Source organism: Gorilla gorilla, chromosome 7 (genome assembly GCF_029281585.2).
Source record: "Gorilla gorilla gorilla isolate KB3781 chromosome 7, NHGRI_mGorGor1-v2.1_pri, whole genome shotgun sequence".
NCBI lineage: Eukaryota > Metazoa > Chordata > Mammalia > Primates > Hominidae > Gorilla > Gorilla gorilla.
This window is the reverse complement of record NC_073231.2, coordinates 66,813,503-66,937,132: the sequence shown is the minus strand read 5'-3', so window position 1 is coordinate 66,937,132 and position 123,630 is coordinate 66,813,503. Positions and strand designations below refer to the sequence as shown.

At 42.7% G+C, this 123,630-nt stretch overlaps 1 protein-coding gene and 1 non-coding gene across 6 annotated transcripts; both read left to right on the top strand.

Annotated features, from left to right (window-relative positions):
* Positions 1-6,598: 6,598 nt before the first annotated feature.
* Positions 6,599-116,626, top strand: RGS20 (regulator of G protein signaling 20). 5 transcript variants are annotated; one of them, XM_004047012.5, is made up of 6 exons: positions 6,599-9,307; positions 36,418-36,762; positions 96,356-96,504; positions 105,038-105,121; positions 111,393-111,627; positions 115,587-116,626. In XM_004047012.5, exons 1-6 carry the CDS (start codon positions 9,143-9,145, stop codon positions 115,773-115,775), a joined length of 1,167 nt encoding a protein of 388 aa, XP_004047060.3. In that variant the 5' UTR covers positions 6,599-9,142; the 3' UTR covers positions 115,776-116,626. The 5 variants fall into 5 exon arrangements, with proteins under 5 accessions (XP_004047060.3, XP_018888027.1, XP_018888029.1 ...); XM_019032482.3 differs by lacking the exons at positions 6,599-9,307; positions 36,418-36,762 and adding an exon at positions 37,089-37,198; XM_019032484.3 differs by lacking the exons at positions 6,599-9,307; positions 36,418-36,762 and adding an exon at positions 37,222-37,446.
* On the top strand, positions 71,858-71,963 carry LOC115935632 (U6 spliceosomal RNA). The gene has a single exon (XR_004071259.1). It is a non-coding gene; the product is annotated as a U6 spliceosomal RNA (small nuclear RNA).
* Positions 116,627-123,630: the final 7,004 nt, after the last annotated feature.

Genomic DNA, 123,630 nt, shown 5'->3' with positions numbered 1-123,630 from the left:
TGGCTCACTCCTGTCATCCCAGCACTTTGGGAGGCCGAGGCCGGTGGATCACCTGAGGTCTGGAGTTCGAGACCAGCTGTCCAACATGGTAAAACCCCATCTCTACTAAAAATACAAAAAATTAGCTGGGTGTGGTGGCGCATGCCTGTAATCCCAGCTACTTGGGAGGCTGAGGTAGGAGAATCACTTGAACCCGGGAGGCAGAGGTTGCAGTGAGCCAAGATCGCACCATTGCACTCCAGCCTGGGCAGAAAAAGCAAAACTCCGTCTCAAAAAGAAAAAAAAAATTCTTTGAAAGGGATTTATAACCAACACATTTTTACTAGTGAAATTAAAGTCAGAATAATCAAAATCATGCATTGATTATGAATAAAGATATATAATAACAGTGTCAAAGATTGTACTAGGTCACTCATTCTGTCTTAGCCAGAAGTGAAAGTCTGTTGTTTTGAAAGCAAATCTAAGGGGAAAAACTTTCATAAAAGAGAAAAAGAAACCGATCGTGTACTAATAAACTCCCAAAAGCTGAAACAGCATGTTTTCTGTGTAACTGAGCAAAGCTGGCAGTAAGGCCTGATCTTCGCATTTCCTTTCTGTATCACCTCAGCCACAGACTGGCGTGATACAGCGAGTCTCATCAGATTTCAGGAGGCTCTCCTCTTTTCCGGGAGGCACAAAGATATGGAACAAAATCAGGAACAGTGCAGTGAGCAGAGGGGACTGCTTCACAGGCACCCGGGCTGGCGTTCTCCGAGCATCGCAACATTACTAGACAATTTGCCTGGAGTAGGGAGAAGAGAAGAGGCAGGTACTCCCGGCATTATCTCTCTTAACATTATTTCTGTAACACTTCTATCGGAGATTTTCGTTGGTCCATTCAGGCTCCTGTAACAAAGTGCTGTAGACTGGGTGGCTTATAAACAACAGAAATTCATTTTCTCACAGTTCTGGAGGTTGAAAGTCCAGAATTGGGGTGTTATCATGGTGAGGTTCTGGGAAGGATTGTCCCAGGTTGCAAACTGCTGTCTTCTCATTGTAGCTTCACATGGTGGAGAGGTGAGAGAGCTCTCTGGGGTCTCTTTCATAAGGACATTAATTTCATTCATGAGAGCTCCACCCTCATGACCTGATCATTTCCCAAAGGTCCCACCTCCTAATATCATCACCTTGGGAGTTAGGATTTCAACACAGGAATTTTGGGGAGACACAAACAGACCATAGCAGTGATCTCAGTTACCTAATTATATATCATACCTGGGGTCCCCATACCCTGGGCCACAGACTGGTGTGGTTCATGGCCTGTTAGGAACCCGGCTACACAGCAGGAGGTGAGCGGCGGGCAAGCCCCATTACCACCTAAACTTTGCCTCCTGTCAGATCAGCAGCGGTATTAGATTTTGACAGAAGCATGAACCCTATGGTGAACTGCACATTGCAAGGGATCTAGGTTGCACACTCTGTATGAGAATCAAATGCCTGATGAGCTGAGGTGGAACAGTGTCATCCTGAAACCAGCCGCATCACCTCCCACCCTGTCTGTGGAAGAATTGTCTTCCTCGAAACTGGTACCAAAAGGGTTGGGGACTGCTGTATTATGACATAAGAAAGATAACCTTTGAGCTACTTTGTAATTTCTGTGAAATTGAGCTTCAGATTTGTTATTTAGAAATGACATAAGGGGAAGTTAGATAAATCTATATGGACAGGAGAAAATAATATTAATAATGTATTTATTAAGTTAATGTTCAATTCTTCACTAGAATAGGATTACATGTTTGGAGATGTAAACTAGGAATCTACCACTTAGGAATCATCAGAGGGTAGAAAATATATGACGTTTCAAAGAATTTCTTCTGTCTGAAATATATGGAATGCTATAAACACCATCATTTCCAATCTTTTCTTTCCAAGTATGAATTGAACTTATATTTGCCTACAGAAATAGAAGAGTTCTAGTCAAAGAAAATCCTATTCTAAAATATTTGTCATGAAAACTTACCACCCCCAAGTGAAGATTATGCTACCAGCCTACCTTCAGTTACACAAGGACTTTGAGAAGTTTTTATAGCTGACTGAATAAATTATTAGTTTAATGGAAGAATGGTTTTTCCATTCTTTCACACAGTCTCGTTGGGAACAATAGGCATTTGCAAGAAGCTGGCCTAGTTTGGCCTAATGGTAACACTGAGTAGTGACATCATGACCCCTTCACAAAGTGCTCTAACCAACTGCCCTAACAACTTCTGATTGCTTTGGTATTGCCGAAGCACATCTATCATCAATCATGCTGGTTTTCACTTACACTCCATACCAGTGTCCTGAATACTCATGGCAACCAAGCTTCAGATTTTCCAGGTAAGTTAATTTCATTGCATTGCACCATTGGCCCCATAAGGACAACCTCCACAATTTGACATTTTAAAAATATGGTCCATGTGGTAGACAGCTTCTGAAATGGCTCTTAATGATCACCACCTCCCAATGACTCATATCCTTGTGAAATCCTCTCTTCTTGAGTGTGGGCTAGATCTACTGATGTTCCTATAAGGACCAGAAAATGGCAAAAGTAAAGGGATGTGACTTCTGAGATCAGGTTACAATGCAAGCTGCCTTGCTTGCATTATCCCAGGTTCTTCTCACTTGCTCACTCTGATGAAGCAAGGTGCTGTGTTGTTAACCATAAAGAGGCTGATGTGGCCAAACTAAGAATAGCCCCAAGTGAACAACTAGTAGAAAATTGAAGCCCTTAGTCCAACAGGCTTCAAAGAACCAAATATGGACAACTGCATGGGTGAGCCTGAAAGTGAGCCCAGCTGAGCTTTGAAATGTTAGCAGCCAACACCTTCACTGCAGCCTTGCGAGAGACCTGGCACCAGAAAACACAGCTATACTACAGCTTGGTTCCTGAAACTGCAATGATGAGATTTATTGCCCCACTCTAAAACATTTGGTCAGTTTAGGAAGTTACCTTTCTTTTTAGAAAATTTAACAGCTTTATTAAGCTATAATTCACATACCACGTAACTCACCCATTTAAAAGGTACAATTCAATGGTTTTTAGTATATTCACAGCACTATACAAATATCACCACAATCAATTTTAGCCCATTTTCGTCACTCTAAAAGGAAATCTCTTACCCATTAGTAGTCACTTTCTTCCTCTCCAAAAACCCCCCTGCCCTAGGCAAATACTAATTTTTTTATATCTCAAGATTTGCCTATCCAGGAGATTTCTTTAATAAATGTCATCATACAATATGTGGTCTTTTGTGGATGACTTCTTTCACTTAGCATAAAGTTTTCAAGGTTTATCTATGTTGCAACATGTATCTATACTTCATTCCTTTTTATGGCTGAATAATATTCCATTATATGATGTACCATATTTTGCTTATCTGCTTACCAGTTAATGGGCATGCAGATTGTTTCAATTTTTTAGACATTGGTTTGCAAGTCTTTGTGCGATTGTAGGTTTCATTTCTGTTATTTGAGTAGATACCTAGGAGTAGAATTGCTGGCTTATGTGGTAACTCTATGTTTAACACTTTGAGGAACTGCCAAATTGTTTTCCAAAGTGGTTGCAAGGCCTTGCATTCACCCCAGTAATGAATGAAAGATCTACATTTCTCCACATCCTCACCAACACTGTCATTGTCTGTCTTTTTAGTTAAAGCAAATCCATTTGGGTATGAATAGGTATCTCACTGTGGTTTTGACTTCCTTTTCCCAATGTCTAATAATGTTGAACATCTTTTCATGTGCTTATTTAGCAATTTGGACATCTTCTTGGGAGAAATGTTTATTTAAACACTTCACCCATTTTTAATTGGTATTTTTTGTTTGTTTTTGAATCGTAAGAGCTCTGTATATATTCTGGATTACAAGTCCCTTATTATTTACATGATCTGCAATATTCTCCCCTATTTTGTGGGTTGCCTTTTCACTTTCTTCATGATGTACTTCAAAGCACAAAAGTTTTTAATTTTGATTAAGTCCAATTTACCTGTTTTCTTGTGCTTTTCGTATTGTATCTAAGAAGGCTTTGCCTAATCCAAGGTCAGAAATATTTAACCTTATGTTTTCTTCTCAGAGTTTCATAGTTTTGGCTATTACATTTGATCTATGATTCATGCTGAATTAGTTTTTGTAAAGAGTGAGAAATAGAGGTCCTATGTAATTTTTCTGCATGTGGATAACCACTTGTCCCCACACCTTTTGCTGAAAAAACAGTTCTTTCCCCATTGAATTGTTCTGGCACGTTGTCAAAAATCAATCAACCATAAATGTATGGGTTTATTTCTGGACTCTCAATTCTGTCCCATTGATCTACACATCTACATACCTATCGTTATACCAGTACCACACAGTCTTAATTACTGTCACTTTTTAAAATTTTTTTATTTTAATTTTTAGGTTCTCAGGTACATGTGCAGGATGTGCAGGTTTGTTACATAGGTAAACGTGTGGTTTGTGGCACCTATCAACCCATCACCTAGGTATTAAGCCTAGCATACATTAGCTATTTTTCCTAATGCTCTCCCTCCCCCAACCCCACCCCCGACAGGCCCCAGTGTGTGTTGTTCCCCTTCCTGTGTCCACATATTCTCATTGTTCAGCTCCCACCTGTAAGTGAGAACATGTGGTGTTTGGTTTTCTGTTCCTGCATTTGTTTGCTGAGGATAATGGCTTCCAACTCCATCCATATCCCTGCAAAGGACATGCTCTCATTCCTTTTTATGGCTGCATAATATTCCATGGTGTATATGAACCACATTTTCTTTATCCAGCCTATCATTGTTGGGCATATGGGTTGATTACATGTCTTTGCTATTGTGAATAGTGCTGCAATGAATATACATGTGCTGCAAGTATCTTTGTAATAGAATGATTTATATTCCTTTGGGTATATACCCAGTAATGGGATTGCTGGGTCAAATGGTATTTCTGGTTCTAGATCTTTGAGGAATTGCCACACTGTCTTCCACAATGGTTGAACTAATTTACATTCCCACTGACAATATAAAAGAATTCCTATTTCTCCACAACCTCACCAGCATCTGCTGTTTCTTGACTTTTTAAGAAATTGCCATTCTGACTTGTGAGAGATGGTATCTCATGTGGTTTTGATTTGCATTTCTCTCTTCTTTTTTTTTTCCCTGAGACAGCGTCTTGCTCTATCACCTAGCCTGGAGTGCAGTGGTGCAATCTTGGGTCACTGCAATCTCCACCTCCCTGGTTTAAACGATTCTCTTGCCTCAGTATCCTGAGTAGCTAGGACTACAGGCATGAGCCACCACACCCAGCTAATTTTTGTATTTTTAGTAGAGACGGTGTTTCACCATGTTAGCCAGGCTGGCCTTGAACTCCTGACCTCCTGGCCTCCTGGCCTCACTTGCCTTGGCCTCCCAAAGTGCTGGGATTACAGGCGTTGAGCCACCATGCCCAGCCTGATTTGCATTTCTCTAATGGTCAGTGATGTCGAGCTTTCTTCGTATGTTTGTTGGCCACATGAGTGTTTTCTTTTGACAGTGTCTGTTTATGTCCTTTGCCCACTTTTTAATGGGGTTGTGTGTTTTTTTTCTTGTAACTTTGTTTAGGTTCCTTGTAGATTCTGGATATTAGTCCTTTGTCAGATGGATAGATTGCAAAAATGTTCTCCCACTCTATAGGTTGCCTGTTCACTCTGATGATAATTTCTTTTGCTGTGCAGAAGCTCTTTAGTTTAATTAGATCCTGTTTGTCAATTTTTGCTTCTGTTGCAATTGCTTTTGGCGATTTTGTCATGAAATCTTTGCCTGTGCCTATGTCCTGAATGGTATTGCCTAGATTTTCTTCTAGGGTTTTTATAGTTTTGGGTTTTATATTTAAGTCTCTAATCCATCTTGAGTTAATTTGTGTATAAGGTGTAAGGAAGGGGTCTAGTTTCAATGTTTTGTATATGGCTAGCCAGTTTTCCCAACACCATTTATTAAATAGGGAATCTTTTCCCAGTTGCTTTTTTTTTTTATTTTTATTTTTTTTCAGATTTGTTGATGATCAGATGGTTGAAGATGTGTGGTCTTATTTCTGAGTTCTCTTTTCTGTTCCACTGATCTATGTGTCTGTTTTTGTACCAGTACCATGCTGTTTTGGTTATTGTAACCTTGTAGTATAGTTTGCAGTCTGGTAGCATGGTGCCTCCAGCTTTGTTCTTTTTGCTTAGGATCATCTTGGCTATACAAGCTCTTTTTTGGTTCCATATGAATTTTAAAATGGTTTTTTCTAATTCTGTGAAGAATGTCAATGGTAATTACTGTAGCTTTGTTGTAAGTTTTAAAATTGGGAAGTATGATCCTTCAACTTTGTTCTTTATCGAGACTGTTTTGGATATTCTGGGTCCCTTATAATTTTTTTTTTTTTTTTGAGACGGAGTCTTGCTCTGTCACCCAGGCTGGAGTGCAGTGACACGATCTCGGCTGACTGCAACCTCTGCCTCCCGGGTTCAAGTGATTCTCCTGCCTCAGCCTCCTGAGTAGCTGGGACTACAGGCATATGCCACCACACCCAGCTAATTTTTTTGTATTTTTATTTTTATTATTATTTTTTTTTGAGATGGAGTCTCGCTCTGTTGCCCAGGCTGGAGTGCAGTGGCACGATCTCGGCTCACTGCAAGCTCCGCCTCCTGGGTTCACGCCATTCTCCTGCCTCAGCCTCCAGAGTAGGTGGGACTACAGGCACCCGCCACCGCGCCCGGCTAATTTTTTGTATTTTTAGTAGAGACAGGGTTTCACCGTGGTCTCGATCTCCTGACCTCGTGATCCACCTGCCTCGGCCTCCCAAAGTGCTGGGATTACAGGCGTGAGCACCACGCCCAGCCTTTTTTAGTAGAGACAGGGTTTCACCATGTTGGTCAGGCTGGTCTCGAACTCCTGACCTCATGATTCACCCACCTCAGTCTCCCAAAGTGCTGGGATTACAGGCGTGAGCCACTGCACCCGGCCCCTTATAATTTTATATGAATTTTAGGATCAACTGTCAACTCCTGCAAAAGAAAGGAGCTGACATATGATAGCCATTGTGTTGAATCTATAAAGCAATTTTACAAAAGGAAACTTTTCCAGTTCATAGACCCCAGTAATACACATCCCTTACCTTTGTGCACCCTCAAACCCAACAGAAGCTATTGGGCATTAGTTGCCTCTTGACAGAAAGGTATTCTACCTTTTCCACTCTGTTTAATAATCTTATTCTCCCTCTCCCCCTCCCCCTCCCTCTCCCTCACCCCACGGTCTCCCTCTCCCTCTCTTTCCACGCTCTCCCTCTGATGCGGAGCCAAAGCTGGACTGTACTGCTGCCATCTCGGCTCACTGCAACCTCCCTGCCTGATTCTCCTGCCTCAGCCTGCCGAGTGCTTGCGATTGCAGGCGCGCGCCGCCACGCCTGACTGGTTTTCGTATTTTTTTGGCGGAGACGGGGTTTCGCTGTGTTGGCCGGGCTGGTCTCCAGCTCCTGACCGCGAGTGATCCGCCAGCCTCAGCCTCCCGAGGTGCCGGGATTGCAGACGGAGTCTCGTTCACTCAGTGCTCAATGTTGCCCAGGCTGGAGTGCAGTGGCGTGATCTCGGCTAGCTACAACCTCCACCTCCCAGCCGCCTGCCTTGGCCTCCCAAAGTGCCCAGATTACAGCCTCTGCCCAGCCGCCACCCCGTCTGGGAAGTGAGGAGCGTCTCTGCCTGGCCGCCCATCGTCTGGGATGTGAGGAGCCCCTCTGCCTGGCTGCCCAGTCTGGAAAGTGAGGAGCGCCTCTTCCCGGCCACCATCCCGTCTAGGAAGTGAGGAGCGTCTCTGCCCGGCCACCCATCGTCTGAGATGTGGGGGAGTGCCTCTGCTCCGCCGCCCCGTCTGGGATGTGAGGAGCGCCTCTGCCCGGCCGTGACCCTGTCTGGGAGGTGAGGAGCGTCTCTGCCCAGCCCACTGGTCTGAGAAGTGAGGAGCCCCTCTGCCCGGCAGCCGCCCCGTCTGAGAAGTGAGGAGCGGCTCCGCCTGGCAGCCACACTGTCCGGGAGGGAGGTGGGGGGCAGCCCCCGCCCGGCCAGCCGCCCTGTCCGGGAGGGAGGTGGGGGGTCAGCCCCCGCCCGGCCAGCCGGCCCGTCCAGGAGGGAGGTGGGGGGTCAGCCTCCACCCGGCCGCTGCCCCATCCGGGAGGTGGAGGGTGCCTCTGCCTGGCCGCCCCTTCTGGGAAGTGAGGAGCCCCTCTGCCCGGCCACCACCCCGTCTGGGAGGTGTACCCAACAGCTCATTGAGAACGGGCCATGATGACGATGGCGGTTTTGTGGAATAGAAAAGGGGGAAAGGTAGGGAAAAGATAGAGAAATCAGATTGTTGCTGTGTCTGTGTAGAAGGAAGTGGACATGGGAGACTTCATTTTGCTCTGTACTAAGAAAAATTATTCTGCCTTGGAAAAAAAAATAATCTTATATTTATAAAGCAGTTTATAAACATGAAATATAGTGTTAGAAGCCAATTCTTGGCTTACTCATTGGGTACCTAGTCATCTCATAAGAAAATCAATTTAACTTACTCCACATGATGTATGTAAAAAGAATAATAATCCTTGAGTTTAAGTTTGGGTATGAGTTTTGCATATGTTACTGGCTACAAAGATGACTGCTATGAAGATGACCTTTTAAGAAACCTGGAAAGATTAAGCCAACCATCTGCCTGTCAATTGCACAGCCCAAGATTGTCAAGTACTGTTGCCTATCACACACCACTAACACAAGAATTTTTGCCAAACAATCTATTTAATTTATCACTATATGCTAAGCTGTATATCACTTGGATCATTTCTTTCCATTTTGATGTAGGATTACATTTTAATTAAGAATACATTTCTACCTTTAGAGGGCACTCGTAACATACAGTACGTAGACATTCAAAATAAGCAGCTCTACCAGGAATAGAACATGAAAGATCTGTGGATAAGCTGCTGATCCACAAAGCAGATAATCCTTTTGCTTTCATTAGTGTAACTTTTGGAGAAGGCTCCCCACAGATTCAGAGCCAGCCCAGCATTAACCAAACAAAGAGAAACAGAGTGGATCCTGTGCTAATATTGGGAAAACCAGGCAACAGGACTCATTTGGGGCCTTTATTGTGAAAACATGCCCCAGCTTTCCCAAGATAACCAAGAGTGCCTCCAGAAACATTTCTCCAGGCCGTCTATATGGACACAGTTTCTGCCCCTGTTCAGGGCTCAGAGATATAATGCAGACATTCACCAAATCACAGAAAATGAAGGAGACCCCAGGGCTGTTCCTGATATCAAGGTAAGGTGATCTCCACAATCCATGATCCTTTCCTGTCAAGGGAAAGTGTTTACCCAGAAAGAATATAAAACTATACTCAAGCTTTAGTGCCATTGCTCACTTATCTTAATGTTTTATCAAAAATGTTTTCAAACCATCCCCAAGGGAAATCTAGAACCTAGATGATAATTACCTGATCTATCTAGTTTTCTCCAATCTAAACAGATTCCCTTTACCAAAATAAATTATTATTTATTGCTTTTTTGTTTGTTTGCTTGTTTCAGGTGATAACATTCAACAAATCTAGACAGATTTTGTGGCTATTAGTGTTAGCCCTAGGATATCTTTCTCTGATATAAATATTATATCCCATATAATAATGAAAGAAAAATTATAGACCGCTTTCTACAAAAAAATTCCTTGGGAAAAAATTGATAAACTAAGAACATAAGAACATTAAGGAGCTGAGGGGTGTTTTTTCCAAATTCAAAGTTTCCAAAGGTGAATTTCCTAAGCATGAGTTTCTATCAGTAGGTAATAACATTATTTCTCCAAAAAGTGACAATTTTCCTGCTGGATGTTGTGTGTATATTTGAAGAAAATACAGTTTGAGTCTGTAAATCCTCTTAGCTATTAATAGAACCATCTCATAAAAGGTTACTTGGCATAGAATATGGACATGTGTTAATGTCTAACAAGCAATGAGCACACTCAAAATTAAATGCTGCAAAACTATAAAACTGTTCAAATACTTTAACACCAGAAGATTCACCTGTTCTTTTGCCGCGGCTCATATCCTGATATCATTATTTATTTGCAAATTCTTTATAAAATTCTCTAGGTCTGCCCTTTCTCCTAATGTTATTTTAACCATTTGGCACAAGTGGAGGGGAAAAAAATAAAAATAAAAAGGGTCAACACAAAGCTTTTTCTGTAAAAATATACGGACCTGTTCTTTTGAGCTTTCAGACATATGTGAACAAATAACACATGAATTCCCACACCGCCTATTATCATCTAAGCACTAAGAGTTTAGCAAGCTGTAATGAAATGGGATGTAGTGTCCAAGAGTCCTGAATTAATGGACATCTTAATGTAGGCGACACATACAAAAGATATTTCTAAAAGGCGGAATGTGGAGGCTACTTTGAGGAAACAGAGAGCAACGACGACAAATATACCCATTGTATGGTGCATATGTATGCTGTTGTATATGTGTGTATGTGTATGCACCCACACACACATATATATAATTTCAGAGTTCTAACTGTCTTGAGAAGGTATGCTCTAAGTGGAATCAAAGACAAATAAAATGCAAAAATATTTAAGAATCAGTATTACACCTTCCCATGGCATCCTGGAATCGACCACACGTGCTGGTGCTGGGCAGCCTAACTTCTATCCTAACCTCACTAACCTGTTAACAGGTTCCAGTCTGTACAGCAGCAGGTGAGGGTAGAAGGAAGCAATCCAGTTGGGATGCTACTGGCTCCTTCACTCAGTTTTTGCCTTTTGAAAAAATCTTTTTATATTGCATTTGAATACAGAAAGAGGAGACATGTGCCTCTTCTAGCAAATGTAAGGATGGAAACACTCAACTCATTTTGAGTCTGCAGAGATCATTGAATCCTTACTAACTGCAAAACCTTGGGCTAGGAGCCATAGGGAATAAAGAGAAAGAGCAAGATATGCTCCCTCCTTTCTAGAGACTTACTGTGTATTGAGAAAGACAAACATATAGCATATTATCAGCATGACTCATGTCAATAACATAAGATACCTACATAATTATTGTATATTCTTTCAATCAGTAAGATATTAGGGGAGGAATATGATCACTATGGGGTAAGACAATTGAAGAAGCCCAGTGTTAGAGTGAAAGCAGTGAAATCTAAGGTAGACGTGAAATAATGTCTAAGAACATATATAGAGGCAGAAAGAGGGAACGTGAGCTAAAATGTATCTAGACAATAAGAGGTCAGTCAGAAATTCTCCAAAACTCCTCAACCTAAGCTTTGCAGTTCATGCAAAAATTACCCCCAAATATAACATGGGCTTAAATTTACAACTACATGGAAAACTATAGAACTTTTAGGAAAAAAATGGGAGAAAATCTTTATGAGGTAGGGTTAGGTGAAGAGTACACAGACACCAAAAAATCATGATCCATTCAAGAAAAAAAATCAATAAATAAGACTTCATTAGAATCTAAAAAACTTTTGCCCTGCCAAAGACTCTATTGAGAGGATAAAAGACAGCATACAGATGGCAGGAAAATACTTTCACCCCCCATGTCTGCCAAACACCTTGAACCTAGAATAATTCTCAAAACTCAAGAGTAAAAGACAAACAATCCAACAAGAATATGGGCAAAAGACATGAACAGCCATTTTACTGAAGAGAATATGCAGATGGCAAATAAATACATGAAAAGATAGTCAACACTGTTAGCCATTAGGAGATGCAAATTAAAGTCACAGTGAAATATCACTACACACCCAGAAGAATAGCTAAAATGTAAAAAAATAGTGACTATAAAAATGGCTAGAATTGCTAAAATGGCTAAAATTGTGACAACACCAACTGCTGGAAAGGATGCAGAGAAACTGAATCATTAATACATTGCTGATAGGAATGTGAAATAATACAACCAATCTGGAAAACAATTTGGCAGTTTCTCATAAACCTGAAGATACAACTGCCATATGGTCTAGCAATTTCACCATTAGGCATTTACCCAGAGAAATGAAAACCTACATATGCACCAACCCGGTATGCCAATGTCCACAGCTGCTTTATTTGTAATAGTCAAAAACCAGAAACAACCCAAAAGCCCTTCAAGGGATGAATGATTAAACAAACTGTGGTACATCCATGCTATGGAATCCTATGAAGCCACTAAAAGGAATGAACTACTAATACACAAAACAACTTGATAGACTTCAGGGAATGGTGCTGAGTGGGGGAGAAAAAGCCAATTCCAAAAAGCCACACACTATATATATGTGTATGATTCTATATAAACCACTCTTTTTTTACTTTGAGATGGAGTCTTGCTCTGTCGCCCAGGCTGGAGTGCAGTGGGGCGATCTCGGCTCACTGCAACCTCTGCCTCCTGGGTTCAGGTGATTCTCTCACCTCTGCCTCCTGAGCAGCTAGGACTACAGGCACGCGCCACCACACCCAGCTAATTTTTGTATTTTTAGTAGAGACAGGGTTTCACCATGTTGGTCAGGCTGATTTTGAACTCCTGACCACAAGTGATCCGCCCACCTCGGCCTCTCAAAGTGCTGGGATTACTGACATAAGTCACCATGCCCAGCCTATATAAGCCACTCTTGAAAAAAAGTTATAGACATAGAGAACAGATTCATGGTTGCCAAAGATTAGGGATTAGGTAGGGTGGTGGATATAGCTACAAAAGGGTCATACTTTAAAGGGAGCCTGGTGGTGATGAACCAGTTCTGTGTCTTGACTGCAGTGGCAGTTACACACATTACATGTGTAATGTGCTAACATTGCATGAAACTATACACGTGCACACACAGAAATGAGTGAACTCTGAAGAAGCTCTGTGAATGGTACCAGTGTCATTTCCTGGTTTTGATATTGTTCTTCAGTTATGCAGTCTCTATTGAGGGAAACTGGGTGATCAGTACACGGGACCACTCTGTACATTCTGTGCACGTGATTTCCTATGACTATAGCATTATTTCAAAATAAACAATTTTAAAAAGCAAACCTCTAAAGGCAGGTTAAACTGACAATATGACACACAAATCACCTACATTTATTGTTGTGGTTATTCCAGTTGTTCTTTTCATTTGGCTCCTTGGGTTAATAGCATTGATGTGGTCTGACCTGTTTTAGAGATGAGAAAACAAGTTTGGATATATTATTGGTTGCATATGTGAAGTCAGCTGGGAGGTGATTTGAATCTGGATTTTCTGACACTGATTTCAATAAGTATTTGATAGCTTCTGACAGTGATTTAAAAAGTGGACTGTAGTTTCCTGGGCTTGAAGTCAGTCTTCTTCATAGTACTTTCTGTATGATTTCTGCCCAAAATACTCCAACATGGGCCACTAATTTACTACAAAATAATCTACAAAATCCCACGCACCTGCACATACACTCACACACTTGTCTTCATCAGATTATTTATTTATTTATTTTTCAATTTTTTTTTTTTTTTGAGACTCAGTCTTGCTCCACTGCCCAGGCTGGAGTGCAGTGGCGTGATCTCAGCTGACTGCAACCTCCACCTCCCAGGTTCAAGTGATTCTCCTGCCTCAGCCTCCCAACTAGCTGGGACTTAAGATGCCCACAATTACCCCCAGCTACTTTTTTTTGTATTTTTAGTACAGACAGGGTTTCACCATGTTGACTGGGCTGGTCACAAACTCCTGATCTCATGTGATCCACCTGCCTTGGCCTCCCAAAGTGCTGAGATTACAGGCGTGAGCCACCGTGCCCGGCTGATCAGATTTTTTTTTTCTTCCATCAGGATTTTTGTTTCCTTTCAGGGCAAGAATGCAAGTGGGAGGGCGGGTGAACTCTAGGCCAGCAGTTTTTCTAGACAATCGACATGAGGAAGAGAAAGCATTACAGCTGCTCTAGTGAGAAGTCAACTCTGTCAATATAGATATATATGTTTATGTGTGTGCATTCTTTCTCAATAATAAGCATGGTCAGAGCTTAGACAAGAGAGCTGTTTCCACAGGGTTATTTTTCAGCCCATTCCAAAGTCAATGCCCTTCTGAAAGTGTGGGCTTCTGAGTGCTCTGCTGTTCCGGACATGTGATCCCTTGAGCAGCTGATCAAAGCACTTATTTTGAGACCTTATACACAGAAATGAGAAAATAAATCTCAAGGCACCAAAGGGCAGCTACAAAGACAATGGAGCCTTGTGTGATGAAAATGATAGAGGAAAGAAGAAAGGAAAAACAGCTTAGTAAGAGAGCAAGTATGCCTGTTGGCCAAACACCTTACCATTAGTGTATTCAGAAGACAGAATTATTCTGTCCTGCGTCCATTTGTGAAAGAGTTCACTGAGAAGAATAAAGTTGTTTCTTATTTTCCTGAAGGCGCTCCAAAAATAATTCCATAGTAATTAGTTTAACACTTGAGATGTTCACAAACCTATTGAGGAAAAGGCTCATTTGGAAGTCAGTCATACTTCTCTCTGCCGTGGCTAGCATGCACATGTTCAGTGGCCATCTCCTCTGGCACCTGCTGCAGGGTCTTCCCAAGTGAGGCCAAGGGGATGTGGCTCCACAGGCCTTGTGGCTCAGGTCCTTGGGTTCTCAGTGAGCAGTACTTACTTGGTCTTCCTTTGATGGAGACCATAAGGAAGACCTTGGGTATGCTCTTTGGGAAAGTGAAAAAAGGTCTTCAATTATTCAGCCTCTAAGCTCACAGAACCCAGGACAATCCATGTGATATTAAGAACAAAAAAAGAGGGGGGATGGAGAAAGGGAAGATGTTGGTCAAAGGGCACAAAGTATCAGTGAGATGAGAGAAATAAATTTTAGTGATCTATTCTACAGTATGGTGACCGTAGTTAAGACAGCTTGAGCATCCCTAATCTGAAAGTCCAAAATGCAAAATGCTTCAAAATCTGAAACTTTTTAAGTGCAGATATGACATTCGAAAGGAATGCTCATTGGAGCATTTCAGATTTGGATTTTTAGATTCGGGATGCTGAACCAGTAAATATAATGCAAATATTCCAAAAGCTGAAAAAAATCTGAAATCCAAAACACTTCTGGTTCCAAACATTTTGTTTAAGGAATACTCAGCTTGTAATCATGTATATTTCAAAGTTGCAAAAAGCAAATTTTTAACTGTCTCATCACAAAAAAAAATAGATGAGATGATGGATATGTTAGCTTTATTTAAGGTTTCTACCATGTATACAAATATTAAAACATCACATTGTACCTCATAAATATATGCAATTATGTGTGAATTAAAAATAAAAATAAAAAATAAAATAAAATAGTGTTTCAGCTTGTCATAAAAGGTACTTATTATCATCCCAGAGACTATTCTTATATAGCTAACTTGGACAATCCCTTGCATTAATTAAGCACCTAAGATACCAGCTAATGCCTTTCAAAGTAAAAAATGAAATGGTGATCAACTTAAAAGTAAATGGCGGCCAGATGTGGTGGCTCATGTCTGTAGTCCCAGCATTTGGGATTACACTGGAAGCCTTCACCACACCATCCACTGGGCTCTAATCTGAGCACCTATACACTCCACTTACAATTCTGATTAAGAATCTGAACAGGAAAAATGGAAAACCGTTCTATCAATCAAACAGACTAGTATCTCACTGCGGTAAGGCCCGCAGGAGAGGTCATAATTAGAAAACTCTGGTGACTATAAATAAAAAGTAAAGCATTCTTTATATCAGAAATGGATGCATATATACATATATATATATACACACACACACACATCCTTTTAAAAACCTGTATGTACACATACCCGAAAGAAAGCATAATGTGTATTTGTGCTTTTCAGATATACATTGGCTTGAAAAAAGACAATGTAATATTGCAAAGAGCCAGAGGTGGCATTGCTGAAGAAAGAGAGGCAGGGAAGAGTGAAAAGGGAGATGGCACGTGATACTGATTCACCCTGGAGGTTTTAGAAACAATTGAGATACCCCCAAGCAAGGAAGGTGGAGAAGGGTCTCCGGTGATCAGCTGGGGCAAGCTCAAAAGATTATTTGCCGCAGTTAATGTGGCCCCATTTTTTTTAACCTGTAGGCCATGTCCAATGCCTCCTTGACTGTCTGAAAAATATCCAGCAATGGAACTGGGGTTATGTTTAAAAAAAAAAAAAAAAACCGCGGGGGGTGGGGCAGAGGAAGTGGGAAGTACTGAAAGGGTTTTCAGAAAAGAGATGTGATCTTTGATTTGCCTTAAAATAATCCAGGGGAGGAGGAAAGTAGGAGTGTAAGAGAATGCAGAGTTGACAATGTGTTGTTAATTATTGAAACTGGGTGATGGACATGAGGGTTCATGAAGATAGTCACTCAGTTTTTTGTATTTTGAAAATTAACATAATACATTTGTTTTTAAGAATCCCAAAGACTAGAGCTTACGATGTACCTTTAAATTTAAATAACAAACGAACAAACTTTTCATGTTCTATTTATACACCACAGTGGAAGCTGTTGTGTATGCTGTCTAGCAAACATTCAGTAACTGCACAAATCATCTTGACCTTTTCGGGAATATTTTAAATGGCAAAAAAAATCCCATATGAAAATCAAAGAAGCATACTGCAAAAATCCTGGCTAGCTTTAGTACACTGGTTTGTTTGTCTTTTCATTGATTTTACAACTCTCAGATTTTAAATGGTTTTAATGGTTACGGAAAAATATATCTAGTATCATTTCCATTGTTCAAAAGGTCTCATAAAATCATGTTGGCTTCCCTGCTGAAATCAAGCCAGTCTTCACAAAGCCACAGAATCACTGCAAATGCTTTAGAAAATTTACATTAAAGTTTTACCCTCTTGCAAGATAAAGATGTGAATAAACTATATTGGGAAACTCAGGGAGTGTATTAGTCCATTTTCATACTGCTGTGAAGAAATACCCGAGACTGGTTGATATATAAAGAAAAAGAGGTTTAACGGACTCACAGTTCCACATGGCTGAGGAGCCCTCACAATCATGGTGGAAGGCAAAGGAGGAGCAAAGGCATGTCTTACATGGTGGCAGGCAAGAAAGCGTGTGCAGGGGGACTGCCCTTTATAAAGCCGTCGGATCTCGTGAGACTTATTCACTATCATGAGAACAGCATGGGAAAAACCCACACCCACTATTCAATTACCTCGCACCGGGTCCCTCCCATGACATATGGGGATTATGGGAGCTACAATTCAACATGAGATTTTGGTGGGGACACAGCCAAACCATATCGGGGAGTAAACTTGTTTTTCTAGGTTCTCTAGAAACCATTTTTTCCATTCTATGAGAAAAGGTGATCCAAATCAAGTGTCATTTAAGAGTTTATTTTAGAAACATCTATAGAATGGTTTTACAGCTCCTGCATTTAAAATGACTGAAAAATGAAATTTTAAGATGAAGCAAATATGTTGAAAGGATAATAGTTTAAACCATATAGTGACAACTGGAATATATTCAAATATTCAAGAAAGAAACCCAAATCACAGACTACAAAAGTAATTTGATTTGACATCAACTATGTAACCAAATATGTTTTCCCATAAGACTATATTTGGCTTATATGATTTCGAATTCTCAACACTAAAAATTGTAAGGATTTATATTCAAGTGATAGATCATTCTAAGAACTTTTATTCAAAATAAGACAGGAAATGAACTAAAATATGCAAGACATTGTCTCAACACATTTTTGTAACTGTCTGTTCAAATTGCATGTGACTAGAAGACAAAAGGAAATAGCAAGGAGGCAGGAGGCTAGCAGCCCAGGAACCTCAGACCAGGAATCTGTGGAAGATGCTAGAAAGATAGTTTAACACCAGCAAACTGCCTCTAATAGCTGTGGCTCCATGTTCTCATTCCAAATTCCCAGGAGAGAGGATCTGGCCCAGTATAGATGTGGTCTCTGTCTCAAGATCCATCAGCCCTGCTGAGCGCAGTGGGTCACACCTGTAATCCCAGCACTCTGGGAGGCCGAGACAGGTGGATCACTTGACGTCAGGAGTTCGAGACCAGCCTGGCCAACATGGTGAAACCCCATCTCTACTAAAAAATACAAAAATTAGCTGGGTGTGGTGGCACATGCCTGTAATCCCAGCTACTCAGGAGGCTGAGGCAGGAGAATTGCCTGAACCCGGGAGGCAGAGGCTACAGTGAGCCAAGATCACACCACTGCACTCTAGCCTGGGCAACAGAGTGAGACCCTGTCTCCAAAAAAAAAAAAAGATCAATCAGCCCTAGCTGTTCTTTAGGTTGTAAGACAATCTTAAAGGGTTGTCCAGCACATATTTTGAGTGATTGCAGCTTTAAACCAACTTATGGGATTCCAAAATCAACGATGACACCTGAAGTAGACAGCCCTGATTTAGATATTTGAGGCCTGGCATTTTTATATCTATCACCTACAAGCTTTGTAATCACGCCTCAGAGATAATTCTACACATCTTCTCTGTTTATCTCCTATTCCCACCACCAGACATTCTGCAAAGTATCTGTGGATAAGCCCCACAAAACTAGAGTCAGCAGACCCTCAGCCCCTAGGGGACACAAGCCGTGAAGTTCTTGTGTGATCCTCTGTCCTCTCTTGAGTCAGTGTGACCCAGTGTTGGTCATCGGATAAACACCCACACTAATAAATGAATATTTTTACCTGTAAGTTATCAACAAAATACATAGATTGTGTGAAGTTACATAAAAATAGTTGAGCAAAATATGACCAAATGAAATGAATAAAACATTACTTGAAAGAAATGATCAAAGCAGTTGATACTACCAATGTCACACTGCATTTCCGAATTCTGTAATAAATCTGCTGTCTCTGCTTCTGTGAGTTGTATTTAAGGCTTTCATCTGTGACCATTTTCCCAGAGGATCATGTTCTGAAGGATGTATTTTTGAAGTTTTCATTTGAAGAGAAAGTATTATTACCATCAACATCGTATCAGGAGGACACACAGTTAATTTTACAGAGAGTTTTGTTGAAGAACGAGTTTGCTGGATTAAAAAGTAAGCTTATGATCAGCAAATAAAATCCAGGTACTATTGCTTCCTTTTTTCTGTTTTTGCCTTGTCTTAAAAATACCTGCACCTGATTATTTTTACCAACTTATTAGCATCATTAAGATCTGTAAGCTTCCCCTTTCCCAGAGCTGCAGTTTTGGAGAAGCCACACATCTCCCATCATTTGTTGGCCCGTGGGGAGTCCAAGCTTTGCGGGGGCCAACCATTGCCCCACATGGATTCTTTGCCACCCTGAAGATAAGCAGAGTGAAGGTGAGGAGGGTGTGAGGAACAGGAGGCAAGGGAGGGTCCCTCAGGCCCCTGGTCGTTAGCCTGGACCAAACTAGAAGTCAAGAGAAGTTTGCCTACCCTCTCTCTCACCCACCCCTCACCTTGGACTCTTCGCCAACATCCACAGACATACCCTAGGAACCTCATTCTCTCATTCTGGCCTAGTTTCTCCCTTTAAAAAAAGAAACAGAAGTTCAAATTCAAATGCACTTAGATGTAAATGAATTCATACATCACTCCTGCTCATGAAATCTACAGGGAACACTCATATTAGATCCACAAGAATGAACCTGAGTAGTGTAATTTGGACCATATAAAATCTGAGCAGGTGGGAGACTTGGGGTTCAGGGCTACTTCCAGCCCCTCCTCAGAAGCCACACTCCAGCGTGATGCAAATCCTGCTGGCTTCTACTTCTGATCACAGAGAAGGTGCAGCGTTCCTTGGTTCTGTCTTCACTTCAAAACCTCCTGCTTTATAAAAAATTAGCTGGAGGGCTAGGCATGGTGGCTCATCCCTGTAATGCCAGCACTTTAGGAAGCCAGTAGTTTGGGGCCAGCCGGGACAACAAAGAGAGATCCAGTCTCCACAAGAAAATTTAAAAATTAGCTGGGTGAGTGGCACATGCCCCTAAGTCCTAGCTACTCAGGAGGCTGAGGCATGAGGATTGCTTGAGCCCAGGAGTTAGAGACTGCAGTGAGCTATGATCATGCCACTACACTCCAGCCTGAGGGATGGAGTGAGACCCTATCTCTAAAAAGAAAAGAAAATCTCCTCCTTTTCTAAGTAGTTTTGGCCAAAAGCCAGGTTATAGTTCTGCTTGGTTTATCCATCAGAAATGGGCTGGGTTTTTAGGTACATGAAATCACAGGGGGAGGGGGAAATAATGCCTTTGGGTTTTAGGAAATCGGGAACCAGAGAGCTCATGACATTTTTTTTTCTTTTCTTTTCTTTTGTTTTTGAGATGGAGTTTCGCTCTTGTTTCTCAGGCTGGAGTACAATGGCACGATCTCGGCTCACCGCAACCTCTGCCTCCCAGTTCAAGGGATTCTCCTGCCTCAGCCTCCTGAGTAGCTGGGATTACAGGCATGTGCCACCATGCCCGGCTAATTTTGTATTTTTAGTAGAGACAGGGTCTCTCCGTGTTGGTCAGGCTGATCTCAAACTCCCGACCTCAGGTGATCCGCCCGCCTCGGCCTCCCAAAGTGTTGGGATTACAGGTGTGAGCCACCACGCCCGGCCATGACATTTTCAAATTCCTTCTCCCTGAGTCAAGATTCAGAGCTCATTGCTCCCTTCTTGGAATACAGCCCTCCACCTCACTCCCAGATGCAATAAGCATTCTCAGGGGCCCAAGAGCAGATGGGCTCTTCTTTGCTAATGCTTTTTAAAGGCAGGGAGTAGAACAATGGCGAATGGTGACATCTGGTGGAAATCCAAGCACTGCAGCGCTTTGAACCAGTGCGACTTGAGGCTCAGTTGTAACTAACTGAAGTCTGAGTACTTGAAGATGTCCTTTTTTACCAAGTGAAAAGCTCAGTGATAGCACCCTTTTGGCTGACACAGGTACACACTGCCACCAAGCAGGATGATGACATAAAGGGAAATGTCTTTGAAATGCCAAGAATTGGTTTTTGAATTCAGGTCTAAGTTGTATTTCATTCTCTGAGTCTTTGTTTTATCTTTTTTTTTTTTTTTTTTTTTTGGCAGAGTCTCACTTTGTCACTCAGGCTGGAGTGCAATGGCGCCAACTCGGCTCACTGCAACCTCTGCTTCCCGGGTTCAAGCAATTCTCCTGTCTCAGCCTCCCAAGTACCTGGGACTACAGGCTCATGCCACCACACCCAGCTAATTTGTATGTATTTTTAGTAGAGACAGGGTTTCACCATGTTAGCCAGGATGGTCTCAATCTCCTGACCTCGTGATCTGCCTTCCTCGGCCTCCCAAAGTGGTGGGATTACAGGCATGACATTTTATCTTCTATAAAATCAAGACAATAATACTTTTCACATTCAATTTGAATGGGTTGCTTTGAAAAAATCAAATGAGACAAGGCATGTAAAAATGCTGGTAAACTATAAAGACATGGGCTTTTCTAAAAAACTCAGATCATGGTGGCTCACGCCTGTAATCCCAGCACTTTGGGAGGCCAAGGCAGGTGGATCACTTGAGGTCAATCAGGAGTTCAAGACCAGCCTGGCCAACATGGTGAAACCCCGTCTCTACAAAAATACAAAAAAAAAATCAGCTGGGCATGATGGCGGGTGCCTGTAATCCCAGCTACTCGGGAGGCTGAGGCAGGAGAATAGCTTGAACCCAGGAGTTGGAGGTTGCAGTGAGCTGAGATTGTGCCATTGCACTCCAGCCTGGCGATAGAGCAAGACTCCATTAAAAAAAAAAAAAAAAAACTCAGATACTTTGAGTTTTTCTTTTAAAAGCCTGCATCGATGAGTCCAGCTTTCCATTAGCCCTGTGCTGCCTCCCGGGAACCCCTTGGAACCCTATGGGCTGGGTTTGTAGCCAGTTTCTCCCATAATAGTTGTTAATCTAGTTATCTCCGTCTGCAGATGGACCTCGCACCTACTGGGCACAGAGTAAGAGCCCAGTTAATATTGATTGGCCAGTTGATTAGTAGATATAGAAATGCATTATTTCCCTAATTTTTTTCCACCGTGTGGATGAAACAAGATTTCATCTGATTAAGGTCAGAGATCATATGGTATTTCTTGATGTCTTCAAACTGAAATTGTTAAAATCTTTCTTCAGACAAATGTTTCATATGCCCTGAAAGAAATTAATGACAGTTAAGAATTCTGAATGTACCCTAAAATGTTTCATATCAAGGCAGTGCCAACCTCCAACTTCCCCAAGAAAACATCCGCTTTAAAATGCCAAGCAAAGCAGTCTAATTCAGTCGCGTCCAACTCAAAGAAATCAATGCCCGCTAACAAGTTCTCCCAGCAGCCGGGCCAGAGGAGGGAGAAAGCCTTAGAGCGACAGGGCCCCGCATGGCCTGAGCGAGGCTCACACAAAGCCTGGTTTATTAGGAACCTCTGGAAAAGCTATAAAGCCCAGGCAGCCTTCCTGGGCCCGTCACAAATTGTCCACTTTGGAGAGAACAATGTCTTCCCTGTTCTTGCCATCTTGTTTGTTGATTTTCAGGCTCCATCACTGTGAAATTGAGAGATCCGGCCCAGGTCCGTGGGGACTAATGGAGTGGCCCTTTTGTGTCAGGCCTTCTCTGAACATCCATTTTAACAAACCTCATACCTTCAGGGTCTACTCATGCAATTGCTGCAACCTCTATCCCACAGTTTCTCGCCTCTGTAATTGAGAAAGAGATGAGATGCATTGTTTAGAAATGTAAAACCACATCTATCAGAAAATATTTTTATTACAAAAGTGTTAGACATAATAGCATAATAAAACCTTATGTGCCCATTACCCAGCTTCAACAATTATCAACTCCAGATAATGACATTTCAAAGTTCATTCATTTAACAGATATTCATTAAGTACATGTTATATCCCAGTACTGCTTAGGTTTTTTTGTGGGGTTTTTTTGTTTGTTTGTTTGTTTTTGAGACAGAGTTTGCCCTCTCGCCCAGGCTGGCATGCAGTGGCGTGATCTCAGCTCACTGCAACCTCTGCCTCCTGGGCTCAAGCTGTTCTCATGTGTCAGCCTCCTGAGTAGCTGAGATGACAGGTGTGCACCACCATGCCCAGCTAATTTTATCCATTTTTAATGGAGATGGGGCTTCTCTGTTTTGGCCAGGCTGGGCTTGAACTCCTGGCCTCAAGTGATCTACCTGCCTCAACGTTCCAAAGTACTGGATTACAGGCGTGAACCATTGTGCCTGGCCAACTGCTTAGGGTTTTGAGACACAGTTCTGAATATTGCAAAGTCCTGAGGCTCACAGAGCTCAGAGCCTGATGGGAAAACAGACTATCACAATACAGATCATGCAGGCAACCCCAACGTGAGAGAGCTTCCCAAGGGAAATGGCATCTAAGCTGAGACTTGAAGGATAAATAGGAGAGGAGATTGCCCTGGGAGAGAAGAAGAGGTAACTGGAGAGGGGAGTGATTCAGGCAGAAGAAGCAGCTGACACAAAGTCCCAGGAATGAGAATGAACAAGGAAATTTTTGGAACGGAAGGAACATGAATGTATGGTGCCTTGAGTACCAAGGAATAGGTGACAGAAAGATGGGTAGACAGAGTACACATCGCAGGTCTTCTATGCCATGTGAAGTCACTTGAACTTCATCCTGCAGAGAAATTATGAGCCCCTGTGAGGCTAAAAGGAAGGAAAGAGAAGGACACATTTACCTCTTTTTTTTTTTTTGAGTCTTGCTCTGTCACCCAGGCTAGAGTGCAGTGGCACAATCTCGGCTCACTGCAACCTCCACCTCCCAGGTTCAAGCCATTCTCCTGCCTCAGCCTCCCAAGTAGCTGGGATTACAGGCACCCACCATCACACGCCTGGCTAATTTTTGTATTTTTAGTAGAGACGGGTTTTCACCATTTTGGCCAGACTGGTCTTGAACTCTTGACCTTAGGTGATCCTCCTGCCTCGGCCTCTCAAAGTTCTGGGATTACAGACTTGAGCTACCGAGCCCAGCCTCACATTTACCTTTTAGAAAGATCCCTCATCTATAAGGTGGGGAATGGAGTGGGGTGGGCAGAGGTGCCGTGTAGGTGCAAAGGCTGGAACTGTTAAGGAGGCCACTATAATTTAATTAAGAGAGCTGGGAAGTAACTGTGGGGATGTTGAGAAGTGCGTGCTTGGGGAGGCAGGTTGGCTCTCGCTGGGGATTATGCTCTGCTTCCTCTGTAAGGTGGAAGGTTTGGGGTTTGGATGTGTGTGTGTCCTAAGAGAGGGCATTGGAGACTGATTATGTATCAGAGAATGGGCCCCATGCTGAGCCCAGACGTAGGCTCGGCTAGAAGCCCTAGAGACCATCTTCAGCACAGACAAGGAAACTGAGGCCCAGGCGAGTACAGAGATGGATCCAAAGTCACAAAGGAAACTTGTGGTCAGGTCTCCCTCTCCTGACCCTTCCTCCATCACTCTGTGCTTTAGCCAACTGTCTGCCTTCATTTCACCAGTGCCTCAGGAGAGCGGCAGAGCCTGGGAAAACGTGACAATTCAAATGGTGGCAGTGTGAAATTTATCTCTTATGCCACTCGAAAAAGAGAAGTTGTTCTTTAAAAAAAGACATTCTGAGCAACTCCATCCCCTACGTTTCTCATGCTACACTTTTCATGCCTGCATTTGCTTCCACCAGCTCTTGGGATTTGGATGAGAGGGTTTTTCATTTCTCATGGTTACTAACATCCATCTTCAAAAAACCTTAGGATGAAATATTACAGTATGAACCTTGTTGACTTGTTTTACAGACTAACAATATTCTGTACTCCATGGATTTAATTTATCAAAGGTGTCTGGCATTACTTGAGGCAGATCTGCTAATATCTTCACTTTGGTATGTACTCTTTACTGTATAAAATGTCAGGGGCATCTGTCATTTCTAATGCCCTGTTGGTATCTAAAATACTGTTTCCAAATCTTAGGTAAATCCAACCATTATGGAAGTAGTCTTCCTTCCTTCCTTCCTTCCTTCCTTCCTTCCTTCCTTCCTTCCTTTCTTTCCTTCTTTCTTTTCCCCAAGACAGGGTCTCCGATCACCAGTGCACTGGTGTGATCCCAGCTCACTGCAGCCTAAACCTCCTGGGCTCAGGTGATTCTCCTATCTCAGTCTCCCGGGTAGCTGGGACTACAGGCACACACCACCACACCTGTCTAATTTTTTTGTATTTTTTGTAGAGCCGGGGTTTTGCCACATTGCCCAGGCTGGTCTCGAATGCCTCTGCTCAAATGATCTGCCCACCTCAGCCTCCCAAAGTGCTGAGATTACAGGCCTTGCCAAAGCTGGGTCATTCTTTTTATTATTTTTGTATTATTCAGAGAACTAATCAATTTACTAAGTAAAGTGGAGAATTAGCAGCCATGTGACTAACTGAGCTAGTACCTACAGAATTCAAGTCAGTAATTCAACCTCCTGTGTAGGCTTGGAAATATGGGATTAGTAATTAGTCACTGAATTCCTATTTGCTGAGGGTGAGAGGATGACAAACTTAAATTTTGGTCTAAGATGATGAATGTGGTCAAAAGTACTTAATTACTCCTAGAAACTATCATAAATAGGCATTGGGAGAATATGAACCAAGAATATCACTCTCGTAGATTACAGTCATCAGCATCAGTTAACAATGACTGTGTCTCCTGGATATGGTGTCAAGGAGCATGACAGCCAGGAGGCGGGTCTGGGGAGCCAGTTCTACTACTTACTCACGCTGACAGAAATCATCCGGCCTCACTGGTCTGCAGTTTACTCATCGAATAGCTGGGAGCAGGAGGGAGTAGTTATTGACATAACGTTTATAGGAACATTTTATAAATGTGTATACCTCAGGGTAAAAAAAAGTCAATATTTTTATAATAAAGATAAGTATACAAAATGTGTTTTTATAGGGTTCTACTATTCTCTAGGAATAGCTTCTCTGGTAAATATATATATATATATGTCTATATTAGATATAGATATACATACTGAATTTTTAAAATTGTAAACCTCCATGATAAGAAAATATAGCAGTTTGGACAAATGCATTTTTTTTTTTTTGAGACAGAGTCTCCCTCTGTTACCCACGTTGAAGTGCAGTGGGGCAATCTCAACTCACTGCAACCTCCACCTCCCAGGTTCAAGCAATTCTTCTGCCTCAGTCTCCCAAGTAGCTGGGATTGCAGGTACGCACCACCACGCCTGGCTAATTTCTGTATTTTTAGTAGAGAAGGGGTTTCACCATGTTGGCCAGGCTGGTCTTGAACTCCTGACCTCAGGTGATCTGCCCACCTCAGCCTCCCAAAGTGCTGAGATTATAGGCATGAGCCACCGCGCCTGGCAACAAATGCAATTTTTATAGAGCTGGGGATCCCAGAAAAACATTCTAAAGCTTCAAAAGTGAGTTTTAAATGTTTCTTTTCAATTTTCTGATATCAAATGTAACAATTCCTGTCCTACTCTTTGGGGATATAGAATGCTACAAGAAAAGAAGCAGGAGCTTTAGTTTATTTCATGTTTGTTTTTCTTTTTAGTTAGTTAGCAAATATAAAAAGTGGGGAGAAAGCACAGGTAGATCTTGGAATCTTAGGACTTTGGCACATGGACTCTTTGTATTCCTGTCATTTAAAATGTTGTTTAGTTAATTCACATTTATTTATTAGAACATTCAAAATTAAAATAGGAGCTGGGTGCGATGGCTTATGTCTGTAATCCCAGCATTTCGGTAGGCTGAGGTGAGCAGATCACTTGAGGTCAGGAGTTCGAGACCAGCCTGGCCAACATGGTGAAACCCTGTCTCTACTAAAAATACAAAAATTAGCCGGGCATGCTGGCAGGTGCCTGTAGTCCCAGCTACTCGGGAGGCTGAGGCAGGAGAATCGCTTGAACCTGGGAGTTGGAGGTTGCAGCGAGCCAAGATCACGCCACTACACTCCAGCCTAGGTGATAGCGCAAGAGAGACTCAGTCTCAAAACAAACAAACAAACAAAAAACCAAAACAACACAAAATTAAAATAGCACAGCTTTACAGTTGTCAGGGCCGGTAGGCTACACACACCAAGAGAACATGGAAAGGTTTATTGATCACATATTGAGGCCCTCTGAGCAGAACAGGGCAGGACCACAAGCAGGCCCAAAATTGGCCAAGAGAGCAGAGAAAGGAGCGTGGCTTGGGGTTCATAGTGGGACTGAGTGGAGGGTTCTCCTTTGCAATGGCCAGGACTTGTGTGGTTTGAACTTCCTGCAGGTGCTGCCCAAGGAGGGAACACCTGTGGTTTTGTGTCAGCTTGCCCAGATGTTGGGCAGATGGGGGAGTAGGAGTGATGGTAACTAGAAGCTGCCAATGGCCAAACATTTAAAAAAAATGGATTCTGTGTCACAGACTCTTTATTACAACAATGTGAAGAATAAAATATATACAGTATAGTCAGTCTCCATCCCACCTTTTCCAACCACCGTTCTCTCACCCAAGGCACCAAACCACTCTTCACTTTTTTCAGCTCCTAAGCTCTATGCGTCGTTACAGAGATAGTCTATGTATACACAGATATGTGTGTACACACACACACACACACACATCTCATTCCCTTTACAAGGAACAAAGAGTTAGACACCAGCTAGACTAGAGTTTGTTTATAATTCTTCAAACCTGCTCTGCTATTTTCTAGATATGATTCATTGGGCAAGTTTTTTCACCTTTATGAGTTTCTGAAGTCTTTACAGTCTTCTGTAAAATGCATATGAGACTAATGCCTGCATGCATCGTTATTGTATGGAATAAATGTGCATCTTTGGAACAGTATTAGGAACATTATAGATGGTGTCCCTTTTATCTTGTTTTTCTTCAACTTCTTGAGCTGCACTTCATCAGCCTCATTTGAAATTTCCCCTTCCTTTGTTGACTTTGAAATACCAGGAATTTTCTAGGCTTTCCTCCTTGGCCTTTTTCTCATTTCACTTGACTCATTCTCCCTGGCTAAGCTTGGCTGTGTCGGTGGCTTTGAGACAGCCTGTGGACTGATGATTCCACTCAGCTTTGTCTCCTGAGGTCCACACAGAAGCTGCAAATATATGCTAAGTGTCGAGATATAAATGTCTAGCAGCACTTCAAAATTAGCAATATAGGCCAGGTGTGGTGACTCACACCTGTAATCCCAGCACTTTGGGAGGCTGAGGTAGGTGGTTCACGAGCTCAGGAGTTCAAGACCAGCCTGGCCAAGATGGAGAAACTGTGTCTCTACTAAAACTACAAAAATTAGCCAGGTGTGGCGGCAGGAGCCTGTAACCCCAGCTACTCAGGAGGCTGAGACAGGAGAATTGCTTGAAGCCGGGTGGCAGAGGTTGCAGTGAGCCAAGATCGTGCCACTGTATTCTAGCCTGGGTGACAGAGTGAGACTCCATCTCACAAAAAAAAAAAAAAAAAAAAATTAGCAATATGTTTTCCCCTTTCCCCAGACTCTTCTTTTCCTGAGTTTTCTATCTCAGCAAATGGTTCCCTTTCAACCTAGAAACTTGGAGGTATAATTCTTGACCTTGCTTTTGTCCTCATTTTGAACCTCCAGTCAATCCTCAAATTTTGACCACACTACTCAGAATTATCCCTTGATCTGTTCATTTAGTTCCAACCCATTTAAAACTTTCCTGGATCAAGTCACAATCATTTCTCAAAACATTATTGCAGGCCAGGCACGGTGGGTTACACCTGTAATCCCAGCATGTTGGTGAAACCCTGTCTCTACTAAAAACACAAAAATTAGCTGGGCGTGGTGGCTGGTGTCTGTAGTCCCACCTACTTAGGAAGCTGAGGCAGGAGAATCGCTTGACCCTGAGAGGCAGAGGTTGCAGTGAGTTGAGATCATGCCACTGCACTCCAGCTTGGGTGACAGAGTGAGAGTCCATCTCAAAATAATAATAATAATAATAATAATTACAACAGCTTGTCCCTGGTCTCCTTTCCAGTGATGCCTGCTTCTAAATAACACTAGAGGACAGAGAGATCTTTCAAAAACACACATATGATTGTGTTGACTTCCTGACTAAATGTTGTCAAGGGATACCCTTTTCCACCTAGATATGGTTCAAACTCCTTAAATTGATTCAGTCTTCTATCTCTCTGACTCTGTCTTTCTGTTTCCTGGTCTCTAGGGATCCTATCCAATTCCAGGAGCTTTAAATACCTTTGTATGCTAGTGCTTCCAAATTCACATCTCCTAGACTCCCACCCAGACCTCCCTACCCTAAGCTCAAGCCTCTTTTACATCAACCTGTCTGACATCTCCATTTGAATGACTCATAGGCATCTCAAAAATCTGTCTTTAGCAGGATTCTTGATTTTCCTCCCTAGTCCTCTCCGTTCAGTAAGCCATTCAACTGCTCAAGTAAAAAAACACTAGGAATTATCTTTGATTCCTTTTTTCTCAGCCTGCACTTACAATCCATCTGAAGTCCTGTTAATTCAATCTTTAAAACTTCTGCCAAACCTGTCCATTTATTTATGTTTTTATTTACATGACCTGTCCAAGTCATCATCTTCTTTCTTACTCCTACCCTTGCCCCCTCCCCAATTCACTCCAATACTCAGCAGCCAAAGCAGTCTTTAAAGATATAAACTAGATGTCTCTCTTGCTGAAAAACCTCTCAATGATTTCCCATTGCTTTTAAAATAAAATCCAAAATCCTTACCATGATTTGGTTGCCCTATTCAGGCTATATGGACCCTTAATACCCTCCCATTCACCACACCATGAGAGCAGGTCATGTTCTTTCTCATTCATGGAATCCCAAGCATCTAGGACAGTACCTCATACACAGGAGACACACAATAAATGTTTGTTGAAAGAATGAGTAAGTGAGTGGCTTACAAGACCCTTCCTCGTCTGGTTTCTGTTTCCGCTGTTCTCTTTCTACTCCCCCATGTCACAATATATGTTCCATCAAATGCTAGGAGCAGAGTGAGACTAGGCAATATCTCTCTTACAAGCACTTTGAGAGGCAGCAGCAGAAATCAAGTGAGAGAACCCCAAGAGATAGCTGCAAACTCAATGAGAGAATAAAGAGTAATTAACTCTGCTGTCCTTCCTCCCTGAATGGACTTCTTGGGCTCCTCTCAGCTCACATCTTGAGGGTTTTTTTTTATTTTAGTAAAATATAAACAACATAAAATTCACCATTTTAGGCATACAATTCAATGGCACTATCTATTTCCAGAACTCTTTTATCTTCCTGATGTAGTTCAGATGTTGTCTCCTATAAATCTCATGTGGAATTGTAATCCTCAGTGTTGGAGGCATGACCTGGTGGGAGGCGATTGAGACACGAGGGCAAATCCCTCATGGCTGGGTGCTGTCCTCATGATAGTAAGTGAGTTATCAGGAGATCTGGTTGTTTGAAAATATGTAGTACTTCCCTCCTCTACTCTATTTATTGCTCCCCCTCTTGCCATGTGACAGGCCTGCTCCCACTTCGTCATCTACCATGAATAAAACCTCCCTTAGGCCTCTCCAAAAGCTGGACAGATGCCAGTGCCACGCTTCCTGTACAGCCTGCAGAACCATGAACCAATTAAATTGCTTTTCTTGATAAATGACCCAGTCTCAGGTATTTCTTTATAGCAATGCAAGAATGGTCTGATACACGTCTCAAACAGAAATTATGTAACCACCAAACAATCACTCCCCATTCTCCCCTCTTCTCAGCCCCTAGTAACCTCTATTCTATTTTCTGTCTCTTTGAATTTGCCTATTCTTGGCACCTCATATAAATGGAATCATACAATATTTGTCCTTTTGTGTCTGTCATCTTTCACTTAACATCATGTTTTTAAGGTTCATCTATGTCATAGCATGTATCAGAATTCCACTCCTTTTTATGGCCGAATGATATTTGAGTTTGTTTTTAATTCATCTATCCAACAAATATTAATTGAGTAGTTTATCCACCCAAGCACTTTTCTAGATTCTATGGAGATAGCAATAAGTGAAAGAGACAAAATTATTGCTTAGTTCTTACAAATAAACAAGTGATTATATACTATGTCAGATGGTGACAAGTGCTACAGAAAAAAAAACTGTATTGCAGAGAGGAACTGTAGAGGAAGAAGAGATTTCAAAGGCAGAGTGGAATCATTCATGTAGTTCCTTGAGAACTAGAGTAAGGATTTTGGATTTTACTCTGAAATGAGAAGTCAATAGAAAGTCTGGAGCTGGGATGGGTGCAGTGGCTCACACCTGTAATCCCAGCCCTTTAGGAGGCCGAGGAGGGTGGATCACTTGAGACCAGGAGTTCAAGACCAGCCTGGCCAACATGATGAAACCCTGTCTCTACTAAAAATACAAAAAATTAGTTGGGCGTCATGGCACACACCTGTAATCCCAGCTACTAGGGAGGCTGAGGCATAAGAATTGCTTGAAGCCAGGCGGTAGAGGCTGCAGTGAGCCCGGTGATCCAACAAAGCAAGACTCTGTCTCAGAAAAAAGAAAGAAAGAAAGTCTGCACCTGTAGAGTGACATTTTCAAGGATAACTGTTTTGAAGGATAACTTTGGCTTCGGTGTTGAGATGAGACTATGACAGGAAATATGGCAAAGGGAAGGAGAAAGATCAGTGAAAGGTGTGCATTAGTCAAGGTTCCCCAGATAATCAGAAGCAATAAGGGGTGTGTGTGTGTGTGTGTGCGTGCGCGCGTGCGTGCATCTGTGTGTTACATGCGGAGAGATATACTTTAAGGAACTGGCTCATGTAATTGTGGAGGGTGTCAAGTCTGAAATCTGTAGGGCAAGCCAGCAGGCTGGAAATTCAAGTAAGAGCTGATGTTGCAGTCTTCATTCTGAAGTCCACAGGACAGGACAGAAAGGATGGAAACTCAGTCAGCGTTTCCATGTTGCAATCTTGAGGCCAAATTCCTTTTGAGGTAGAATCTACTCCATGCCTCTTCTTAGCCTCTGGTGGTTTGCTGTCAATCTCTGGCATTTCTTGGGCTGTAGATGCATCAACCCAATTTCTGCCTTACATGGCATTCTCTCTGTGTGTATATCTGTGTCGAAATTTCCCCTTTGTATAAGGACACCAGTCATACTGGAATAGGGTGGCCTTCATCTTACTAATTACATCTGCTGCAATGCTATTTCCAAGTAAGGTCATATTCCAAGGTACTAGGGACTAGAATTTTAATATGTAAATTTTGGGAGGTGCAAGTCAACCTATAACACAGGGTAACAGCTGTGAATATGAAGTAGTTGGATTTGGTCAGAGAATTTTAAAAAGAGAGTCTGGGATACTCCAATGATGTTTTTCGCCTGAACAAAAATAGTTAACTTACCATTTGCTGAGCTGGTGAAGACTGCAAGAGGAGAAAGTTCGGAGAAGAATAACAAGGGTTCAGTTTTTTATATAATAAGTTTTCAAAGCACCATCTCCAGCAGGGCATGGTGGCTCACACCTATAATCCCACCACTTTGGGAGGCCAAGGTGGGAGGATTACATGAGGTCAGAAGTTTGAGATCAGCCTGGCCAACATGGTGAAACCCCATCTCTACTAAAAATACAAAAATTAGCTGGGCATGGTGGCACATGCCTGTAATCCCAGCTACTAAGGAGGCTGAGGCAGGAGAATCGCTTGAACCCAGGAGGTGGAGGTTGCAGTGAGCCGAGATCACACCACTGTACTCCAGCCTGGGCAGCAGAATAAGACTCTGTCAAAAAAAAAAAAAAAAAAACCCAAAAAAACTAAAAAACACCATCTCCTACCCTAAGTCCCTTACTTGGCTAGTAATACCTATGGCGAGAACAGAGGACCCAGTTATCTCTGCAGAAGCAGGGCAGACAGAGCCTTTGAGTGTTTCCCTTCTCTAGACATACAAGTCATCTAAGTAGCTCTCATTTCTGGCCCACTCCACTTCCCTTTCCAGCCCCTCCTCCCTCGTTATCATTGCCTCCATTACACAACATCTCCTTATGACATCTCCATGTAAGCCTTAGGCATAAATACATTTTAAAAGTTATTAAAAGAATGGAACAAGTCAGAACTGATTATGAGCTGCAGAAATATTCTTTTTAAGAGTTGTATGTTCACAAGGAACATTAAGATTCTGAAGGAACCTTAATAATAGAAACGTATTATGAAGAGTTGGGTTCACCTCAAGTTAATATTAACCTGTGACTCTAATAGCCAGGATCTGTTAGCTTATTTATATTGCCACCTTTCAATCTGCATAATTTATGGTCAATGCAGGGAAAGATTTGCCTTTATAGTTTTCACTGTCAGCTAGATTCTTCCATCCAAGTGGAAGAATTACATTTCCAAATAACAGAAAGTTAAAATGTATAATGTGACTAAACTACAGCAAAGTGGAACTTAAAAATAAAGTTCAGGAGAAAATAGGTCATTTCATAAAACTAACTTCAAATTCTATTTGAACTGTGACTTTAATTCTAAAGAGTCTCAGAAATTTTTGGTACAAGAGTCATTTATTTTGCTATGGATATTTCCTTTATGAAATGCTGCTATTTAAGCATGAATGAAAACCTTACATTTGAAATGGGCAGGACATTGTTCATACGGATTTAGGCTGTGGCGATTTTCGTCTGCATAAAGGCACTCTGGTTGCTGTTCAGTAGCCAACATGATTGATTAGGGAAGTGGTGGTTCAATCAGAATAAAGTATTCCCCAAGTATTCTGGATCCCTAAGGACCAGTGCTTCCAGGAATACGGTCCTGATGATTCCATTTTGTGGCTATTTTTTGACAGTCCTCAGACTGACAAATAGAATCTGGCCTAAAAGGAGGACAAGGCTCTCTGAAGTGCAGCCCTTCGGGCAGCTGAAGGTCTTTCTGCAGATAACGTTTCTCAGATCGAATTTTTTGGCTACATTGATACTCTTCGGCTCTGTCCTTGCCAGAAGTTCGGAAGGATTCCAGCGCCCCACACCTTGCTTGATTCACCCTCATCCCCTCCCCTAACTGGAGAAGCCGCTGGGTCCCGCGCCAGGCTCGCGGTGGCTTCAGTGTAGCAGGGGAGCAGGCGGCTGATCCGGAGGCCAGTGTGGGGCCGGCAAGCGGTGATTGTCTCCAGAGGAGCAAAGGAGCCGAGTCTTGTTTTTCTTGGATCAGGTTTGGGACTTTTATTCTGTCTGACCATTTCCACCACTTGCCTCACAAGAGTCTCTGTCTCGAAGCACAGGACCGAAGCAAAATGCCTAATGAAGCGTGCCTGAGGAAGGGGCAGGGGCTTGCAAGTGACTTGGGAAGAAGGACTGGGGCGAAGGGAGAAAGGAGGTTACGAGTTCGCACGTTCTCACGAAACCATTTGAAAACATGAGCTGGAGACCCAAATTCTGGGACCCACTAAAGGCCTTTGGAGCTCGCTCGGGCTCCTCGAAGTTGGGCGTGCGTCGCATAACAGTGCTGGGCGCTCTCTTTCAGCATTTTCGGCTTTGTTCAAGCCCTTGCGTAGGGTCGGGAAGGCCGTGGGTGGGCTCAGTCAGGCTTTAGGTCGCCAGGAACCCGGCTGGTCCTCTCTCGACTTCTTAGCGTAGGGTCCCGCCGGCCCTGGCGCCGATGGCCACCGAAGTTCCCGCCCTCGCCGAGGGCCCTCGCTCCGGAGTGGGGCGCAGACGCGGCCGCCGGCCCGCAGTCCCCCGCAGGTGCCGCCCAGGACTAGCTGCCCGGCGGAGGGCCGAGCACGCTTGGCGGCAGCTGAGCCTCCACCCCAAGCCCCAGCCGGAGGGGCGCGTCCCCTGTCCTCCTCCCGAGCGAGACGAACGCTCAGCAGCTCGTTCCCTGGGCGCCAAGACCGATTTCCAAGTCGCCCACTTTCCCCCTCGAGGGAGCTGTTGGCGCTTCTCCAGAAGCCTCCTCGGCTCCCAGCTCCAGCCCCTAAAATAAAAGCACCTTGCCAGAGAGCGGGGGAGGGGAGCAACTGAACGAGGAGAATGAAAATACTGGGAGAACGACCCCATTCTCCAGGAAAAGGTAATGAGGGGAAGTAAAACAGTGTGAACTTACTCGGAAATGCAAACCGAGTTCAACTCACCCAGGAGCAAACAAACGACAGCAAGACAAATCAGTCACCGCACTTGCGGCTTCCCAGAAAGGGCCTCATGAATGAGAATGGGTTGCTAGGTTTCCTTCCCTCTCTCCTGACAATCGCTTCCCACAAGACTTCCACCGCCGAAAGAATACAGGCCGGGCCTGGTGACTGCGGAGTGAGGGAACCGCGCCAGGCCCACGAGGCCGCCCGCGACCGCTCCCGCCTTCAGGACCCTGGAGAGCGGCCGCCGCACCCCTGGGACCCACGCCCAACCCAGAACACCCGCGCTCGCCTCCCGCGCCTCACCACCCCAGCACTTTATTCGCTGCTTCCCGCCTCCACCTTCATTTTTTTTGGCAACCACCGCTCTTGTTTTTCACAGACAGATTAAATTGTTTTTTGTTTGGCATGAGGCGGTGTTTGGATTGGCCGAGCTACATTCCGGTTTGTAACTACACTAAACGTTAGTGTACCAAGAAACTAAGAGCGTCTCAAAGATGACAGTCTGAACGAGGCAGGTGACCTTAAAAAGCCACTGAGTTTAACCCCTTTATAAATGAACTCAAAAAATAAAGAGACATTCCCAAGGTTAGCCATTAAGTTAGTGGCAAGGTTGAGTGTAGAACCGTGGGTTTCTGACTTCTAAACTAGTGCTTCCCTGCACTTTCCAAAAGAAAAAAAATACCTCATTGCTTAGGTCTCCTAAGCAACAAGTGGAAGGTGGAAAGGCCGGTGTTCCCGGGAATAAGAAGGACACATGGAGTTTGGAAAGGAGGTCTGCAGAGGGTTCACTTGTAGTAGCAGCCCTAACATGGAATCCCGGTGTCCCCAGCTCCACGCAACATACCTACAGCCACACTGGCCAGTCCCTTTTTCCAACCAGCCTGTGGAGGGTCTGAGGCCCTTCAGCCACCTTCAGCCACTATCTGGACCTTCCATAGACAACAATCCCTATAGAATCTAGTAGCCAAGCCCAACTCTGTGCCTCTGGCAGGCAGAGCCCTGGGCACTTAGGGAGATGGGAAAGGGGAGGGGGAACAAGGGAAGACCAGAGAAGGGAGGGGAAGAGCAACAGTTACAAAAGTGAACTAAGATTTTCATCCAAATTCTGAAGAACCAGGCGATGTGAACACAGACCCTTCTGCATACCGCGTGTCACATTCAGCGCGCATGGTAGTCCCCTGGGAATGTTACCATGCAGATTCCGATGCATTGGCTGGGTGGGGCTCAAGAGTCTTTATTTCTAACAAGCTCCTAGGTGTTGGCGAAGCTGCTGGCCTACGGACCACACCAAGTAGCACGGAGTTAGGAAATACAGGAGTGGGAGGGGAAAGAATCTAACTATAGGCCTTTCCTTCTGCTTTCACCGACCTTCTCTTGCACCCCCAAAGTAACGCTTCAAAATTCTGTAGTAAAGAGCCCCATCTAAGCAGCCGGACACCACAGTAACCGTATGCTGGTTTTGTTTCTCTCTCCCCACCCCAGTCCTTCCCGCCTGCACAGCTCCCAGACTCGCCCGCCGCCCCGAAGCTGTTCGGCCTCCTTTCTAGCCCGCTTTCCAGCCTCGCAAGGTTCTTCTCTCACCTTCTCCGGCGACCCCCTCCCGAGGCTCCCCGGAGGCGCCTGGACTTCTCCCCCCTGCTTCCCGCCCTGCCGGCCGCCCGGCTCTCGAGGGGGCACGAGGAGCTGCCGGGCCGACTCTCGCTCCTGCTCGGGGCGGCGCTGGCACTGCCCGGCCGACCCTCGGGGGGTCGTCCGCTGAGGCCCCCCCATCCGGTAGCCAAGCCCAGGGAAGAAGACGCCACCGCTGGGCAGAGCTCGCCCATGCCGGTGAGTACCGTGGTCTCCACTACGCCCCACACCCAGCCTCCCCAGGACACCAGCCTCTCCCGATTCTTCCTAACCCCAACTGACCCGCTCCGCTGGGGCTAGCAGTAGGGAGGGTGGCAAGGTCGGGAAGGCCGGGACGCGGCTGGGCAAGTCCTAGGATGGGACACTGGCGGCTCCCGGGACACCGCCCCTCCCCGCGGGAAGACACTCCAAGCTACTTTTTCCTGGGCCATTTCCTTTCCAGGGTCCAAGAAAACGGGAGGGAGCCTTCGCTCTTCCCCGAGGCTGCCTTTCAAACTCTCAGCGTGTCGCTCTCCTCCCCCTACTCCGAGCCTCCCCCAGACGCGCCCCCGCCTGCTCCCAGCGCTCGCTCTCCCACTCCCCTGCCCTCTCGGCAGGCAAGGGAGGAAATGACGTGATGTTATTTTTGTGTCAGGTCAGTTTCCAGCTTCAGCTTAGCCCTCCGGGCTCCAGGGAACTAACCCCGCGGCCCCACCGGGTCCCACTCCCGAAGGGACGCTGCGGGCTACGGGGACACGCGGTGCTGCGAGTCCGGAGAGCTGGGCGGCTGGGTTCCCCCTCCCGCTGCCCCCTGGTCTACTCCTTTCCCCGGACTCCGGAGTCCCTGGAGAAGGGGACGCGGAGGGCGACTGCCGAGGGTCTCAGCGGGATCCGGAGTCAGGGGTTAGTTCCCCCGCTTATCCCCCGCTCGGTTGCTGGGTGGGGCCTCCGCGCTCTGCCTAGCTGGGAGGGGGCGAGGGCCGCTTTCCAGGGCGGGAAGACCGGAGGCCTAGGCTGCGCCGGGGTGGAGCAGGGACAGAGCTCAGAGAGGCGCCCCGGGCCGGGGAGAAGGTAGGGGGCTGCCCTCCAGAGACGGGCAGTCCACAGACGCGAAGCTCTGGGGACCAAGCGCCCCCTCCGTGCCCGCCGCCCACCCCCGCTCCTTCCTCCGGCTCCCTTCATTCACAAGGTCCGAGCACGCAGTCCAGCACACTCTAGTCTCGCTCGGCCCCGCGCGCCGAGGGGAGGCGATGACACAGAGGGCTTCGCGGACGCCCTCTACGCGCGCCTGGCTTCGCATCCACACTCTTGGGACTTGCTAATGCGGGGCTGGAGCAGTGGGGCTGCGGCCGGGGTGGAGGTCGCGCCCCGCGTGGGGCCTCGGGAGTACCCCTAGCACCCGCGGCGGTGGAGTGCGCCGCCGCTGGAGGGAGGCGAGACGTGGGATTGCCCGGCGGGGTAAAGGGAGTGAGGGGGCGGGGAGGAGGCAGAGCAAGGGGAGGAAGAGGCCGGGAGAAGAGGGCTAGAGCAAAGACCGAGAGCCGGAGAAAGGCGAAAGGCGCGGTGAGCAATCGCCGACGTAGAGAGGGCAGCCCTCCGCGCTGCAATATTGAGAAGGCACCCGCGGGACGCATGCGCACGGCGGACGGAGGCGAGCCGGCCGGGGCTTCCTCCCCGGCCGGCAGGGTGGACGGTGGGCTCGTGAGTATCCCAGTTTCTCGACCTCTCTTTCTTCGTCTCGGGCTCGCCCTGAGGCTTCGTGCTGGAAAGTGGCCGAGGCTGGGAGGGGCGCGCCGCTCGTCCGGACCTCGGGGTGTCGCCGTTGCTGCGGGGCGGGAGCCAGTGCGAGTCGGGGGTTCCTTTCCGCGGTGCGAGTTTGGGGGAGTGGGGCTGCGAGTGCGTCCGCGTGCGAAGAGGGGCATCGCGCCACCAGGATCAATATGTCCCGGGCCTGCCAGGGCGTCCGTGATTCCACCTCTGCGGCCTCACGTCGGTGTCTTGGTGGGGAACGCGGGAGTCTAGTCTTTAGACCCTAGAAATCGCATTGACCACCCGAAGCGTATTTCGGAAAGACCAGGCCGGTGGAAGCGTCGGCGTTCTCACGGGATAGGGAGAGGACAAGGAAGGGGTTGGGCGCCCGGGGCTGGTGGTTTGAGCGCCGCTGGGAAGGGTAAGGAGACAGAGCCTCCTGGAATTGTAGCGCCTCCTTTTAGGAGAAGTGCAACCAGGGCAGGGGCACCGAGGGGCAGGGTGAGGAAGTGGACGCCCCACGCGTGGACCCTAGAAGACCGACTAGGTATGGGCGTTCACTCGGAGCTTCTGTTCACGCTCTTGAAAACCGAATGAACAGAGAAGTGCCCTCCACCCTTCGCCTGCGCCAGGGCAGTTAACGTGCAGGCGCCGCCGGGATTTTCCTGGAACAAACCCGGGCACTTGATCTTCCGCACCCTCGGAGCTGCCCTGGGAAGTCGAAACAAGTCTGGGCGCCCGGACTGCGGAGACTGGAAAGTAGGGGGCGGAGGGCGGGAGACTGGGGGCGGGAGATGGAGGTGCAGACTGCAGCTGGGGACCGAGGTGGGCGTTGGAGGGGAGGGTCTGTGTGCGCGGCTGTCCTCCAGCGCTGGGGGAGCGGACGGGCCAGGGGTCTCTAGGGAAGCGGCGCTCCGGGACAGGGGTGGCTTTCCCGTCTCTGTGTGCGCGGCGATCCCCACACCCAGCTCCGGCGGAGGAGCCCTGAGAGAAGCGGCTAGCTGAGAGTGGGGTGGGGGTTTTGGGGAAAGGTTTGCGTGCGCTGCGGCCCTACCGCTGCTAGAGAAGTGGAAGAGAGAGAGTGGGCGCCGGGAGGGGGTCTATAGGCGCCGCGACCTACCCCATCTCCCTCCACGCTTGTGGGGGAGTGAGTGGGGAAGGGGCTTTGGGAGAGGCGGCGCGCTGGCACTGAGGTGCATCGTGAGCTTCCCGGACTTGACAGCATCAAAGGAAAATCCTGGCGAGCAGCCAGGGCCAGCGAGCGACCCCAGCAGCAGGGACGCGGCCGTGCAGAGAGCTCGCGGACAGGCGAGGGGGATCCCAGGGGAGCAGCTGCTGCCCACGGGCCACGGGCGATGCACGGAGTGGAGAAGTGAACGTGGTCTACAGGATTTCTATCCGGAAGGTGGAGAGCGCTACAGGGGAATCTCCTCGATTCCTGTCCGTCTCGTAATTTGGCAAAAGCTCGCGCCACTGCCCTCCGGCCTGGGCGACAGAGCAAGACTCCGTCTCAAAAAAAAAAAAAAAAAAAAAAATGGCAAAAGCCTATCGCTCTTTGTCGAACTCCCCACGTTCCCCAGTCACCTGGCTGGGGTTAGTTGGTGTCAAAACCCCAGCCTTGGTGCCCTCGGTGCCAGCAGGACCCTCGCCCACTGGCTAGCGGAATCAGGCACCTGCACGCGGGCTCCTCATTGCCCCGGAGTGTGGGGAGGAAGGGGCTTCTGCATCAGTCTCCAGCCACCCTCCTTGGGACACAAGTGGCAGGGCCCTGGCGTGGCTTGGCTTCATTTCATTCCTAGTGGCTGCAAACCGTGGAATTGACTAAACAAATGTTCAAATTCGCAAAACGGTCTGACTTCCTCCCCAAACTTGACAAGGACATTTCTAGTGAAATTACTCTATCTGTAAGTTTTTTGGCACAACCATAGTTTGCAATTTACTATTTTTGTTAAAATATTTTTTCTCCAAACCTAATTTTTTTGGGGGTCTCATCCTGTTTATCTTCTGTTCATTAAGTGACATCTTTCTTTCTTCTTTTTTTCTTTGAGACTGAGTTTCGCTCTTGTTGCCCAGGCTGGAGTGCAATGGCGCGATCTCGGCTCACTGCAACCTCCGCCTCCTGGGTTCAAGCGATTTTCCTGCCTCAGCCTCCCAAGTAGCTGGGGCTGGGATTACAGGCATGCGCCACCACTCCCGGCTAATTTTTTGTATTTTTAGTGGAGACGAGGTTTCTCCATGTTGGTCAGGCTGGTCTTGAACTCCCGGCCTCAGGTGATCCGCCTGCCTCCGCCTACCCAAAGTTCTGGGATTACAGGAGTGAGCCACTGCGCCTGGCCATAAGTGACATCTTTCTTATCACGTATTAGTAACGCATATGAGAGGCAGTGTTGCCAAACCAGTGGGAGTCTTGAGCTCTGTAACTGGGTTCAGATCCCAACCTAACTGCATAACCTTGGACTAGTTACTTATCCTCTCTGGGCGTTAGTTTCATCATCTGTGAAATGGGGGTAATAAGAGCACCTACCTCGGCAGCTCAGCAGAGCACGGTGGCTCACTCCTGTAATCTCAGCACTTTGGGAGGCCAAGGCAGGTGGATCACCTGAGGTCAGGAGTTCTAGACCAGCCTGGCCAACATGGTGAAACCCCATCTCTACTAAAAATACAAAAAATTAGCCGGGTGTGGTTGCTGGCGCCTGTAATCCCAGCTACTCTGGAGGCTGAGGCAGGAGAATTGCTTGAACTCAGGAGGCAGAGGTTGCAGTGAGCCGAGATGGAGCCACTGCACTCCAGCCTGGGCAACAAGAGCAAAACTCCGTCTCAAAAAAAAAAAAAAAAGAGTATCTACCTAATGTGCTAGCTGACAGCATTCAGTAAATTAATAACATAGAGCTCTTATAACGGGATGGCACATACCAAGCAAAAGCTGTTATTACTATTATTATATTGATGCTAAATTGGCTAGACTTCAAACTATAAATAAGATCAGTAACAGAATGCATATTTTTGTATACTATAAAGAGTATGCATAATGAAACACATGTCCATCATCCAAATTAGAAAAACAGTCTTTTTTTTTTTTTTTTTTTGATACTGGGCCTCACTCTCTCACCCAGGCTGGAGTGCAGTGGCACGACTGAGGCCCACTGCACCCTTGAACTCCCAGATTCAAAGGATCCTCCCACCTCAGCCTCAGGAGTTGCTGAGACTTAAGGTGCCTGCCACCGCACCTGGCTAATTTTTTAATTTTTTATAGAGACAGGATCTCGCTGTGTTGCCAGGGCTGATGAACAGCCAGTTTAAGAGAATCTGAAAATGTACCTTAGGAGCTTGAAGTGCTAACTTGTCTGAGATCACTGTAAACGTTTTAGCTGAAACACCCCTTATATCAAAAATACAGAATGATGAAAATCAGGTTACTTATTCTACCTCCTTCGTTTTACAGATGAGGAAACATTCAGAGAGGTTAAGGGTCTGGGCCAGAGATCTCCAGCTAATTAGGGGCCAAAATAGAAAGAAGACTTCTGACTCATTCCCCAGGGCTCTTACACACCACACTGCTGATTTCCTGTTTACTACGGATTAATGAACTGTTAACAGATAGAAAGTATAAATAAGGAAAAAGTGTGCAAGCATGTGCTATCTCTAGCACCAAGAAGGACCAGGCAGTCATGTCGTGGCTACTGTTGTCCCACAGCTTTATCTTGGTCCCTCACATTATAAGACATGACCACATGACTCGCCTCAGGTAAGGTAAGGTCACAGATCAAGCTATCGTTAGAGCCAGCATTAGCATTTTAGGCCCCACTTGGGTATACATTTGATTGCATATTCTATTAATCTCTTGTAGCAATTTTAGAAATCATTTTTGAGCTTTTCTTGAATTCTTAAAATATCCTTCCAGCTGGCTTTGAAGGTCTTTCCTATAAGAAAGCCTTTTAGAAAAGGCCTTCAAAATTACACAGAAGGAGATTTTATTATTCTAGATTTTATGGACTAGCGAGAGTAAAAGAGAAAAGCTTTCTTATTTTAATGCAGTAGCCTGTAACTGGTTTCATTCCAGGCACTTAAGTATCAATTCCTGAAATCCTGCTGTTCTTTTATTTCCGCATGTGGGCATCTAACCACATTCACCTTCCATGGACAGATGCAGATAGTGGCTTAAAGGTCCAGCCCTCACATCAACAGTTTAAGAATTATACGGCAGAGGCCAGGCGCGGTGGCTCACGCCTGTAATCCCAGCACTTTGGGAGGCCGAGGCGGGTGGATCACGAGGTCAGGACATCGAGACCATCCTGGCTAACGCGGTGAAACCCCGTCTCTACTAAAAAATACAAAAAATTAGCTGGGCGTAGTAGCGGGCGTCTGTAGTACCAGCTACTCGGGAGGCTGAAGCAGGAGAATGGCATGAACCTGGGAGGCGGGGCTTGCAGTGAGCCGAGATTGCGCCACTGCACTCCAGTCTGGGCGACAGAGGGAGACTCCGTCTCAAAAAAAAAAAAAAATGAATTATACGGCAGAGCCTTTCTAGTGAACATCTGGTCTTACAAAGTTATTTATAGGGATGGTGTGTCTTCCAGGGAAGGTACTTCTAGGAATTATGCCTGCATCCTTGAAAAAGGGAACCGTGGTTTTTTCCAGTGTGTGAACTGTATACTGAGTATCTTACTCTTTTTTTTTTTTTTTTTTTTTTTGACTCCAAGAAACCTCTTGCATGAATACCCTACTCTTGAATACTTTACATCTTGGGATACTTACTACATGTTACTTACTACTGAAGGACAGGGCATTAAGAAGGGAGTGACTTTCTCGCATGCTCCCAAGCCGGTTTGGCAGAACTTAGTTTTGAAATCACATGTGTCAAGTTAGGTCCCAATATGATTATAATGTGAATCACTGGCCAATTGGGAATATTTCAGATTGGTTTTCAGTGCACCACCAGGTGACTCACAATGTGAGCTTCTATTCAAACAAGTACAGTGTCAGTCAGCAACTAATAGGGCTCACTCTGAGTCAGAGCTTAGCATTTAGTGGGAGTCACTGACTACACGGCACCATCTGAGATGGTCCCTGAATGTTACTTTGCGCAGCTAGCTCAAGAGTTAAGGCGATGCTGCTTGGAGTGAGTCAGTTCATAGTACAATTGAATGGGCTCTTGGAGAGGCCATTCACAATCAAGTTTGATGTGGCTGAGTGCTCAGAGTAATATTACATGATTATAAATTCATGGAGTAGATTACCTTGATTCTAATCCAGCTGATTAGAGTCTAGCTATTTGCATAGGGAATCACTTGTGAAATATGAGTAATATGCTCTGTTGCCCAGCAGTGATATTTTACATGAGTTATTTCAATAGTTATTAAAGCCAGTTGACCTTTCTGATTTTGAAAGCTCAATTTCTAGTTACGCATTTATTTTATTCTAAAGTGTAAAATCCTTTTCATATGAGCATTTGGGTTTTAGGCAAAGGCATCTCGTGCAAAGTTATCTGATAGCTTGGCTTCCTGAGGTGCTGGGTTGTACAGTGTGCACCTCCGTCCAACAGTGAAGGAGTGGAGAACGCCCTGCTATCTGGTTTGTCTACATTTGTGCCCCTCTGAAGCTGACTGAATTGTGGTTGTTCAAGTCTAGAGCACAAGTTTGTACTGCTGCTCTTAGACTAAGGACACCAGGGACTTTAACCCTTTTAGGGCTGAATGGCTAGAATCAACACTTATACAGGTGTTGAATTTTTGCAACAGTGGAAAGAATTATGCAACCTACTCCTTACCTCACCCTTATAATGGACTTTTATGTCTCAGGGTGGGGTGATAATGAGATTTAAGGGACTCGTAGATTTCTTTCTTTCTTTCTTTTCATGTCTTTTATTAACTAATACACAATGACTTGTCTTCTGGTTTGTTGAAGCAATAAATCAGACAACATTAGCCACAATAATGCCTGTCAGAATGGCTGGCCATAAAAACTCCAGCACCACATTAATCTGAAGGGCACTCCCAGCGAAGGCCACTAATTCTGCCATTTTCATCCACCTTATTGTATTTCAGGACACCCACTTCACCTTCTTTCTCTTATGCTTATTCTTGGGAGTCGTGTAAGATTTCTTCCTAGTTTTAACACTACCATGAAGTCTCAACACAAGATAAAAAGAGTAAATTCCTTTTGAATGTTGTAGTCAGAGAAAGTACGTCCATCTTCCAGTTACTTGCCAGCTTCCAGTCACTTGTCTTTGCTGATCAGGAGGAATTCCTTCCTTATCCTGGATATTGGCCTTTACATTTTTCTGTTGTATCCAAGGGTTCAACCTGTAGGGTGATGATCGTCCCTGTAAGGATTTTTGGAAAAATCTGCATTTTGGTGGAGGCTTCACCTGAGGTTGAGGGAAATGAAGAGATGGGTTAGACTGTGGACACAAGAGAGGTGACACAGGAGAGGGTGCTGGCCAGAGAGCAGCCCAAGAGCACACGCCCATAGATTTCTTAATTTGTATAAAAGTCGTGTTGATAATTAATGACAGGAAGTCATTATCCAGAGAACTCAGATTAGACTACTGTTAAAAAGTACATGTGGCCAGGCGTGGTGGCTCACGCCTGTAATTCCCACACTTTAGGAGGCCAAGACGGGTGGATCACTTGAGCCCAGGAGTTCCAGACCAGCCTGGGCAACATAGTGAAACCCCGTCTCTTAAAAAAATGCAAAAAATTAGCTGGGTGTGGTGGTGCACACCTGTAGTCCCAGCTACTTGGGAGGCTGAGGCTGGAGAATCACCTGAGCCTGGGGACACTGAGGTTGCAGTGGGCCATGATCTTGCCTCTGCCCTCCAGCCTGGGCAACAGAGTGAGACCCTGACTTAAAAAAAAAAGGTATATGTATATTTTTCTCTATTCATCTTTTGATGACTCCAGAAGAATCTTACATGTATGGGGTCTTCCATTATACATTCATTGTGGTTTTACAAATATTTATTTCTAGTGACTACCCAGATATAATTCATATATCTCCTGCCATAAAGAAAGGTATAGATATTTCTTTGCATTTAAGGGGGACTTTACATACAGAGTTTAACTCTTCCTGACTTACTATAATCCCAGCAAATTTCAGTTGTTAGGACTGTTTAATGAATTAGAGTGTTTCTAAAACTGAAACAAAGTTTTTATGTGTTTGTTAGGTTTCAGTGAGGAGCTATTTGGTATTTTTGTGAGGTTTATGACAGCTTTTAACTTCATTTACTTGAGTTATAACTTACAGTAAAGTTTACACATCTTAAGAGTACAGCTTAGTAAACTTTATGTAAGTGTACCCCCACAGAACCACCATTTAGATCAGGGTTTCTCACCTCAGCACTGTGGAAATTTGGGGTTGAACAACTCCTTATTGAGGGGGGCTGTCCATTGCCCTGTAAGATGTTTAGCAGCATCCCTGATCTCCACCCACTGCATGATCCAGTAGCACCCCTCCCTGGATGCCATGACCAAAAATGTCTCTAGACATTGCCAAGTGTCCTCTGGGGCCAAAATCACTCACCACGGCTCTAGATGAAGATATAGGATATTTTCAGCCCCCCGTGCTCTCCCAAAGATTCCATCTCGCTTCCTTCCATTCAGGACTCCCACAGGTAACCACTTTTATAACTTCTTTCACCATATACCAATTGTGCCTGCTTTTAAACTTCATATGGAATTAAACAGTGTATAATATTTGCATCTGGTTCTTTAGCTCAGCATTACATTTTTGAGATTCATTTGTTGTTGTATGTATTGTTATTTTTTAATGCTGTGCAGCGTTCCTTTGTGTGAATACACCACAGTGTATTCCATTCCACTACTGAAGAAATTTTAGTTGTTTCCAGTGTGGAGCTATTATGAATAATGCTAATATGAACATTCTCATTCATGTCTTTTGATGAACTTATTTCCTTTGGGTATATGCCCAGGATAAAAGTTGTTGGGTAATAAGTCCAGTGTATGTTTAGCTTTAGTAGATACTGCAAAACTGTTTCATAGTCCAAATCAGTTTACATCCATCCCCACCAGCAAAGTGTGTATTGCTTCACATCCTCACCAGTACTTAGTATTGTTTGCCCATTTAACTTTAGTCATTCTGGTGGCTGTGTAGTGGTATCTCATTATGGTTTTAATTGGTATTTCCCTGGCTACTAATGATGTTAAGCATCTTCTTATATGTTTTTGGCTCAAGTCATTTGTATATTTTCTATTTAAAATGCCTCTACAAGCCTTTGGCCCATTTTTCTTTTTCTTTCTTTCTTTCTCTCTCTTTTTTTTTTTTTTTTTTTTTTGAGACAGGGTCTCACTCTGTTGCCCAGGCTGGAAGGCAGTGGCACAATTAGCCGTGAAGCTGAGACTATAGGTGTCCACCACCACACTCAACTAATTTTTTTATTTTGGGTATTGGGAAGGGGTAGAGATGGGGTTTCACCATGTTGCCCAGGCTGGTCTTGAACTTCTGTTTGGCCCATTTTTCTATTGTGCCACTGATCTTTTATTATTGTTATTATTGATCTGTCACAGTTCTTTATATATTCTGGATACAAGCCATCTGTCAAAATTCTGTGTGTGTTTGTGTGTGTGTGTGCATGCGCTGCAAATCTCTTCTTCCAGTCTGGCCTGCCTTTACACTCTCATTCCATTATCTTTTGACTTTCATAGTTTCTGTTGGAAAGTTACGCTTCTTTGAAGGTAGCATATTGTTATCCTCATAAAGTTTTTCTCTCATTTTTGACTTACCACAGTGAATATAATGTGCCTATATGTGGTTTTCATTTTATTTATTCTGCTTTGGGTTAACTGAGCTTCTTGTATCTGTGGATTGACGTCTTTCATCAACTTTGGAAAATTTTCACTCAATATCTCTTCAAATATGGCTTTGTCTGGTTTTCTTTCTTTCTCTCCTGCTTCTGGGACCCAAATCATACATATGTTAGACTTTTTCCTTCATGTCTCTTATTGTCTGATCTGTTTTGTTCATTTCTCATTTCTTTCTGCTTCAATTTGAATATTTTCTGTTGACCTGTGTTTTAGTTAATTAAGCTGTCTTCCTCTGTGCCTAAGTCTTCTGTCAAACCATCTAGTGAGTTATTAATTTCAGAACTTGTTTTCTTCTAAATGTAGTATGCCAATTTGATTCATTTTAATACATTTAAATTATCTGATGAAATTTCCCATCTTTTCATCAGTTTAGTCCATCTAATTCTTATCTATTAAATCCAATGAGATCATCTGTGTGCCTGTATCCATTTTTTTATTCATCACATTTTTATCTCTCTTCACATATCTAGTAATTTTTATTATATGTAGACACTGTATATAAAGAAACTGTGTAGGTTCTGGTAATTTCTTCCACCAGCAAGGATTGAATCTCCCTTGGAGGGATTTCCTATCTAAGGATGAAGGACTGAAGGGCTGATCACTTCAGGCAAGGAGGGATTAGAATGGGTCAGATCTGGTAACAGTTTTGGGGTTTTTTTTGTTTTGACATGGAATCTCCCTCTGTCACCCCTAGAATGGAGTACATTGGCACCATTATAACCTAGAATTCCTGGGCTCAAGCAGTCCTCCCACTTCAACCTCCAGAGTAGCTGGGATTACAGGCACTTGCCAATTCACCTGACCATTTTTAACAAATGTTTTGTAGAGATGGGGTCTCGCTATGTTACCCAGACTGGTGGCTGCAGTTTTAACAAGATTTAGCTAATGCCCAGTTCTTTCTTGTTCCTTGGGAATTTTCTCTTGGATTCCAGAATGAAAGCCTGATGGACTTCTATCTCCTTGGTCTCAAAAGAATGGAAGACTCAGTCTTGCCTTCAGAGGTTTTAAGTTTGTTCTTTGCCTCCACCTTCCCCATATGGCCGCCACATTTGATAAATGTCTTGTAGGACCCAGCCATGTGTTTGAGGAAGGCCTTGTTACTGAAGGGGACTTGTTCTGCCACATGAGAAAAGAGTCCCTTTATGTCCACAGCTTGTGCTAACGGTCAGCAAAAGCCCTCAGAAAAAAAACAGCTAGTGACAGACAGCTCAGCTTGGAAGAACTCTCTTACTCAGAAATTTTAGTTTATATAATCTTTTTGCTTTCACAGTTCTCTGATGACTTTAGAAATGTAATTTCACTTATTTATCTGAGTTTTTTTAGTTGTTGCATAAGAATAGTAATTTTGGGCCAGGCGCAGTGGCTCATGCCTTTAATCCCAGCACTTTGGGAGGCCAAGGTGGGTGGATCACTTGAGGTCAGGATTTCGAGACCAGCCTGGCCAACATAGCAAAACCCCATCTCTACTAAAAATGCAAAAAAATTAGTCGGGTGTGGTGGCATGTGCCTGTAGTCCCAGCTACTCAGGAGGCTGAGGCAGGAGAATCACTTGAACCTGGGAGGCAGAGATTGCAGTGAGCCAAGATCATGCCAGTGCACTCCAGCCTGGGTGACAGAGCAGGACTCTGTCTAAAAAAAAAAGTGATCTGCCTTGACCTATTGACATTTTTCTTGAAATAATTTTCTGTGTATTACATTGTTATCTTTTATATCATTTGTTTCCAATGTAATTCAGAAAATGTGTATTTTAAAATTTGCCATTTGCGAGTGTAAAATGTAACACATGTTTTGTCAGTTTGAAAACACTGGAAAGAAAAGAAGTATGTTATAATTTTTGCAACTCTTTTTTGTTTTTTTTTGTTTTTCTTTTTGGTCAGTCCCTTCATCTAGGCAGCCTAGGCCCAGATTTTTTTTTTTTAATTATTATTATTATTACACTTTAAGTTTTAGGGTACATGTGCACAATGTGCAGGTTAGTTACATATGTATACATGTGCCATGCTGGTGTGCTGCACCCATTAACTCGTCATTTAGCATTAGGTATATCTCCTAATGCTATCCCTCCCCCCTCCCCCCACCCCACAACAGTCCCCGGAGTGTGATGTTCCCCTTCCTGTGTCCATGTGTTCTCATTGTTCAATTCCCACCTATGAGTGAGAACATGCGGTGTTTGGTTTTTTGTCCTTGCGATAGTTTACTGAGAATGATGATTTCCAATTTCATCCATGTCCCTACAAAGGACATGAACTCATCCTTTTTTATGGCTGCATAGTATTCCATGGTGTGTATGTGCCATATTTTCTTAATCCAGTCTATCATGGTTGGACATTTGGGGTGGTTCCAACTCTTTGCTATTGTGAATAGTGCCGCAATAAACATACGTGTGCATGTGTCTTTATAGCAGCATGATTACACTGTTGGTGGGACTGTAAACTAGTTCAACCATTGTGGAAGTCAGTGTGGCGATTCCTCAGGGATCTAGAACTAGAAATACCATTTGACCCAGCCATCCCATTACTGGGTATATACCCAAAGGACTATAAATCATGCAACTCTTTATGCTTCAGATTGCAGTTATGTAATGTAAAAAGCATGAGTATTGGAATGAAAGAGAACTAGGCTCAAACTTTGACTTTGATCATTAGTTTTGTGAGCCTCTGAATTTGAATGTGTATAGCAGTGATAAGAATACTTGCTTTAACGTAATACATTTACAGCAGAGGGTTCAAGAGAGTATCAGTAAGTGGTACCTCTTGCCAATATTCTCCTAATATTTATCATTATTTTAAGCCCCTGACCATGTATAATTTGATTTTAAACATTTATATTTTGATATATTTCTATTTGGTACAGTTTCTAAAATTTTCACCATTTGAACAATGTTCTTTTAAAAAAACTTAATATAAAAGACCTGTACCATGACTTAATATCCAGGAAAAATATTACTGATAAGTTTATGAATTCATATTTGGCCTAATCTTTGTCACTTATAGACCCCCAAAAAATGACCTCCTGAAACTGAAGAATTTAGATAAAATTTAGTTGCAGAAAGAATTGCATTCAGAATAGTCACTCTCAGTAAAATCCACATTTAACTACTTCGTGTTATATCAAGTAGGGCTTATAATAAGATATTGGCAATAAGAAAACAATATTAAAAAATATTAAGAAAAGGCTAACAGTATTTTCTGGAAAGAATAGCTGGTTGACCTTTGCAGAGGAAAGTCTATGTGGAGACTGTAATTTTAACATTATCTCCATGAATGATTTAAATATAATTAATTTTCATATTAGATTTCCTGTTGCCAAGTTGCTCTTTTATTTTGACTACGGCATTTGCTTCTTGAAAAAAAAAATACTATATTAATATAGAGAAATAGTTAGATTCTACTCTAAAGCTGAGATGAAAATAGTAAACCTGGAGGCGGAGTAGCAGGACTCTCCTGACCTGGGCCAGGAGGACAGCACTGATGTGTGTGTCCCCAAGGTCTTGGACTTATCTCAGTCTCACCTGTCATCTCACTCTTATTATCTCAGCCTTTAGTTCCTTACTGTGATGACAGCCAGCTTCAGTGACAGCCGGCTTTGCTCTCTGACCTCCGTATTCTGAGGACTGCTCTCCTTACCATTTGTGGGCAGATTTAAGTCAAGGCACAAGAGTGAGGGGATCTAGTTATGCAACAACCTGAAATTTATCAAATTCTCACTAGAGCTAAGTTTTTGCCAAACACAAAAGTTGCCTTCGGCCCTTTGAGTGACTGGTTAGGCAGTGCTGTTCTTTTGGCAAAATGAAATACTTATTAACAAAAACACCAGAATATCATAACCAGACCACATAGAATAAATTTGGCTTAAAGGATGAAAGAGTACTAAGAAGTATAAAAAGGATAAAATTATGCAAAATCTAGTAAAGCGAAAAACTCACCCGAGCATGTTAAACAAATGTCATAAACTAAACAAAAGGCTTTATTTCTTTTCTTTATCTTCTAGTGATCTGTGTTCAAAATCATGAAGGCATTTATGAAAAGTATAAATACTAACTTAGATAAAACATTTGTTAAAATCTATCAAATCTGGTCTGATAATTAGGAGGCTACATATAGCTTATATTTTCTTAATTGAAACAGGTCCCCTATGTGCCTTTTTACCCAGTACGTTAGTATGGAGGTTTTTGTCCTGGGTCTGTGTGTCCAACTGCCTTATTTTGTCTCACTGAAAGGTTATAAATTGCTATGGTTCCCTGCAAAGAGTCCAAAGCGCATAACCACTGAACATTTCAAGTCTGAAATTTCTTCAATTTTAGATCTGTTTGTTCAACATATCTACTATTTGACACTTCACACCAAGGGGGAGGGAGATCTAAAATTCAGTAGATATTTTGGTGCAAACTGTAGAAAACTAAAACCTCGAGGAGCAGAGATTCTCCCACACACATCCTAGGAACTGCAGACAAAAACATTCTGTCAGCTTAGCCCAGAGAACTGTCTTGGGAATGCTAAGGCCGTGTGGGACAAAGTAATGCGCTGGAGTTTCTATTAGCCCACTCGAATCAACAGCAGACCTTCTGGGGAAAGGACTCCAGAAGACTTCACTGGTGGGCCTACACAAATAATCCAAATCCATCGAATGTGGCCCATGTGCAGCTGTGGTGTGAGGGGCACGGTTCTGTGGGGTGACAGATGCATCCGTGCCTTGAACCGCATGATCTAGATTCAAGTCTGTTTGGGGCTGACTGAATGTCAGGCACATTAGGCAACCTCCCTGAAGCTGAGTTTTCCCTATTAATAAATGGGATCTCAAAATCTCCACAAAATCATTTCAAATATTAAATGTAAGATGTGATACATTTGCTCATGTAAACATAGGGGAAAATTGTGCAATATTTAGACCCTGATAGAGTTTGGATTTTTTCTAGTGTCAGGATTTGCCATTGAAGCCCACAGGAGGGGACTAACAGGATCTGGATTCTATTTTAAAACAGTTAGTAAATATTTTAGGCTTGTGGGTCATTGCAACTACTCAACTCTGCTACTGTAGCAGAAAGCTGTGCGGGGAGAGGGAAGGAGGTGAATATGGGACTCATTGTAGCCATCGAGACAAGAGATGGGGCCGCCAGCCTAGGAGAAGTAGCGGGGATGCAGTGCAGGCCTGGCGTGAGTCCTGGAGATGCAGTGAGCTTGCTAATGAGTGATGCATGAGGAATCAAGGTGACTTCTTGATGTAGGTGGTTGGTAGCACCATGTGTGGCCATGGAGAAGACAGGAGGTGAAACAGAGGGGCTGGAGGAGGAGATGCAAGATTCCATGTTAGACCCTAGAGATGTCCAGGAGAGCTCCACCTGTGGTGCCAGGCAGCTGGTTGATCTGTGTGTATGGCAGCCAGGGAATGGCCTGGGCTAGCGGCAGAAATGTGGATTCATTAGGCTCTGATGATGTGCAGCCTGCTGTGCTGTGGTACGCTAAATGATCATGAAGTTATGGTGGGAAGCCTTGAAAATAATCAGTAGGATCTTACTACTTTAGAATCTGCGCTTCCTTTTCTCAATTATCCATAAACAGTCTATGAAGAATTTCTGTTTATGACAGGAGTCAGCAAACAAGGCACAGGGCCACCTCCAGCCCTCTGCCTGCTTTTGTATGCCCTGAACACTAATAATAGTTTTTCTTTGTTATTCCTTTTTTTTTTTTTTGAGACAGGGTCTTGTTCTGTTGCCCAGGCTGGAGTGCAGTGGCGGGATCTCGGCTCACTGCAACCTCTGCCTCCCAGGTTCAAGCAGTTCTCTTGCCTTAGCCTCTTGAGTAGCTGGGACTACAGGCACCCGGAACCATGCCTGGCTAATTTCCTTGTATTTTTAGTAGAAATAGGGTTTCACCATGTTGGTCAGAGTTGTTTCAAACTCCTGACCTCAAATGATCTGCCTGCCTCGGCCTCCCAAAGTGCTGGGTTTACAGGCATGAGCCACCATGCCCAGCCAAGAATGGTTTTTACATTTTTTAATTATTGGGAGAAAAAGTCAGAAGAATAAGGCCAGACATGATGGCTCATGCCTGTAATCCCAGCACTTTGGGAGGCCAAAGCGAGAGAATCTCTTGAGGTTGGGAGTTTGAAACCAGCCTGGGCAACAAAGCAAGACCCTGCCTCTGCAAAAAGTAAAAAATTAGCCAAGTGTGGTGGCATGAGCCTTAGTTCCCGCTCCTCAGGAGGCTGATGCAGGAGAATCACTTGAGCCCAGGAGATTGAGGCTGCAGGGGGCCGTGGATTGCACCACTGCACTCCAACCTGTGTGACGGAGTGAAATGCTGTCCCCCCCAAAAAATGAAGAATATTTTGTGACACATGAAAATTTTACAGAATTCAGATTTCAGCATTCATAAAGATTTATTGGAGCACAGCCATGCTCATTTGTTTGATGTTTGAGCTGCCTTTGTGATATAGAGGCAGAATTGAGTAGTTGCAGACAGACCAGGAGGCCTGCAAAGTGTGCAATATGTATGCTCTGGTCCCTCACTGAAAACGTTTGTCTACCTCTGGACTATAGGATAAATATAAGTGTGGGGTATTACTAAGTTTTTGTAGGAAACAATCTGTATGAAAGTAAATATGAAGTTCAAGCAATGACAGTTTTATTTCTTATAGAATAGTCTACTCTTTAAAAAAATTTCAAAAGACAGACCAGAAAACCAATTAAAGGCAATCTCCTATAGGAAATAAAATCAAAGGACCCAACTTAAGATTCCTTTGGGTATGCACTATTTCAACATTCAGCATTTTCATATTAACAGGAAAACTTAGTAGCAATTAACAAGCCCCAAAAGGACTAATGAAGAAGGACCACAGGGAAATAATATGCACAAAGGTTTTGTGGCTGAGAGAGCTCAGATGGTTTTCAGAGATTTCAAATTACTTACAGCTTGAAAGCTTTAAATAGAATAGGAGCTTGCTATTTCATACCATTATCATAGAAGAATCATCCCAGGATAAAAAATTCTAATAATGGACACAAGACAAAATTTGAGGAGCCAATGCTACTGTCCACAGGGGATCATAGAGAATTTTCTATGGGCAAAAGTGGAATTTGTGAAAAAAGAAATGTAGAGGGAAAATTTGCCCAGACATTCTTGTAAGAAGTAGAGAAAGCTAGTTAGTCACTTATAAACACATCTTTTGTACATTTTTATCCTTAATTTGCATGTACGTTGACACATTTCATAACCCATCTGCTGTAATTGATGGAGAGGAAGTTCTTCAGCAAATATTCATCCAGGCCTAATGTCTGTTAAGATTTGTGCCCAGCACAAGCAGACTGGGCTAGGGCTGCCCTGGCAGACTGCACCAGACTAGAGGTGGATTCCTGCAGCACTGGGTAAGGCCCTGCTCTCACTTGTGGTCAAACTTGGATGCCCTGTCCATAAGAGTTTCCTTAGTTCCAGCTAATAATTTAGGGGCAATGGTAGGAAGCATCAGTAGAAATGTTATTCATTAAAGACAGTTCAAATAAAAATGAATGTTACTTTTAAGGAACTTATCTTTTACTAAGCATACTTTATAATATCCATATAGTAACCACAATATATTTGTCATACCCAACAAAATTAACAGTAAGCAATTCACATCATCTAATGTGTAACCATAGCACATTCTTTCTCATTAGCCTCTTTACTAATCTTCCTCATCATCCATCTTCTTTTTCATATGCCAACTTGAAGAAATTGGACCTGCTGCCCCGTTGATTGTCCCACATTGAATTCATTTGCTGCTTCCTCAAGTTGCTAACTTGTTCCTGTATTCCCTAAATTTCTGCAAACTAGAGGTTAGACTCAAAGGCTCAAATAAATTCCTGTTGCATCACATCAGAGGGACACAATGTCTGCAAACCTGGCTCACTTTTAGTTATGGAAAGGACATTATTTCTAAAAGCTTGGTAGGTCAGTCCAAATTATACAGAGCGGCTGATAGGTCCAAGGCATGTGGGGCACACACTGCAAAGGCAACAGGTGCTACTCTTACTACAGCTGCCTTCTGCTTGCTGAAAGAGCTTGAGTGTCCACTCCGGGCCATACTTTGGGAGCTCTGTTCCTCAGCAGGGCTGGAATGCCTCCTTGATGGCTGTGGGGCTGGATCCCACCCCCTCGCCTTGCACCACCAGGAGCTGCTGCTCTGCCTCCCCCTGGCTATAATTCCCTGCCTGACTTGAGGAGTGGTGGTGATGATGATGATGATGATGAGGTTGTGTTTCCCTTCTGCACTTTTAATTTGGAGAATGTTCCAGGTGAGGAAAATGCAAATGCATCACCTTCAGAGGATACCAGATGTTACCCAGACCACTGTCCTGGTGTTGAGGGTACTCAGAGTGTACCTAGAAGTAGGTGTGGCCATTAGGGAGCACAGAAGGAGTGTTACCCTTTTTCTTTTGGGAGGCTGTGTTCCTTCCACCACATCAGAACCAAAGAAGAAACTGGCCTCCTCCTAATGCTCCATTGCCTTCACCATTACTTCCATATAATAACCTTGTGGCACTTTAACAGAAGTGTGGATTTGTGGAGGATTTAAATTCATATCAAATGTCAATTCACATTTTTTAGGGTTATATTGAAGCATGCATAACACATGATATCCTGTGGGCTCTAGGTTACTTAGATTTCAAAACCAGAGGTAGAAATGAAATATGTATGAGATTGAATACAGTAAGGGCTTATGTGGCATTAATTGCACATATTTATTGTTTTCTCTATTAAATAAAAGCTGAACTGTAATTAGTTAAGCCAGATGCATTTCTATTTTTCCAGGTGCACTGTGGGAACCCACTTTTCCACCTGGTGAATGTTGAAAAGACTATAAATACAATAATTCTCTAGGCCAAAGAGCACTGCAGGTGCTTTTAACCAAGGAAAGAGTTTGCATTTCTGATCTTTGTACTGACGTATGCCTATGAAAGAAAACACTGAAATGCTATGTAACGTGACTGGCACGTTCATTTGCATTTCACACTGTAGCATGATGGTCAGGGAAACTATTTTCATGGCACATTATTGTTCAAATACATATTAAAATTTCTGCTGTTAGGAACTTTATGTTCCCAGCTGTGATGTGTTAACAGCGTTTCTTTCAGAAGTCAGGCAGCTGGCCCCCACACTAACTACAATGCTGTGCGATGCTCCTGTGTCTGTCCTCCTGGCACCACAATGCCTGTGTACCATGTTTGTCACCAGCATGCTACATGTGCTATGTCCGCTGCCTTTTGTCTCTCTCTTCTCTTTATTGGGTATTTTTTCCTTCCTTTTCTCAGGTGTCTCAGGTTTAAGTCACAGAATCATGACTTTATGGAACAGAAAGGGGAACGACTTAGCCAACAGCAGCCCAGAGCAGGCAGCTGACTTATGTCAGGCGAACAAGTTAGTGACAGAACAGAACTCACAACCTGCATTTCTGTACTTTTTGGTACTCAATCCACTATGCTGCCTTTAAGGTAAATTAAAATACCAGCATTTAAAAACTGTTTTATGACATCCATTCATAGAGATGTGTAACCGTCACTGCAATTCATTTTAGAATATTTTCATCACTCCAAGAAGAGACCCAGCACCCCTTAGCCATCAACCACCAAGTCCCTTCCTCCAGCAGCCGCAGGCAACCACTGAGCTACTTTCTGTTTCCACAGATTTGCCTGTTCCGAACATTTTATATAGATGGGTTCATATGATACGTGGCCTTTTCTAGCTGGCTTCTCTCACTCAGCATCCTGTTTGCACAGTTCACCCATGTAGTGGTAGGTAACCATGGCATGTCAGAAAGAGAAGAAAAACTTGGTGGTCATTTTGCCTCCAGTTCAGAAGACAAAACCAAGGCCTAGGGAGGTGGCTTCAGGCTCTAGTCACAAAGCCCAACAGGGGAAGAGTGAGGATCCAGCTAGACCCCTCACCACTCACCGCCCTCAGCAGACTTCCTGGTGCTTCCCTGACCGGCGTGCAAAGGTTCTCTGCTTGGTGAACTGGCAGATTTACATGCCTGTCCTCTAGTTTTTCTGTTCTCAGCTTTGTCCAGCTATTTTTGTCACTGCTTGCGTGTCCTTGAAGGCATTCTGGGTTACTTCTAGATTTGTGAATGGTTGAGGTGCCAGATGTCTGAGGGTGGGTAAATGGGGTCCCTGCTATTTCAGTCCCTGCTGAATATAGACACAAAGGTACAGGACCAATTTGTTTACAGTCTTTTTTTTCCCCTAGGTTAGAATGCAGTGGTGCAATCATAGCTCACTGCAGCCTTAAACTCCTGGGCTCAAACGATCCTCCCACCTCAGCCTCCTGAGTAGGTGGAACTACAGGTGCGTGCCACCATGCCTGGCTGATTTTTAAATTTTTTTTAGAGACAGGGTCTCACTGTGTTGCCCAGGCTGGTCTCAAACTCCTGGACTTAAGCCATCCACCTGCCTCAGCCTCCCAAAGTGCTGAGATTACAGTTGTGAGCCACTGTACCCAGCCTTGTTTACAATCTTAAAACACCTATAAGGTCTTTCTATATTACTCATCCTATTTTTACATTAAATATCAATGTTTATATAGCAAGAAATGTAAACAAAAAATAAAATATCAATAAGTACTAAATTTAAAGAAATAAGGCACCAGAGTAGCACCTAGTTTTCAGAGACCTTTCACATACATTCTCTCATTTAATCCGCTTAACAAATCTCAAGGCAGCTAATGTTATACACATGAGGAGGTGGAGGCTTAGGAAGGTGAAGTAGTTTTGTCCAGGCCTCACAAGTGGCAAAGGTCAGGATGGCAGGGCTCCTCTGACTGGACACCCTGTGCTCTCCTCCCCCTATCGCACCAGACTGCTGGACATTCCTGGCCCAGTTCTCTGTTTTAAGCGAGTGTTCTCTAGGGACCAGCTGTGGGCCAGAAGGTCAGCACAGCACTCAGAGGACTCCTCCAAGTAAACCCAGTATTCCCACTCGGCCCTCTGACCCCAGTCACAGCAGGGCTGCTCACGTCCTGACCTGGCTCCATGGGACACTCCTCCACGCCCCTCACAGCATCCCACTGGACTCTCTCGACCTCGGTCTACCAACAGCAACATGCCCTGGCCTTCATACTTGTCTCTTTTTTTTTTTTTTTTGAGATGGAGTCTTGCTCTATCACCCAGGCTGGAGTGCAGTGGCGCAATCAATCTCAGCTCACTACAGCCTCCGCTTTGCAAGTTCAAGTGATTCTCCTGCTTCAGCCTCCCGAGTAGCTGGGACTACAGATGCCCGTCACCACGCCCGGCTAATTTTTGTATTTTTAGTAGAGATGGGGTTTCACCATGTTGGTCAGGCAGGTCTCGAACTCCTGACCTCAAGTGATCCACCCGCCTTGGCCTCCCAAAGTGTTAGGATTACAGGCGTGAGCCACCGCGCCCAGCCTATACTTGTCTCTTAATGTCTCTTTCTGTTTCATCTCTCACTGGGATCTGGCTAGTCTTTGAGAACATTGCCTTCCCTATGGCCCTGGTAGTTAGAGACGTTTCCCCACAGAAATTCTGCCACTTCAGGCCTTAGAAGTAAGGTAGGTGTCTCTGCTGTCCATTGCCACTTCTAAAACACTCCTTCTCTGAAAAACCGCACCTCTTAAATTCTGACACATGCTACAAAGATGGTTGAACCTTCAGGTCATTATGCTGAAGGAAATAAGCCAGACACAAAAGGACAGATACTATATGATTTCACTTATATGAGGTACTTAGAGTAGTCAAAATTATGGAGACAGAGCTGGCACGCACCTGTAGTCCGAGCTACTTGGGAGGCTGAGGCAGGAGAATTGCTCCAACCCAGGGGTTTGAGGCTGCAGTGGTGTGATCATGCCTCCAAATAGCCACTGCACTCCACTGTGGGCAACAGAGTGAGACCCTGTCCCTTAAAAAAGGAAAACATTATAGAGATAGAATAGAATGCAGAATGGCAGTTGCCAACATCATTGGTGAGATTAATCCACCTATTGAGGTAGTTGGAGATTGTTCATTCTCATCGCTGAATAATATCCCATTATATAAACACATTCACTTATCCATTCTACTTTTTATTTTTTTTTCTTTGAGTCAGGGTCTCGCTCTGTCACCCAGGCTGAAGTACAGTGATGCGACCTGGACTCACCACAACCTCTGCCTCCTGGACCCAAGGAATTCTCCCACCTAAGCCTCCTGAGTAGCTGGGACTAGGCGCGTGTCACCACATCCAGCTAATTTTTGCTTCTTTTTGTAGAGACAGGGTTTTGCCATGTTGCCCAGGCTGGTCTCAACTCCTGGGCTCAAGCTGTCCACCCGCTGTGTCCTCCCAAAGTGCTGGGATTACAGGCATGAGCCACTGTGCCTAGCCCCATTCTACTATTGATGAACATTTGAATAGTTTTTGACTATTATGTGTAGAACATACTAATGCATACTTTTGGTGCAACGTTCTCGGGGAGTATATACCAAGGCCTGGAATGGCTGGGTCAGAGGGTGTGTATGGGGTCAGCCGAAACACATTCTGTGAGTGTTCCTAACTGGTTACACCAATTTACACTCCCATCAGCGGTGTGGGAGAGTTCTGGTTTCTCTCTATCCTTCTTCTCTATCTTTCTCATCACTTGGCATTTCCTTCATTATTTTAGCTGCTCTTTTGTGTGGGGATGTGCATGCCATTCCCTGTCTATGCATAGTTGCAATATTTGCACTGGCTCATTACACTGACCAATAGGTTATGGATACTGCTGTGAAAATGAAGAAAAAGATAAGCTTTTAAATGTAAAAACAAAATGATTGGTTCTTTTCTTTTTTGGAGACGGAGTCTCCCTCTGTCGCCCAGGCTAGAGTGCAGTGGCACGATCTCGGCTCACCGCAACCTCTGCCTCCCGGATTCAAGTAATTCTCCTGCCTCAGCTTCCCGAGTAGCTGGGATTACAGGCGCTCGCCACTATGCTCGGTTAATTTCCGTATTTTTAGTAGAGACAGGATTTTGCCATGTTGGCCAGGCTGGGCTCAAACTTCTGACCTCAGGTGATCTGCCCACCTCGGCCTCCCAAAGTGCTGGGATCACAGGTGTGAGCCACCCGCGCCCAGCCCAAAATGATTGATTCTTATATTTTTGACAGATCAGATGGATCAGTTCATACTCTGGCAGTTAATTTTATTTCCTCTAAATAAAAATGGACAGGTTAATTTATTAAGCAGCTGTGTTATCAATATGGTACGTGTGTGTGCTTGTATAGATAGATGTATATGTACATACATAACTATACAGTTTGCTGGACACATAATATTTTAGGTGCCTACTGTATGCTAGACACGGTTCTACCATCATTAGAAAAGCACTGCCCTGTTTTACTGTTGATTAAAAACAAAATTCTGAAAATAGTGAACAAACAATGAGGCTTACAACATTTGTTACAGGATAAGAAATCTCAATTTAGGAAAATGTTGTCAACTTTGACTAACCTGGAATGCTCGTTACACAGTCCTGAAATTAATTTTGATCCTAATCTGGCTATATCTGCACCCCAGCCAGCCACCTTCCACAGCAGTTAGGTCCCTGACAGGAGACGGCACCCAGGAAGCCACAAAGAGCAAACTGGTTTCTGCCCAGGATCTCTGCCAGCTCTGCAGCCTTGGTGATGTCACTTACACAGCTCAGCACTCTCCATGCTTCTTCCCAGCCTGAGCCAAGCAGCATCAGGGAACTTGTTCTTCTGTCCCTTGGCCTTGCCTACCCCACCTTCCACAATGAAAGGTATTTCCCAAGAAAAGCACACTCACCCTAAAGCCAGGTCCCTCCCTACCAAGTCTCAGCACTAGATGCTGCTTCAGAAGGAGAAGCAGAGCAGAAAGACCACAGAGGGAAGAAGGGTATTTGCGGTGTTCTTACAGCTCCTACCAGAATTTTACCTTTTATCCAAGGTGAGAATGGAGGCAGAGTGAGTGGCTGGGAGACCTCCACCATTATCTAGACCTGAGATGTTAACTAGGGCCATATCACGTGGAGAACAGGGCAGATGTGAGAGGCATGCTGGGAGACAGATTGCCTTTGCCTTTGCCAGGAGTTAGGATTGGGAGGAGTTCAGGATGATAAGTTTTCTTGAACAACTGGAGAGATAGTAACACTGCTTACCAAGAGAGAAAAAACAAGAAGGGGTAGCTTTGTCTGGGGAGATAATAACGTTGCTTTTTTTTTTTTTTTTTTTTTTAACCAAGTCTCACTCTGTCACCCAGGCTGGAGTGTAGTGGTGTGATCTCTGCTCACTGCAACCTCCGCATCCCAGGTTCAAGTGATTCTCCTGCCTCACCCTCCCAAGTAGCTGAAGTAGCTGGGATTACAGGCGCCTGCCACCACACTTGGCTAATTTTTATATTTTTAGTAGAGATGGGATTTCGCCATGTTGGCCAGGCTGGTCTCGAACTCCTGACCTCAAGTGATCCTTCTGCCTTGGCCTCCCAAAGTGCTAGGATTACAGGCGTGAGCCACCACGCCTGGCCACAACTTCGATTTTCGACATTAATTTTTCTATGATGTAAGTAATTTGGCTGTTTTTTTCTATAATTTGCAATAACTAAGCAGAAATTCTCATTAGGGAGCCTGCTCCTTGCTGGGAAACAGTAAATAGCTGGCCATTCTCATGCAAACCATTAATGATGGCCTCATACATTCCTCAGCCATTTGAAGAGTCCCTAAAGCAGCCCCACAGACAAAGATTTTCCCAAGTGTTTAATACTTTCAGAGGTGCCCTGGGCCAAGTTATCACTGGGAATGCACCCCAGCTGCAATTTTCTTGAGAATGCCACTATTTCCTGGGATAAGCAAAGCTCTTAATAAAGATTTCAATCAGTACTTACAAAATGCTCCTTCGTTGTTGGCTGACATTAGGAAAGAACAAATAAAAACATACATAATTTATTTATTTCCTTCAGATCGTACTCTCTTCTTTCTAATACTTCCCAAAAGGCCATTGTAAAAGTTGAGTTATATAGGATGTTCATTTAGTAAAGGCAGAAGAGAAGAGAAAGACACTCTTATTATAGTCTTAAAGCCTTCACTGGCTTAAAACCTCCTGGGGCTTACACATTTGGCAACGGCTATATAAACAAAAGTGTAAAGATTTCCATGATAAGTCACTGAAAAACAGATGGTAAGATGCTTAAGTGGTTTTTTAAAAGATGAGGACATCTGTAAGCATCCATCTGGAAGTAATTATAATTCAAAAGTCTTTTGTTACTATTAAGCTTCCAGTTGACTTCCTCTACTAGAAAACAATGGACCAGCTTTTTCTTAAAATAGACAATAAAACCCAAATAGTCAGACAATAAAACCAAAAGACAGAAATTTTTGAAAACCCATAGATTTACCTGGAAGCAAAGTTTAGAATTTCCACAAAAAATCCACCAGCTACTAAACTGTTGGCTTTCTGTATCAAACATAGTGGAAGATAGAGCTTTGATTTGATTTTTTGGTCTATTTGTGCTGAAGTCAGTGCAAGTAATTCTAGCTCTTCATTAATATTTCATGAGCCACAGTGAGATGGACTTTTGTCTGGTGATGACTATACTGCAGGATAATGGGCCAGCATCCTCTCAAACTTAGAATCGCCTCATCTCAGCATCCTACTAAACAGAACATCACTGTTGACCAGCATTCAGCTTACGTCTCGGCTGCTAATAGTAACAGGGCCTGTTTGTGACTTCAGCAGCATCTGGTGACCCGGTGTTACTCTTGCAGTACGTGATTCAGAGAAAGCCACATTCCCCTGTTGCTATTTTCAGGTAGGCAGCTAAACCCGGGGAGAGTTTAGCATGGATTCAGCAGGTCTGTTTTTCTAACTTCATTGTGTAAATTCTTGAATGAGAATCTAGCGAGCAGCCAAAAAGAGACTTCCTGTGAACTCATCCTCCTCAAAGCCAAACATCTTCAGAAACTGTTTCCTTCAGGTTCTGGAAGCCTCGAGCCCTTCACATGAGATTTGTCCCTCTCCCCAACACACTTTATGCCTCCTGTCCCCAGCCAAATGGCTTTTCCATCCTTTTCCTCCTCCCGTTCATTCGACTTCCAGTTCTGTCTGAAGTCAGAGGCATGCATGGGGCTGAGAGGGGCCTGGGTCACAGGGTCCCCCTCCTCCATCCACAAGTGAACATCCAACTTTAAGACCAAGTATTTAAGACCAGAGGACCCTACAAAAAACTCACTCAGGCCAGGCGCGGTGGTTCACGCCTGTAATCCCAGCACTTTGGGAGGCTGAGGCAGGCGGATCACAACCTCATCCCTACTAAAAATACAAAAAATTAGCCGAGCATGGTGGCACGTGCCTATAGTCCTAGCTATTTGGGAGGCTAAAGCAGGAGAATCACTTGAACCCGGGAGGTGGAGGTTGCAGTGAGCCGAGACAGCACCACTGCACTCCAGCCTGGGTGACAGAGCAAGACTCCATCTCAAAAAAAGAAAAAAAAGACAACTCACTCAACCCTCTGCTACTTTGCTATCGAGTGGCCCCCTAAGTGTGCTGGCAAATGTGGTATCTGTGGAAAATCATCCTCCATCTAAGGCAAAATAGTATTAGAGAAAGATTTCCCAGGCAGGGGAAACCTAGAAGGCAGGACGACCTAGAGGAGGGTAAAATTAGGAGTAAATTGAAACACGTTGTGTTGAATACTCAGAAACATTACTGCAGAGAACAAGGAAATGAGAGTGTCTCTTGAGGCTGCAGTACAGGAGGATATTCCTGGAGTATCACAGTGCTTTTCATGCACCTGGGAACCACAGTCAGTGGGAGCTCAGAAAACAGTGAAATTGAAATGAATGAGGCTCATGAGGAAAGGAGTTTTGTTCTTAATGTGGAACGGCAACAAAGACCCAACCGTTTGAACAGGCTTAAAAAAATACTGGGAGAGATATGTATAGGGCACAACTGAGGGACTAAGGTAAAATCATAGCATCCCAGTGCAATGCAAGGGGAAGGCTTACAGCTGAGAGTTAGGAGGGAGACTCCCTTGTTTGTGTCCATCTGCTATAGTTGGTATATTGGGGATTACCAAAGCTGTAAAATCCCCAGACATAGCTCTCTGGCTTCACGTTCCACCCCATTTTAATGTCATTAGTCATTTCTTCAATGTGAAAGCAGAAAGAAATGTCCCATCAATTAACTGTAGCATATCGTAACAAAAATCTGGGAGAAGCCATGGAGCTAAGTGGCCGGGTGGCTTGGTATCAGAGCTGCCTTCACACTGGTCCCATTCTTCCTTATCTCAGATAACAAAGCACACAGATTCCTCCTGCTTGTGAACCACATTTTTTTCTGAAGCATTTGATGTTTTCTATGTCGTGTTAGCCTTCCTGTATCTATTAAGATTTAAAGAATCTTGGCTGGGCGCGGTGGCTCACGCCTGTAATCCCAGCACTTTGAGAGGACGAGGTGGGCAGATCACGAGATCAGGAGTTCAAGACCAGCCTGGCCAACATGGTGAAATCCGTCTCTACTGAAAATATAAACATTAGCTTGGCATGGTGGCACGAGCCTGTAATCCCAGCTACTCAGGAGGCTGAGGCAGGAGAATTGCTTGAACCCGGGAGGCTGAGGTTGCAGTGAGCCAAGATTGCCCCATTGCACTCTAGCTCTGTGCGACAGAGCAAGACTCCATCTCAGGAAAAAAAAAAAAAAGATTTAAAGAATCTTTCCAAAATATTTAAAGAGTAAGAGAGATGCTCTTGGGGATGAGGAGTGGTGGGGCAGGTAATGATTCTCCTGGGAGGCCAGAGGCCAGGCTAACAGGCTCCTGCATCTCATGGCTTCTTAGGATCCCAGAAAATGAATGGCAAGCTTACGCTTTGCATTTTAGAGGGGTAGGAAATGAGGGGCCAAAAGATTTAACCAGGATACAGATTAAGTTTAAAGGTCATTACCGGCTACCGTGTCTAAGGGTGAGGTTTGGGATTCCTGCCTTTGTGTCATTGTGCAGCCAGCAGAGGTAGGAGGTATTGTCACCCTGACCCTGAAATACTCACAATGCCAGCCCAGAAAAAATCCATCTAGAAGTGCATTCTGCAGGGTAGAGTCTCGGGTTCAATGAAGTTATGAGGCGGGTGATGAAAGGTCAAAGCTGCCTGACCCATTCATGATGCTTGACAGAGAGCGCTCAATCTGAAGATCATTGACACTGAAACTATTGAAAACGGCATATGCATATGGAACAAAAAGATGGAAAACGTTGGGAGATGGGATAATGGGTGATTAACTCTTAGAAATGTTCTTTATAGAACATTGAAAGCAAAAAATAAACGCAGGCACATGCAGACAAGGCAGCTATGGAAAGGAAGTCATGAAAGTTAGAAGCAATTGTTGGAATAAAGCAATAGATAAAGGAGATACAGAAAAGAAAACACTGGACTTGCCGAGCTACTAAAACTTATAAAGACTGCTGCTGGGAGCGGTGATTCATGCCTGTAATCCTAGCACTTTGGGAGCCCAAGCTGAGTTGATTACTTGAGCCCAGGAGTTTGAGACCAGCCTGGGCCACATGGTGAAACCCTGCCTCTATTCATAATACAAAAATTAGCCAGGCATAGTGACAGGTGCCTGTAATCCCAGCTACTCGGGAGGCTGAGGCAGGATAATCTCTTCAACCTGGGAGGCAGAAGTTGCAGTGAGCTGAGATCATGCCATTGCACTCCAGCCTGGGCAACAAGAGTGAAACTCCATCTCAAAAAAAAAAAAAAAAAAATTAGCTGGGTGCAGTGACTCACACCTGTGGTCCCAGCTACTCAGGAGGCTGAGGTGGGAGGATCACCTGAGGCCCAGGAGGCGGAGGTAGCAGTGAGCTATAATCGCACCACCACACTCCAGCCTGGGTGACAGAGTGAGACCCTGTCTCAAGATAAATAAATAAATAAATAAACAAACTATCATATCAACACAGAAAGTTATAAAGCAGCATTCAAAATCATATATATACTCTCGTAATCATGTAAATAATTTTTGTGAACAAAGGGAAGGAAATGCAAAATAAAATTTAAAATATTGGCATGATGGATTTATGGCATGTTATTCTTTTTAAAAATATACTTGGTAACAGTTGTTGAGCATTTAATAATTCCAGGCACTATGTGAGGATTTTACATGAATTATCATATTTATTCCTCCCAGCAACCCCATGAGCCAGATACTATTATTTTCCTGATTTGACACAGAGAAGTTGGGGTGACCTGCCTGTGGTCATACAGGTAGTGGTGGTACTGGGTCCATTTGATTCTGAGTACTCTATTATCCATTATGGTATATATATATATATACTTTTTTTTTTTGAGACAGGGTCTTGCTCTGTCACCCAGGCTGGAGTGCAGTGGTGTTATCTCAATTCACTGTAGCCTCTGCCTTCCAGGCTCCAGCAATCCTCCAGCCTCAGCCTCCCAAATAGCTGGGACTATAGGCCCGCACCACCATATATGGCTAATTTGTTGTTGTTGTTGTTGTTGAGACAGGGTCTCCCTATATTGCCCAGGCTGGTCTCAGACTCCTAGGCTGAAGTAATCCGCCCATGGCCTTGGTCTCCCAAAGTGCTGGGATTACAGCTGTGGGCCACCACACCCAGCCCATTATGCTATTTTTTTTAAAGGCTGTTATTATAATAGTGTACAGGTAGATATTTAAATGCATGCTTATATTAAAAATTTGGAGATATGTTAATGTTCCTATGGCAGAATGATATCATAGTCCTGGTACTTGATATTGGAGGTTTCTTGCTTCTGGTAGAGAAGTAACATTATAGAAAGTAGCAATACAGTGGGAAGGAATTGTTATGTGAATAATGATGAACCATTTCTGAGAATGGATTAAATGTGTGTGATACACTTGTCTTTGACAACTTTTGACTGATGTGGAAGGACAGAGGTGATGGAAACTCTAATGAGGAAGGAAAATGTCTGCTGGGTGTGTATTCTCTCTCTTTCCTTCTAGAGTCCTTTGTATCTAGAGTGTCTGAGACTGGGGAAATGAAGGTGACTAGTAGATAGTTGAAGAGAGCAGGGACAAATGCCTTCCTGGGCTGGGTTCATACGTTTTATTAAATTCCCTGTTACATTATCAAACAGAAAGGGTAAAGATGCACTGAGTCATGAGGTAAAACACAGAGGGATACATTATTAGTTCTCTAATCATTCATCACATATGTATTAAACACCTTTACATAAAACAGAATCAGTCAAAGCACTATTAGGAACATGAAGAAAGCCATGTAGCCAGCAAAAGTACAGATGTCCTGGTACCAGCAAGAGCACAAAGCTGGTATTTGAGGGGCTCTTGCTTCAGGCTATGGGCCAAAAAAAATTACCAAGACCCTCCACCAAAGAAGAGGTACCCATAGCAGATAATACATGAAGAGATGCTCAACATTATCAGTCAAGAGGGAAATGCAAATTAAACCCACCATGAGCTGCCACTTACGCCTATTAAAATCGCCAGGAAAAAAAAAATCTGACAATGTCAACTACTGACAAGGATGTGGAACAATTGAAACTCTCATTCATTGCTGGTGGGAACAGAAAAAAGATACAGCTCCTTTGAAAGACAAGTTGGCATGTTCTTAGAAAGCAAATAAACATGGACTTACTATGTGACCCAGTGAGTATTTACCCAAGAAAAATGAAAACATACACCCACACAAAAATCTCTGCACAAATGTTTATAGAAGCTTTATTCATAAGCACCCAAAACAGGAAATAACACAAATGTCCATCAGTAGGTGCCTGGACAGACAGTTATAACCATATAATTGAGTACTACTCAGCAATAAACAAGAATGAACTACTGATACACATGACCAGGTGAATCTCAAAAGCATTACGCTAAGTGAAAGAAGCCCAGACTCCAAACAATGCATACCATATGATTTAATTTGTATGATATTTTGGAAAAGGAAAAACTATCATATCAATCTACAAAGTAATAATATACCTAAACATGTTAAAATCATACAGGCCACATTTTCTGATCAAAATGTAAAGAAACATACAAACTAGTCAGGCTAGTCAAGAAATTAAAAATAAACTTTAAAAAGGCTGTGGATAAAAAATCTGAGCTGCAATTAGATCTGAGGTATTTGGAGGTGAACTATTAGATCTGAGCTATTTGGAAATAAAAATAGTGCTATCTAGCAAAACTCAGTGGATATGATCAAAGCAGTAACTGGATAAAAATTTGTACTTTTAAACCCACTTATTAAAAAACAGCAGTGACTGGAAAGTAAATGAACTAAATCTTTAGTGTGAGAGGCCAGGAGAAAACTAAGTCATTTTTTAAAAAGTAGATGAAGAATAATGAAAATAAAAGCAGAAATTAATGAAATGTACAGTTAACAGAAAGCAAAATTGATCCATAAAACCTAAAGTCAATTATTTGGAAACAGAACTACAGACTAACCTTTGGCAAATCTGATTCAGATAAGAGGATAGAAAAGCCCAAACCATCAGAAATGAGTTACGGTGCATAACCGGATCAAGACTTTTTTACACAAAAACCAAATAACATGTACAAGTTTAATGCCAATGTATTTGAAAATCTTAGGTAAGATAGATACTTTTCTGAAAAAATATAAATTTAAAATATTGAGTCATATGGTAGTAGAAGATCCTAAACTACATAGAAAAAATCGAAAAGGTGTTATGAGATTTGTCCCTAAGAAAGGCATCAGGCCCTGGCCAGGCACGGTGGCTCATTTCCTGTAATCCCAGCACTTTGGGAGCCTGAGGTGGGTGGATCACTTGAGGTCAGGGGTTCGAGACCAGCCTGGCCAACATAACATGGTGAAACCCCATCTCTACTAAAAATACAAAAAAATTAGCTGGTCATGGTGGTGTGTGCCTGTAATCCCAGCTACTTGGGAGACTGAGGCATGAGAATCGCTTGAACCCGGGAGGTGGAAGTCGCAATTAGCCGAGATTGGGCCACTTAACTCCAGCTTGGGTGATGGAGTGAGACTCTGTGTCAAAAAATACATAAAAATAAAAAGATGGAACATTTCCAACTTTGTTTTAAAAGGCAGAAAAATAAGAATATTTAAACTGGACAAAGATGGCCAAAAAAAGGAAAATTCATGAAGGGAGATCCTATTCATAACAGGAACATAAATCACAAGACTGCAAGTTCCTATGCATAGGAATAACCACATAGCAAACATTTATTGAGTCCTATGTGTTGCAAGCACATTTGAAGTGCTTCACCAGTATCGCCTCATTTAATCTTCACCTCCAGGATACTCAGTATCCCAGTTCTACTGATGAAGGAACCAAGACTCAAAAAGATGGAATAACTTCTCTAAGCTCATACAGCTAATCAACAATGGAGTTGAGATTTAAGCCAATTTCCCCCAGTCCTCACAAGGGATACAGTTAATCTTGATTTTTTTTTTTTTGTGCCAATTTTGTAGGTAAAAATATCAAAAAAAGATACCTGGTTTTAATTTGCATCTCTTTGTTTTGCATGATTTCCTGCCACATAAATTTTAATATTTATTCTTGAATCACATTTAACTTCAATTTTGCATCTTCAGTATTTATGAAATCTTTCATTAGTTACATTCCTCAAATGAATTCATCCCACTGGCTTCCAGCTACTGTTCGTCTGTCTATTCTGATACTTCATTGAGAATACCAATATTTTTCTAAATTTACTTTTGATAAAACTGAACATTTTTTCATAGGTGATTTTATTTGTATACATATGTAGTGTGCGTGTGTATGTTTGTATATGTGATTTCTTCATCCATGATTTTTTAATTTATTAGTGAGTAAAATGTTTTAAAAGAAAAACTTATCCTTATCAACTATTAGGTTACCCTGAAGTATAATTTTTATAGGAAAAGTAGGATAAAAACTTGATTCCTTCCCCTTATTTATCAGTTTTCAAAATTATTCCCTATCACTGTCTAAAAGTAGTCAGTGAGTTTTTTTAGTATCATTATGAATTCATAGTTTTACACATATTTTATGTGTTTCAATGCACTGCAATTGATTTTTTTTTTTTTTTTGAGGCAGAGTCTTGCTCTGTTGCCCAGGCTGGAGTGCAGTGGTGCAAACTCAGCTCACTGCAAACTCTGACTCCTGGGTTCAAGCAATTCTCCTGCCTCAGCCTCCCAAGTAGCTGGGATTACAGGCACCTGCCACCACGCCTGGCTAATTTTTGTATTTTTGGTAGAGATGGAGTTTCTCCATGTTCGTCAGGCTAGTATCAAACTCCTGACCTCAGGTGATCCACCCGCCTCGGGCTCCAAAGTGCTGGGATTACAGACCCACCATGCCCAGCCTAAAAATAATATTAATAAATTATCACACTGGTTAGTCAACTCAGCTGCAGATTAAAATGTCCAGTCATCTAATGCACTTGACAGTTCTGGACAGAAGCATTAAAGTGGCTTCACAGGAGATCCTATTCCTCACTCCACATTAGACATTGTTATGGGTTGAATTGTGTCCCCCCAGAATATATGTTGAAGTTCTAACCATGATACCTGTGAATATCACCTTATTTGGAAACAGGGTCTTTGCATGCACCACCACATCTGGCTAATCAAGTGAAGATGAGGCCAAACTGGATGAAGGCGGGCCTGAAATCCAACGACTGGTGACCTTATAAGGAGGGAGAGCTTCAAAGACCCAGGCAGTCATAGAGGGAAGAAGGGCAAGTGGCAAAGAAGACAGAGATTGGGTTTCTGTTGCCACCGAGGCTGCCAGAAGAGGCAAGGAAGAATCCTCCCCTAGAGCCTTCAGAGGCAGATGCCTGGCCCTGCTGACGGTTTGGTTTTGAACTTTTAGCCTCCAGAACTGTGCAAGAATAAATTTCTGTTGTTTTAAGCCATCGGGTTTGTGGTAATTTGTTACGGCAGCTCTAGGAAACTAATCCAGATGTTAAAGTTTATTCTTACATAGAAATTGAGGTTTCTAATAAAAGGTGTGTGGACGTGGCTACTTCGATCACTTACTGAGCTCTGGCACCATGACTTCTGGCCTTGGCTATATTTTCCTTTTTCTTTCTTTTTTTCCTCTTCCTTCTTTTCTCTTTTTTCCAATCTCTCTTTTTTTTTTTTTTTTTTTGAAACAGGGTCCCGCTCTGTCAGCCAAGCTGGAGTGCAGTGGCACCGTCATGGCTCACTGCAGCCTCAAACTTCTGGGCTAAAGTGATCCTCCTGCCTCAGCCTACTGAGTAACTAGTACTATAGGCATGCATCACCACATCTGGCTAATTTTTAAATATTTGTAGAGATAGAGGTCATGCAATGTTGCCTGGGCTGGTCTTGAACTCCTGGCCTCAAGTGATCTTCCCACCTTGGCCTCCCAAGGAGCTGGGATTACAGGCCCTTCTTAGTTCTTTGATGCCAATCCAATTTTAGGTTCTTAACCTTGGTACTTTGGGTCCACTGTGGATTCCCCATTCTCTCCTTCTTTCTCTTCCTATTTTTGATCTTATCCCTTACAGATCTCCCTTCATGTCCCTGCCCCCAAACTGTAATTTGTGATATTTGCTGTCACCTCTTATCCATTCTTGTGCACTAGATAATCTTAGTTTCTTTATGTAGTTCACTAATTTAACAAGCCAGACTGAACTGAGTGTAAACAGGCAGTGAATTTCTTCTCCTATCACCACGTTCAAACAGTATCGGTTTTCCCCTCCTCTCCCCTCAACTCTATCTCATGCAGATTCTATAGCTTTTCAGGTCAATGTCAGTATTAGAACAGTCTCATTTTCAGGTGTTAAAAAAGTTCAGTGCTCGCTTCAGCAGCACATATACTAAAATTGGAACAATACAGAGAAATTAGCATGGCCCCTGCGCAAGGATGACATGCAAATTCATGAAGCATTCCATAAAAAGAAAAAAAAAGAAAAAAAAATTTTTTTAATGTTTAGTCCCGGCCAGGCACGGTGGCTCATGCCTGTAATCCCAGCACTTCTGGGAGGCCAAGGTGGTGGATCACCTGAGGTCAGGAGTTTGAGGCCAGCCTGGCCAACATGGTGAAACTCTGTCTCTACTAAAACTACAAAAATTAGCTGGGTGTGGTGATGCACACCTATAATCCCAGCTACTCGGGAGGCTGAGGCAGGAGAATCACTTGAATCTGGGAGGCGAGGTTGCAGTGAGCCGAGATTGCACCACTGCACTTCCAGCCTGGGCAATGGAGCGTGACTCTGTCTCAAAAAAAAAAAAAGTTCAGTCCCCTTGAAATCAAACTTTAGTGCCCTCCATTTCAGTTTCCCCTCACCCAGCTTTGGCCTCTCTTTACGCAGACCAACGGTGTCAGGGGAGAGGAGGATAGCCCTTCCAGTTCCTCTCTGCTTTCTCTCCTCATGCTTCTCTTCCGGCATGATCCCCCAGGATGTCTTCTGTCTCCAACAGATGGTGGCAGAGAAAGGAGCAGGCATGCTACTGGGCTGTCTCTACTACAAATTTCCTTCTGTGAAATCTCTTTATCTCTAAAATATTCTCAAGATTAGCAGTATGTGACTTCCATTAATTCTCCTACTAAGTTTTACATAGAAGTGTCAGAAGCTCTCTCTAGAATATGTGGGCACACATCACTCACGGTCCTTGCCTTTGGAGACACAGAGACTTTGGAAACCCTGATATGACAGGAAACATTCCATTTAGTGTCCTGTTATAGTAACCCTCCTTGGCTACATAATGTTCATCTAACTTTTCTAATCACTTTCAAAAGAGTCCTACAGTCAAACAAGTACTTAAGCACACAAGTACTCAAGACCCAATTTTTTTTCTTTGAGACAGGGTCTCACTCTGTTGCCCAAGCTAACTGCAGTGGTATGACCACAGCTCACTGCAGTCTCCACCTCCTGGGCTCAAGGGATCCTCCCACCTCAACCTCCTAAGGAGCTGGGACTACAGGCATGTACCACAAAGTCCGGCTAATTTTTTATTTTTTGTAGAGACAAGGTTTCACTGTGTTGCCCAGGGTGGTCTTGAACTCCTGACCTCAAGTGATCTGTCTGCCTCAGCCTCCCAAAGTGCTGGGATTACAGGCAGGAGCCACTGAGCCCAGCCTAAGACCCATTTTTGCAGACAGTACTTAATTAAATTTACTGACATATTTTATCAAATTCTAGATTTACTATTGTTTCTTGAATTCCCTACTTCCCCTTGGGATCTACTTTTCTTGGTAAAATATGCTTTAATAATTTTTTTGCAACGGTCTGTGAGAGATAAGCTCTCTGAGTCTATCTCAGAGGAAGATATTATCTGTTTTCTTCTGGGATCTGTTGTTGCTAAAGAGAAGTATGGTTGTTGGCCTAATTATTCTTTTGTAGGAAACTTTTTTCTCTGGTAGCTTCTTAAGTTATCTGTCAATTCCTGATGTTTTAAAGTTTACCATGGTATTTCTAGTAGTGGATTTTTGTTTATTTGTCCTTCTTTGTAAAGAGAGAGACTTTCTGAGTGTCTAGTCAATTCATGTTGCTATAACAGAATTCCATAGGCCGGGTGGCTCAAACGACCAAATTTGTTTCTCACAGTTCTGGAGGCTGGGAAGTCCAAGATCAAGGCACGGGCAGACAGGTGTCTGGTGAGGGCTGCTTCCTGGTTGCCAGAAACCAGGAACTGTCTTCTCACCGCACCCTCACAGGGTAGATAAAGAGGGAGAGAGCTCTGTGAAGCCTCTTTCATAAGGACATGAATCCCTTTCATAAAGGCCCCATTCTCATGACCTAATCACTCCCTAGGGCCCCACTTCCAAATATCATCACCTTGGGGCTTCAATTAATGAATTTTGTGGTAGACATAAACATTCAGTCTGTAGCACTGAGGATTTGTGTTTTTTTCAGTTCTGGAAATTCTCAGAACACCTACTTTCTTTTTGTTTGGTTGGTTTTTTTTTTTTTTTTTTTTTTTTGAGATGGAATTTCACTCTTGTTGCCCAGGCTGGAGTGCAGTGGTGCGATCTCAGCCCATTGCAACCTCTGCCTCCCAGGTTCAAGTGATTCTCCTGCTTCAGCCTCCTGAGTAGCTGGGATTACAGGCACATGCCACCACACCTGGCTAAGTTTTTGTATTTTCAGTAGAGACAGAGTTTCACCATGTTGGCCAGGCTAGTCTGGAACTCCTGACCTCAGGTGATCCGCCTGCCTCAGCCTTCCAAAGTGCAGGGATTATAGGCATGAGCCACCATGCCTGGCCTCCTACTTTCTTTTTAACTGTTATTTTCCCATCGTTGTCTCCATTTTCCTTATATTAAACTCCTGTTAAATGTACATTGAAACTGGTAACTCTACACTCCCTTACTCTTTTACCTTTAAACAACATTGAGATAAAATTTACATACTATAAAGTTTATTCATTTAAAGAGCACAGGCCAGGCACAGTGGTTCATACCTGTTGTCCCAGCACTTTGGGAAGCCAAGGTAGGAGGATCACTTGAGCCCAGGAGTTGGAGACTGCAGTGAGCTATGATCACACCACTGCACTCCAGTCTGGGCAACAGAGACTGACTCTGTCTCAGTCAATCACAATCAGTAGTTTTTAGTATACTTACAGAGTTGTGCAGCCATCATCATAATCTAATTTTAGGACATTTTCATCAAAAGAAACCTTGTACCCATTAGTAGTCATTCTCCGTTCTCTCTCCCTGCTCCCAACCCTAGGCAACCACTATTCTACTTTCTGTCTCTCTAGACATACCTGTTCTGGGCATTTCATGTACAAGTATTATACAACATGTGGACTTTTGGGTCTTGATTCCTTCAATTAACAGAATGTTTTTAAGACTTAGTCATGCCATAGCATGTATGAGTCCTGCATTCCTTTTATAAAATTGTCATATAAATCATATACCGTAAGGCTCACCATTTTACAATATACAGTTCAGTAGTTTTTAGTACAGTCACAAAGTTGTGCAACAATCACCACTAATTCCTGAATATTTTCATAATTCTGAAAAGAAATCCCACACCCACTAGCAGTCACTCCTCATTCCCCTTACCCCATCCCCTGGCAACCACTAATTTACTTCCAGTCTCTATGGATTTGCCCAGTCTGAAAATTTCTTATAAATGGAATCATACATTATGTAGCCTTTTGTGTCTGCCTTCGTTCACTTCATATATTTTCTTTTTTTTTTCTTTCTTCCTTTTTTTTTTTTTTTTTTTTTGAGACGGAGCTTTGCTCTTGTTGCCCAGGCTGAAGTACAATGGCGCAGTCTCAGCTTGCTGCAACCTCTGCCTCCAGGGTTCAAGCAATTATCTTGCCTCAGCCTCTGAGTAGCTGGGACTACAGGTGCCCACCACCACACCCAGCTAATTTTTTCTATTTTTAGTAGAGATGGGTTTCACTATGTTGGTCAGGCTGGTCTCGAACTCCTGACCTCAAATGATCCACCTGCCTCAGCTTCCCAAAGTGCTAGGATTACAGGCATGAGCCACCATGCCCAGCCTTCACTTAACATATTTTCAAGGCTCATCCATGTTGTAGCAGGATCCAGTACTTCATTCCTTTTCATAGCTAAATAAATATTGCCTCGTATGGACATATCATGTTTTGTTCATCCATCAGTTAATAGATATTTGTGTTTTTCCACTTTGTGACCATTATGTATAATGTTTACAACAATAAACAGCATTTGTTTACAAGTTTTTGTGTGGACATGTGTTTTCAGTTTTCTGGGCATATATAGGAGTAGAATTGCTGGGTCATTTGGAAACTTCATGTTTAACATTTTGAGGACCTGTCAAACTGTTTTCCAAAGTGGCCAACCCATTTTACATTCTCACATGTAGCATATGAGGATTCTAATTTCTTCACATCCTAACACTAATTGTCTACTTTTATTTTACCCATGCTAGTAGGAATAAAATAGTATTTCATTGTGGTAGAAATTTTATTTCCCTAATGACTGATTATGTTAATCATCTTTTCATGTGTATATTGGCCATTTGAAATATCTAGTCAAATCCTTTCTCCATTTTTAAATTGGGTTTTCTCTCCTTTTTCTTAAGTTGCAAGAGTTCTTTATACATCCTGGATACAAGTCTCTTACCTGATATGTGACTTCCAAATATTTTTTCCCACTCTGTGGGTTGTCTTTTCACTTTTTTTTTTTTTTTTTTTGAGACAGTCTTGCTCTGTCACCCAGGCTGGAGTGCAATGGCGCAATCTCGGCTCACTGCAACCTCCGCCTCCCAGGTTCAAGAGATTCTCCTGCCTCAGCCTCCTGAGTAGCTGGGATTACAGGCGCGTGCCACCAGGCCCTGCTTATTTTTGTATATTTTTTTGGTAGAGACAGGGTTTCACCATGTTGGTCATGCTGGTCTGGTGTCATTTGAAGCATAACATTTTTTCTTTTTTTTTTTTTTGAGACAGTCTTGTCCTGTTGCCCAGGCTGGAATGCAGTGGTGCGATCTTGGCTTACTGCAGCCTCAACTTCTGGGCAGGAGGATCACCTGAGCCCAGGTGTTATGTTGTCCAGCCTGGGCAACATAGCAAGACCCTATCTCTAAAAAGAAAACAAAACAGGCACCTGGGATTTTGATAGGGATTGCATTGAATCTGTACATTAACTTGAGGAATGTTGCCATCCTAACAGCATTGTCTTATATTTTATAAATATGGGATGTCTTTCCACTTACTTAGATGTTTTTTTTTTGTTGTTGTTGTTGTTGTTTTTTGCCCAGGCTGGAGCACAGTGGTGTGATCTTGGCTCACTGCAGCCTCAACTTCTGGGCTATGTGATCCTCCCACTTCAGCTTCCTGAGTAGCTGGGACTACAGGCGCACACCACCATGCCTGGCTAATTTTTTGTATTTTTAGTAGAGAAGGTGTTTCACCCTGTTGCCTAGGCTGATCTTAAACTCCTGGGCTCAAGTGATCCACCCACCTCAGCCTCCCAAAGTGCTGGAATTATAGATATTCTTTACTTTCAACAATCGTTTTGTGGTTTCCAGTGTATAAATCTTATAATTCTTTTATTAAATTTATTCCTAATTATTTTATTCTTTTGATACTATATTGGAATTATTTTCTTATATCACTTCCAGAATGTTCACCGCTAGTGTACAGAAATACAATTGATTTTTCTTTGTTAATATTGTATCCTGCAACTTTGCTGAGCTCATCTATTAGTTCTAATTGGTTTTTTTGTTTGTTTTTAGTGGAATTCTTAGGATTTTTAAATAAGCAAGATCATGTCATTTGCAAATAGAGATATAGAGATAGTTTTACTTCCTTTCAATTTGAATGCCTTTTATTTTTCTTGCCTTACTGCCCAGGCTGGAGCTTCCAATGTAGTATGAATAGAAGTGGTAAAAGTAGATTTTTTTTCTTATTTCTGATCTTAGAGAGAAAGCCATCAGTCTTTCAGTGTTTAATATGATCTTAGATATAGGTGTGTTATAGGTGACTTTGGTCAGGTTTAGGAAGCTTCCTTATATGCCAATTTTGTTGAATATTATTTATCATGAAATGCATTAGATTTTGTCAAATAATTTTTTTTTCGAGACGGGCAGTCTCACTCTGTTGCCCAGGCTGGATTGCAGTGGTGCAATTTCAGCTCACTGCAACCTCCAGTTCCTGGGCTCAAGCGATTCTCCTGCCTCAGACTCCTAAGTAGCTGGGATTACAGGCACATGCCATCACGCCTGGCTAATTTTTGTATTTTTTAGTAGAGATAGGGTTTCACCATGTTGGCCAGGCTGGTCTTGAACTCCTGACCTCAGGTGATCCACCCACCTCGGCCTCCCAAAGTGCTGGGATAACAGGTGTGAGCCACTGTGCCTGACAAAATAATTTTTCTCAGTCTATTATGATTTTTGTCCATTATTTTATTGATATGGCTATTACGTTTATTTTTTATGTTAAACTAACCTTGCATTCTTACATTAAATTCTACTTAGTCATGGCATATAATCCTTTTTTTACATGTTGCTAGATTCCGTTTGCTAGTATTTTAAGATTTTTGCAACTGTATTCATAAAAGATGATTATGGTGTATTTGGTTTTGGTATCAGAGTAATACTGGTCTCAGAGAATAAGTTGGGAAGTATTCACTCCCCTTCCATTTTTTGGAACAGTTTTTGAAGAACTGGTAGTCCTTCTTTACTAAATGTTTGGTAGAATTCACCGGTGAAACCAACTTGATCTGAGCTGAGCTTTTCTTTTCTTTTCTTTTTTTTTAAATACAGCAGCCTGAACAGATCTGGGCTTTCCTTTGTGGGATTTTTAAAAATAACTAACCAATCTCTTTACTTGTTAAAGTTCCATTTAGATTTTTTCTTCTTTAGTTAATTTTGGTAGTTTATGACTTTCCGGGATTTTTTCCATTTCATCTAAGTTTTCTAATTAGTTGGCATACAGTTGTTCACAGTATTCCATTATCGTTCTTTTTATTTCTGTAAGATCAGTAGTAATTTCCCATCTTTCATTCCTGATTTTGGTAATTGGAGTCTTCATTTTTCTTCATCAACTAGCTAAGGTTTGTCAATTTTGTTGATCTTTTCAAATAACTAACTTTTGGTTTCATGAATTTTCTCTATTGTATTTTTCTATTTCTATTTTCTATTCCATTGTGTTTGGAAAACATACTTTGTATTATAATAATGATTTTAAATCTGTTGAGGCTGTTTTACGGCCTATTATATGGTCTATTCTGGAGAATTTTCATGTGTATTTGAGAAGAATATGTATTCCACTGATGCAGGTGGAGTGCTCTATAGATGTCTGTTAGGTGTAGTTAGTTTATAGTGTCCTGATGTCCTCTATTCATATGCTTGTTGATCTTCTATCTAGTTGTTCTGTCCATTATTGAAAGCAAGGTATTGAACTGTATTACTGTTATCATTGAATTGTCAGTTTTTCCCTTCAATTCTGTTAGTTTTTGCTTTATGTATTTTTGTGGTTCTGTTATTGGGTGTATATATATTTATAATTGTTGTATCTTCCTGAGACATTAGCTCTTTTATCATTATAAAATGTCCCTATTAATCTCTAGTAACATTTTGTGTTTAATAGTATTTTATTTGCTATTATTAGAGCCATTCCAGCTTTCTATGGTTGCTGTTGCCAGATATATATTTTTCCATCCTTTTACTTTCTATCTATTTGCATTTTTGAATCTAAAGTATGTCTCTTGTAGACAGCATATAGTTGGATTATGTTTGTAATCATTCTGGCAATCTCTTATCTTTTGATTGGATTGTTTAATCTGCACACTTTTCACATTGTCATTGATCCATTTAGATTTACCTTTGTGTTTTTCTTTTCACTTTCTATATATTTCATGACTACTCTGTTCTCTTTTCCTCCCTTATTAACTTCCTTTGTTTTATGTTGATATTTTCTAGTGTACCATTTTACTTCTTTAGTAATTTTTTCACTGTATGTGTATATTTTTTAATTTTAATTTTTAATCTTTCTTTGAGACAGGGTGTCACTTTGTCACACAGGCTGGAGTGCAGTGGTGCAATCATAGCTCGAACTCCTGGGCTCAACAGTCCTCCTGCCTCAGCCTCCCAAGTAGCTAGGACTACATGTGTGCACCCTCATGCCAGCTAATTTTTAAATTTTTTGTAGAGATGGGGTTTCACTATGTTGTCCAGGCTGGTCTTGAACTCCTGGTCTCAAGTGAGCCTCCTTCCTTGACCTCCCAAAGTGCTGGGATTTCAGGCATGAGAAAATGTGCCTGGCCCTGAGGTAATTTCTTCATGGCCTCTATAATGCTTATAATACCTTAATGTATCAGAATCAACTTTAGATGTATACTACCTTAATTATAGTAAGATATAGAAACTTTTCTCTTATATATAGCTCCTTTCTCTCCCTACTGTTTTGTGGCTACTACTGCTATACATATTAAGGTGTATATGTATTACAAATCCAATAACATATTGTTATAATTACTGCTTTATATAATCCTCCCAAAGTGCTGGGATTACAGGCGTGAGCCACCGAACCTGGCCAATCCTATGTCTTTTAAAGAAGCTAAGAAAAGAAACAAGAGCAGAAATATATGTATAGAGTTTCTTCTTTAAAAAATATTAGGCCTGGCCTGGTGGCTCACATTTGTTATCCTAGCACTTTGGGAGGCCAAGGAAGGCAGGTTGCTTGAACTCAAGAGTTTGAGACCAGCCTGGGCAACATACTGAGACCCTGTCTTTACAAAAAATATATAAATTAGCCTGGCATGGTGGTGTGTGCCTGTAGTCCCAGCTACTTGGGGAGCTGAGGCAGGAGGATCACTTGAGCCCGGGAGGCAGAGGTTGCAGTGAGCCAAAATCACGCCACTGCACTCCAGCCTGGGCGACAGAGTGAGACTCTGTCTCAAAAAAAAAAAAAAATTCCAGAGACTTTAAATGATTGTTTTTTAATAACTCACTAGTTATATGATTATATTTTGCTGGAGAGAGAGTCTACGTCCCTCACGTAGCCATTCGGGAACCAACCTGCAGATGATGTGCCGCGTCTTTTTATCTCTTAGTCTTTCTGAACATTCTAAGTTAGTCCTTCAGTACTATTTTCTAATATCCTTGCAACTTTCTACTTGATTCTTTTTCATGACTACCTGTTCTTATTTCTATTTGTTTTAGTTTCCTATTTTTTGACATTTTAAATGTAAATGATTTCTTCATTATTATTTGAGCATCTCAACTTTTATTTTTCATTTTCTTCTACAACATTAAATTCATATTTCAGTGGGTGATTTTAATGACTGTCTTTCTTCATATGTTTTGGAATTTTAGTTTGCAAATACTTTTTTTTTTTTTTGAGAGTGTCTTGCTTTGTTGCCCAGGCCAGAGTGCAATGGAATGATTATAGTTCACTGCAGCCTTGACCTCCTGGGCTCAAGCATTCCTCCAACCTCTGCCTCCTGAGTAGCTAGGACTACAGACATGTGCCATCAGACCCAGCTAATTTTTTTATTTTTTATTTTTTTTGAGACAGAGTCTTGCTCTGTCACCCAGGCTGATGTGCAGTGGTGTATGTTGGCTCACAGCAACCTCCGCCTCCCGGGTTCAAGAGATTCTCCTGCCTCAGCCTCCCAGATAGCTGGGATTACAGGTGCACCACCACGCCCGGCTAATTTTTGTATTTTTAGTGCAGACGGGGTTTCACCATGTTGGCCAGGCTGGTCTCGAACTCCTGACCTCAAGTGATCTACCCACCTTGGCCTCCCAAAGTGCTAGGATTACAGGCGTGAGCCACCGTGCCTGGCCTAGTTTTTTAATTTTTTTTGTAGAGATGGGGCTTACTATGTTGCTCAGGCTGGTCTTAAACTCCTGGCCTCAAGCAATCCTCCTACCTCTGCCTCCCAAAGCACTGGGATAACAGGCATGAGCCACCATGCCCAGCTGCAAGTTCATTTTAAAGCAATTGTTTCATTCTTTTTTGTTGTTGATCTTTTTTCTGTCCTCCTTAGTTTTTACTTATCTCCATCTAGAAACATTAAGATTTCCTTCACTGATCATCTGGGCAACCTACTAAGAGCCAGATGTTATGATGACAATTCAGAATTTCTGCCCAAGTGATATTGTGAATATGGCAGATTTCAGAACCAGCAGTTCCAGCTCATTCCAGACCATAGAGATGTCTATATGCTCCCATATTCCACATCTAGCCTCAGCAGAAGTCAGCTACAGTTGGTGTTTTTTATAAGCTTCCTTCATAAGGAAGAGGAGATTCTTCTCAACTTTTAAAGCACTGACTGCAGCTCCAACCCCACATTTAACCTGGAGCAATTTTAGTCCCTTTTAGCTTCTGGACTGATGTTGCCTCTGCCCATTACTTGGACCTACAGCCAAGCAGGCCCACTGCTTCCACTCTGCCCATTGATTTACACTGCCATTGCATTTCTGGTTGGAGGTATATTTATCTTGGTTTTGAACTCAACTACATGTTTTTAGACTTTTCTTATCTGTCATTGCTTTTGCTTGGAACAGAATCAGTGATCAAAGTGAGATCATTGCCCCACTTGCCTAGAGTCCCAATCCCATCCTGAATTTGCAGTCAGCCATTTCAGGCTGTAGTCTTTAGCTTCTCTGTAACATTCACAATAGCTTTCTGGATGGAAGTGATGGGTGGAATGGATCAGCAAGACACAGAAACCAGGAGTAAAAAAAAAAATATGAACCAGAGTTTGGGTAGGGTAATGGTGAGGCCTGTGGCAGGGTTCCCAGCAGGGCAAGATTCTGTGCAGGAAAACAAAGTTAGAAGTTAAAACGAGGTGGCTGGATGTGGTGGCTCATGCCTGTAATCCCAGGATTTTGGGAGGCCAAGGTGGGCGGATCACCTCAGGTCAGGAGTAAAAATACAAAATTAGCTGGGCATGGTGGCACATGCCTGTAATCCCAGCTACTCAGGAGGCTGAGGCAGGAGAATCACTTGAACCCGGGAGGTGGAGGTGCCGGTGAGCTGAGCTCGTGCCATTGCACTTTAGCCTGGGCAACAAGAGCGAAACTCAATCTCAAAAAAAAAAAAGTTAAAACGAAGTAAGATATTCAAGGTCAGTGTCTAAAGCAGGGAACAGCTAGTACTAAGGAGTAATCTAGTAGCACTGTGTTCTGACAAAGATGTTACTAACAGAGGCCCTGTGGGAGCCATGATCTACCCAGCCATACTGCCCAAAGAAAAAATACTTCAAGAGCCAAGGTTTATTAAAGCAAAAGTAGGCCGGGCTCAGTGGCTCACACTGGTAATCTCAGCACTTCGGAAGGCTGAGGCAGGAGCATCACTTGAGCCCAGGAGTTTGAGACATAGTGAGATCCCGCCTCTATGAAAAAAAATTTTTAATTAGCTGGGTATGGTGGCACACACCTGTGGTTCCTGCTACTTGGACTTGGACAGGAGGATTGCTTGAACTCAGGAGGTTGAAGCTGCAGTGAGCCGTGTTCACACCACTGTACTGCAGCCTGGGCAACAGAGTGAGATCCTGTCTCAAAAAACAAAAAAGAAAATGGATTTGGGATTTGAGTCTCCTCCAGGAGAATGTGTCCTCTCAAATTTTTTTATATTATTGTCTAACTCTTTCAAGGCCCTAAACTATCCCCTGATGGTAGGATCCTGCTTCTTAGGGTCTTTGAAGAAGGCTTTGAATTTATGCATTTTTGGATTCTTGGTTCTCCTTCATCAGGAGCTCATCTATGATTCTATATCTTTCTGGAACAGGAACTTGAGTCTTAGGCCTTAAGAGATAAGAGATTTTTTTAAAACACAATACTTGGTGTTTCATTGTATTCTCAATATGTAATTCAATAATCGCTATCTTCAGGATTTGGGAACTATAGTGAAAATAAATAACTATTAAAGGAATCTGGCTACCAAGTGTGTTTACCAGAAAATAAGAAAGAACTTCTCTGGGTTGGACATGGTGGCTCACACCTCTAATCCCAGCACTTTGGGAGGCTGAGACAGGCGGATCACTTGAGGTCAGGAATTCGACACCAGCCTGGCCAATATGGTGAAACCCCATCTCTACTAAAAATACAAAAATTAGCCAGGTGTGGTGGGCGCCTGTAATCCCAGCTGCTCTGGGAGGCTGAGGCAGGAGAATTGCTTGAACCCAAGAGGTGGAGGTTACAGTGAGCCGAGATCGCACCACTGCACTCCAGCCTGGGTGACAGAGCAAGACTCCATCTCAAAAAAAGAAAGAAAGAAAGAAAGAAAAAACCTCTCTGAGATAATTAGTTAGGTTAAAACTTTTTTAAAAACTAGTTACTGGTTTCAATTCCAAAATACTAAAAGATTGTGATCAAAGTTAAGAGTTTGCCTTGGCTTTTAGTTGAATTTTGAAAGGCCTCTTAAATGTTGAGTTCCGAGGAATTTGGAAAAGCCTTGTTTGAGGATTGTCTCTTGACTGAGATCTGAAATGTTTAATAAGCTATCAACCTGTATTATTCCCATTTCCTCAGGATGCTCTTTTTGTTTTTGGGGGCATTTTTTTTTGAGACAAGGTCTCACTCGGTCACCCAGGCTAGAGGCAGTGGCGGAATCACAGCTCACTGCAGCCTCAACCTCCTGGGCTCAAACGATCTTCTCACCTTAGCCACAAGTAACTGGGACTACAGGCGCGTGCCACCATACCCAGCTAATTTTTATATTTTTGTGTAGAGATGGGGTTTCTCCATGTTGCCCAGGCTGGTCTCAAACTCCTGAGCTCAAGCGATCCACCCGCCTCATCCTCCTAAAGTGCTGGGATTACAGGCATGAGGCACCGTGTCCAGCCCTCAGGCTGCTTTTGAAATCCCACACATGTTAGCATATGAGGTTGCTAACAATGATTTCACATTCTTCTAAGTTCTGAGCCCTAGGACCATCAGGTGAAGGCAGCCAGTACCTGGGGGATGATGTATGTGACTTACATGGTCATCCCAAAGGACAGTAAAATGATGCCCAGCATTCTCTGCCAAACAGACTAAAAAAGGAGAGAAGAGCACTGTCAAAAGGCATTGATTCCATGTTATTTAGAAAGGACAAATGGAAATGATATGTGCATAGAGTTCTCCCACAGATATGATGAAGGCAAAGGAGAAGATGTATGAAGCTGGTTTGGCTAATTAGATCTTATACCGATGTCTGAAAAGACTAGTGGAATTAACATATACATTGATGGCATATTTTTACAATCTTGTAAATAGGTAGCATTTATATCAGCGGTATAATAAAAGAATAATTATCTTTTAGACCTGAGAAGAGTTTGCTTAGTAAGGTAAGGGTGACTCAACATCAAGAAATGCATTAATTCACTTCATTAACTATTCAAAGGAGGAAATTGATATGCTCATCTAAATAGATTTTTTTAATCTAAAAGAATTCAACATTTTAAAAACTTTATTAAGGAAATTTCCAACCACACAAATATGTAGAGAGGATAGTATAACAAACCCTGTGCGTTAGTCAACTTCAATAATTATCAAATCAACATTTGCTTCTTTTTAATATTCATGTTTTAGTAACACTTTTAGTTCCCCTCAGGCTCTTGCATTTCTCCACAGACATTTATGGTATAAATGATCACTCCCACCACCAAACACTCCAACATTTAGCAAGGAAGTGAAAGCCATTCCCATTAATTTAGAATTTTTTTGTACATAGAGATGAGAGATTGTTAGTAAACTTTTCCAGGAATAGCATGTATTTCTGTACACTTACTTATCGAATCTTTAAATGATTTAAAATGTCAAAATTATAGTTCAGTAAACATGAATACAGTCTTAATAACAGTCTCTTCTAATTTAGTCTGATAAAAGACTTTCATGCTCACCAGGGCGCGGTGGCTCACATGTGGAATCCCAACACTTTGGGAGGCTGAGGCAGGAAGATCACCTGAGGTCAGGAGTTCGAGACCAGCCTGACCAAAATGGAGAAACCCCATCTCTACTGAAAATACAAAATTAGCCGGGCGTGGTGGTGCATGCCTGTAATCCCAGCTACTCGGGAGGCCGAGGCAGGAGAAGTGCTTGAACCTGGGAAGCAGAGGTTGCGGTAAGCTGAGATCGCACCATTGCACTTCAGCCTGGGCAACAAGAGTAAAACTCCGTCTCAAAAAAAAAAAAAAAAAAGATTTTCATGTTCGAAAGAAGACAATGTCTTATATATCTAAACTTTTCAGCAACCATCAAAAAGGTCTAAGTCCATCAACAGGTGAATGGATAAACAAATAGTAGTACATCCATACAGTGGAATCCTGCTCAGGAATAACAAGGAATGACTTATTGATATATGCAACAATCTCAAAACAATTATGCTACGCAAAGGAAACCAGACCACAATAAAAGATGTTGTATGGTTCCCTTTATATAAAAATCAAGAAATGCAAATTAATGGATATAGAGAGAGAGCAGATCAGTCAGCACCCAAGGCAGAGGCGTAAGAGGGAAGGAACAAAAGAGAAATTCTCAAGAGGCAGGGTTTTGAGAAAACTTTTGAGGGTGAGGGTGTGTTCACCATCTTGATTGTGATGATGGCTTCCCAGGTATACGTATCAAAACTTATCAAATTATATACCTTAAACATGTGCAGTTTATTGGATGTCTGTTAGACCTCAATAAAGCTGTTTTTAAAAATGTATACAATTCCAGAGCTCTCCAGTCTCAAAATTTTTTTTTTTTAATGTATAAGAACAGGCCAGGCACCGTGGCTGATGCCTGTAATCCCAGCACTTTGGGAGGCTGAGGCGGGTGGATAACCTAAGGTCAGGAGTTCAAAATCAGCCTGGCTCCCATCTCTACTAAAAATACAAAAATTAGCTGGACGTGGTGGCGGGTGCCTGTAATTCTAGCTACTCGGGAGGCTGAAGCAAGAGAATTGCTTGAACCCAAAAGGTGGAGGTTGCAATGAGCCAAGATCACACCATTGCACTCCAGCCTGGGTGACAAGAGCAAAACTACATATCAAAAGAAATGTTTAATAACAGACTTTGATAGAAGTTACCTTTGACTTCTAATGGCTATATTTGGTCCTAAGAAACCTTATGATGTTCTCTAAGAGTTAGCTCACTCAGTCATTAAAATTCTTCCAGATATTTACAAACAGATAGGTGTGTATAAACAAATCAAATATGTTAGCTTATGACATAGGGCTAGAGAGTTAAAATTAAAATTTTTTTTAATGTTAATAAGTTAGCACAGCTTATTTTATACCATGTAAATAGTGAAAGAAAGCCTGCTTAACTTGAAATGTTATCTTCCAGAAACCTCCAACACATAGCATACATGTCAGCAAAACACTGTCTGCTCATTAAAGAAAGTCTTGAGGAAGACAAAGGTGCCTAGTACTATTGCTACTTTTCAATATTTACTCAACTTCCTGGCCAATGAAATAAGACCAGGGTAAGAACAGATACCTTAAAAAGGTACAGGAAGCAAAGAGACTAGTGTGATCATGTAGAGACAGTATGATCATCTAATTAAAGAATGAACAGAAAAATTACTGGAACTGTAAAAGAATTCAATATAGTGTTCTTAGCCTTCCTATATGCTAAAATATCTACTTAGTAAACACAGTTGGGTACTAGGGGAAGATATCATTTATGACAGCAGCAAAAATCAGCCTACAAAATATTCAGGAGTAAACCTATCAAAAATGTGCAAGACCTGTTTGAAGAGACCCTTACCCCACATGTAAGAGAGGATTTAAGTGAATAGATATTTCATGGACTGATTGGGAAGACCCAGTGTGGCCAAGATGTTGGAACAGGACTCCCCTGAGACCTTGGGACAGCACCATGTCACAGTCCTTCCTACTTCTGGAAATTAATTAGGATATGGTTTTGTTTTTTGTTTTTTGTTTTTTGACAGAGTCTCACTGTTGCCGAGGCTGGAGTGCAGTGGCACGATCTCAGTTCACTGCAACCTCTGCCTCCGGGGTTCAAGTGATTCTCCTGCCTCAGCCTCCCAAGTAGCTGAGATTACAAGTGTGTGCCACCACACTCAGCTAATGTTTTTTGTAGTTTTGGTAGAGACAGGGTTTTACCATGTTGGCCGGGCTGGTCTCGAACTCCTGACCTCAAGTGATCTGCCTGCCTCGGCCTCCCAAGGAATATGTTTTTTTAATGAGGCAAGTTGCATCAACATCTCATAGGAAATAATAGTTACCTGGAGCATCTTTTGTTCAAAACATCTTGGTTTGGAGATTGTGCTGGCTTGTCCTGAGGCCTCAGTGCCCGAATTGAGTGAATGAAGTGAAACCATGGTTAGGCTATCTCCTCCACAGGTGAGGTGAAGACGTGATCCCTGGAGTCACTTGAGCCTAGAGTTTCTGCCTTCGAAGCTGTCTCCCTGTGGTACCCATAAAGCATGACTGTGGCTGACCGTGTGTCTCTGCCTTCACCTTTTGGCTAAGTGAGCCACACCAACTCAGTAACCCCAGCAGAGCACTGTGGGTGGTCTCTGGGTATGTTGGGAGCATTGTTTTCACAGTGGATGAAAGAAGAAAAAAACAGTAAAGCCCTTTGATGGGTCTTTCTTGTGGTCCTGAAACTTACATGCAAGACTAATTAAGGCCAGGTGCAGTGGCTCACGCCTGTAATCCCAGCACTTTGAGAGGCCAAGGTGGGCAGATCATGAGGTCAGGAGTTTGCGACCAGCTTGGCCAACATGGTGAAACCCCATCTCTACTAAAAATACAAAAATTAGCTGGGCGTGGTGGTGGGCACCTGTAATCCCAGCTACTCAGGAGGCTGAGGCAGGAAAATCGTTTGAAACTGAGAGGCAGAGGTTGCAGTGAGCCAAGATAATGCCATTGCAGTCCAGCCTGGGCAACAAGAGCAAAACTCCAAAACAACAACAACAACAACAACAAAAAACAACCTGTGGCTGGCAAACTGGCTGAATAGGAACAGCTCCGGTCTGTAGCTCCCAATGAGATCAACGCAGAAGGTGGGTGACTTCTGCATTTCCAACTGAGGTATCTGGCTAATCTCATTGGGACTGGTTAGACAGTGGTTGCAGCCCACGGAGGGTGAGCAGAAGCAGCGTGGGGCGTCACCTCACCCAGGAAGTGCAAGGTGTCAGGGAACTCCCTCCCCTAGCCAAGGGAAGCCATGAGAAACTGTGCCATAAGGGACAGAGCACTCCGACCCAGACAGTACTCTTTTCCCACAGTCTTTGCAACCTACAGACCAAAAGATTTCCTCTGATGCCTACACCACTAGGGCCCTGGTGGTGACAAAATCTCTCAGCACTTGCTTGTCTGTAAAAGATTTCATTTCTTCTTTGCTTATGAAGCATAGTTCGGCTGGATATAAAATTCTGGGTTGAAAATTCTTTTCTTTAAGAATGTTGAATATTGGACCCCACTCTCTTCTGGCTTGTAGGGTTTCTGCAGAGGGATCTGCTGTTAGTCTGATGGGCTTCCCTTTGTGGGTAACTCGACCTTTCTCTCTGGCTGCCCTTAACACAAAACTGGGTGGCCATTTGGGCAGACACCAAGCTAGCTGCAGGAGTGTTTTTCATACCCCAGTTTCACCTGGAATGCCAGCGAGACAGAACCGTTCACACCCCTGAAAAGGGGGCTGAAGCCAGGGAGCCATGGTCTAGCTCAGTGGATCCCACCCCCACGGAACCCAGCAAGCTAAGATCCAATGGCTTGAAATCCTCGCTGCCAGCACAGAAGTCTGAGGTTGACCTGGGATGCTTAAGCTTGATAGGGGGAGGGGCGTCCACCATTAATGAGGCTTGAGTAGGCGGTTTTCCCCTCACACAGTGTAAACAAAGCCACCAGGAAGTTCGAACTAGGAGGAGCACACTGCAGCTTAGCAAAGTTGCTGTAGCCAGACTGTATCTCTAGATTCCTCCTCTCTGGATAGGGCATCTCTGAAAGAAAGGCAGCAGCCCCAGTCAGGGGCTTATAGATAAAACTCTCATCTCCCTGGGACAAAGCACCTGGGGGAAGGGGCAGCTATGGGAGCAGCTCCAGCAGACTTACTGCCTGGCGGTAGTAAGCAGCAGATCTCCCAGCACAGTGCCTGAGCTCTGCTAAGGGACAGACTGCCTCCTCAGGTGGGTCCCTGACCCCTGTGCCTCCTGACTGGGAGACACCTCCCAGCAGGGGTCGACAGACACCTCATACAGGAGCGCTCCAACTGGCCTCTGGTGGGTGCCCCTCTGGGACGAAGCTTCCAGAGGAAGGAACAGGCAGCTGTTCTGCAGCCTTTGCTAGTGATACCCTGGCAAACAGGGTCTGGCATGGACCTCCAGCAAACTGCAGCAGACCTGCAGCAGAGGGGCCTGTTAGAAGGAAAGCTAACAAACGAAAGGAATAGCATCAACATCAACAAAAAGGACATCCACACAGAAACCCCATTCAAAGATCACCAACATCAAAAACCAAAGGTAGATAAATCCATGAAGATGAGGAAAAACCAGTGCAAAAAGGCTGAAAATTCCAAAAACCAGAATGTCTCTTCTACTCCGAAGGATCACAACTCGTTGCCAGCAAGGGAACAAAACTGGACAGAGAATGAGTTTGACGCATTGACAGAAGGAGGCTTCAGAAGGTAGGTAATAAACTCCTCTGAGCTAAAGGAGCATGTTCTAACCCAATGAAAGGAAGCTAAGAACCTTGAAAAAAGATTAGAGGAATTGCTATCTAGAATAACCATTTTAGAGAAGAATATAAATGACCTGATGTAGCTGAAAAACACAGCACAAGAACTTCTGAAGCATACACAAGTATCAATAGCCGAATTGATCAAGTGGAAGAAAGGATATCAGAGATTGAAGATCAACTTAATGAAATAAAGTGTGAAGACAAGATTAGAGAAAAATGAATGAAAAGGAATGAACAAAGCCTCCAAGAAATATGGGACTATGAGAAAGACAAAATCTACATTTGATTGGTGTACCTGAAAGTGATGGGGAGAATGGAACCAAGTTGGAAAACACTCTTCAGGATATTATCTGGGAGAACTTCCCCAACCTAGCAAGAGAGGCCAACATTCAAACTCAGGAAATACAGAGAACACCACAAAGATATTCCTCGTAGAGAGCAACCCAAGACTCATAATCATCAGATTCACCAAGGTTGAAATGAAGGAAAAAATGTTAAGGGCAGCCAGAGAGAAAGGTCGGGTTACCCACAAAGGGAAGCCCATCAGACTAACAGCAGATCCCTCTGCAGAAACCCTACAAGCCAGAAGAGAGTGGGGTCCAATATTCAACATTCTTAAAGAAAAGAATTTTCAACCCAGAATTTTATATCCAGCCGAACTATGCTTCATAAGCAAAGGAGAAATGAAATCCTTTACAGACAAGCAAATGCTGAGAGATTTTGTCACCACCAGGCCTGCCCTACAAGAGCTCCTGAAGGACGTACTACACACGGAAAGGAAAAACCGGCATCAGCCACTACAAAAACGTACCAAATTGTAAAGACCATCAACACTATGAAGAAACTGCATGAACTAATGGGCAAAATAACCAGCTAGCATCATAATGACAGGATCAAATTCACACATAACAATATTAAGCTTAAATGTCAACAGGCTAAATGCCCCAATTAAAAGATGCAGACTGGCAGATTGGCTAAAGGTCAAGACCCAACAGTGTGCTGTATTTAGGAGACCCATCTCACGTGCAGAGACACACATAGACTCAAAATAAAGGCATGGAGGAATATTTACAAGCAAATGGAAAGCAAAAAGAAGCAAGCGTTGCAATCCTAGTCTCTGATAAAACAGACTTTAAACCAACAATGATCAAAAAAGACAAAGAAGGGCATCATTACATAATGGTAAAGGGATCAACACAACAAGAAGAGATAACTATCCTAAACATATATGCACCCAATAAAGGAGCATCCATATTCATAAAGCAAGTTCTTAGAGACCTACAAAGAGACGTAGACTCCCACACAATAATAGTTGGAGATTTTACACCCCACTGTCAATATTAGGCAGATTAACGAGACAGAAAATTAACAAGGATATTCAGGACTTGAACTCAGCTCTGGACCAAGCAGACCTAATACACATCTACAGAACTCTCAACCCCATACCAACAGAATATACAGTCTTCTCAGCACCACATCACATTTATTCTAAAATTGACCACATAATTGAAAGTAAAACACTCCTCGGCAAACGCAAAAGAACAGAAATCACAACAAACAGTCTCTCAGGCCACAGTGCAATCAAATTAGAACTCAGGAATAAGAAACTCACTCAAAACCGCACAACTGCATGGAAACTGAACAACCTGCTCCTGAATGACTACTGAGTAAATAATGAAATTAAGGCAAAAATAAATAAGTTTTTTGAAACCAATGAGAACAAAGACACAACCTACCAGTATCTCTGGGACACAGCTAAAGCAGCGTTTAGAGGGAAATTTATAGCACTAAATGCCCAAAGGAGAAAGCAGGAAAAATCTAGAATTGACACCCTAACATCACAATTAAAGAACTAGAGAAGTGAGAGCAAACAAATTCAAAAGCCAGCAGAAGACAACAGATAACTAAGATCAGAGCAGAACTGAAGGAGGACACCAAAAAATCCTTCAAAAAATCAATGAATCAAGGAGCTGGTTTTTGAAAAGATCAACAAAATAGCTAGACCACTAGCCAGACTAATAAAGAAGAAATGACAGGAGAATCAAATAGACACAATAAAAAATTATAAAGCAGATATCACCACTGATCCCACAGAAATACAAACTACCATCAGAGAATATTATAAACACCTCTACACAAATAAACTAGAAAATCTAGAAGAAACAGATAAATTCCTGGACACATACACCCTCCCAAGACTAAATCAGGAAGAAGTCAAATCCCTGAATAGAACAATAACAAGTTCTGAAATTGAGGCAGTAATTAATAGCCTACCAACTAAAAAAAGGCCCAGGACCAGACAGATTCACAGCCTAATTCTACCAGAGGTACAAAGAGGAGCTGGTACCATTCCAAACAATAGAAACAATAGAAAAAGAGGGACTCTTCCCTAACTCATTTTGAGTCCAGCATTATCCTAATACCAAAACCTGGCAGAGACACAACAAAAAAAGAAAATTGCAGGCCAATATCCCTGATGAACATCAATGCGAACATCCTCAATAAAATACTGGCAAACCGAATCCAGCAGCACATCAAAAGCTTATCCACCACCATCAAGTCGGCTTCATCCCTGGGATGCAAGGCTGGTTCAACATATGCAAATCAATAAACATAATCCATCACATAAACAGAACCAATGACGAAAACCACATGATTATCTCAATAGATGCAGAAAAGGCCTTCAATAAAATTCAACACCCTTTCATGCTAAAAACTCTCAATAAACTAGGTATTGATGGAATGTATCTCAAAATAACAAGACCTATTTATGACACACCCACAACCAATATCATGTTGAATGGACAAAAGCTGGAAGCATTCCCTTTGAAAACTGGCACAAGACAAGAATGCCGTCTCTCACCACTCCTATTCAACATAGTATTGGAAGTTCTGGCCAGGGCAATCAGGCAAGAGAAAGAAATAAATGGTATTCAAATAGGAAGAGAGAGAGTCAAATTATCTCTGTTTGCAGATGACATGATTGTATATTTAGAAAACCTCATCATCTCAGCCCAAAATCTCCTTAAGCTGATAAGCAACTTCAGCAAAGTCTCAGGATACAAAATCAATGTGCAAAAATCACAAGCATTCCTATACACCAAGAACAGACAAAAAGAGAGCCAAATCATGAGTGAACTCCCGTTCACAATTGCTTCAAAGAGAATAAAATACCTAGAAATACAACTTACAAGGGATATGAAGGACCTCTTCAAGGAGAACTACAAACCACTGCTCAAGGAAATAAGGGAGGACACAAACAAATGGAAAAACATTCCATGCTCATGGATAGGAAGAATCAATATCCTGAAAATGGCCATACTGCCCAAAGTAATTGATAGATTCAATGCTGTCCCCATCAAGCTACCACTGACTTTCTTCACAGGAAAAAAACTACTTTAAATTTCATATGGAACCAAAAAAGAGTTTGTATAGCCAAGACAATCCCAAGCAAAAAGAACAAAGCTGGAGGCATCACGCTACCTGACTTTAAACTATACTACAATGTTGCAGTAACCAAAACAGCATGGTACTGGTACCAAAACAGATATATAGACCAACGGAACAGAACAGAGGCCTCAGAAATAACACCACACATCTACAACCATCTGATCTTTGACAAACCTGACAAAAACAAGCCATGGGGAAAGGATTCCCTATTTAATAAATGGTGTTGGGAAAACTGGCTAGCCATATGCAGAAAACTGAAATTGGGTTCTCACTCATTGGTGGGAATTGAACAATGAAAATATTTGGACACAGGGTGGGGAACATCACACACCAGGGCCTGTCGTGGAGTGGGGGGGAGAGGGGAGGGATAGCATTAGGAGATATACCTAATGTAAATGATGAGTTAACGGGTGAAGCATACCAACATGGCACATGTATACATATGTAACATGTATGTACCTGCACATTGTGCACATGTACCCTAGAACTTAAAGTATAATAATAAATAAATAAATGAACATAAAAATAAAATAAAAAAAAGAAAACTGAAATTGGACCCCTTCCTTACACCTTATACAAAAGTTAAATCAAGATGGATTAAAGACTTAGATGTAAGACCTAAAACCATAAAAACCCTAGAAGAAAACCCAGGCAATACCATTCAGGACATAGGCATGAGCAAAGACTTCACGACTAAAATACCAAAAGCAATGGTAATAAAAGCAAAATTTGACAAATGGGATCTAATTAAACTAAAGAACTTCTGCACAGCAAAAGAAACTATCATCAGAGTGAACAGGCAACCTACAGAATGGGAGAAAATTTTTGTAACCTACTCATCTGACAAAGGGCTAATATCCAGAATCTACAAGGAAGTTAAACAAATTTACAAGAAAAAAACAAACAACCCCATCAAAAAGTGGGCAAAGGATACGAATAGACACTTCTCAAAAGAAGACATTTATGCAGCCAACAGACACATGAAAAAAAGCTCATCATCACTGGTCGTTAGAGAAATGCAAATCAAAACCACAATGAGATACCATCTCATGCCAGCTAGAATGGCAATGATTAAAAAGGTAACAACAGATGCTGGAGAGGATGTGGAGAAATAGGAATGCTTTTACACTGTTTGTGGGAGTGTAAATTAGTTCAATCATTGTGGGAGACAGTGTGATGATTCCTCAAGGATCTAGAACCAGAAATACCATTTGGCCCAGCAATCCCATTACTGGGTATATACCCAAAGGATTAGAAATCATTCTACTATAAAGACACATGCACACATATGTTTATTGCGGCACTGTTCACAGTAGCAAAGACTTGGAACCAACCCAAATGCCCATCAATGATAGACTGGATAAAGAAAATGTGGCACATATACACCATGGAATTCTATGCAGCCATTAAACAGGATGAGTTCATGTCCTTTGCAGGGACATGGATGAAGCTGGAAACCGTCATTCTCAGCAAACTAACACAAGAACAGAAAACCAAAAACTGAATGTTCTCGCTCATAAGTGGGAATTAAACAATGAAAACACATGGACACAGGGAGAGGAACATCACACACTGGGGCCTGTCAGTGGATGGGGGACTAAGGGAGGGATAGCATTAGGAGAAATACTTAATGTAGATGATGGATTGATGGGTGCGGCAAACCACTATGGCACGTGTATACCTATGTACCTATGTAACAAACCTGCAGGTTTTGCACATGTGTCCCAGAACTTAAAGTATAATTTAAAAAATAAAAATAAATAAAATAATTAGAACAAAGTCCAGCAGTATAGAGAATTAGGTAATAATCAATAGGAACAGACAAATCTAATGTTGAAATAGAATAATAGATCCAGAAATTAATTCTAAAGTCTTATTTATGGTTCTTTAATGTGTCCTTGATATTAGCTTGCAATTAGCTCCATCAAGTGATAGTGTCCAACGTAAAATAGGCTTAGCAATTTCTTGCTTCTCATGCTGCTTTTATATCTCTCTTCTTTCACGTTCTTGGAGTCCCCAACAACAGGGCAGAGGCTGAACGGCACAGATCTTTTGTGTCGTATGACTTGGCCTCCATCGAAGTAGGTGAGGGTGACCATCCCTGGTACGGAAAGACAGGTCTGGGCAGGCCACAGTCTGGCTCTCCTGCCTGGCTTCCTGGGAATAATTGAGCAATTACTCTGTACCAGGCGGGGTTCTGAATGCTTCCACGTCCCAATTTCAATCACTTCTGCAAGGTGACGCAGCTAGGAAAGATGTGACTCCGGCCACTCTGGCATCCAGGACTCACCTCCTCTTCTGACCTCTGGTCAGCCTGCTGTATTAGCCGGGCCGCCCTTCCCGTGTTGACCTCCTCCCATATCTGAGCGTTGGCCTCACAGGCAGCGTCATGAAGCTGCCACCATCCCTGTCCCCCTTTGGTTCAGGCCACAGGGATGCCTGGAGCTGGGAACGGCCCTGCGTAGCACTGACTGCAGAGTCTTCAGTGCGTGTGTGTCTCTGTCTCCTTTACTGAACTGTGAGCTCCTAAGGAGGGGCCTTCGATCTGCTAGTTTATCCCTGAAATGTATCTCAATGCTTGGCAGAGGATAAGCGTTACATGTTGGATACATTAATTGATCCTAAGATTCTAAGCACTAAATTTTACGAGAAGTAGCAAAAATGACCTGAATGTAGTCGCACTGTATCTTTTCAATGATCCAAACAGCTGACTCCCTGGGCTTATGCCTTCATAACGCTGGAACCCCCTCCCGCCCGCTTTGTTCCTCTCCCTCTTGCAGCAGATGGGATCAGAGCGGATGGAGATGCGGAAGCGGCAGATGCCGGCCGCCCAGGACACACCAGGCGCCGCCCCCGGCCAGCCCGGAGCGGGGAGTCGCGGGTCCAACGCATGCTGCTTCTGCTGGTGCTGCTGTTGTAGCTGCTCGTGGTAAGGTTTGGGGCTTTTTAATTAATGTGCTCCTGACTGGGAAGTGTAATGTGCTCCTGACTGGGACGTGGCACCCCTGAATAGTGGTGGCAGCTTATGGTTAATTCAATAAGTGTTTTTTAAGCAACGACTATATGCCTGACACACAGGGACACCCAAGAAATAACAACAGGCTGCATCTGTCTAGCTCTCAAGGGGTTTATGCTCAGATCCCTCAAATCAGGCCAACGTGTGTTAAACAACTAAAGAACAACCTCAGGCGGTTCACGATTGACTATCAACATTTGGGCAGAAATGGTTAGAAAGAATTGGACTCAAGGCACTCCTGTGGTAATGAAGGCTTAGGATCTAAGATAGGTCTTAAAGGTTAGGGCGATGAAGTAGAGGGAGCCTGGATTTTACCTTCTGCTTCTTCCATTTCATAAATTTTGTTTTGTAATAAAGAGAAATGTCAAAATATGTGTTTTAAAGAGAGAGAAATATTAAAATGTATGCTAACTTACCGGGTAGAGGAAGACACACAGACAGTCATTGCTTTAAAAAGGAAAGAAACGACTTGAATGTAAAACATCTGTGACCCTTTGAGTAGCTGTTAAAGGTCTGGAGAAAAGGAGATAATTTATACCTAAAAATCATGGGAACTTTAGGTTACATCTTTGGAATCTTGGATATGAAAAGTGCTTAGTGCCAGCCAAGTTTGTGAACCACTTTCAGCAATCAAATCATCCTAAATTTACGTAGGCTTGGCAATAAGTTAGACCAAGACCTCACTGTCTGCTGGAAGAGAAGAAAAACTGATAATGGACTGATCACAAACCGTGATATGGAACTAACAGAACTGATCCCTGGGGAGGAGAGTGGAGTTGAAAATGAAATGCCCGGGGAAGTTTGGTGGCTCCTGCCCAACTCAGGCTAGTATGCATTTCCAAGAAGTTCCAGTCTGGTGGAAGGGACACAGCAATAGAACATCCACCAAGGGGATCCCGATACCGATGGTCTCTTCATTCCCACAGCAAGAGGAAACGTGGCCATGGGGCTGACAAGAGCTAGGCAGTGTCAAGGTGAGACTTCAGCCCCTGGTAGGAATCTGGACAGCTCTGCAGGAAGCCAGAGGAGAGGCGCTGGTGGTGGGCAGAGGAAACACGTGGGTGTCCAGGGCCTGCCCTAAAGGAGGAAGACACCAGTGATGGCCAGACTGCATTTAGGGGCCTATATTCTCACTCTGCCAGTAGGTCTCAGTGGGGAAATGAGACCATCCTCCTAGAGATGTGCAGGATGTCCGGGTGCAGGTGAGACTCCAGCTGACGTTCAAACCTTCCCCTCCCTCCTTTCTCTGCTGCCTCACGCAGGGTGTGGGAGGCAGCTGACATGCTGACCAGAACAACATATTGTCCCGGGATAGTGTAAGGCTAGAGGGCGGGGCAGGTCCCAGAGCAGGCTCCTCCTACAGGTAACAAGTATGACGAATAAAATAAGTATCTGTACCTAAGACACTATCATCAGCATCACAGCCAACACTTCTGTAGCACTTAGGTGTGTGTAGAAGAGACAATAGAGCAATGTCTTCAAAGTGCTGGAGAAAAGTAACTGAAAACTCAGTCAAACCATAATTCAAGAGTGTGGGTAAAATAAGACATTCTCAGACATACGAAGGCCAACCGAGTTTACTGCCTGCAAACCTAAAAGAACTGAAGAAAGGGCCTACTTCAGAGGAAAAAAAGGGAACCCAGAGGAAAGACTCAGGAAACAAGTAACAATCATAGATACAACGGGGTCAAATATTGATATAAAATGTGGTAATGAATTTTGTGTTAAAAAGTGTGAAACCAAAGCTGTAAACAATCTCATGTCAATGACATACAATCAAATAATTCAGACTTTCTTAGAAAAAATTATTAAAAGAAAATTTTCTTTCAAAAGTAATGTTATTCATAATTAGTCCAAAAATACACCCTATAGTTTTAACATCACTGAAACACAATAAATCTAGAAAACCTTACCAACACGTGATAAAAGTGACATCAGCAAAGGAGAAAATGAACTATTCAGTAAATAGCAGGATACTTGGTATTTGGGTACCAACTCATCCCCACTGATAGGACTTTCTCAGTTTTAGCACTGAAAGGTCCCATAGCCCAGAAAACCTGAAAACCCTAGGCAAACCAGGAAAATTGGTCATCCTGCTTGGTATCCAAATATATAAAAATGTATTTATATTCCTACATAGCACCATATACAAAAATCAATTCCCACCTTTAAACAAAAGATCAGCTGGGTGTGGTGGCTCACGCCTGTGGGAGGCTGACGCGGGAGGATCACAAGGCGGGCCGATCAAGAGAGGGAGACCATCCTGGCCAACATGGTGAAACCCCGTCTCTACTAAAAATACAAAAATTAGCCAGGCACAGTGGCAGGCACCTGTAATCCCAGCTACTCAGGAAGCTGAGGCAGGAGAATTACTTGAACCCAGGGGGCGGAGGTTGCAGTGAGCCAAGATCACGCCACTGTACTCCAGCCTGGGCGACAGAGTGAGACTCCATGACAAAAAAAAAAAAAAGAAAAGGAATGAGTGGCCTGGCGCAGTGGCTCATGCCTGTAATCCCAGCACTTTGGGAAGCCGAAGTGGGCGGATCACCTGAGGTCAGGAGTTCGGGACCAGCCTGGTCAACATGGTGAAACCCCATCTTTACTAAAAAAAATACAAAAAATTAGCCACGCGTGGTGGTGCATACCTGTAATCCCAGCTACTTGGGAGGCTGAGGCAGGAGAATCACTTGAACCCAGGAGATGGAGGCCGCAATGAGCTGAGATCGCACCATTGCACTCCAGCCTGGGCAACAAGAGCGAAACTCTGTATCGAGAAAAAGAAAGGAATGAAGTCTTGACACCACCAAAATACAGCATCAACTGTGAAAACATTGTGCTAAGTGAAAGAAGCTAGATACAAAAGACCACATATTTTACTATTCCACTTACATGAAATGTCCAGAATAGGTAAATCCATAGAGACAGAAAGTAGATTAGCAGTTGCCTAGGAATAAGGAAGATAGAGTTACTGCTAATGTGTACACAGTTCCTTCTGGAGATGATGAAATGTTCTAAAATCATGGCAATAGTTATACCACTCTGTAAATATACTAAAAGCCATGGAATTATATGGTTCAATCTGGCAACTTGTACAGTGTGCAACTTACATCTTTTTTTTTTTTGAGATGGAATCTCGCTCTATCGCCCAGGTTGGAGTGCAGTGGTGCGATCTCGGCTCACTGCAACTTAAGCCTCCCGGGTTCCAGCAATTATCCTGCCTCAGCCTCCTAAGTAGCTGGGATTATAGGCATGCACCAACATGCTCAGCTAATTTTTGTATCTTTAGTAGAGACGGGGTTTCACCATGTTGGCCAGACTGGTCTCGAACTCCTGACCCCAGGTGATCTGCCCGCCTCGGCCTTCCAAAGTGCTGGGATTACAGGGGTGAGCCATCAGGCCGGCCAAATTATATCTTAATAAAGCTATTTTAAAAATATGTTTAACAAAAGATACCAAAAATAAAATGAAAAGATAAAACATACTCAGATAGTCACAATGCAATTAACAAATAATTCATATCCAGGATAAAGAACATTAAAATACATTAATAAATAACAACCAAAAGAGTAAGCAAATGAAATGGAACAGAAAATAATCTGCTTGTATTTCCCACCAACAAGGATCAGAAAAACAAAAGTTAAATATACACCCTTTTAAAACCTATACCCTGGCAGATCACCTGAGCCCAGGAGCTCAAGATCAGCCTGGGCAACATGGTGAAACACCATCTTTACAAAAAAACACAAAAATTGGCCGGGCGCGGTGGCTCACGCCTGTAATCTCAGCACTTTGGGAGGCCAAGGCAGGCGGATCACCTGAGGTCGGGAGTTCGAGACCAGCCCTACCAACATGGAGAAAACTCGTCTCTACTAAAAATACAAAATTAGCCAGGCATGGTAGCACATGCCCATAATCCCAGCTACTCAGGAGGCTGAGGCAGGAGAATCGCTTGAACCTGGGAGGCAGAGGTTTCGGTGAGCCGAGATTGCGCCATTGCACTTCAGCCTGGGCAACAAGAGCAAAACTCCATCTCCAAAAAATAAATAAATAAAAAATAAAACACAAAAATTAGCCAGGCATGGTGGCGCACACCTGTAGTCCCAGCTACTCAAGAGGCTGAGGTGGGAGGATCGCTTGAGCCCAGGGAGGTTGAGGCTGCAGTGAATTATGATTGTGCCATTGCACTCCAGTGTGTGTAACAGAGTGAGACTCTGTCTGAAAAACAAAAACAAAGAAAAGAAAAACCTATACCCTGGAAAAACTTCTCACACCCCTGCAAAAAAAGGAGACATGTATGAGAAGATTCACTACAGCATTCATCTGAGTGAGAAAAATTTAAAATGGTTCTAAAGGGCATAGACAGGAGAATGGATGAATATATTGTGGTATAGTTATACAATCCACTACCATACAGCACTTAAATTCATATACTAGAAAAACAAAACTAAACAAATAAATAAGTTAGGCGTGGTGGCTTACGCCTGTAATCCCAGCACTTTGGGAGGCCAAGGCAGAAGGATTGTTTGAGCCCAGGAGTTCGAGACCAGCTGGGGCAACATAGCGAGACCATGTCTCCACTAAAAAAAAAAAAAAAAAAAGTTAGCCCGGCATGGTGGCATGTGCTTGTAGTCCCAGCTACTCTAGAAGCTGAGGTGGAAGGATCACTTGAACCCAGGAGTTCAAGGCTGCAGTGAGCTATGATCATGCTACTGCACTCCAGCCTGGGCAACAGAGTGAGACCTTGTCTCAGAAATAAATAAATTCATATGCTAGAGGGAAAAAAAATTATAAAGCAATACATGTTATATAATTACATTTATACTATGTTTAAAAATATGTTTATGAATATAATATAGTAGCATAATTATGAATTGGAATGGTAAACAGTAAGTTAAAAATGGTGGCTCTCTCTAGGGTAAAGAGAGGAAGAAATGAGATGGGGAAAAGTACACAGCAAACTTCAACTGTTTTAATAGTGAATTTCCTTGTTTTTTTTCACCACACTTTTGAGATTTATCCATATTAATATACATAGTCAAGTCAATTTTCAAGAAAAGTAAATGGCAATTTCTTTTCTAAGTACTTGTGAATCTTTCTCAACATTTTGCTGTAAGGCCTTCTGGTATTTAGTGTTATAAGGGAAGGCATGCTGATTCTTGTTCAGTTGAATATAAAGTTTTTTTCCTTTCTAGTAAGTTTTCTCTTTATCACTCAAAATTTTACCAAAATATATCTGGCCATGGGTCTTTGTTTACTGAAACTTCCTAAAACACAGCGAGCAACTATCTTGGCTACTATAGACATCTTCTAGGTCTGCTGTAACAATAACAGTGGACCGAGGTAAAGAAAACTTCACCAAAAAAAATTCTTCTCTTTTTCAAAAACACATTGTCTCTTTAAAACATTCTTACTTGAAATGAGGGAAAAAGTATATCAAAGCTGAAATAAGTTTGCATTATTTAGTTTGCAGTACAGCTTCTGGTTCTCTGAGGAATCTCCTGTCAAATTCATCTCTTTTTTCCTCTGCTTTTTCATACCCACTGAGCAGTAATGTGTTTTGCTTACAAAAGAAGCCTCGGAAGTCATGCAGAGAGCGTACCACTCAGATGCCTCTCAAGTTTTTTTTGGTTGGATTTTTTTTTAAAGAAGCCATTATTTACTGAAACTATTTAGCCCTGACATCATGAAAGAAAGAAGTCAAAAGGGTTCCTGCATTTCTAATGATTTTGCCTTTAAAGAAAAATAGAGCTACACACACACACACACACACACACACACACACACACTGAAAATTTATAAAACAGTTGTGCTAAAAACAGGCTGAAAAACTTTTATAAAATAAAGAGTGTTAAGAAAAGATATAATAAAGAATATAGAAAATACAGTAGCAACAAGATAAAGAAAACCCAAATTGTCAGTGATAAAATCCATTTTTATGTTGATGGGATGCTGAAAGCATTCCTGCAAAAATCATGAATAAGGCAAAATGTCCACAATCTCTACTACTATTTAACAATGTATTTGGCCAGGCGCAATGGCTCACGCCTGTAATCCCAACAATTTGGGAGACCGAGGCGGGCAGATCACAAGGTCAGCAATTCAAGACCAGCGGGACCAACATAGTGAAACCCCCTCTCTACTAAAAATACAAAAATTAGCCGGGTGTGGTGGTGCGCGCCTGTAGTCCCAGCTACTCAGGAGGCTGAGGGAGGAGAATCGCTTAAATCCGGGAGGCAGAGGTTGTAGTGAGCTGAGATCACGCCACTGCACTCCAGCCTGGGAGACAGAGCGAGACCCCGTCTCAAAAAAAAAAAAAAAGGTATTTTAGGTGTTAGCTAATTAGACAAGAAAATTAGAGGCCTGAGAATTGGAAATAAAGAGGTAAAATTCTTCCTATTTGCAGATGAAATCCGAAGAGAATTATAGCTATAACTGATACAAATACAGAAGAATTCAGAAATAAGAAGGATATAAAATTATCATTAAAATAATACTCTGTAGGCCTCAGGTCTTAAAATAAAGAACACTTCCATTTCAATAATAAAATGCAAATAAATCAATTTAGAAATAGTCAAAAGATCTGAACACACATCTCTCCAAAGATGTACAAATAGCTAGTAAATGCATGAAAAGATGTTCCACATCAGTAGTCATTAGCAAGATGCAAATCAAAACCACAATGAAATACCACTTCTCACCCACTTATGAAGCTAAAATAAAAAAGACAACAGTAACTGTTGGCAAGGACATGGAGAAATTGGATCCCTCAAATATTACCATGTGAAATGGTGCAATTGCTTTGTAAAACAGTTTGGGAGTTCCTCAAAATGTTAAAACTCAAGTTACCATATGACTCAGCAGTTCTACTCCGAGGTTTCTACCTGAGAGAAACGCAAATATATGTTCGCACGTACTTGCACAGGAATGTGCATAGCAGCATGATTCATGCAGCCAAAATGTGGAAACAACCCGAATGTCTCTCTGCTGATGAATGGACAAACGAAATGTGATGTGTCTATCCAAACAATGAGATATTATTCAACTGGAAAAAGAAATGAAGTGCCGATGCATGCTACGGCATGGGCTAAGTGCAAAAACATTACGCCAAGTGAAAGGAGACAGCCAGCAAAGATCACATACGGTATGCTCCAGAACAGGCAAATCTATAGAGACAGGAAGCGGATTCGTGCTTGCCTAGGGCCGGTAGAGTGGGGAGATACAGGTGATAAGCAGTGACTGCTTACTGGTGGGGTTTCTTTTGGGGGTGATGACAATGTTCTGGAATTAGATAGTAGGGATGGTTGCACAACTTTGTCAGTATACTAAAAACCACCGAATTGTACACTTTAAACAGATAAACTTGACGGCATATGAATGATAGCTCAATAAAGTGATTAAGAAAGTGGCCAGGCACGGTGGCTCATGCCTGTAATCCCAGCACTTTGGGAGGTCCAGGTGGGTGGATCACTTGAGGTTAGGAGTTTGAAACCAGCCTGGCCAACATGGTGAAACCAAATACAAAAAGTAGCCAGGCGTGTTGGCACATGCCTGTAGTCCCAGCTACTCAGGAGACTGAGGCACAAGAATCGCTTGGTTGCAGTGAGCTGAGATTGCGCCACAGCACTGCAGCCTGGGCAGCAGAGCAACACTTGGTCTCAAAAAAAAAAAAAAAAAATAGCATTCATATTACAACAATAACCAGTTAGAAGATGAGATAAAAGTACTAATTCCATTTACGATAACAACAAAAATACTTGGAATAAGTTTACAGACAAATGTACAGAATGTGTATAAGAAAACAAACTCTTTAGAGAAATATAATAAATTTTGATTATGCACTTTATTTTTCTCTACTACTTTTGTATATTTGCCTATAAATATATGAAGCCTCCATTTTGACTGGAAACAAAGCCTAGAAGATGTATACTTTTTAAGATGCAGAAAATGAAATGAAACCCCAATACATTCCTGACAGTCTTACTTTTTTACTATTTTCATTTTTTTAATTTTTGTATTAAATAGAGACAGGGTCTCGCTATGATGCCCAGGCTGGTCTTAAACTCCTGGCCTCAAGTGATCCTCCTGCCTTGGCCTCCCAAAGTGCTGGGGTTACAGGCATGAGCCACGGCGCCCAACCCTTTTTTACTATTTTCTAATGAATGTTTTTATTTAAAAAATCATTATTCTAAGTATAATTGAACACAATAATTTCTAACTCTTTCTCAATAGTAGAAACCACAATGTTATAAATAATTTATATTTCTAGTACCTTATTGTCACACTTTTGGTTTGCTTGGGAAAACTAACTGGGGTCATTTTTTTTTCCAAGTAGAGGAAGAAATTCTATTAATACTTGGGGATCTGAAGTTCTCTTTAAAGTATTTGTAAAAAATCTTTTCTTGGCAGGGACTGAGCTGTCAACATGTGAATGTCTTTTTTTTTGCAGTCTCACTGTTAGAAACCAGGAAGATCAGAGGCCCACAATAGCTTCCCACGAACTCAGAGCAGATCTTCCAACCTGGGAAGAAAGGTGAAATCACACATTTTTTTTACCTCACTAAACTAACAGAAATACTAACCTCTTTCTTTTCTTTGCCTTGTATGTTTCAACAGAACACATACTTTCTCTAACTGCAATTTAGTAACATCCAATCATTATGTGGCCTCACATTCCTCCCCTGCAGAATTCCATTTAATTCATCGTGTGACAGGGAGAGAAATCAGTTCCATTATTAGTCTAATCCCTTTGCTAATTGCAAATACAAATAGATGCTTCCTAACAAAACATATTATGTTATTTTATTTTTATATACTTCTAAAAATAAAAGTATATTACATAATTTTATATAAGATATAGCATATATATTTATACTATATATAAAATATAGCATACATACTTATATATGCTATATAAGATATAGTATATATATTTATATACGCTATATAAGATATAGTATATATATTTATATACGCTATATAAGATATAGTATATTTATATACGCTACATATAAGATAGTATATTTATATACGCTACATATAAGATATAGTATATTTATATATGCTACATATAAGATATAGTATATTTATATATGCTACATATAAGATATAGTATATTTATATATGCTACACATAAGATATAGTATATTTATATATGCTACACATAAGATATAGTATATTTATATATGCTACACATAAGATGTAGTATATATATTTATATATGCTACACATAAGATGTAGTATATATATTTATATATGCTACACATAAGATGTAGTATATATATTTATATATGCTATACATAAGATGTAGTATATATTTATATATGCTATACATAAGATGTAGTATATATATTTATATATGCTATACATAAGATGTAGTATATATATTTATATATGCTATACATAAGATGTAGTATATATATTTATATATGCTATACATAAGATGTAGTATATATATTTATATATGCTATATATAAGATGTAGTATATATATGCTATATATAAGATGTAGTATATATATGCTATATATAAGATGTAGTATATATATGCTATATATATAAGATGTAGTATATATATTTATATATGCTATATATATGATAGTATATATATTTATATATGCTATATATATGATAGTATATATATTTATATATGCTATATATAAGATACAGTATATATTTATATATGCTATATATAAGATACAGTATATATTTATATATGCTATATATAAGATACAGTATATATTTATATATGCTATATATAAGATACAGTATATATTTATATATGCTATATATAAGATACAGTATATATTTATATATGCTATATATAAGATACAGTATATATTTATATATGCTATATATAAGATACAGTATATATTTATATATGCTATATATAAGATACAGTATATATTTATATATGCTATATAAGATACAGTATATATTTATATATGCTATATAAGATACAGTATATATTTATATATGCTATATAAGATACAGTATATATTTATATATACTATATATAAGATACAGTGTATATATTTATATATACTATATATAAGATACAGTATATATATTTATTGGTCATTTACAAAAACTTGGATTTAAACATTTGAAAATATATATCCTTCTCAAGCAAACATGAAACAGTTATATTTTAAAAATAAAAGTAGATTATATAATATACGGTGGCTGGGCACGGTGGCTCACACCTGTAATCCCAGCACTTTGGAAGGTCGAAGCATGTGGATCACCTGAGGTCAGGAGTTTGAGACCAGCCTGGCCAACATGGTGAAACCCCTTTTCTATTAAAATACAAAAATTAGCGGGGCGTGGTGGCACACGCCTGTAATCCCAGCTGTTTGGAAGGCTGAGGCAGGGAGAATTGCTTGAACACTGGAGGCAGAGGTTGCAGTGAGCCAAGACTGCACCACTGCACCCCAGCCTAGGAGACAGAGCAAGACTCCGTCTCAATCAATCAATCAATCAATAAAGGGAGAGGGAGAAAGAAAAAGCTATAGATGCTTGCCAAAAATTTAATGGTATATAAGTAAAGAAAGTGATCTAACCTCTAAGAGAGTAAACACTGTTAACACATTTCTTTTTTTTTTTTTTGAGATGGAGTCTAGCTCTGTCGCCCAGGCTGCAGTACAGTGGTGCAATCTTGACTCACTGCAACCTCTGCCTCCTGGGTTCAAGTGATTCTCATGCCTTAGCCTCCCAGGTAACTGGGATTACCGGCACCCACCACCATGCCCAGCTAATTTTTGTATTTTTAGTAGAGATGGGGTTTCGCCATATTGGCCAGGCTGGTCTCGAACTCCTGACCTCAGGTGATTCGCCCACCTCGTTCTCCCAAAAGTGCTAGGATTACAAGCGTGAGCCACTGCGCCCAGCGTGTTAACACATTTCTTTAAGAAATAACCTGGAAGATTTGAAAAGAAATAAAATAGAAGTTTTAAAAATCAAATATTATTGTTCAAATTTTAAAAAAATTGATGATTGAAATAGAAGATTAGATACAACTAAATAAATAATTAGTGAACCTGAAGGTATCCAAAAAGACTCACGTAACAAGGAGATTGAAATACAGTTTGAGTTTCCCTTATCCAAAATGCTTGGAACTAGAAATGTTTCAGATTTCAGATTTTTTCAGATTTCGGAATATTTGCATTATACTTACCAGTTGAACATCCCAAATCCAAAACTTCAAATTATTCCAATGAGCATTTCCTTTGAGTGTCATGTCAATGCTCAAAAAGTTTCAGATTTTGGAGCAATATGGATTTTAGATTTTTGAATTTTGGATGTTCAACCTATATAAAAATAAGTTAAAATAAATGGAGGATAGAATGATAAGAATTGACATTAATGTTTTTTTTTTAGACAGGGTCTCATTCTGTCACCCAGGCTGGCATGCAGTGGCATGATCTTGGCTCACTGCAACCTCTGCCTCCTGTGTTCAAGTGATTCTCCTGCCTCAGCCTCCCGAGTACCTGGGACTACAGGCATGGGCCACCACACTTGGCTAATTTTTCTATTTTCAGTGGAGACGGGGTTTCACCATGTTGCCCAGGTTGGTCTCAAACTCCTGAGCTCAAGTGATCTGTCCACCTCAGCCTCCCAAAGTGCTGGGATTACAGGCCAGAGTCTGTTTTTATCCACTAATCTATACTTCTTCCCCATACTAGCAGTAAACAAAATAGACTTTAAAAAATTTTAAAGCACTTTAGAGACAGAGCAAGTAACTACTAGAACGTTAACGGATTTAGCTTACTAGGAAAGTGTAACAACTTGTACATAGCTAATAAAATAATCTCAAACATCAAAAGCAAAAATTGCTAGAGCAAGACATTTACAAATCTGCTAACGATAGAGGGAGATTGCCATATTCCTTTCTTAGTTACTGATATTTCTAACAGATAGAAATTTTAGACAAATTATAGAAATTTGGGCCAGGCACAGTGGCTCCTGCCTGTAGTCCCAGCACTTTGGGAGACCAAGGATGGGGGAAAGCTTGAGTCCAGGAGTTTGAGACCAGCCTGAGCAACATGACAAAATCTCATCTCTACAAAAAAATACAAAAAAAATTAGCTGGCTGTGATGGTGCGTGCCTGCAGTCCCAGCTGCTCTAGAGGCTGAGGTGGGAGAGTCAATTGAGCCCAGGAGGTTGAGGCTGCAGTGAGCCATGATCACACCACTACACTCCAGCCTGGGCAACACAGTGATACCCTGTATCAGAAAAAAAGAAAAAGAAAAAAAGAAACAGGGATAAATTAATTAATAAGCTATATTTATTGGTCATTTACAAAAACTTGGATTTAAACATTTGAAAATATATATCCTTCTCAAGCAAACATGAAACAGTTATGATAACTGACCAAGCATTACCTTATAAAGTATCTCAATAAATTTCAAGGAACATAATTAATCAAACTGTACTGACACCAATACAATTCAAATAGAAGTTAGAAATTAAAAAATAAAGCCGAGCACTGCGGCACACGCCTGTGATCCCAGCACTTTGGGAGGCCAAGGCAGGCGGATCACCTGAGGTAGGGAGTTTGAGGCCAGCCTGGCCAACATGGTGAAACTCCATCTCTACTAAAAATACAAAAATCAGCTGGGGGTGGTGGCACGCACCTGTAATCCCAGCTAGTCGGGAGGCTGAGGCAGGAGAATCGCTTGAACCCCGGAGGCAGAGGTTGCGGTGAGCCGAGATCACGCCACTGCACTCCAGCCTGGGCAACAGAGTAAGACTAAAAAAACAGAAATTAAAAAGTGAACTAAAAATCCTCATATGTTTGACATTTATTTTTATTTTATTTTACATCATTATTATTTTTTTGAGACAGAGTCTTACTCTGTCACCCAGGCTGGTGTGCAGTGGTGCAATCTCGGCTCACTGCAACATCTGCCTCCCGGGTTCAAGTGATTCTCCTGGCTCAACCTCCTGAGTAGCTGGGATTACAGGCACATGCCACCATGCCCAGCTAATTTTTTTTTTTTTGACAGAGTATTGCAGAGGTTGTGGTGAGCCGAGATCACACCACTGCACTCCAGCCTGGGCAACAGAGCAATACTCTGTCTCAGAAAAGAAAAAAGAAACTTAATGTTGGGTGGACAAAGCAAGTTGCAGAAGACAACATATAGTCAACCATTTTGATAAACTTAAAAAAAAAAACTGGCTGGGCACAGTGGCTCACACCTATAATCCCAGCACTTCGGGAGGCCAAGGTGGGTGGATCACCTGAGGTCAGGAGTTCCAGACAGCCTGGCCAACATGGTGAAATCCCATCTCTACTAAAAATACAAAAAATTACCCGGGTGTGGTGGTAAGCACCTGTAATCCCAACTACTTGGGAGGCTGAGGCAGGAGAATCACTTGAACCCAGAAGGCGGAGGTTGCAGTGAGCCAAGATCGTGCCATTGTACTCCAGCCTGGGCAACAAAGAGAGACTCTGTCTCAAGAAAATAAAATAAAGAAATAAAAACTAAAGACTACATTTTTCAGGATTACATACATACATTTGAAACTATGGAAACAAGATAAAAGATATTAAGGATCATTATTAAGCTATGTTTTCTGATCTCAATATGATTATGACAGAAGTAAGAATTAACTCAAAGGGGTAAGCCCAAAATCAAGTATAGCAGTTCCCTAGAGGACAAAGCCAAGAGACAGTAGCAAGTAGAAGTAGCACGAAAATAAATGCAACATTATCAGTGCTGTTCTGGTTCTTAAGGAAAATGGCGCATTCATAAGTGTTCATTTACACTAGAGACTCGGAAAGGTGGATGGGAAGGTGGGAGATAGGTAAGGGATGACAAATTACCTAATGAGTACAATGTACACTATCCCTTTGATGGCTACACTAAAAACACAGGCTTCACCACTGTGCAATATATCCATGTAACAAAAGTGCACTTGCACCCCCAATTATATTTTTTAAATGTTTATAAGTTTTTTATAAAGTGAGCCAGACGCAGTGGCTCACACTTGTAATCCCAGCACTCTGGGAGGCCAAGGTGGGCGGCTCGCTTGAGCCCAAGAGTTTGAGAGCAGCCTAGGCAACATAGTAAGACCTGACTCTACAAAGAATACAAAAAGTTAGCTGGGCGTGGTGGCATGTGCCTGCAGGGTCTGCTACTTGGGAGGCCAAGGAGAGAGAATCATATGAGCCTAGTAAGTCGAGGCTTCAGTAAGCTGTGATCACACCACTGCACTCTAGCCTCAGCAACAAAGTGAGACTCTGTCTCAAAAAAAAAAAAGTGTTCATTTTGTTGTCACCTTTGGACAGTACAGCGGTGGCATTTATAACTTGCATTTATATTACATATATTCTCTTTCTCAAATATTATATAATTTTAAAATATATTAAACAGACACTTGCTCTATTGTTCCAGAGGTTTAATATTGTCAAATCTGACTTAGTTCTGTCGTACAGAACTCATCACAGATAATTAGGAAGTTTTGGGTCAGATGGTTGCAGGATTTTTCTTTACATTTACAGTTTTTAAAATATTTCAAGATGTGCCCATTTGTAAACAAGCATGTTCTTAGCATTTATTCTAGCAACTTGGTTTGCAAGCCTTTTGGTATGCAATCCAGCAAAAAATTTGAAAATATCATATTCATGTGTTTTTCCCAAAGGTTTGAGGAAATGAGAACAGTTCTTTCCCTTCCTAAAAGGGCCTAAATTCATATATTTTTCATTCTTGGAGGAGGAAAAGATATGTTCCTAATGATGAAATTCCAATTAACTACCACTAACAGTTCCCTTTTGCCCTCTCTCTTTTGGTCTCCACGAAGCCCTGCTCCTACTCTGGAAGAAGTCAACGCCTGGGCTCAGTCATTTGACAAATTAATGGTCACTCCAGCAGGAAGGAATGCATTCCGTGAATTCCTCCGAACAGAATTCAGTGAAGAAAATATGCTCTTCTGGATGGCCTGTGAGGAACTGAAAAAGGAAGCTAATAAAAACATTATTGAAGAGAAAGCAAGGATAATCTATGAAGACTACATTTCTATACTTTCTCCTAAGGAGGTATGTGACCACGAAATGCCTTTTCCCAAGGCTGTTGGTAAAATTAACTTGGTGCAAAAGTAATTGCCATAGGCCGGGCACAGTGGCTCACGTCTGTAATCCCAGCACTTTGGGAGGCTGAGGCGGGCGGATCACCTGAGGTGAGGAGTTGGAGACCAGTCTGACCAACATGGTGAAACCCCGTCCCTACTAAAAATACAAAAATTAGCCTGGTGTGGTCATGGACGCCTGTAATCCCAGCTACTTGGGAGGCTGAGGCAGGAGAATCGCTTGAACCTAGGAGGCAGAGGTTGCAGTGAGCCGAGATTGTGCCATTGCACTCCAGCCTGGGTGACAACAGCAAAACTTCATCTCAAAAAACTAAACAAAAGTAATCGCCTTTTTTTTTTTTTGAGATGGAGTCTCACTCTGTCGCCCAGGCTGGAGTGCAATGGTGCAATCTTGGCTCACTGCAACTTCTGCCTCCCGGGTTCAAGCGATTCTCCTGCCTCAGCCTCCAGAGTAGCTGGGATTATATGCGCGCACCACCACGCCCGGCTAATTTTTGTATTTTTAGTAGAGACAGGGTTTCACCATGTTGGCCAGGATGGTCTTGATCTCTTGACCTCGTGATCCACCTGCCTTAGCCTCCCAAAGTGCTGGGATTACAGGCGTGAGCCACCGTGTCCGGCCTCACCATTACTTTTAACTTTTTCCAGAAAAATGCACAAAATTTTTCACCAATTTCAGAGGACATTTGGAGCCGCTCTGCAGGTCCACAGTCAAAGGGATCTGAATACCGTGAATGCGGGTGCAGCTGTTTTCTACATTTTGCAGTTGATGTTCTGGGTCAAGCTGAACATGACCAAACAGCTGCACCCACATTCACGGTTTTCAGATCACTTTGACTGTGGACCTGCAGAGGGGCTCCAAGTGTCCTCTGAAATCTGTGAAAAATTTTGTGCATTTTTCTGGAAAAAGTATCCCCTGGAGTCTCCATTTGACACTGAACACTGTTTACAAATATTATACCCTACGACGTTCCTTTAAATAAAATTATCTTGTTATTCTGAGAAAAATCTTGTAAATACAAGATTGTATCTTGATGTTATAGAGCAGCAGCATCACAGATGTGATACTGATGCTGAAAAGGTTTTCCCCAGGCTGGCCTTTTCATATTCAAGAAATTATCAGATGAATGAGATTGGGCAAGTTTCCACCTGTCAGTGTTTCAGTTTCTTCAAATCTAAAATGTAGGAGGCCAGCCCTGGCACAGTGGCCAACTTCTGTAATCCCAGTATTTTGGGAGGCCGAGGCAGGTGGATCACCTGAGGTCAGGAGTTCGAGACCAGCCTGGCCAACATGGTGAAACCCCATCTCTACTAAAAATACAAAAAATTAGCCAGGTGTGGTAGCATTCACCTGTAATCCCAGCTACTCAGGAGGATGAGGCAGGAGAATCACTTCAACCCAGGAGGCAGAGGTTGCAGTGAGTAGAGATTGCATCATTGCACTCCAGCCTGGGCAACAAGAGCAAAACTCCATTTCAAAAAAATAATAAAATAAAATTTAGGAGGTCAGATCGTTCTCAAATTGGGTGCCTTGTAGCTCTAATTATAAAACTATTAGTTATTTCCTACTATGTGCCGACAGGAATGTCAGGTTGAAGAAGCAGGGCCTCTCCTGTCATGGAGCTCCTGGAGATGTGGGCGGACAGACCAGGACCCCTGGCCACACGCTCAGCACTCACTGGGGCTCGGGGGTGAGCCATCCACAAAGGGGTGGGCGAGAATGAGAAAAATACCCAAGGAGGCTACAGATGGACCAAGGATAGTGAAAAGGAAATTTCCACAAACACAGCAGGATGGGGACATCCCAGGAGACAGGACCAGGTGAGCCCAGGGGAAGAGCATGAAGTTGTGTGATCACTGCAAGTATACATAGATTGTGCCGGAAGGGGAGGGTGCTTACCAAACTATTAGGGCTGGGGGCAGGCAGCAGGAGGAGACTTAGAGAAGGGGTAGTTGGAGAGCATGGAGAGGTTTGGGCATCATGGCGAAGTGTCTGGATTTTTAGCTTGGGAAGCCCTTGGATTTTAGCCTGTTTATATCATCAAATTTTGATTTTTGAAAGACCAGTAGGGCTGCAGAGTGAATTTGGAGAACACCAGGGGCAGATGATGTTAGAAAACTAATTCAGGAGTCCAGAGGGACGTGGTGAGGGCCTAGCTAGGCCAGCTGAAGACGCTAGAGAGGAAGAGTCGGACTTGAGGCAAACCCCACCGTCTCAAATGACTCCCATATGTCTGGTGTAGGCAGACCAGGTGGTGGGGTCGTTGGCTTACTTAATTTCGCGTCGTTACATTTTGCTTTCTTAAGTTTGCGTTGTTAAATTGGTAATATTCAGTTGACATGTTTGAATACTGAGTACAAAAAGTTATTTTCATTTTGAATTAATAAGGAGCAAGATAATTTTTGTCCTTTATGGCTTCCACATATTTTTATTTTGTCATGATTTTTTTTAAGGCAAGGTTTTTCATCAGTCTTTTAAAGTATTATACAACCAAAAACAGGCCGGGCACGGTGGCTCACGCCTGTAATCCCAGCACTATGGGAGGCCGAAGCAGGCAGATCACCTTGTCTAGGAAGAGCCAAACATCAGAGCAATCAACATCTCCTGTGGGCTTAGTGAAATCCAAGCACTTTAATTGTCATTAAATCACCAAAAACATAAGACATTACCATCATCATCATCCCCACTTCAGGGGAGGAGCTCACTAGGACACAGAGTTTACCTTGCCTGAGGCCCCACAGCTATGCAGTGACAGGGATGGATTTTGTTTTGTTTTTTGAGATGGAGTCTCGCTCTGTTGCCCAGGCTGGAGTGCAGTGGCATGGTCTCGGCTCACTGCAACCTCTGCTTCCCGGGTTCAAGCGATTCTCCTGCCTCGGCCTCCCGAGTAGCTGGGATTACAGGCACCTGCCACCATGCCCAGCTAGTATTTTTTATTTTTAGTAGAGATGGGGTTTCGCCATGTTAGCCAGGCTGGTTTCGAACTCCACAGCGCTGGGATTACAGGCGTGAGCCACTGTACCCAGCCAGAGCTGGAATTTAAACACAGGCATTGTCTGCCCTCAGGCCCTGTGATTGGAACCTTCCAGGGTTTTGAGTCAACTTCCACTTCACCCCTGTGCCCAACCCTCCGGGCAGGCCAGCACTCATCCCCAGAGCCCTGCCACTGTGGGCCAGCAGGGGAAGCCTGGGCCTCCAGGCGTCAGCCCCCACGTTACAAGGAAATGAGCAAGGGGCAGTCTGTGCTGCCTGTTTTCTTCAAAGCAGCAGTGTGAGCCCCGCCAGCATCACTTAGAACTTGTGGGAAATAACAAGCATCAGGGGCCCCTACACCTACTGAGTCTGGGGTGGGGCCCAGGAACCGCTCTCACAAGCCCTCTGGAGCCTGCTGATGCCACTGACATTTGAGAACTGCGTTGATTATGCTTTTGGTTTCTCTTTTGGCAGTTTGGATTTTTTGGATGATCTTGTTTGGTTTGAGATATTTAAAAAACAACAAGGCCAGGCACAGTGGCTCATGCTTGTAATCCCAGCAGCTAGAGAGGCCGAGGCAGGCGGATAACCTGAGGTCAGGAGTTCGAAACCAACCAACACGGAGAAACCCCGTCTCTACTAAAAAAGTTAGCAGGGTGTGGTGGTGGGTGCCTGTAATCCCAGCTACTCGGGAGGCTGAGGTAGGAGAATTGCTTGAACCCAGGAGGCGGAGGTTGCACTGAGCTGAGATCGCACCACTGCACTCCAGCCTGGGTGACAGAGTAAGACTCTGTCTCAAAACAAAACAAACAACAAAAAAACCAAAAACAAAAAAACAAAAACAACAACAACAAAAATCCCCACAAGCTCTAGGAGTTTGGGATAGAGATACAACTAAAGTCTCTAATACAGCTCCTACTCGTTTCTGTCGACAGGTGAGCTTAGACTCCCGGGTGAGAGAAGTGATCAACAGAAACATGGTGGAGCCATCCCAACACATATTCGATGATGCTCAACTTCAGATTTACACCCTGATGCACAGAGACTCATATCCTCGATTCATGAACTCTGCTGTCTATAAGGACTTGCTTCAGTCCTTATCGGAGAAATCTATTGAAGCATAGGATTTTTCAAATATATTTATTAATAAAATAATAAAAGAATTCATGGGCTACATCTAGCACAGGGAATTTAGAGGTTGTAGCATCTTCTGCTGGAGTAATACTCAGGCTATTCTAATAACAGATGATTCCTTCAACAGACTGCTATATATTCACCATGTAAACTGCAGCCACCTTTAGTGATACTTTTGAAAAAAAATAAATAAAGGGATATGGCTGTTGTAGAAAGATAGCGTATTTGCATTTACAATAACAGTAGCATGTTGTCAGTGGCAAAGGCTACACAGAAGGCTTCCTGCTGCCCGGAGCAGGTACATCCACCAGAGCAAAGGGAACCACTTTTATTTTGCATGAGTTTGGTAACTGATTACTCTCCCCTCAAAGAAAAGACATTCAGGTGTTTCTCAACGACATCTTCTGTCCATCAAGCTCGGTTTGAATACGTCACTTACCAGTGCCATTCATTACAGGACCCAAATTCACAGTTCATAAAAGATGTGACCACTACATGTAAAAATAGCATTCTACTTGATCTTACAGTATGTATGTATGTATGTATGTATGGAGACATATGTGTGTGTGTGGATTTCTACATGGTTAATGGAAAGCACTGTGCTCTGAAGTGGATCAGTCTCAAGTGTCTGGTAACAGAAGCAGTGCTTAGAAAATTCTTTTGTTGAAAAGAGTTACTGTTATTATCAGAATTTGCCAACCTAAAGAATGAATTTTTAAATTCATAACTTGGTCATGTTCACAACAAAACTGTGAAATAAGCATATTTCCATTTTTATTACTGAAAGAAATATGGGCATTTTCATTCTCTAAAGAAATAAAGCACAAGAATTTTATCTCAATCTTTACTTTTCCATATGTACGTATTTGGGAAATAGAAGATTAAGAAAGTAGGGATACGTGCAGCCTATCTTTTAGCTCCCAGACTAGGATTCTGTCCTTAGATCCCACTATTTTTATCATAGGTAAAAAGAATAACTTCTCATAGGTAAAAATACCGGTTGGTAGACCTAGACCATCCTGAAGAAATCCATCTCTACATAGAATAGGAAACACACTCAAAATCTGGGATGCTCTGAGTAGTGGGAAAGACGCTACTTTGCAGGAGGCGGCACCGTGCTCCTGCCCTCGAGGGGAATGGTTCTCCTCTGGGTCCTTCTCCCTCCCTGGCCCCTCCATAGCCTGCCTGTATCTTCATGACTCAACTCAAGCCCCAAACCCAAGCCCCTCTCCTTCATTCTCAGGAAACCATTTTACCTCCTACTCTACTATGCAAATTGTGTCCCTAAGTCCCCTCAACTTCCCATGCAACCTATAAATATATATAGATCAGTGTCTATTCTCATCTCCCTCAGTCCAGTCCCAGAGAACAATGTGCTCTCCTCCTTTTTGAGGTGTCAATCCCTTACATGTGCTTCCAAGTTTTCCAATCTCATTTCTTACTAAAAAAAAAGGATGTGATTGCAAATAAGACATAAACCCTGCCCTCTAGTAGTTTACATTCAGTAAAGGCAGACAGACATGTCAGTGGCAACTCTGATATAGTAAGAACCACAGCAGGGAAAGAACAGCGCTGTGGGAGTCACGAAGGGTTATGGAAAGATTCTGGTGGAGATGGCACCAAAGTCAAAATCCAGAGAACAAGAAGAATGGATGTGTTGGAGGCAGAGAGGGCACTGGATGAGATGGTATTCATAACTGAGTGACCCCAAAGGAATCGACATGCTGAGAACGAGGGAAGACACACATGAAAGGACATGTTGTAATCAGTTGGATGGAGGGATCTGGGTGGGTGAGTCTAGGCTGGCGTACTGATTTTGGGGTTTTTCAGCACATAGGGGAATAAGATTGCCTGGAGAATTATGCATGAAAAGATAGCTGAGGGTAAATCATTGCAAGGATAGACAGAACTGAGAGCCCCAAAGGAGATTTAGGATTCACCTTGTCAATAAAAGTAAGAAGAGTCGGGGAATATGGAAATATGGCAACAAATGCATGGGAGTGTCTCGATGGGCGGTGGTGAACAGTGGTAAATGAAAGACTCTTACTTAGAGCTTTGTTCCAGCAGTTTCTCCCCACCCTCCTGTATCACTGAGTTCACCTTGGCTTTTTTCCGCACCGTAAGCATGCTCGATTTCCCGGTTAAAAACAAACGCGCGTTCCACTGTAACAGCTGCCTCCTGTCGCCCCCTTTCTCATCAGACCTTTCACAATAGCCCACACTTGCTGTCTCCGTTTCCTCATCTCCCCATTCTCACCTTGAGCTGCTCCAGTGCCCTCAACTTCTCCAAGGAGGCCTCTCCCCGCCAAGTCTACAGCGCGGTTTTCCCAGCCTTCTCAGTGGGCTGCTCAGCTCCTGATATCACGGATGACTCCTTCCTTGAAACAGCACTTCCCTCAGCTTCTGAGGTGCTCTCCTAGTTCTCCATATTCTCTCTCTTCTTCGTTTCCTTCCCAGGCAGAAGAGCACAGCAGCTAAGGGCTTGGGTTCTGGAATCAGACTCTCGGACTCCTCTACTGGCCATGTGGCAGTGGGAACTCAGCCGTTCTGGGCCTGCTTCCTCATCAGTGAAATTGAGGATAATAATGGTGCTAATCCCTGGTGTTGCTGAGGATTAAAGCGAGTCCATGTACAATACAGTAAGCACTTACTACACGTTAGTCGCTGCTGTTATTACCTGGCCATTAAATGTGGTGGCCCCTAAGGCATGGACTTGGGTTTCCTTTTCTTGCCAATCTGTATGTTCTCCCTTGGTCCTCATATCCCCTTGTTTAAAATACCTACCAATCTACTGATGGCTACCAAATTGGGATCAAGACTTTTCTCCTGAACTTGAGAATCAGCTCCCAGCTGGCCATCTCCATCGGTGTATCCCACGGAGGGTGGAACACACCACCGCTTGGTTGTGACTCATGACCCCACTGCCTCCATACCCCAAGCCTGGCCCTGCCTGCAGCCCAGTGACCTAGTCAATCGCCTAAGCTCTTATCTGGTGTTAACTGTGACTCTTCCCTCCTTTTCTCTTCCCACACATAATCACCCAGCCTTGCCAATTTTACCTCCTAAATATTTCTTACCTGTCTCTTTCTTTCTTCCGACCCCCATCATCTCTTATCTGCATCATTGCCAAAAGAGCTTCCTGGTCTCCTGCTCCCAGTCTCAGCCCATTCAAATCCATCTTTCAAATGCCTACAAGGTGGTCATCCTCACATAAATTTCTGCTTGTCACCATCCCTCCACTCCTTAACATCTTTCAGTAGTTCCTGATTGCCTGGAGTCAAATACTGAGTTCTTGGCCCAGCATAATAAGCAAGGCCCTCTGCAGTAGCCTTACTGCCTCCCTAGCCAGCTTTGTTTCTGTTTCAGTCTCTAGAACACAGATGTGTAGAAAAGGTGCATATGCCACTCAGACCTTCATGACTGTTCCTGAAAACTTGGTTTCTGCTCTCCCTTACCTGCTCCCTCTAAAGTTCCACTCTTCACCCAGCGAACTCCTATCATTTCTATAAGATTTGCCTCCTCCAAGAAACCTGACCTCTTTCGTCATACCTACATCCTGTGTTTGGGGGCCATTTTTTAATGTTGCAGAATATTCTGCACAATATTTACCATCTGAGTCATTATAAATTGAGACTCCCATCTCAAAAAAAAGTGATATGTATATATATGTGTGTTTATACAATGAAATATTAGCCATAAAAGTAAAGAACTCCTGCCGGGCATGGTGGCTCATGCCTGTAATCCCAGCACTTTCGGAGGCCGAGGCGGGCAGATCACGAGGTCAGGAGTTCGAGACCAGCCTAACCAACATGGTGAAACCCTGTCTCTACTAAAAATACAAAAATTAGCTGGGTGTGGTGGTGTGCGCCTGTAATCTCAGCTACTTGGGAGGCTGAGGTGGGAGCATTGCTTGAACCTGGGAGGCGGAGGTTGTGGTAAGCTGAGATTGTGCCATTGCCCTCCAGCCTGGGCAATAAGAGCGAAACTCCGTCTCAAAAAAAAAAAAAAAAAAAGTAAGGAACTCCTGCCATATGTGACAGAATTGATGAATCAGGATAATGGACAAATCGTGAGGACATTATGATAAGTGAAAGAAAGACAAATACTGCATAAAATAGTTAAACTCATAGAAGCATAGAATGGTGGTTGCCAGGGGCTGGCGAGAGGGGAAGTAGGGAGCTGCTGTTCAATGGGTATAAAGTTATATAAGGTAAGTGCTAGAGATCTGCTGTACAACATTGTGCTTATAAATATAAAAATTTGTTAAGTGGGTAGATCTCATGTTACCTGTTCTTACTCAATAAAAAAATTGAAAAAGATGGACAGATCAGCAAAACATTAAGATAAGTCAGCCTGATATTAACCCATAACCTTAACGCTCCCCTAGATCTCTTTTGCTTCTGCAGGTTAACTGGAAATCTTAGCAGTATTCTCACAGCTTTTGATGTTTTGTATCAGCTCTTTTATTTAACTCAAATATTCACCCAAAATAATTTAAGATTTTTTTTCACTTGCTTGTGAGAGCAACCTGTTTCAAATTAGCTTAAGCACAAAGGAAAATGTTTTCCCCTCATAAGCAGGAAGTCTACAGTAGTTCCAGCTTCCACATGGCTGGGTCCAGACGTCCGATATTATCAGGACTCTCTCCATCTCAACTCCCCTCAGCTTCATCATACACAAAGGATCTCTGCATGTAGTAGGCAAAAAGCTGCAGGGAGCCCCAAACGCAGCTCAAGCTGGCTTAGCTGTCACTGTTCATATGGGAATCTCAAGGACGGGCATGGGGTAGGGGGGACACTGTGAATGAGACCTGCCGGAGTCATGTAGAGAGGAGAAGGGGCGAAGCTGCCCCTAAATAAATTAGGAAAGCATTTGGGAACTAATGCTGAGTTCATTCATGAGTTCACTAATGCTGAGACAGAACCTATACCTATCACAGTCCAAATTCCAGTGCTCTCAGTTTTTGCTTTTTTAATACCTGCTATACTTTCACATTGGCATTATCACACAAATAACGTTTACTTCAAAGTAGTTCAGTCACCCAATTATAAAAACACTTGGACCAATTTAACCAGACTGTATGGGATATCACATATGAAATGTGTCTCTTTGAAATCATGGCCATTAAGGGGAAAAATAAAAATTAGCTATCTTTATATAGCATCCAGGGAGAGGAATCAGAACAAGGTAAGTCACCTGAGACAGCTCCCTGTGCTTTCAATTTCCATCTTCCAGCTGGATAAACAAGTACAAGAGTACACTGAAACTGTTGCATCACTTTGCAGAAATAAAGCACCAAAAGGGATCTCCCAACACTCTAACTCCTTACATTCCTTATTTTAAAATTGGAGTCTAAAACATGACCAACCATTAGTTATCCACTCTACCTCTGCAAGTCCTCGACCCATGGAACATTCTTTCTTTCTTTATATCTTAGCTCTTGAACAGCCAAGAACATCATGTAACACATTGATAAAGACATATCCAAGAAAAACTATTTCATGAGCACCTATGTGACAGGCATTCTTCTGGATGCTAGAGACAGCAGTGAACACATTTCCCACAAGAACTTAACTCCACCTCTACTAAGTTATAGCTGTTGATTATCGAATATAGCCATGATTATAAGCTGTTTTTTCCACTCTATTTCACTATTACTTTTTATTGACTTCAACTTACTTAAACATTGTTCAACATAATTCTTCCATTACTTCCTAGGAATTTGTCAGTAACTCTGTCCTATTTCCTGTGAAGTAGTATCCTTAACATTGGTCCTTTGTTTTTCATATGTGGCTTTTTTTTTTTTTTTCTTTTTATTGAGACAGAGTTTTGCTCTTGTTGCCCAGGCTGGAGTGCAGTGGCACGATCTTGGCTCACTGCAACCTCCACCTCCCAAGTTCAAGCAATTCTCCTGCCTCAGCCTCCCAAGTAGCTGGGATTACAGGCATGTGCCACCATGCCCAGCTAATTTTGTATTTTTAGTAGAGACAGGGTTTCACTATGTTGGTCAGGCTGGTCTCAAACTCCTGACCTCAGGTGATCCACCTACCTCGGCCTCCCAAAGTGTTGGGATTACAGGCGTGAGGCACCGTGCCTGGCCTCATATGTGGCTTTCACTAGTAATTCAGTGATTATCCCCATCGGGTTTCCCAGTGGGATATACAATTCCTTTTGAATCATTAATTTTCTACAACTAAATACAACTAAATAAAGGGGAGATAGAAAACAATTTTTTGTTTTTTAAAAATTTTATATAGAGACAGGGTGTCGCTATGTTGCCCAGGCTGGTTTCAAACTCCTGAGCTCAAGCAATCCTCTTGCCTTGGCCTCCCAAAGTGCTGGATTACAGGCTAAGCCACCTCACTGGTCTGGTTTGTTTTTTTGTTTTTGTTTTTGTTTTCTTAAGATAGGGTCTCATTCTGTTGCCCAGGGTGTTGTACAGTGGTGCAAACACAGCTCACTGCAGCCTCAATCTTCTGAGCTCAAAGGATCCTCCTGCCTCAGCCCCCTGAATAGCTGAGACCACAGGTATGCACCACCATGCCCAGCTAGTTTTTTTATTTTTTGTAGAAACAGGGTCTTGCTTTGTTCCCCAGGTTGGTCTCGAACTCCTGGGCTGAAGCAATCCTCCTGCCTCAGCCTCCCAAAGTGCTGGGATTACAGGTGTGAGCCACCAAGCCCAGCCTGGGAACAACTGTTGAGTGAAACTCTAAATCACAACTCTAACTGTAGTTTTTATTTTGAGAAATGGCTGGGCACAGTGGCTCAAGTCTGTAATCCCAGAACTTTGGGAGGCCGACGCAGGCAAATTGCATTAGCCCAGGAGTTCAAGACCAGCCTGGGCAACATGGCCCATCTCTAATAAAAGCACAAAAATAGCTGGGTGTGCTGGCGTGCACCTATAATCCCAGCTACTCGGGAAGCTGAGGTGGGAGGATCACTTGAGCCCAGGAGGTGGAGGTTGCAGTGAGCAGATTGTGCCACTGTACTCCAGTCAGGGTGAATGAGTGAGACCCTGTCTCCAAAAAAAGAAAAAAAAGAAATAAAGAAAAAAGAAATAAAGTCAATTCAAATCCACAAATTACAATTTGACCCACAAGGACAACGACTATGTAGCTATAATAATTCAAAGCACAGCCTGTTATTTCTTTTGCTGTCTTCTTAATACTTAAAATATTTGCCATTTGTAAGATTATATATAGGTTTAAGTGATTGGGTGAATATAAATATTTCTGAATTTTTGCCACAGCTTAGCAAAATTTATAAACCAATGCTCGTCATCATCCAGGTAAGCTAGAAAACCAAGATTGTCATTTTCTGCTTTCCCCAGGATGGTTCTTCATTATCTGCCAGTATATTTGTCTAATTCCTTTGCATGTTCATTTAACACAGTTACTTTGCCCTCAAAGTAAATATCATAAAATATTACCCTTAATATTTACTTCTGATTACTTTACAAATGTCTAGTATTGGGCCGGGCATGGTGGCTCATGCCTATAATCCCAGCACTTTGGGAGGCCGAGGTGGGTGGATCAGCTGAGGTCAGGAGTTCGAGACCAGCCTGACCAACATGGTGAAACCCCGTTTCTACTAAAAAATACAAAAATTAGCTGGGCATGGTGGCGGGCGCCTGTAATCCTAGCTACTTGGGAGGCTGAGGCAGGAAAATCGCTTGAACCTGGGAGGCATAGGTTGCAGTGAGCCAAGATTGCACCATTGCACTCCAGCCTGGGTGACAGAGCAAGACTCCATCTCAAAAAATAAATAAATAAATAAAGTCTAGTATTTTCCAATAGCAAGACTCACAATTTGGTCTCTCACATTAAATTAAGTGTACACATGGGA

Coding starts and splice junctions, on each gene's coding strand:
- RGS20 (XM_004047012.5), top strand. CDS start 9,143: ATGCCCCAGCTTTCCCAAGATAACCAAGAGTGCCTCCAGAAACATTTC. Junction 9,308..36,417: donor GGGCTGTTCCTGATATCAAG/GTAAGGTGATCT, acceptor TCCCCACCCCAG/TCCTTCCCGCCTGCACAGCT. Junction 36,763..96,355: donor GGCAGAGCTCGCCCATGCCG/GTGAGTACCGTG, acceptor TCCCTCTTGCAG/CAGATGGGATCAGAGCGGAT.